We start from the raw sequence: 144,179 nt of genomic DNA on the forward strand, positions 1-144,179 counted from the left end.
CGATTTAATTTTGCCAGTGGGTTATAATGCGTAACAACAATGCCCAATAAGAAATTTACGTTTGTTTTACATTAATTCGACATCTAGCGACGTTGAATTATCATGAAATAACGTTGATTGCTCAATCAGGTACCAGTCCGCCCCGATAGCTCAGTGGTTACGCGCCGGGCTCAAGATCACACGGCGCTGGTTCGACTCTCGGGGTGTGCGCTTGAGCAACGCATTTCAGGACTGCTCTCCATTCAGCGGCACCTAGTGAATGGAATAATTTCTCGGCAACAAGACTTCAACAATCGGAAAACTTCACTCTGCCAATCTCGGTAACCGGCCCTGCGTCAAGTGCCTCTACAAGTATGCAAACAAGTACCAGGAATAACCTATCAAGGCTTTGTCAGTCCGAGGATAAAGATTCAAAACCAAACCAAAACCAAACCAATAGCTCCCTGCGAGAAGATTGCCTCAATTTACGTATACACTCACATATTTTCGGCACAATTAGGATACTGCGAGCAACACAAAGTCTGTTGGATAAAGAACTAGTCAGAGTCGAAATCATCGGAGGATGAGGTTGTCGCGTCGTCACTGAAATACTTGAAGAGGCAAAGTGCCCTTTCATGAACGCGATGCCATCTCATCGGAAGCATTACTTTTCTTTACTGCCAAAGAACCATTTATTCGATGAAAGAGTAACTTTTGCATAACAATTAAGCCAGTATTTGTAAGGTTGCAAACTTTTTACAGTTCACAAGAGCATTGTCAGCGCATAAAATACAGTAGCTTGCGTAATACTCTGGGCTACCGCCGTGTGACACGATGAAGTGCATGAAATTTCGTTTGATTAAAGCATACGGCAATTGCCGCCGCAATTCAAGGTTTGTTGATTTGGCGACGGCAATGTTTTTGCCGTCGTAGATGGAAGCTAACTTCGAGGGCTGAGTAATTTTATGATTTCGTCAAAGCTGATCCTTTTTTTCTGAAAAAGTAAGACATGACTACCTGCAGATACTGCCTGATTTGTCACATTTTTATGACATTATCACATTTTCATTTTGTCACACAAATCTAACAAATCGGCTTTCGAGAAACAAACAAACTGGTATGTTTTTTTTGCTGTAACTTTTGCTGCATAGGTCTATAAGGGCATATTTCAAAATTGTGTGACAGAGCAAGGAAAAAAAAAATTGTACCGCAGTTAAGTCTGAGTAGGTTCAAATGTTAGGGTAAAGTCTCGACAGCAAATATTTAACCTTACTTTGTTTTTATCATTACAGACAAACTTTTTCTTAATTTCTGAAATCTCCACCTGCTTACAAGCAAATTTTCATTAAAATTCCACATAGAATGGTAAAGGGTGTAAATGACTTTGGTTTTATTCTATTCTTCTAATTTTAATATATCTGGTGAAGTCATATGTATATGAAACATTATAAAAAATATTAGCTCCGTATTTGATACATAGTTTAGAAAATAGGTAGGCTATGCAAGTTTGGTAAGCCACACATGTCTGTCCGTTACCAAAAAATCTCAAAAAAGTTTTTTTTACGAACAACTATATGTTTTTTTAATTTTGGCTGCACATATTTGGCTGCACATATTAACCCCATACAATTATTTTTCCTCCAATTTAAATCACTAGATTTATGGAAGTTTGATATTGTGTCTGTCTGTTACCATATTTTTCATGAATTTGTGTAGATTCTAAATAGGGCTTTAAACACCAAGACTGTCAAAGACGACTGGGTATGTAGTCAGAAAGGGATGGTGGGAACTAGCCCTAGCGCATTAGAACCCTCTTCATAAATTGAAAAAAAAAATTGAAGTAAAAAAATTACATGTATAGTCAAGTGGGGTAAAAAAAAATTTTTTTCAGAAAGGTTGTCCTAGATTTTTTAGCTGATCAAGTATGACCACTAAAGTTCGTCACAATATAGAGACTATGTATGTCTATCATCCCACAATGAAATTTTTTAAATCCATTAACTGGTTTGAAAATTATGCACAAAATACCTGAATTTTTTTTACCCCAGATTTGGGGTAAAAAAAATGTTCATGGGGTAAAAAAACACCTGTGAGTATAGCAGCTTATTCTTCTTTATTATCATAATATTGATTTCATATATTTTGCTATTGATTTCATATGTAGTGTAAATAATTCTCCACCAGAGGAAAGAAGGTTTGTGTATTACTATCACTCATGTATTAAGGACTGTGAGAGATGCTGAACCAATAGTCGAAATTGACGGGATGGGTCACGATGATGATGTAAGCGATTTTGCCCACAATTTCTGTATGCACTTTTGATTAATATGCACACTGTGAAATCGCAAAGTCTCATTTCTGTAATAAAAACAGCAGCAAGACAAAAAATTGTGTCTATTATACTTAAGCACGCTATCCCGAATGTTACCCCCGCAGCTCTAGTTTGAATATGCAAGTGGGCAATTAAATTTCGCGGATTGTTAATCCTAAAATATCAACCAGCATACAATCATGTCATTGACAAGTTTGATTGCAAGTGAAGAGATAGTAACTGTCAAATGTTATTCCAAAGCCAACATATCAGGATCAGTATGAAGATTGGAGGGTGCTGGTTTAGGATCGGCCGCCTTGGTTAGTGACGTCACAAAAATCTGTGACGTCATGCAAAAAAACGCAACTACTTGTAGGAAGGGTGCAAAAACGCGGAATAGAAGTAAAAGCGGAAAGCCAATTGATTTTTAAATATTTGTAGGCATTATTATTGATCTAGCGCTAACTTAAACTGTTACTATTTTGTACCAATTCTCAGCAATTCATTTTTGCAATCGTGGTTCAGTATAAGCCGCCCACAGTTTGCTGTGATCGATGAATACTGCCTCCACCAAATATGCTGTAGCTTTCTCATTTCTGCTCGGATTCTAACAATTTTACTATCGTTGGATGGCATTATGCTTCATCTACTCGAATGGATTAATTGCCAGTCTAAAGTAGGCATTACATTTATGTAGCGCTAACTTAAACTTTACTATTTTGTACCAATTCTCAGCAATTCATTTTTTACAATAAAAATACCAAACCAACACAAATTAAAAGAGTATGTCTTGCTTTATTCATATGTTAACTTTCACATTTATATCTAATCCACAAAAAGAGCAATCGTTGTTCAAACGTAACCGCTCGACGAAGCTTTTTACCAAAACAATGCAAACACAAAGCGATTAGTTTCGAGTGTTCATTACAAGCCGCCCACAGTTTGACGCGATCGGTGAATAGTGCCTCCACCAAATATGCTGTAGCTTTCTCATTTCTGCTCGGATTTTAACAATTTTACTATCGTTGGATGGCATTATGCTTCATCTACCCGAATGGATTAATTGCCAATCTAAAGTAGGCATTACATTTATGTAGCGGGTAACTTAAACTTTACTATTTTGTACCAATTCTCAGCAATTCAATTTTTACAATAAAAATACCAAACCAACACAAATTAAAAGAGTATGTCTTGTTTTATTAACCTAACAACTTTCACGTTTATATGTTATCTACAAAACGAGAAATCGTTGTTCAAACGTAACCGCTCGACGAAGCTTTTTTCCAATGCATTTTTCAAGGCGATTCGATCGTGGTTCAGTATAAGCCGCCCACAGTTTGCTGTGATCGATGAATACTGCTTCCACCAAATATGCTGTAGCTTTCTCATTTCTGCTCGGATTCTAACAATTTTCCTATCGTTGGATGGCATTATGCTTCATCTACTCGAATGGATTAATTGCCAATCTAAAGTAGGCATTACATTTATGTAGCGCTAACTTAAACTTTACTATTTTGTAACAATTCTCAGCAATTCAATTTTTACAATAAAAATACCAAGCCAACACAAATTAAAAGAGTATGCTTTGTTTTATTAACCTAACAACTTTCACGTATATATGTTATCTACAAAACGAGCAATCGTTGTTCAAACGTAACCGCTCGACGAAGCTTTTTACCAAAACAATGCAAACACAAAGCGATCAGTTTCGAGTGTTCAATACAAGCCGCCCACAGTTTGATGCGATCGGTGAATAGTGCCTCCACCAAATATGCTGTAGCTTTCTCATTTCTGCTCGGATTTTAACAATTTTCCTATCGTTGGATGGCATTATGCTTCATCTACTCGAATGGATTAATTGCCAATCTAAAGTAGGCATTATATTTATGTAGCGGGTAACTTAAACTTTACTATTTTGTACCAATTCTCAGCAATTCAATTTTTACAATAAAAATACCAAACCAACACAAATTAAAAGAGTATGTCTTGTTTTATTAACCTAACAACTTTCACGTTTATATGTTATCTACAAAACGAGAAATTGTTGTTCAAACGTAACCGCTCGACGAAGCTTTTTTCCAATGCATTTTTCAAGGCGATTCGATCGTGGTTCAGTATAAGCCGCCCACAGTTTGCTGTGATCGATGAATACTGCCTCCACCAAATATGCTGTAGCTTTCTCATTTCTGCTCGGATTCTAACAATTTTACTATCGTTGGATGGCATTATGCTTCATCTACTCGAATGGATTAATTGCCAATCTAAAGTAGGCACTATATTTATGTAGCGCTAACTTAAACTTTACTATTTTGTACCAATTCTCAGCAATTCATTTTTTACAATAAAAATACCAAACCAACACAAATTAAAAGAGTATGTCTTGCTTTATTCATATGTTAACTTTCACATTTATATCTAATCCACAAAACGAGCAATCGTGTTCAAACGTAACCGCTCGACGAAGCTTTTTTCCAATGCATTTTTCAAGGCGATTCGATCGTGGTTCAGTATAAGCCGCCCACAGTTTCATGTAATCGATGAATACTGCCTCCACCAAATATGCTGTAGCTTTCTCATTTCTGCTCGGATTCTAACAATATTCCTATCGTTGGAAAGCATGATGCCTCACCTACCCGAATGGATTAATTGCCAGTCTAAAGTAGGCATTACATTTATGTAGCGCTAACTTAAACTTTACTATTTTGTACCAATTCTCAGCAATTCATTTTTTACAATAAAAATACCAAACCAACACAAATTAAAAGAGTATGTCTTGGTTTATTCATATGTTAACTTTCACATTTATATCTAATCCACAAAACGAACAATCGTTGTTCAAACGTAACCGCTCGACGAAGCTTTTTTCCAATGCATTTTTCAAGGCGATTCGATCGTGGTTCAGTATAAGCCGCCCACAGTTTCATGTGATCGATGAATACTGCCTCCACCAAATATGCTGTAGCTTTCTCATTTCTGCTCGGATTTTAACAATATTCCTATCGTTGGATGGCATTATGCCTCACCTACCCGAATGAATTAATTGCCAGTCTAAAGTAGGCATTACATTTATGTAGCGCTAACTTAAACTTTACTATTTTGTACCAATTCTCAGCAATTCATTTTTTTTGCAATAAAAATACCAAACCAACACAAATTAAAAGAGTATGTCTTGCTTTGTTCACCTAACAACTTTCACATTTATATCTAATCCACAAAGCGAGCAATCGTTGTTCAAACGTAACCGCTCGACGAAGCTTTTTACCAAAACAATGCAAACACAAAGCGATCAGTTTCGAGTGTTCAATACAAGCCGCCCACAGTTTGATGCGATCGGTGAATAGTGCCTCCACCAAATATGCTGTAGCTTTCTCATTTCTGCTCGGATTTTAACAATTTTCCTATCGTTGGATGGCATTATGCTTCATCTACCCGAATGGATTAATTGCCAATCTAAAGTAGGCATTATATTTATGTAGCGCTAACTTAAACTTTACTATTTTGTACCAATTCTCAGCAATTCAATTTTTACAATAAAAATACCAAACCAACACAAATTAAAAGAGTATGTCTTGTTTTATTAACCTAACAACTTTCACGTTTATATGTTATCTACAAAACGAGAAATCGTTGTTCAAACGTAGCCGCTCGATGAAGCTTTTTTGACAATTTTACTGACGTTGGAAAGCACGATACTGCATCTACCCGAATCAATTGGTTGCATGTCCATTGTCCAAGGCAGTAGCGTATTTAGGGGGGAGGATAAAGGGCGATGGCCTCCCCCTAATGATCAGGTAAAAAAATAAAATACAAATTTTGCAAAAAAAAAAGTTGTAGCGCAATAATTGCTTGGATGATTCATCCTAGCGCGGGGGGCGGGGTATACTTTTTGCAATGTAATTTATCAACAGTTTTTCTTCCTTTTCTTGACAATTGCATGGCACAAATTCACGATAGATTCAATGAGCACTGCTCAGCTTTTAAAGTCAGCACATTTCTGCCTTCATTGATTCATGAAGATGAGGACTGCACGATCGACGAGATTTTCGACTTCTACCATGGAATGCTGGATGTTGAACCAAGCAATTGCTTTGCAGCTACTATTGAATTGCGAAGATGGAGAGCGAATTGGCTTGCAGTTTCTGTGGATAAGCGACCTGCGACTCTTGTGGATGCGTATCAAGCGGCTGAACAACTCGGCACTTATCCGATTATCCATAAATTATTACTTCGAATCTTTGCTACGCTTCCAGTTACAACTGCCTCCAATGAGCGATGTTTCAGTTCACTAAAGTACCTGAAAAATTATTACCGCACGACCATGACCGAGCCACGTTTGGATGGTCTAGCTCAGATGTATTTAAATAAGGATATTGTACTCGAGCATGATGCAGTCATTGATATATTTGCCAAGCACAGCCATCGCATTAAACTGTAAATTGTCATTGCGAATCGCAGAGAATGTTCAAAAGGTATTCGAGGTCGGGAGGACTAACTTATTGTTTATGTTCTGAAGTGTTTCATATCTTTTGTTGGTTCATTGATCGGAACAGTAACTTACTTCTGCGGATTCGCTCTTGATTTTGGACCCTCTCTCCCCTTATCTGACAGTTTCAGCTAACCCCCTCCCCCCGTTCTGACGCATCATATGACATTTTGATATACCCCACCCCTATTTAAAGGCTCAAACAAGTCTAATTTCAACCCAAGTAGAATAAATTTAAACCAATTAACTGCCATTTTCATCAAGTTTGAGCTTTCTGTGTACTACCGTTGACTACCCCGTGTGTACTACCCCCAGACCCCCATTGGACTCCAGCCGCTGATTCAGCCGCTGCGCGGCTGACTGACACAATGTCTTGGCCTCCCCCTAACAAAATTTCTAAATACGCCACTGGTCCAAGGTATACAGTACATTTATCTAACGCTAATTTAAACTTTACTATTATAACATCAATTACTCCAAAAGTGATATGACATTTGGACAACACCATGAACTCCAAACAGACTTAAGCAATGATATCCATAAGCAGACAATAGGCAAAAAGTGTTTACTAATTCCTTTTAATTGAATCTTGCTTGAACATTTTTAATTATTCCAGACATGTTGGATCAATGTGCTTGGCCTACGCAGTTTTGAAGTCAAGATTCAGTTGGTCAAGCAAAAATAGTAGGCTACACATTTAGCCAAACGCAGCAGCACCACTTTTCAAGATTAAACAATAGAAACCCGTTAATTGTTACATTGTTACAAAATAGTAAAGTTTAAGTTAGCGCTACATAAATATAGTGCCTACTTTAGACTGGCAATTAATCCATTCGGGTAGATGAAGCATAATGCCATCCAACGATAGTAAAATTGTTAAAATCCGAGCAGAAATGAGAAAGCTACAGCATATTTGGTGGAGGCACTATTCACCGATCGCATCAAACTGTGGGCGGCTTGTAATGAACACTCGAAACTGATCGCTTTGTGTTTGCATTGTTTTGGTAAAAAGCTTCGTCGAGCGGTTACGTTTGAACAACGATTGCTCGTTTTGTGGGTTAGATATAAATGTGAAAGTTAACATATGAATAAAGCAAGACATACTCTTTTAATTTGTGTTGGTTTGGTATTTTTATTGTAAAAAATGAATTGCTGAGAATTGGTACAAAATAGTAAAGTTTAAGTTAGCGCTAGATCAATATAATGCGTACTTTAAACTTGCAACCAATGAATTCGGATAGATGCAGTATCGTGCATTCCAACGATAGTAAAATTTCTCAAATCCGAGCAGAAATGAGAAAGCTACAGCACATTTGGTGGAGGCAGTATTCACTGATCACAGCAAACTGTGGGCGGCTTGTAATGAACACTGGAAACTGATCGCTTTGTGTTTGCATTGTTTTGGTAAAAAGCTTCGTCGAGCGGTTACGTTTGAACAACGATTGCTCGTTTTGTGGATTAGATATAAATGTGAAAGTTAACATTTGAATAAACCAAGACATACTCTTTTAATTTGTGTTAGTTTGGTATTTTTATTGTAATAAATGAATTGCTGAGAATTGGTACAAAATAGTAAAGTTTAAGTTAGCGCTACATAAATGTAATGCCTACTTTAGATTGGCAATTAATCCATTCGCGTAGATGAAGCATAATGCCATCCAACGATAGAAAAATTGTTAGAATCCGAGCAGAAATGAGAAAGCTACAGCATATTTGGTGGAGGCAGTATTCATCGATCACAGCAAACTGTGGGCGGCTTATACTGAACCACGATCGAATCGCCTTGAAAAATGCATTGGAAAAAAGCTTCGTCGAGCGGTTATGTTTGAACAACGATTTCTCGTTTTGTAGATAACATATAAACGTGAAAGTTGTTAGGTTAATAAAACAAGACATACTCTTTTAATTTGTGTTGGTTTGGTATTTTTATTGTAAAAATTGAATTGCTGGGAATTGGTACAAAATAGTAAAGTTTAAGTTAGCGCTACATAAATATAGTGCCTACTTTAGATTGGCAATTAATCCATTCGGGTAGATGAAGCATAATGCCATCCAACGATAGGAAAATTGTTAAAGTCCGAGCAGAAATGAGAAAGCTACAGCATATTTGGTGGAGGCAGTATTCATCGATCACAGCAAAGTGTGGGCGGCTTATACTGAACCACGATTGCTCGTTTTGTAGATAACATATAAACGTGAAAGTTGTTACGTTAATAAAGCAAGTATTTTTATTGTAAAAATGAATTGCTGAGAATTGGTACAAAATAGTAACAGTTTAAGTTAGCGCTAGATCAATAATAATGCCTACAAATATTTAAAAATCAATAGGCTTTCCGCTTTTACTTCTATTCCGCGTTTTTGCACCCTTCCTAAAAGTAGTTGCGTTTTTTTGCATGACGTCACAGATTTTTGTGACGTCACTAACCAAGGCGGCCGATCCTAAACCAGCACCCAAATAAATGCACGCGCATTAACAAAACAACATCTTTTTCTGTTCAATATAACATTTGTGTGAAAAGCATTGCCTTACCTGCCAAGCTTGTATAATACAATCTGCAGACTTTACTACAAATAGCACCTAAATGAACGGCGCCACAGTGCTCCGCACCTAAATATCCAGACGCCACAGTGTGCGCGCCTATTAGACCAGCGCCTAACTGTCTGCGCCTAAAAGACTTGCTCCCAAAATTTTTCATACGTAACATTCTACTTGTATTTTACTCACTGGCGAAACGTGTCCTCTTTTTAGGCGATGAAAGTATGGTAGGCCTACATAATTCACAATTCAACAATAAAAAACAACATTTCTTGATGCATGGGTGTTAATGGGTCATCAAAATCCTAGTTTTTTCCCGTACGTTTTTTTTCAATATTTTGAATGCTTCTGGCACGCAAACTAATTAGAATATTTGTATAAATCATGATTGTATATATCATATAGTTGTAAACCTTGCTCCTGTCACATTGAATTTGAGTTGTGGTGCCATTACCAGAGATCTTATGATTACAATATATCAAGTTGTTAATTTTTATTTGTATAGAAATATTAACAGGGTTGTTAAGAACTAAGTGCTTGCTTTTATTTATTGAAAGTATACAAACCTGTTGGAAATGAGTCGCTCAAGTGGAGCTGGTAATTATGTTTGTTTAATTTAAGATAACGATTTTTCATCACATTTGGTTTTTTCAACGCTTTATTTCAAAATTAATTCTTCATTTGCTAATTGATTTTGAACAAACAAAATAATCCATCAAGTTTATTAATTTTGGAGGCCATTGCTACCTTATATGGTATATATCCATATCCATAACTACTGCATTTATTAATATGCTATATTTACATTTAGCTTATATAAAGTTAAAAATTACAAGTGTCTAATAGGCACTTCCACATTAAATGTTCTTCAGGATAAAAAAAAACAAGACTAAAAAATGAGAGCAACAAAAGGTTTTAATTGGTAGCTACTGGACACCTTCAACCTTCATGATAAAGCAACCTAACTCACCTCAAGACTATTTGATACAAATTTGTTGAGCATATCCTGCTTTGTTACACATACTTTTGTATATTATATTGTTAAGTTAATGGATAATTTTTGCTTTGGTTTTGGTAAAACTTCATTGGCAATTGGCATGTATTGTAGCCTATGATGTATATACTTACTCCTTAAGTTATTTAGACTGCAAGTAGAAACATCAAGCATGTATATTGTATATGTTCAGTTGGGCAAATTAATGCTCACAAATGTGGCTGCCAATAATCTCGTGTATTTATACTCAGATATGATGTTTTATACTGTGCAATGTGCAGGTCATCGTCAAGATGGTAATGAAGCAATATATCGCATTCCTCCCTATTATTACATCCATGTGCTTGATCAGAATAGCAACGTCACCAAGCTTGAGATTGGACCGCAGACCTACATTAGGCAAGACAATGAAAGGTATATTATGATGAATTTCACCACGATTGTAATTGTGTATAATCATATAGGGTGGTTTAAAAAATATTTTTTTTGCAATTTCAATGTTGGGGGGGTTCTAAAAACCTGGCAAACCTTTAAAAAATAATATTTACACAATTTTTTTTGGTAGACCCCAAAACCCAGCCACCTACCCCCCAATAAAGGTCACAAAAGGTCAAATTTAGTAAAAAAAATTCTCTAACTTGCTAACCACTCATAGTAGAAAGTCAGTTTTGGTGTCAAAAGATGCAGAATACCTATGTTTCTATGTGTCGTAAAAGAAACTTTTTCTCTAAATGCATTAGTTTTTGTGATAATTTAAAAAATGCATTGTTTAGGGTATATATTTGGGTCATTCCATGCCAAACGTCCTGAAAATCATAAAGTTCCCAGTTTGACCCACTTCAATTTTGGTCAAACTAGGTCGATATGTTATTTGGCATGATATAGCCATGCATTACAAATTTTAGCTCAATATCTATTATAGTTTTGGAAATATGATGCTTTAAAGTTTTAGGTCCCCCCTAAACTTTTCCGCATTTGTTTTTTTGGACTATTTTCAATTAACCATATCTTTTGCTATAAAGGTTTTATATATAAAGTTTATGTTTGGTAAAATGGTTCACTTTTACCTATATTACATGATTGCATTGTCAAAATGCAATTAATTTGCAGCATAGTGAAGTAATCAAGCCTCAAAGTAGGCCTTTTCTTCACCAAAGACAAATTTTATGCCATATTTGGAAGTCTGTAACTTTTTTATGAAAAGTAGGATGGTTATTATATTTATCATGAATGTTCTTTCCCTACCAGATAACAACTTCACCAAGTTTGATAAGTAACACTACATTTATTGGAAAGTTACAATGCATCAAAATATGAACCCAAAAGCCAAAAGGGTTCTTCCAGTTCTTCCATTTTATAGTAAACTTTTGCCTTGTGGTTGAGTTTTGGTCTGTGAAAATGACGTATCATATAATTGACACATCCTTGCAGTGTACTACTGTAGGGGAGAGAGGGGCTAGTTGGCTCAAAACTTTTGAACTTCCTGTCATTTCAAAATTGTACAACCAATTTCAATGAAACTCACACAACACAAGCTCTTTCGGTTATTACTGCCAGGCCCTAAACTAAAATTAAGCTATCTGAACTGACATTCAGATAATTGTAATATTTTAATTTTATAAACTGTGAGCCAACAAGCCCCACCCATGGGGCTAGTTGGCTCAGCTTATGGGGCTAGTTGGCTCTACCTATAAAATACTGCTCTTATACACATATCATATGGCAGAACATTTGTTTACGTTGCAAAATGTAATTGATAAAAATGAAGGAAAAAAAAACAGTACAATCGTCAAAATATTCCAAGTAACATCGAAACGAAACAATAACTACTGATATTTCACATTCGGCATGAGTTTGTAGTGTCAAACTGAGTCTTTAGCATGTATGCTGTAGTTATTACTCTTTGACTTCATCAAGGGCGTCATCGAACAATAATTTTAAACAAGCTCTGGCAGTACCACCAATTGTGCTAGTAGGCTTGGCGAGCCAACTAGCCCCTCCACATGTGAGCCAACAAGCCCCATCTTGTCAAAAATTATTAAAAAATCACTATATTGATTTTGAGAAATTTAATCTTAAAAACCTGCATCAAACATAATACCAGCATAATATGTCTATCACTTCATAGCATAGTTACCTTTCCAGCGTATGTATTCACCATGATATTTTGAATCAACTATTTAGACAATATCTTAACTTTGAGGATAAAAACCATGTTTATATCTACTCACCCAAAACCACGTGGAGCTGTAGACTGAAACTAAGATGGTTGAAATTTAACCTACAAATAAGTCATATGACAAAAGTTCAAAGTTCACTGAAGCTCACTTTTCAAATCAGGGCCTGAACCAACTAGCCCCCTATAGCCAACTAGCCCCTCTCTCCCCTACTCATGTTCCCTGATTCTTCATCCTTAGGTAATGTTCTTCAACAGGTAAAAAAGGTTGTTTTGTCAACGCTTATTTATGGAGGTGTTTTTATACCACAAGATGGCGTTATATTGGCTTCTTTGCTTTGGGTGCATATAGGCAGTGTTGTACGTTGACGCCGTCAATTTGACGGCGTCATTTGACGGCGTCAACTTTTTGTTGACGCTGAGGCTAGCGCCGTCAATTTATTTTTCAGTTGACGGAAGTGATAGCGCCGTCAACTATTTTGCCGATTTTAAGCGTCAAGCGCTAAGCGCCATTTTTTGTTTTCATGGAAAATCTCGTTTCACAATAAGAGTTTCACAATGTATTTTGGCCAGCGCGACTCATCCGAATTACCGGCTTTTGCGTTGGTTGGAATGGCTCCCTAGAATACATGCGGAAGAAGTTCTCCAAATGGTGATCACCCATGTATTGAGAACGAGGGATCAGAGACAGAAAGCGAAAAATCCATGAATGGCATCGCGGACGTTGAATATACTTTATTTCAAGAGCTCCTATGCCCCTGAAAAGAGCGATGTTGGTGCAGTGGACCTCGTTAAAAGATTTATACGTGCTAAACTATCACAGCACGCTTGGAACAGTGATACCTTTCCGACTAAACGTTTTCAACTTGTTTTTGAAATACAACACACCAATACCAACCAGCGCTGCTGTGGAACGCATGTTTTCACTTGGAAAGGACAATATCGGCCACCCCCACTAGTGGGGAACAAACCGACGATGGATTATGATGATGATGAATATGCGCAGGGGCGCCGGAAGCGGGGGGGGAGCAGGGGAGCGGATGCCCCCCTGCCCTCAAATTTCTGTGGATGGGGAGGGAAGAGGGGGCATTGGTGCCATTTTAAGGTCATGTAAGCTACTGCACACTTTGCAATATAACAATTTATGCTATTCGCTATTAGCCTAATTATAAGGTTCTATTTTTGCCTCAAAATAATATTCACGACACAAAATTCTCCATCACAGTAGGCTAAGTTATATTACATCATTATAAAATAGCATGATGCCCTTCCGTGCCATTGTTCTTTATATAGCGGACACTTGTATCATTACTCGATAATGAGCTGATAGATGAGCATTATCGCTATATCTTATCTTAAAACTTACAAAAAAAATTGGCCTTTCAGCAACAAAAGTGCCCTTTTTTTATACTCCTGCCCATCCAGTCAAAAATCGCTCCGGCGCCCCTGATTATGCGTCCCAAACGCAGCAGATTGTCAGACAAACGTTTTGAAATGCTTGTTTTTCTGCAAGGAAATAACTAATAGGCTGAGCAGCTAATTACAATACAGTCCCAAAACATAATACCTGCTCTTTATTTATACTATAGTTATTGTTAGCCTGAACTTGGTTGAAATATTTCCGTTTTATGAGACGCTGGCAAAAAATAGCGCTAGAAATTAGCGCTGACGCCGTCAATTTCTTTAAGAGCTTACGCAGTCCTTTACGCCGTAAAGTTTTTAGGCAATTCGCGCTGACGCCGTCAAATTATTTCAATGACGCGTACAACACTGCATATAGGGGTGTTCAATTTCGATTTTTGATTCGATTTCGATTAAGGTGATATTCGAAATTCGTTTTTCGTATCGGACATATTCGAAATTATAGCCGCCTTTTCGGCTGAACGCGGTTGAAAGTAACGCAAGTGGCGCGAAATCTGTCTTGTCGCATTTTGCAAGCGAAAAAAGACTTCGACGCATGCGCATCATCTATAACGTGACTATCACACGCTCTCGCGGGTCCAACGGCCAATCCTGCACCAGGGATGCCAGGTTGGCATTTTTAATGCCAAATTTCACAAATTTCTCTCAAGAATGAAGATAGCTAGGTTGTGCAATAGCAGAAAGTGTAGGCTGAGTTTTGTTGCAGTTTTATCCATTTTTTACCGAATTCATAGGCGCCTAAGCCGTAAAGCAGGGCCGTAGCCAGACCGCAGAGCAAAGGGGAGGGCAACATTTTTTTAAGGGGGGGGCCGAAAAATTTATATAGGCAAAATTATTATTATTGCTGTTGCCCGAGAATGTTGAGATTTTGCCAAGGGGGGGGGGGCAAAATTTTTTTCAGGGGAGGCGAGGCCCCCCTGGCTACGAGCCTGCGTGGGGGCCGGGTTCCCACGCATATTTCTGTGTTAGGGCAACTTTTTATGCTGTATTGATACATAAAACAATAGATGAACTAGCGATCGGCAGTAGAAAAACACTTTTTGAATGCAAATAAATAATCACTATAACGAGTTGCGATGCTACAATCCAACACCAGACAACAAAATCTGTCATTTTTACGTTGATTTAATGTCGGCAGACGTTGAATCAATGTAAAAATGACTGATTTTGCTGCCTGGGACACAGCAAAGATCAACCATTTTGTGTCGATTCAATGTCATCAGATGTTGAATGCACCCAAAAACAACATAATTTGCTACGTAGACGGAGCGTGCGTTTAGCTTTATGCGCTTGCAAACATACTTGATGTCGCTTTCGAGTCGAAACCTCTGCACTCTGCAGTGAAATGTTGCGGCAGTGAATCGCTCGCTGTAAAAATGAACTTGAAGTGTTTGGGATCCCAGCAACCTCGGCTCCAGCGGAGCGATCATTTTCAAAAGCTGGCCTGACCGTCACGAAGCTGAGATCCCGACTGACGGGTGACCATGTCGATCAGCTTGTGTTCATAAACACCAACATGGGCCTGGAGTTGTAGACGTTAATTTGTGTTCCTTTTTCGCAAAGTTTCATGGCTTTTGTTCGCGTTTTCTAGCGAATTTTCATGTCGTTTCTTTCAATAAAATCACATTTTGCAGTTTGGTGAATAGTTGTGATATTCGAAATCGAAATTCGGAAATCGAAAATAAATTGAATTTCGAATATTCAAATAATCAAAATTGAACACCCTAGGACTAGGTGCATATTTTGATGCATTGTAACTTTGTTACTTATCAAACTTGGTGAAGTTGTTATCTGGTAGGGAAAGAACATTCATGATAATATAATAACCATCCTACTTTTCATAAAAAAGTTACAGACTTCCAAATATGGCATAAAATTTGTCTTTGGTGAAGAAAAGGCCTACTTCGAGGCTTGATTACTTCACTATGCTGCAAATTAATTGCATTTTGACAATGCAATCATGTAACATAGCTAAAAGTGAACCATTTAACTAAATATAAACTATATATAACCTTTATAGCAAAAGATATGGTTAATTAAAAATGGTCCAAAAAAGCAAATGCGGAAAAGTTTAGGGGGTACCTAAAACTTTAAAGCATCATCATCATCATCATAATCCATCGTCGGTTTGTTCCCCACTAGTGGGGGTGGCCGATTGTTTCCTCGCAGCAATTGTTTTAATCCCTTTTCTCCATTTCACTCTGTCCCTTGCATCTTCCTCCTTCAGTCCGACTTTTTAAAATTCATCCTTCACTTGTTGTTTCCACGTTCTTCTTGGACGACCATCCTATTTCCAAAACTATAATATATATTTTTCAGAACTATATGATAGTTTTCAGATAGTTTTCAGAACCCCCCACATTGAAATTGCAAAAAAAATATTTTTCAAACCACTCTAATAATCGAAGCCAGTGCATTCTAAAAGTGGAGCTATCATTGTTAATGATAAATTCCCATCGTAAGAGTGGTGGTAGTAGCCATTGCTTCTTGCCTTGCTGCTTGTTCTTTTTGTGTATCAATTTGCCTTAAATGTATAAATATTAATATCATCACAGACATGCTTGCTGTGTCTGTGGTACAGCAAGTGCTAAGAATTTCATGCAGAGTTTTACATCCATTAGATCAAGCATCTCAAACATGCAAGGCCGCATGGGACCTGCAATGTATTTTTGTACTTTGAAATAATTAATAATTGCAGTAACCCTAACTCTTCAAGTGCTTCATATTTTTTCTAATTCAAAGTTGCTCAAAAAACCTGATACTGCACATCAAACTTCACCCAACTTTTACGCATTACTGTGGTAATTTTATTGGGTGCGAGACGCTCATGTTGTTACATCATAATCTAATTGCCAATTCAGTTATTGTGCCGCTGGTGCTATCACACTAGTAACCTTGGTATTTGCGGAAATCAGTTCCTTAAGAAATAGCAAAGGTCTACAGAAACAGGATCCCGATTTGTTCTTTTGATACAAGTCGGATCTCGATCAAGAGACAACTAAGTCTCTGCGTCATTCGTGCTTGCGTCATTACGTCATGTACCGTAACAATGCAGTCCGTGCTTTCAGGGTGATACTTGGTCCAGAACGTATGGTGATGGTCCCTCCAAGAACATATTGCATTGTCGAAAATCCAGTGGTGAGGAACAAAGATAATGAAATACAAATGGATCGTTCGGGCCAAGTGAAATTAAATCATGCAGACCGTGAAATTCGCCTTGCACAAGACCCTTTTCCGCTTTATCCTGGAGAGGTACTCAAGCAGGTGGGCGACTTGTGAAAGTGGTATATCATCGATAAAGATGGCCCCATCAGTATTGCGCCTACAGGAAGCTATACTAGTGAGTGCCCGTCCTTGGTGCACTAAGTCCAAATAGTTAAGAAGCATTCCCTATAAGGTGTTAGTTTTGATGGGCTGTGCGGTGTGAGGCGGTTACACTGCACTAAGATGTTAGTTTTGATGGGCTGTGCTGTGTGAGGCGGTTACACTGCACTAAGATGTTAGTTTTGATGGGCTGTGCTGTGTGAGGCGGTTACACTGCGCTAATATCACGATAAACCGGCAACTTAACTTTTGTTTCTAGCAACCCACTGCACTACGAGTGGTTCCCGCTGATACTGCTTTGAAACTAAAAGCCGACCTTGACTTTACGGACGGCGAAACACGGCGTGTTGCTGGGGACGAGTGGATGTTCGAAGGACCTGGTAATAATTAGCTGATCGATATGACGTTCGAATTGAGCACTGACGGCTTCTCATTGTTTGCTTTTGTCAACATTTCCTGCTTAGCTATGACGTCACTGCGACAAACAAAGTGGTTTACTAAGAATCGATGATTTGTTTGAATTAGTATCACACCGTTTTATCTTTCGTTTCCAGTATAAATCCATGTTTAAAAGTATGTAGTAAAAGTGTTGGCTTTCGTCTGTATTTATAGTGTTAGACATAGGCGTCGAAATAGGGAGGGCCGGGTGGGCGGCACCTACCCTGCCGTGAAATGAGGGTGGGAAAAATATGTTTCGCCCACCCTGTTTTCACGACACTTATGAAGTGTTCGTTACAATTATTTTCGTTTTTGTTAAACGCTGAATTATCCAATCAACTGTAGCGCAACTTCTTGTTTTACGCTATGTCTCTCGCTAGGTATCCGACAGAACAAAGCAATTCCGCAACAACGCTGCGTTGAAAAAATGCGTTTGGGCACGATTTGATATCAAGCCAATACGCTGTAAAACCGCCGAAATCTCTCTCTCTCTTGGGACGTCGCACGTTGAAAACCAGTCTAGAGCAGAAAGCCAAGACAATTAGAATCCGCATGGCCTAGCTTTTCGTGGTAATCGAAATTGCGCTGACAAGTGTGTCTGTACTTGAAACGCTAAATCGGATACGCGCATTTACCGCACTCCTCTCTTCTAAAAGCACATGTCGTACGCTTCCTCTATTTACATATTGAATATCGTCGCGGTTAGAAACAAAAACCAGCATCTGCAAACCATTTTCGGTACTCACTGCATTGTTGTTGCTACGGCAACGGCCACACGCTGGCAATTCCTGGTGAGAGAAAGCCACGTTTGATCTTTTCTCCGAATGGTCTCACTTTCGTTACGTCACAATCAAACTTCAGTTCCGGGTCAGCGTAAGGGAATACGAATATGACATCATAATGAACATGACAATAAAATAACCGATACAAACTAAAGACGTACTGAAACAATCGGTTTTTACAAATCTTTTCTTACAAACTTGTTGCTGGGTATAAATTGGGGCACCGCGCGATGTTGTCATTTCATTATTGAAAAGTTAAGCATGAAGCAAAGTCAAACATCTATTCGAGCATTCTTAAAACCAGCTTCCAAAAGGCGTCGAGATGATAACGCTGAAGAAGCCACGTCCAGCACGAATGAACGTAGAAATGACATTGATGAAGAAAGTAGTGCTTCAAGGATGCACATTGCACAGTGGTGAAGTCAATGTCTCAGGCAATGCACTGGTAGTTGTAGAGGACAACATGAGCCATGGATCTCTACCTGCTCCATTTGACGTTAGCATGCTGCCGGATCAGCTTCCGGCTCGGGAAGGTCGTGTGTTGCAAAGGAAGCCTTTTTTTCCGAATTCCAGTGGATGCGTTTTAACCCTGATGGTACTTGTTACTGTAGCTCCAACAGGTTACATTTCTTTCCGTCTTGGTTACGTTTGCTTTTTTGTATAATGTCACGCTGCATCTTGTTTCCATTTCGGAAGTTCTGAATACATTTTCGTCAAACGTACAGTAAGCAGCGTAATCAATTGAAAAATTACTTTGAATCTGAAAAAAATTGGTCAAATAAACCTTTTTCTGTTCAGGACTACTTTACAACTGAACTCGTGCTGCGTGACTGAATGACTACATTGTACGTTAGCTTGGCGTGGTACAAAACCGCCATATGCGCACGGCGCACAGTCAAGCTGGGTTTAGACTACGTGCGTTTTCCGTGCGCAAGCACTCCGACAATACGCATCGCTCGATCCATCACACACAAGTGAATGGGACCGTTTACATTGCGTACGTATTTCGTGCGTTAGGTCTCAGACAATCGCAAGCCGTCGCAAGCGATCCGAACTGAGTGGAAGCTGAAGCTGTCGCAACGAATCCTAGGTCGCGTATTTGCTAAGTCAGTCTAGGTAGTTTTGCGAAAAAACACCGAGGTAGGTTAATTTTTTGTGAAGTATTGATAGAAAAATTGCTTTTTACATCAAAAGTGACTTGTTGGGCAGATTTTGCTGAAGTTTAGACTTTTTGAAAGGGTTTTATTGTATTTTTAAGCTAGATAGATGCCTCTCAGTAGTGTTTTTCTTCGTCAAACTTAAATTATTTTGCATTCTTCAAGGTTTAGGCCACCGTTTTGAACTTTATTTTCGATAGATTGTTACACATAAAAAAATCTAGGCTATGAGTATGAAACTTATGTTATGAAAGTTATGAAGTGAAATCAACCAGTGATCACCATGCTTATGTCATTATGAGAGCCTACCATCACCAGAAGGTGAGTAAAATGACTAGTTGACTATCAAGTTCCTACTACCTAAATGTTATTTTAAAGTATGAAGCTAATGATCATACCAAATAGCCTACCTATTCTATATTTGGAAGTGCTGATTATTTCACTTAAAAACCATTATGGTTTTGCCACCTTTTCTTTTTGCTGGCTTTATTGCTGTTTGGTTGTTGAATCTTTATCCTCTGACTGAAAAATCCTTGATAGGTTATTCCTGGTAGTTTCGCATGCCGGTACTTGTAGAGGCTTTTGACACAATATCGCTTGATTTGCGTTTCAACAAAGAAAAATGAATTCAATTGAAGGCATATTTAACATTTAAAAGTCATCGCAAACATGCTAGTTATGTCCAGTGGCAGATCTATAAAAATATTTGGGGGGACACCAAAGTTTAAAACAAATGAAAATTTGTAATACAACATAGACAATGCAAAAGTTCTGAGATGCTTGCCCCCCATAAAAGTTTACCTTGCTTTGGTGACGTTTCATGCACTTTAAGGCCTAATAATGTATATTTTGTATCAAGACACACACTTTATATTTGACCAAGTTCATTAAAACTGGACTTCTATAGAAGTTTGTATCACAAATCTTGATTTTAAATTGAAGCTTTGTTTTAAACATTTTATTTTTTATCATGGCCACAAAGAGTGACTGGTGTTTTGAAGGTTTGTATAGTGCTGTGTTGGCTTTCAATAGAATTTTGAAAATTTGCTAATGTGGTCCAAACTTCCCTTATAGTGTAGGCTAGGGTGCATCATCTCCCCCTTATTTTTTAAATCAAAGTTGTGCCATTGACAAATGGTGTCCATTTTAGGTCAGATTCAGCCAAAAAAATTATGGGGGTTGTGGGACTCCTCCTACCACCACCTCTGCAACCCCCCAAATCCGCTTCACTAAAATCGCAATAACTCAAAAACCAAACAAGATAGACAAATGGTGTTTGGTATCAACATCATTGCAACTACTTGATTTAATTCAAATCTGCCAAAAAATTTGCAATTTTATGTGAATTTTAATTTTTGATTTTGTGACAGGGTTCGTATGTTCATGCATAATACAAAAATATTTGAAAATCAATCAAATTTTGAAATATCATTTGCTATAAAATATCTGATTTTGTGATAACTGGCCTAATAAAGTTAGTTCATAGCCAATTTGTATTATTTTAATGAACTGTCATACAGGTTTTTGCATTATTTCCATCTTGGTGTAAAGCAAGCCTGCTGTTATTTGCTGCCATACCCAGTTTCCACTTAAACAGATACAGATACACAACATACACTGATAGAGTGAAATATATCAACACATCAAAAACACGTTACTGTCTTAGTACAATGTGAGGAATACATGTGCGTGCTTGCTTATCAGGAGATTCTCTTGGAATAAAAAAGTGTACAAAAATGAATGGTGTAGATACAATATCAGTATATTATAATGTAATGAATAATGATGTGTTGCTCACTTGGTAAGACAATTGATAAATCTACCATATCTTATGTGAGCGGCTTTTTCCTTAAGTTTGGCCTATTGGATCTGCTTTTCTCCACCACTTGAAGTGTATTCTCAAAGTGTTTTGGTATTTTAGCTGATGGTTGGAAGTCTGTGGCCAACTTAACTCCTCTCTCTGAGCAGTCATTAACAACAGTAATTGATGCTGATTTTTTTCTTCCAGTTAAATATTGTTCATCTTTTGGCCACTCTTTAACATCTCTTTTTAAAAAATCTGTTTCCAACTTTAACAGTTTAAAAAAGTACCATGAATCTTCTCCTATTAAGTCTGCTAGGGAAGATTTTTCATCAACCAGCATTGGAAATGTTGGCTTTCCATTACCTTGTCTCTTTTGAGGGACTGATTCCTTTACTTTTAACAGAGCTTGAGCAATTTCCCATTTCTCTTCATCCTTAACGTGGTCATCAAACAGGGAAAGTGGGACCATCTCTTTAGTCAAGTACCACATATGTAAATGGAGCTTTTTTAAAGCACTTGACGCTGCTATTGCATCAATCTGTTTGTATTGATGCAATGTTTTTATCATTGCTAGGTCAGCCTGTGGAGCAGATATTGCAGAACCACAACGAAACCACCAAGGAATGTACACATACAAAAGAAACATTGCATAATGCATATCTGTTCAGCTTTTTGGTGTCCTTGGGTTGTAAAATCAAGCATTTTCTGGCATTATTTGGATCCATCACTTTTTCCGCCTCCATAGATAGCAATGAAAGCTTTATTGCATAAATCACTTTAGCCATCCATCGAGCTTTATGATTTGCACCTGGTTTTTTGAATTTGAATGGCTTGTGTGGGAGGGGTGTTTGAAAACTAAAAAGAAGTAGTTGTAAAAGCTCTTCATAGTCCGCCCTACGGATATCACTGCTATCATTTTTTGTCAGCAGTTGAGTAGCAAGGTCTGTAGCATCTTTTCTTTGTTTATTTAGGAAATATAGGCATACGAAGCCGAGTAACGTGATCAAGTTTAACATCTTCAAGTTTATTACATATAGAAACACAAAACTACGCAACAAATTAAGTATCGAACGTTTTCGACATCACAAGATGTCCTCTTCAGGAATAATATACATACAACTTAACTACATCTGAATAAAATACAATGGTTAAACTAAATCTATAAACAGGAAAAGACAAAAAACTACACATTACTTCTGACTAGCTCAAACTCAACGATAGGCTCCACGAGAATCAAAGGTAACTGCATCAAAAGGTGTTAAACAGATCACATGACATGGTAGAAAGGCAAGGTGTGAAAAAACTAATTTTAAAAATACAGAAAACAAGAAAGACGAGCCGCAAGCATACAATTGTCTGTTCATAAGTGGATTGTGACGTTTTATGTACAAGGCTTCCAAGATCTTAGTTTGATACTCAGACCTGCCTCTGGACATGATCTCAAATTGCTTGATAGAAACGTTATTTTGGCATTCTGTACATGAGAAAATGTGATCTTTAATTGCACTTTTCTGTACAGAATTCAAATTCAGGTGTTCCCCAGCACTAGTCGATAAATGTCTTGTTGACATACCGATGTATGTCGATCAACAATCAACAAGACATTTATCGACTAGAGCTGGGGAACACCTGAATTAGTTTAGCTCCTTTCAAAACTGCATCCTCAAATGATATCTTGCCACCAAGCTTGTTGTTATCATCATATATAATGCTCTATTTGAAGTCATGAAAGCACAACTTGCAACAAAATAAACAAGAAGTGTGCTCTAGAAATTAACAAGATTGATAGCCGTGCTTAATTACAGTACCGGTACAGGTACTTATCCCTGTAATAGAATAAGTTCAATAGTTCAAATGTTATGAATTTATTGAGAATGACTAGAATACTTTTGAGCAGTCTTAAACTTAACCAGCCAGAAATCTACAAGCGACTGGAAAAGTCAACATGAAGATTGATTTTCATATTTTTCGTATTACACATGAACATACAAACCCTGTCGCAAAATCGAAAATTAAAATTCACATAAAATTGCAAATTTTTTGGCAGATTTGAATTAAATCAAGTAGTTGCGATGATGTTGATACCAAACACCATTTGTCTATCTTGTTTGGTTTTTGAGTTATTGCGATTTTAGTGAAGCGGATTTGGGGGGTTGCGGAGGTGGTGGTAGGGGGGGTCCCACAACCCCCATAATTTTTTTGGCTGAGTCTGACCTAAAATGGACACCATTTGTCAATGGCACAACTTTGATTTAAAAAATAAGGGGGAGATGATGCACCCTAGTGTAGGCCTACATGGCACATTTCACCTCATACATTGAAATAAGCCAAATTAGTTGTCAACTAGTTGAGTGAGCAATGTGTTTGTAGATTACTGCTATGCCGTTCCTAATTATACAACCTAGTTTATATCGGTTTCGTTGTAGGATGATACTTCGGCCCCAGAACCTCATACAATGATGATCTTATTTCAAATGCATATCTTGAGCATACTGCATAAAAACAAAGTGTAGCTGATAGTTGATACAATTGCCATTATTACCAAACAGTGCGAACACTATTTTGGCTTGTCCATTGTTCTTTGTGGACAAAATAAAGTAATATTCCTTCTCAGATGTTTATAAGCTATGTCTCTCAGTCACATATTGCTATGAACATAAAAACTGCATTTATGTGTATCTTCGTTGATTGTAATTTCATTTGTTTTGCAGATATGTTTGTGGTCTTATCGCACTCATGATGATTCTTCTGCTGTTAAAATTTGAAGTCTTGCACTTTCTACATCAATATAAAGTCCATGATAAAGAATTTGAACTGCATAATCATTGTACTGTCATAGACATATATGATACTATATCAGAATTAATACATTACACCTACTCTAGTATGATACAATATTTCAAAAGTATACATGTAGACTTGAGGTGTACATTTGCTTATAGCCTATTTCATTTTGTTTTTGTATTTCAGTTTTGAAGTTATGGGTTTTTATATTTACTTTGACTATGTGTTTTATTACAATCACTTTTAAAATTAATTATTTTGAAGTCATTTGTTCTTATGATTACTTTGGCTGTGCATTTCATTACAATCACCCTTAAAGGAATTTGGTGGTAAGAACACACACATAACATATATATCATGTTATAGTATGTGTTCTTAGGCATTACAATTGATTTGACAAAAGTATAATATTAACTGACATTATTCCATACATGTGTGACACAAACATGTCAATATAGAATATTGTAATTGCCATCATTAGGCAGATTAACACAAGAGAATTTGTTTACTGAAAATTATTTGTTGTGATGAATAACTGCCATTGCTGGCCTATAGATTTGTTGATAAACAGCTAAAAATTGTCAACTATAATGGTGGTTTGTTATTATCAACATTGCTATTACAAAGAATTCTTTGTCCATATTTGTCATTGTTGTGACTTTGCAACCTTTTTAATTCTGTTAGTGCTATTTTATTTGCTTCTACCAAATTTGTAGTATCTACTTTTTTCATTATTTGTGCATAGCCTATAAACAAGTATACAGAAAACTGCCAACATGCAAAAATACTATGTAAGTTTTGATTCGCTTGTGACAAATAAAGTTGAATTGCATTCAGTTTTTTTTGTTTTAGCCTATTAATATTTTATGAAAGCAGAAAATAAACAGATATTAAACTATAGCCTGTCATAATATTAGAAAATTTAGTCCGTCACAAATGGTAGTGATCTGTGAGATCTCATACACCCTGTATTGTATAGCGCATATTTACACAAATATACAATTGCATTGCTCAGTGGTTAATATTGCCGGCATTTTTAGTGCTCTTTATGCTGAGTGCAAAGTAGGAAAGCAATTTTTAGCAGTAGACTTGTGGTATAGTTTTAACTTTTAACATTTAAATAAAGAAACCAATCTACTAAAAAGCCAACAAAGAATTCAATCCTCAAAGGTTATAAAACAAGAAAGGTTGTTGAACAAAGATACCAAGGTCAGGGCTAAAATGGTTGGAGTGCAAGGTCAATCTAATCAAAAAATATATAGCCCAGAAATAGACAGTTTAGTTTTCGAAGTGTTTGCTAAACATGAGTTTAGAATCCAAGGTTATTCTAAAAACATAGCCTGTCTAAAAATTCCAGTGGTACACTCTTGGTGTTGGTCCACATGTAACAAAGTTTATTTTAACACAAGAACCCACTCGGTGCAATTAAATGTATCTGGCATTGCTTTAAAAATCTGGATGCCACTCTGCACTCCATATTGATAAGTAATTTTTTTTTGGCTTTTCCATTTGCAATATATGACCCTCAAAAGTGTTCTACTTTGATATCATTGTGTGCTAATAGCTAGTGTAGTCTAGAGTTCAATTACTTGTGTTATGAGCTTGTTTCTTTCTGTGAAAGTCATTTGTGCAGAGGAAGTAATACTCAACATGTATTGCAATTTGCAATGATCGCATTGACAGAACCGAAGTGATGTCAAGTAGATCACTGATTGACATCAATGTAGGGGAATAACCTATATTTTCAAAATGACGTAACACGTACGCATGAAAACCGCAAGTAGTGTAAACGCGAGCTGTTTGAGACAACACGCACGTAAATCGCAACGCAACAAAACCGCACGTAAAACGCACGTAGTCTAAACCCAGCTTCAGTCAACACTCCAGCAGTCACCTGTCCGAACATTTTGCGGTAAATCCGAAGGTGCCATTTTCACGAGTCACGCGCTTTTTAGGTCGCAAAGCAAAACATAAAAGAAGTTTGTTTAGTTCAGCAGCGCTCATAAGATCGCAAGGCGCAAGAAAGAAAACATCAAACCTATTAAAGCTTAATTGCTGCAGCGACGCTAAGCGCAGTCTTTGTGAGAAAGACTAACCATTGCGAACATACACATTCAATGAAATCTGTTTGAAAACTCTCGCCCACCCAGAATTCCTCTCTTCTAAGAAAAAATCGACGCCTATGGTGGTAGATGGCTTTGACATGGGATCTTTGTTCAATCTAATTTACGTACTAACGTGAGTATGTGACGGAAATCATTCACTGCGCACTGCGCAGGAACATACATTCCCCGCAAGGAGGTGTCAGTGGAAGAGACTGTTCGTGCGACTGTCATCAAGACAAACCAAGCGATCAAGTTACGGGCGCGGAAAGAGACCAAGGATCGTGACGGGGTGGACAGGGTCACAGGTTCGTACTCTCTGGGTTGGGGTTGCTTCTGGCCCGTTGTTGAAGTCCTACTCTGTTCGATAGGGCAGGGACATTGTGTGGTGCTGCCAATTTGGTGATTAAAACACCCTCGCAGTTTCCAATCTGTATTTATCTCTCAATCTTCTGTCACACAAAACATAAAATGCAACACCGTTGTACTAGTTATTTTACATCTTCACCATCGTTCAAGTAATCTTGATCTATAAGAAAGCGTAACCCCTTTTTCAGGTCTAGTAATAAAAGCTTTCACTTACTGTAGTGTGTAATGTACTTAACCTAATCAAACTGTCTGCTTGAAACGTTGACTGTCTCAAATCAGTAAGTTTAAGATGCCTTGTTTAATAATGCAGCTACAGTTTACCGGCCCTATCATCATCCAAGTTTGGTTTTGTCCCCACTAGTGAGGGTGGCTGATTCTTTTCTTGCCGCGATTTCCTTCACTCTTAATCTCCATCTCGTTCTGTTCATCGTTTTCTTTTAGTCCGATTTTGTGCCTCATCCTTCACCTGTTGCTTGTATGTTTTTTTTTCAACGTTTCCGTTTCCTCTTCCCATCTACCTTCAAAGTCATTGTCTTTCGAAGAAAACTTCCTTCCTCCTTCCTTAGTACATGTTCATTGTTCATGTACACAGCTTCATTTTTAATAATAATAATAAATCGATTTCGCCATACTGTTATAGCATCGTCGGTCTTACAACGTCTTGACAAACTGTTGCTGCATAACAAGGCATCTGATACCCCGTTGCATCTTATACTTGCACCTTGTGTAGGGAACGATTATAATTATTGTGTCGGTTTCAGGTTATTCTTGTCAGTAATCGCGTGGTTGTGTGTGCAGGCGAGTGCTGGTTGATTAAAAAGGTTGGTGCCTACCTGCCTGGGGTCTATGAAGAAGTCGTGGAGATTGTCAACGCTGTGGTTCTCACAGAGAAGGTACACAACTTTTCACACTCCGATTGCTGAGGGCTTCTTTAATGGTTGGACTGGGCTGCACTTTTTAACTTTGAAATTTAATCTCACTGAAAATATGTGATTCCAGCCAAGTTTATTTTGTTGGTACGTAATCTTTTTGCTTTCCTCATCAACCTTTTGAGGTGATTTTAACTAAAAATACATCCAGTTTACACAGAGTTGATACACTCCTTTGTTCTCTTGACAAAACAAAAGAAGTCGCATGAAATGTGACAACTGTCGCATTACAATAGCACAAGACTTTTTGTTCTTTTGCTGATATCCTTCGGTCATGCTCGAATTAGCATTTTGAATTCAATTCATTGAAAACTTTGCGTTTTATTCTATATATTTGAGATTCTACTAAGTGGACCAAAGTATTTGATCTGTCTGGTCAAGACCAATGCATACAACAGTGCAACAGTCATGGTCAACATCACTGCAGCCGACAGTGCGATAGCCGTTTGGTTCACTAACACCAAAATTAATCCGCATTTTTCTTGCATTATATCCTCAATAGCAAACCAGTTTTTTAATTGTTTCAACGTTTGCAGACGATAAATCAATCTAAAACTCGCTGTTTGTTGGCTAAGTACCGGTAATCAATATGTCGTTGTCATCACAGTCGATGCAAAACTGTGAGTGCTAATAGGCTTCTGACTAACGTTTGCGTTTCTGATTTAACCATTGATGAACAATCTACACTCTCAAGAGAATTAAGTTGAACATGCAACCTTTGTGCAAAACCTGTTGATCTTTCAAACGAAGCACCAGGGTGTCGCGTCGACAGTTTGAGACTCAATGTAATACACAAATAAGGTACAACCAATTTTTCGATGTCATAATTCATCATTCATGCTGCAAATTCCGGAACTCACACGAACCTCTTGAAAACGCTTCGCGAACCCCCGGTTGAGAACCGCGGTTGTATAGCAAAGGTTTATAAGGATCAGACAAACTATTTATTTTAAATCAATTTTCACCATTCTCGTTAATGTAGCTCAGCGACAAAGGAGGCATGCATGGTTTGTTGCACAACCCATGCACCATAACAACCATATTATGCAATACAACTATACAAGAATACCAATAGATAGACGGTTCATCTCAAGAAACCTTTCTTTGAATTTCCGCACCAGTGAGTGGCGGAAGTTTCTTTTAGGACCCCGCTGTATGTAATATACTATCAGTTGACGTTATTATCGGCATTGTTATCTCATAAAGTTCATTCCACGTACATGCACGGTATATTCATACAAAACAATCTAAATCTTCACCCACCGGGTGTAAGCCTGGTTACGACAAACACCTGATGTCCAGCTCACTTATATTGCCAAGAATACGTTCATATGACAAAATTTTGTTGCAGTGCAGTGCTACCAAACTGCCGAGTACCAACCACCATAGTCGCCACCTTTAACTGTTTAAGCGTCTGGAACACTGAACGAGGACTGGCGTCAGTGCCTCAAAGCTAATGCGGCGGACTGAATGGATTGTATCATGATTTGCAACTTTCAAATCTCGTCGGATTATGAAAACAAACATTTAAAGACATTGAATCAATGTAAAAACTGTCATCTAAGCTGAAATTTTCGGTTCCTCATCTGAATAGTGGCATTCCGCGAGAGATCACTTGCCGTGTTTGAACTCTATGTTGACGTTGTTTGTGAGTGTCACGGTACTTTTCATCTCTTACCCGGAAAGAGACTTGGGAATGATGAATGACGTCACAGCTTGTTGGGATATCAACCCAAAGTAGTCAAATAAAAGATTGGTAGTGGCTGTTAAGCCAGGACCTTTGAAATTCTTCCTTTGAAACCTTTGAAATTCTTCTTGGATGACAACAGAAGTATTACAACAATTACAACAGAAGAATTTCAAAGGTCCTGACTTAACAGCCACTACCAGTCTTTTTTTTTCTGTTTGAATTTACGTGTACCGGTACTCTAAAAGGTCGTCGTTAATATTATAGTGTTTAGTGTTCACATTTTTCCCAAATTTATTGATGCTTTTGTATCTGCTTTACGCGGATCCTCGATTGACTATACGTTGATACAGGTTTAAAGTAATCGCCCCCTTTTTTTAATAGTCAAATAAATGGTTGAATAGTTTTACTTGTGAGATGATAAATGAAAATTCTTGAAGGACTTTTACGAATGGTCCAGCACTTCCAACAAATAATCAAAATAACTGTGAACAGCAATAGATTCCAACGCCTGCAACTCTTATAATCGACTTTTATGTACTTCGCTCACAGCTTCTCATACAACTCTAATCTCTATCACAACTTTTAATAGCACCAACTCTTATTTACTTGTATTTAATAACTTCAAGTTCAATTCAACTCTCAATCAATAATTATCTCAATAATAATCTCCATCTCTATCGTAATTACGCAAATTACGCCTCTATTTATAGCCGGTTTGTTTTGACCAGTTACTTCTAGAAGGTAGGCTACGATAATTTCGCAATGATGGGTAAGTATAGGACAGTAACAAATAATAACATTTCTTAAGAATTATACAATTAAAACAGAGCGCTTGGTCACGACACATAGTGTAGCCCGTGGTGAGGCTTCGCATATTGATTTTGACAATGAGCAAGCCATAGACGTCCACCATGCGGTTTCCAGTTGCTCTCGATTAGCCGAAGTTTCCAGGCAAAGCTCTCAAACCGGTTATTACATGGAAACTTTTGATTGCGGTAGCTTTTGGAATGTAAATGTGATTTGACTGATTTCATGCCATGATGAAATTCACTCAGCGATATCAAAAGCTACGTGAGAATTTGTCTGGTTTTCTGTTCAATGGGGCTTGACGTGATATGACGTATGTGTAATCAAGTATGACGACAGGTGGCGCTGCACATGAAGGCGACTCGCACCTTCACTGATTTCCTTGAAGTGAAGAGGAAGAATGGAGAGGAGTGGCTCATTACATTCGCTGACACGGAAGCACACATACCCGACGTTCATGAAGTGGTGAGTAGATCCAGCGTTGCCAAAGTATCTTCAATAAAAAGTCTAATCTTTCTTAAAAGAGTAAGCAGTAACGCCTAAACATATCGCCATGAACGCTGCCTGTATTTGCAGTCGTCTTTTTCTTTCATTTGACTTTTGAACATGGCTGAACAGTGAACATACTAAATTTTTTTGTGGATTATAACAACGTAAGGTGATGATTGAGACACTTCTAGATGGTTGACTTTTACAAAAAACAAACTTAACAAGTTAACCACGTGATACAATTTATCGTTCAATAAGTTTAACAATAACGCTCAGTATTGTTCTTCGAAAATTCTTTGCACTTTCAAATGTCACTGGAACATCTTCCACATTTGCGAATACACGCTGTGCCGAGTGTATGATTGTAAATGATGAAAGCGTTTGTCCACCGACGGTAGCCAATGGAATGTGAAGTGATGTGCTGTTTTGGCTGTTTGGGATTTGTTTGTGTGGTATACGTGTCATTATAAGCACACAACTGTCATTAAAATTTAATAAGGCAAAATATACACAAGCACGCACCGCTGATCGCCAGCAAATAAGATGAGAAAGGAATTTGTTAGGCGCTATTGATCTGCAAGCACAGTGTCGCCACCATTGTACTGCGACTTAGTCGAAAGAATTCTGCCACAATCCCTCTACCCAACTTGACGTTCAACTTCGGGTTTTGGCGCTTTGGCACGTGACTTATCGACTCACTAGTTTGGCTTCTGGTAGATAAACACTTTGCATTGAAATCCTTGTCTCTGTGCAGGTCGAAGGTGTGGTTGACATCACGACCTTGTCCAGTCGTCAGTACTGCGTCATCATGAATCCTGTCGGTACCAACGGGAAGAACCAGCTGGGAAAGCGGAAGCTGGTGAAAGGGGAAACATCCTTCTTCATACGACCAGGAGAGCGCCTGGAGCAGGGGATACAGGTAGTTTTATTGATAACGACCTGCGTTTGCAAAGAGTGACATAACCTTTGGTAGAGAGTTTGCTTTGTTGAACCATAGAGAAATAAAACAAAGTAACTTCAGTGGGTTTAACATGATGTATTACATACACAAATACTGTATAACATAATTAAAATAAACTCTAACGTTTTCGACACGTACATTAGGGTGGCCAAAAAAAATTGAAATTTTTTATTTTTGTTTGCACACCCTCTCATTTGAGGAGGATTCATGAAAAAATGACACTGTGAAAATTTGAAGTGAATCCGACAAGAGGAAGTGCTCTCCCACCGACCTATAAATTTTCTTTCTTTGGCATAATTCGTCAAAATTCCTTGAATATGTGACGTAATTCTTTTTTGACTTATCTACATTGCAGTTGCAGCATTTTTGTGTTAACCATTGTTTTACTCTGAATTTATGATACAATAAGTGTTTCCACATGCAGAAAAACAGAAATAATGCACAAAATAGATCACATTAACAAGCGTTTGGTATGAAATTAAATGCACTAAACTTTTGCTAAAACCGCATAAAAGTACGTTCACCAGTCACGATCGCAACGCTTCAGGTGACAACACATTGCCCAAAGTGTCAAGCCATTGATTTTATTTAATGGAGCTGTTGGCTTTTACTTGCACTTGTTGGAAGCAGCTTTCTGTGGTGCTCGACCACCTGATAGAGGAGCTGGCGCTGTTGTTCATTTTCTGTAAGGACTTCATTGAAGTCAGTAGCTAATTTGACTGCCCAGTGCCCGGCTCTGCACAATCATTGACGACTTATCACAGCATGCAAGAAATAGCAGCCTTCGATTAAATGCCTGCTGCACGACAGTGATAGCTCCAGTGTGGATTCTTGTATTGCTTGATGTCGTGTCAAAACAAAGTGCAGCTAAATGCTTTGCTACAACTCGTGTATGAATTCCACTACTTTATGGCCCATTTGTGATCCCGTTCCAACAGGCAGCTTCGGAATGCCAAGCAGTATCTCAACATGCATACCAGAAACTAAAATGGCCAAAGAGTCGCACTTTGTGCCGGTGGCATTAGTCGATTGTTTACCATGAAAATGAGCAACACGTGGAACTGTTGGTTTAAATTTTTGCCGCACTGCAGCTGCCAGGCTTTCACGTGAGGTGTTTCGAGCATTCATGACAGAGGAATGTGACATTATCAATTCCAGCTGCAGCAAGAGCAGGAGTGACGATCATCATTCCTTGACGACTTGATGTTATAGTTCTGTTCAGTGCTACATTAAACAGTGGATTATCGATAATGCAGCGTTTTGGTAATGGCTGCTCCTACTGGGTTTTCTTTTGTTTTGGTGTTATTTGGATTTACGGTGCAAACAGTGGGTCACTGGAAGAATCTTCATCATCTGCTGATCATTTTCAGATGAGAAAGCAGCAGCACTTGATGGTACTGGATCAATGCGATTTCTGTTGCGTCTCTGTTCATCATCTTTGCGCTTTCTATACTTTGCAGCAGCTTGCCAATGCATTGGGTCCTCTGTTGTCATCAGTATCTGTCATGGACCACATTGGTCTATCAAAAACTGGTATTGTTGTGTATATTTGTGCGGCATTCCCAGTTAGCATGTGCAATATCAAATAGGCTAATGCACTTAAGCTCTGGGTGAAGTCAGCTTCTGAGGTCAGCTGGGAAGCTGAATTTCGCCTCCCTTTGTGCTTTGATTCTCCTATATGCTCTTGATGGATGCGTTTTAGTTTGGTAACAACGTGAGTCTTTGCAGTGGTAGCGATATTAGCTTACACTCACAAGAACTGTACTGCAAGCAAGTGGCAGCGTAACCTTATTGATCTGCATCTCGTAGTAGAGGTGGTGAAGAACCACACCCCATACAGGCAGCTGACATGGCCCCTCAAGAGAGTCAACACTAGAGGGTGGGTGTCCATTTGTTGACTCTCTTGAGGGCCATGTCAGCTGCCTGTATGGGGTGTGGTTCTTCGCCGTTTCTACTACGAGATTAAGGTCAATAAGATTACACTGCCACTTGCGTGCAGTACAGTTGCAGATGAAGTAATATTAACTACTTCCATCTATGCCACTTTTTGGTTTGCAGCACCTTCATCAATATCTGCCCCTACAAATGACCTAGCAATCTTACAGCTCACAGAGGATTATAAAGAGGTTGACAATGCAAGTTTTTAAGTGGCAGAAAAAAGTTGAGGTTGCGCTTGTGGTACATCAGTGAGGATCTTGCTGCACTGCCTTTATTCAGGAATAATAACACAGATGATGAAAAGAAGGCAATCTTTAATGCTCTTAAGAAAGACCCATTGGCCATTTCCCGAAGATGTTCATCGTGTTGCCCCAAACAAAATTGTCAAGCTTCAACGTCTCTCTTTGGCACAGTTTGTAACACAGCGTTCACTTAACCTTTTCGAGTCACTGCTTCTGTTGACACATGGTGTGATCGTGATGATTATAAAGAAGCATGCAAAGTTTCGCGTCATCTCAAAGCCGTCAATGATTGTGCAGAGCGGGCAGTCAAATTAGCTACTGACTTCAATGAAGTCCATCAAGTGGTCGAGCACCACAGAAAGCTGCTTCCAACAAGTGCAATAAAGTCAACCAATGGCTTGACTCTTTACAAACATTTCTCTTGCAATTTCTGGGCAATGTGAGTCACCTGAAGCGTTGCGATTGTGACTGGTGAACGTACTTTTATGCGGTTTTAGCAAAAGTTTAGTGCATTTAATTTCATACCAAACGCTTGTTAATGTGATCTATTTTGTGCATTATTTCTGTTTTTCTGCATGTGGAAACACTTATTGTATCATAAATTCAGAGTAAAACAATGGTTAACACAAAAATGCTGCAACTGCAATGTAGATAAGTCAAAAAAGAATTACGTCACATATTCAAGGAATTTTGACGAATTATGCCAAAGAAAGCAAACTTTGAGGTCGGTGGGAGAGCACTTCCTCTTGTCGGATTCACTGCAAATTTTCACAGTGTCATTTTTTCATGAATCCTCCTCAAATGAGAGGGTGTGCAAACAAAAATAAAAAATTTCAATTTTTTTTGGCCACCCTAACGTACATGTGTCCTCATCATCATCATAATCCATCGTCGGTTTGTTCCCCACTAGTGGGGGTGGCCGATTGTTTCCGCGCAGCAATTGTCTTAATCCCTTTTCTCCATTTCACCCTGTCCCTTGCATCTTCCTCCTTCAGTCCGACTTTTTTAAACTCATCCTTCACTTGTTGTTTCCACGTTCTTCTTGGACGACCGCGTTTCCTCTTCCCATCCACCTTTAGATCTAGTGCCTTTCTAAGAAAACTTCCTTCCTCCCTCCTTATCACATGTCCATACCATCTTACTCCATTTGCCCTTGCCAGTTGGTCTATGGTCTCTCTCATCTCTCTATGGTCTCTCATTGTCAGGAATTACATATCTGCAATATAAATAAAATGAAAATTGTAAGGTAAATTTGACTTTGCATTATAACTGTAACTGTATACTAACGCCAAAGACACGCCTGAAGAAGCAGATTTTAGTTATTTTATTAGTATACCCTTTTTAGGAAACGATTCAACAAGATTTGCCAAAAACCTAGCTAAACTTATAAAAAAGAAATTTTCATGTGACATTCATCCTGTTTATAAAACGTTCAAAGTGCACCAATATTTTCAACTGAAGTCGCCTACCCCCTTTTCTCTTTCTTCGAATGTTGTGTATAAATTTAGTTGTTTGCGTGACGCAAACCAGACATACATTGGTATGTCAACCAGACATTTGTTGACAAGGGCCGGGGAGCACTTAAACCCAAAGTTAACAACCAAAAGTGCAATTAAAGAGCACATCGCCTCTTGTGAAACGTGCACTGACAATGTCTCGATCGACCAATTTAAAATCATCTCTCGAGGCAGATCTGAATTTCAGACTAAGATCATGGAAGCCTTAAGAATCAAACGTAATAATCCGTCTCTCAACCGGCAGTTATTCGCCTGTGGCTCATCGTTCCTCTTGTGTGTGTTCTAATTGTTTGTCAAATGCTTGTAGTTTACACCTCATGTGATCTGTTTCCACTGTATAATTTACTTGTAATCATTCCTGTATCACTCGTTCAGTTTGTGCTTTTCAGTCTAGAGTGTCGTTAGTATACAGTTACAGTTATAATGCAAAGTCAAATTTACCTTACAATTTTCATTTTATTTATATTGCAGATATGTAATTCCTGATGAGGACACATGTACGTGTCGAAAACGTTTGAGTTTATTTTAATTATGTTATATTTGTGTATGTAATACATCATGTTAAACCCGCTGAAGTTACTTTGTTTTATTTCTCTAGTGACATAACCACAGGCGAATGATAACAAGTTTTACGGTTTGCTTTTTGCGTTTGAAGCCGCGCAGGTCACGTTGTTAAATCCAAGCACATTAGCCAATGGGTTGTGTGTTCATCGAGCGTTGTAACTCCACAACTCCACATATCTATCCTGGGGTCGGTGTAAATGATATTGGTAGATAATGTGATGTGCAGTCGGAAAGTCTGAGCCACGTGCTCAAGATGGTGAGTCGGCGAGGCCCCGTTGGAATATATCACTATTGGAACAGCCCACCCCAGTTCGCAAGCGATTGAGCTTCACCCATTCCTTTCGAGGTAGTTCTGCTACGTGTGTAGCATTGGTATTCGAAACATTATATGGGTACCACTACAGTCATGATAATCTTTACTGTAGGATGTCTACGTCCTGGAAGAAGACGAAGGATTGATCCTCAAGGCTGCTGAAGCTTGCTATGATGAGGACAATGAGAAAGAAAGGAAGCCTGGAGATAAGTGAGTCGTGGCATGGTCGAGGTGTGAGTGAAGGAGTTATGGAGAGCAGATCCTCGGATGCATGGTCTGATGGAGACCAAGATTGGTTACCAGCAAAAGTTACTGTTTCATTATGGTGGTGATTAAACAACGATTGGCGACTATCAACCGACACGTCAAAAGTACACATCCGCAGGACAGACGGCCGCGATTGCATTTTGTTTTGAATACAATCGGCCGACCTGCAATCTGGTGTCAAGATGATTGGTTTAGCAACCATGGTGTATCACCACCTGTGGTTTAATGTAGCGCCGGTGTCGATCGCTCGAGTAGAGTGGTTATTTGATGGTTGTTTGTGCTGGCAGATGGATGATACGAGGCCCGTGCGAGTATGTACCACCAGTAGAAGTCCTTGTCTATGCCAAGAGGAAAGCGATTGCGCTCGATGAGAGTGAGGGAATCTACATCCGCGACTTAAAGACTGGGAAGGTTGGATGTCGTGTTACGTTATATCTTCATGGCTTTTATTTTCATGGATTAATTTAATCGCTCCTTCGTGTAGGTTCGCAGTGTGTGCGGGAAGACCTACATGCTCACCCAAGATGAAGAATTGTGGGAGAAAATCCTTCCACCAGATGTGGAGGCTCTCCTCACCTCTAACCGCGACCCCTCAGCCGATAGGAACAGAAGGGTTGTAGGTTGGTTCCCTATGCTACGTCATCGATGGCTGCTAAGTTTCGTGCACTTTGCAATCTCTTCAATCCAGCATGACACCTATTTTAATCTCAACCTTCTTTTCTAACCGTTCACTTCAGAGAACATTGTGATGTTGATCAAGTCCTAACTATCCTTCTGCTGCACGTCGCCAACTTGACCGCCCCCGGCACATTCATAACAGATTCAATATCGATCCACTCACTTGACTCTTCACTTCCTTTCTGTTGACCTTCGGTTTACAGCGAACACCTAATCAATATGTCTGTTGCACGAACACGTCTGCTGTGCACATAATGACGTCATGTCTGATATGGTGCATCAAACCTCCCTCCCCTCTATGAAAAAAAATTCTCAAGGTCTATTAATATTAAAGTTGTTCTAACCCTGAAAAATCAATTGTGTAAAATATTACAAAATTTGGATGAACTCTAGCGGGCCTACATCGAGCTTAAAAAAACGAAACATGCCACATGAAAACAGCCAATATCAAAATATCTCGTCTATGATACCTCTCAGGTTTTGCTGGAGTTTTCATGCTTTGCTTTAGGCTACCATACAAGTAAATCCAGAGTTTTAGATCAATATCTCAAATGGTTTGTCCATGGCGGCCATTTGAATTTCGAGTACCACCCTCGTTTTTGAATTGTGGGGGTAGCGTATAGCAATTTTTACCACTTTTGGTGCTCCATAACTTCTAGATACTGTATTGTAAATGTAATGGAAAACTAAACATTTCTGTGTTAGTTCATTATAAACTATAATAAGTGTCAGAAGCATTCAAAAGTTGAAGAAAAAGAACACTTGTACGGAGAAAAAATTAGGATTTTGATGAATCACTTATGCAATATGCAAGAAATATTGTTTTTTATTGTTGAGCTGTGTATTATAGTTTATTATGAACTAGAACAGAATTGTTTAGTTTTCCATTACATTTACAATAGAAGTTATGTGGCTTTGAAAGTGGTATCCCAATGTCTGAGGCAGCATGTGCAATGTGCATCCTTCAGGTGGAGGGGATGCACCTCGAATCAAGACGAAGGTTGTGACGTACCGTGTACCTCACAATGCTTGCGTGCAGATATACGACTACAAGGAGAAGAAAGCAAGGTACTGTTGTTTTTACTTTTGAAATGGTTGTTTCAACGTTAACCAACATGAAAATGATGTAGCAGCACTTGTCACCTACCGGTGAGATGACGCACTAGGTAGAGACTTTATTTGAGCTCAAGTATTACAGCGGAATGTATAACCTGTGTAACAAACCGGTGTCGTAACAAACCGGTGTCGGAATTCGCAATTACATTGCAACGCACCAGTATTTATGGGCTACATCTCCGTTGCCCAAAGTTCCTTTTAGCGTTATTTATCAATGACTCAACGAACCATGGAAGATAAAAGGAGCGAACATCTCGCCCACTATTGTGGATAATGTAGTACGGGGTTGGGAAAATACTGATAAGATCAAAGATGAAATAGGGGTGTTTCCGTATTGACCCCCCCCCCGCCATTGTAGTTGCCCATCGTTTATTACATAATATACTTTATTGGTAACGAACTTTTTTGTGCTTAGGGTCGTGTTCGGGCCTCACCTCGTCATGTTGGGCCCGGATGAGCAGTTCACACAACTATCCCTCTCTGGGGGGAAGCCGAAGCGTCCGGGGGTGATCCGATCGTTAGCCCTCCTGCTGGGACCAGACTTCTGCACGGATGTAATCACCATAGAAACGGCCGACCACGCCCGTCTCTCTCTCCAACTGGCTTACAACTGGTAATGTTCCCTCTTGTGGTTGTTTCACTGACGATGATGCACGGGCACGTTGCAGATGAAAGTCGTCACTTTCATATCGCGTTAATTTCATCATTAAGTTGTCCGGGACGACGAAAGAGAGATGACGGCAACACTCTGAAAGGTTCAAAACGTGTTTAATTGTTTGGGGGGTATGTCTGCAAGTAGCACGACCATAAAACTAATAATTGCTTGGGGATGGTGGCAAGGGAGCTATGAGCGTCATTGTCAGCACCAACCAACTATAAAACATTAGTTAACTAATGGTAAGAGTTAATGGCAATGGAAACGTAATGGCTATGGCTATGCAATGGAAACGCCAGAGATGTGGAACCAACAACGATGGTCATGGTTGAGTGATGTCCACTGTGACTTATGCGTTAAATATCGACGTCATGTCTAGATTGGCAGGTCGCGTTGTGATGACGTCATAACGGCTGCTAGGACATCGTCACTGTCTGCCATGGATACCACAAACTCGTGTTGAAACAAGTATTTGCATGAATTCACTCTTAAATGAACATCGTCAGACCGCACTTGCATGGCAACGGCACGTAACAATGGTGCGCCGGCCTCGCATGTGCTCGTGATGAACCCGGTCTCCTTTTCAGGTACTTCGACATCACGAAGGCGCTACAGAGTCAAGCGAACGCGGCTAAGTTGTTCAGTGTTCCTGACTTCGTAGGGGACATGTGCAAGGCCATCGCATCGCGCGTCAGAGGCGCGGTGGCTTCTGTAAGCTTCGACGACTTCCACAAGGTACAAACATGCCGTACGATGTTGAAAGTACAGCTAACGCTTCAATAGTGTGATCAACAAAGCTGGTGTAGACACTTTATCAACATTGCTGCACTTGTCCGCTCATTGCTGGTACCAACATCTTTTCTTCGATTGTGTGTTATGGATCTTACTCCAACTTCAAGGCACATATGGCAAGCTGGTATTCCCAACGCTGCCATACCACGCGTCGTTGCTGGTGTCCATAGTTTGAGCGCTCAAGGCCAGCGGTTTGTGTTTTGTAATGGATATTTACACCCCAGTAAACTTCTTCCCCTGACGATTCCAGTATGCGTCCAATGACGGACCGCGGCATTCCACTGGTCTTCAAATGTTATATAATGTCCTACTAACGTCGCTTGTTGATGGTAGCAAATTGTTTAGAACTCGTCACGCATCATTCGTTCCTCCGTGTTCGGCGTCGATGAGAACGGGAAGGTTCGCGATCGGTTCGACTTCCCACAAAACAGCTTGGCAGTGACATCGATCGACATCCAGTCCGTGGAACCGGTGGACCAACGAACCAGGGACTCCCTGGTCAAGTCCGTTCAGCTGGCCATTGAGATCACCACCAACTCTCAGGAGGCGACCGCCAGGTCATGTCTGTGCTATGTTCGTCATGATTTTGGCTGTTTTACATCGTTTCAACGTGTGACGATGTTTATATGATGTAAAAATACCACCTTTAATTGATTGAGGGTGTGTGAGGTGATGCGTGTCGGCAGAGGTGTCCAGTTGTTCTTGTGATGTTGCCGTATTGTTGTAACGACTCTCTTCCACAGACACGAGGCGGAGCGAGCAGAGCAGGAGGCGAGGGGCAAGTTGGAACGGCAGAAGATAGCCGACGAAGCAGAGGCAGAGAGATCACGTCGAGATCTTCTGGAACTCCAATCACAAAGCGCAGCCATTGAGAGCAGTGGCCAGGCAAAGGCCGAGGCCCAGTCTCGCGCGGAGGCCGCCCGCATAGAGGGGGAAGCCTCCGTCAAGCAGGCCACCCTAAAGGCCGAGGCGCAGGCCATTGAAGCGGTGAGGATTGTGTTTGGTAGCACCTTCTCTAATGTTTCAGTCCAGTTTTAGCTTTTGTGGATGAAGAGCTTGATTGCACTCAACATGTCATCATGTGACTTGTCCAGATTTTATTATACTTTACTGGTAGAGCTAAAATGTTTATAGAATTTTGTTGCAACTAGTCTAGACTGGTTCTAACTGGCAAATCTTCAGGCGTCTGAGCTGGAGCGCATTGCTAAAGTTCGCGAGGCAGAGATGAAGTATCTCCGGGAGCAGAACGAACTTGAGATCAAGAAGAAGGAAGATCTGGCCAAGATAGAGACGGAAAAGTTTGAGAACCTGATTGCTGCCATTGGAGCGGACACAGTGCGAGCTATCGCTGTGGCTGGTCCAGAGATGCAGGTAACTCTTCTTCCATCACTCGTCGTGTTGGCCAACACACGGTGCGATACAATTATTTTTGTTCCAAATGCTGCCACAATTTTATTTATGAATAAGCTACCGCTAAATCGTATGGATAGATGTTTGGATTGTTGGTAGATGAAAAATTGTGACGTCAACAGTGTTTTTGGCTCAACAAACTTTACCTCAATTCAGATGACTGACAAAAGCAGCGGTTGAGAACTATGTGGTATGAATTGGTGGTGTGATACTGATGAACCCAGCCTCATGGGCGAAACACGTGTTTATCGCTGCCAATTCTTGCTACACTCGACTGCCGACAAACGCATATGATATGACTAGTTAATGTTGCTAAAATGTTTGACTGTCCATTAACCATACCACTAGCTACATAGCGCGAGGTATAATGCTTGTCTAATGATGACGTTGGCCAACCAACTGTTTTACGTCACCAGGTTAAACTCTTGTCCGGACTTGGAATCAAATCGACGGTTTTCACCGACGGGAAATCCCCTATCAATCTGTTCCATACCGCGCAAGGGTTGTTGGGGGCGCTGCCCCACACACAAAATGGCGCTTGAAAGGGCGCACAAGCGACGAGAGGAATGCACTGTAAATAATGAGCACGAATTTTGCTTCCAGCACTTAATCAAGCTACCATGCAACATGGCGTTTTTTTGTTGTAAAATGTGAAATCGATGTAGTAAGCGGTTGACGCAGATCACGTCCAATCAGGGCCGTTGACAGGATTTCTCAGGCCCGGTACCAATTTATTTTCGGGCCCCCTTCATCGACAATGTTATGAATATAAAGGTTGTGTACAAACTTTTATCGATGTTTTGTTAAAATGAGGATGACATATGCCGTTCAAAGTAAAAAATTAAGAGAAATATCATTTATAGGCTATATATATATTACACTCTCAAAGATTTGTTTTATCCACGAACTTCCCCAACTGCACAATTACGCATTAGGGATTTCTCCGTAAACCGCGAAATCCTTGCCTTCAATCACGATCTTCGTCGGTATGTTTAAAGTTGTTGGAGTTTTCGGCTGAAATTAATTCTTTGTAAAGTAGACGCAAGTAGCGAAGTGAATAGGGGCAAAAAATATATATATTCAGAATTAAAGAGTGGGTAAAGAAAAATATCTCTTGTTTTTGAGAAAAAAATCATGGTTAGGGAAATCACTATACCCGGAAGGGGGCCCGGTACTTTATCATCTGACGGCTGAAGTGGCTGTTTTAACCTCTGATGGCAATTCCTTTAGATCTGATTAGATTAAGATCTTGATAATGTTTGAAGTCGCTGGGAATGTTTTAAATCCGGGCCCCCTAAATATTCCGGGCCCGGGTCCAAAAGTACCACCTAGACCCCCCTGTCAACGCCCCTGCGTCCAATCAGGGGCGCCGGAAGCGGGGCAGGGGGGCGGATGCCCTCCATTTTTATGTGGATGTGAGGCAATGGTGTCCTTTTAAGGTCACGAGCTACTGCACATTTTGTAATAACAATTTCTGCTATTCGCTTTGAGTCTAATTATAATGTTTTATTTTCGCCTTGAAATAATATTCACGACACAAAATTCTGTATCACAGTTGGTTACATCATTATAACAGCATGATGCCCTTCTGTGCTGTTGTTCTTTGTATTCCAGACACTTGTATCATTACTCGATAATGAGCTGATAAATGAGCATTATCGCTATATCTGATCTTAAAACTTAAAAAAAAATTGGCCCTTTAGCAACAAAAGTGCCCTTTTTCATAATCTTGCCCCCCCCCCCCCCCCCCCCCCAGTCAAAAATCGTTCCCCGCCCCTGCGTCCAATGGTTCGTCAAGTTGGCATCGCTGTTGTTTATGATCATGAGTTTCTATTCAATCAAATACATGAATATAATCAACCTCTTGTGCAAACACAACCCCTTGTGTCGTCCATCGGTTGTTTATTCTGTTCATTGTTATCGAATATGACGTGACAATAGAGCGGCGTTGGTTTGGAAGCCAGCAGCTATTATGTTGAGAAGATGTTGGGAAATGCCAAGCCGAGGCGGAATAATATTGTTCAAGACCAGGAAGTCAACAAGCAACCCTTTACTGCGCGTCGATGGCGCATCACCGTGCGTTGCTTGGCTCGTTCGGTGGGCCCATGAGATGCTTGTCATGACGAGCTGGTGGTCTGGTGAGAAATGATTCAGGATTGAGAAAGTTGCGTCAGTTTATAAGAAATAATAGTCGAGTGTACGTCATGATGCGCATGAGTGATCTCAAGTTGCTTGCAGCTGTTACAACCTCAGCCGTTCGAATTGTCAACCAGATACGAAGGAGGAGAGTTAAGCTAGTTACTGGACTTTAGAGCGAAGTGTTTGTGCAATCGAGCACTGCTCATCATTGTAGCCGGACGGGGTAGGTCCGATGAGAAGTCTGCTGCGATGAACCTGAACCGATTAAAAGTAAAAAATTAGTGAACTTGACTTCTCAAGCTCTGGAATATTATTGACATCCCAGTGATGCCCACTTTGATGTAACAATGGGCATTAGAGAGTTCGTATAATCGCATTTATTTGACATTATTCTCATGGAAGGGACTCATAAACTGCTTCCATGAGAACAATGTCAAATAAATGTGATTTTACAAACTTTCTGTTCATGTTGGAAACCGGTAGCGTATTAGTAATCTGCAGCAGATGAGGTTTAGGCAGTCAATCAGAAGGCAAGATATTGATCAGCTGATTGCAGTCATGTGACTCGTAAACGTCAGAAAGTAAATTGAGTGAACGTTTCGGCAGCGTTGTTAGGATAGTAGTCATTTCGATAACATGGGTTCGATTCTCACTCCTGTCATAACTCTTTTTTTCTTCTGTAACTTCAGTGCCAAACAAAATTCAAAGCAAGAATCAGCTCTCTAGCTGAGTGGTCACAATGCTGCAGACAGTTGGTTCATAGGAAAAATTGGCCAATCGGTCAAAACACCCATCTGCTGCAGCGATGTACAGATTACAAATGCGCACTCCGTTAGCCTACATAAAGTGCCAGTGTGGTCACTGTTGGAATGCGTTTTGACTGCAATGCCATGGATTATGTGTGAGGTGGGGCATCCCAAAGACCTTCACGATGCCGTTCCATTGGCGCATCGAAAATTTGGCTGTGCTAAGTTTATGTAGAAATGAGATGTGAAAACTGGTTTGGATGCAAGAATAGGCTATGTCAGCATCTTTTATTTCAACCAAATATTACTTTCAAAAACTGCTTTTGCATAAAAGCAATAGTTGTTTCCACCCAAAATCAACAGTCTCTTTCACCTTGTTAGAAGCTTCGAAAGATTCTTATTCAAAAAGCTAAGAAGATTTTTTTTTCCATAAGATAGTCCCACTGAGGGTACTCGTTCCAATATAACATTGACAGTCTGTTCAGACTTTTAGGAAAGTAGAAGCTTTAATTTCCTCTTTATGGCATTAAGCACTTTTTTGAAAAGTACCGGTAGGCCTAGTGTTTATAATGCTTATTGTACAGTATAGCCTTCTGATTTATCATAGTTAGGCCTATATAGGCTACTCATAGGCCGAGGATTTATGAATTTCTTTTGTTGCCTCTCAAACAGGTTTTGACAAAATCTTGTTTGAAGTAATTGTTCTCACGTGTCACAATGACGTCAGAGGTCGGGGACAACTTGACGGAGAAAACGAGAAGTTCCACTCAACTTCATCGCCCTCTGGTGGAAAGAAAAATGAACCTATGGAACGTAGTGATTTTGAACAAGTTCACTAGGAACTTACGGGAGCGGATACAAAATCGACAGAACGAGAGAAGGAACTTCTGCTGGGTGCATTTGATTAGAAGTCTTGTAGCCTATTATAAACCTACAGTATTTCTGACTCTTAGCCACTAAATCCATTCTTTTAATCTTAGCTGCATTGGTCGGAACATGCCGCCTACATCTTTCAACAATCTGTTTTTTAGAAGTTACCACTCGGTTCACTGGGGAGGCTTTCATTAAAAACTACATAAAAAGTTCTGGCCTAAGCTGTTTCCCGGTTGTAGCTTGCAGAACCTACCAGCTCGGTTAAATTTAAGAACATAGGCTATCCCTTTCGATCAGAAAATTTTGCCTCTACCTAAGTTACTAAGAAAAACTATTAGGCCTACTATTGTGCTGTAATCAAAGTGAATGTTTGCGTCCTTCTGTTGAGTTTCTTCAAGTTTGCCTGTGACGTTTATTCACATCAATCCTTCCAACATCTACAAACACATCAATAGACTTGGTTGGTAACGTCGGATTTTGTTTGTAGTTGGACAGGCAAGTCAGCGAATCAAGCAGACTGGCGAAGAGTTCCTTGCGGCAAGAGCCAACGTATCAGATGCAACCTGAAGCAAAACCAGATTACGCAAAATGCCGCTCTATGATCGAGCAATACCTGAGTGAACGACTCACAAACGTGGATTACAACAAAGAAGAATGCATGAAGCTATCCAGGTAACCAATCAATCAATCAATCAATGGTTTATTTGTCAGATACGATGCAAAAGTCCCCCAGTTCCCATTCTGACAGGATGACAACGAGACGACCATATGGTCTACTAGCAGCCTAGCCTAATGACAATTTTGCCATTCAAATTGCGAAAAAATGTTACAGAAAGACACAACCTTCCGCGCTTCAAAATAAACACAAAAAACATGTTTAAAGATAAAAAGATAACGTAAATACAAATTCCAAAAATCAAGCAGAGATTACTCAAGTTTCAGACTGAACCTTTTTAATTGCATATGAAACTGAGAAGTTTATTTCCATAACATATCACTTACGAATACACTGTAGTTTTATGAAAACAACGTTTTAATCTCTTTTTTGAAACAATGAAATGATGTTTTTCTTTCAAACCGCTTGGATTCCGCTTGATTCAATTGATTCAAACCGCTTGATTCAATTTCAAATTGGACTTTGTCTCACATCAAATTGGACTTTGTCTCACTTTTATGCATGTACTCTAAAAGGTCGTCGTTTATATTATAGTGTTCATATTTTTCTCAAATTTTTGATGCTTTTGTATCTGCTTTACGCGGATGACTTTACGTTGATACGGGTTTAAAGTAATCGCCCCTTTTTTTTAAATAAATAGTTATTACTATCTGAATCCTTGACAGCCTGTTTCACCTATACGGATCATCAGAAGGTCTTATTCAAATTTACTTCGCTCTGCTTTGCTTTTTTGCATAGCATTGAGCACTTTTTGTAGTATTAATAGTTTTCATTGTTATAAATCCAAATAGATTCTATTTGAATAAGAACTTCTGATGAAACAGGCTGCCAAGGGTTTAGAGAGTAATAACTATATTTGATTTAATTTGCTCTGGTTTGCTTTTTGCTTAGCATTGAGTACTTTTTGTAGTATTAATAGTTTTCATTGTTTTAAAGACTGGATATGTATTTTATGATGTAAAATGTTCATAATGGCCCAGCTATCCCCAGATACAAAGACGTCATTTAATTTTGTTTCCAGAAAAAAACAGTTGTGATTTGTAAACCACATACACACGAAATGCAATATCCACTAAACGGCGCTGGTACGCTACATAATTTGTTTAGATGAAAATCTTCTTGCAACACATGTTCACGTCACATTGCTTTGTTGTTCGGCGTCGCAGGGAGATGGCTGATGACGCAAAGAAGAAGTTGACGAGCTCCAATTGGCCCAAACGCTACAAGTGTATTGTCTACGTCAGTCTGGGCCAGATAATGAGGCAAGGAGTTAGAGTGTCGAGCATGTGCGCCTGGGACTCAACCAACGACAACTACGTCACTTGCTCGTTTCAGAACGAGTCTCTCTTCTGCGTGGTTACTGTCTTTGCAATTTATTATGAGTGATCATCATTGTGTCGGTGTTTAGAACAAGCTTTTCTAATTTGAACCTATTACCTGACCAACTCCTTCAGGGACACTTTTTTTTCCTTCCTCACACTTTTACAGTACAAAGAAACTAGCACGAAAATATATCTAACAACATGACACGCTCTTCTGGTGTAAACTAAATTATCACAAGATGTTTCAGGTGATAATCTGCCTTTATTTCGACGTATCGTCAATTAAACACGACTGACTTCTTCAGGGGGCTAGATCAGATAATGACTAGCTGCATTGTTCAGGTAGGTCACAATGTAGTTTGTTGACAACTCAATGAGAAATCGAATATTTATTCATGTTGTGTATTTTTATCTACTGTTGACCAATCCGCTTTCATCAAGATTAAAGGTGGTATTAAAGGATGTTTCTCTATCTAATGCTTTACAATAGAAAAGTACCACTGGCAACTTTTCATCTAACTCCCAAGCATAGGTTAGGCTTGTCTTCTGCAATGGTAAATTCATTCTTGAACAGACAATCCAAAGCGCTGATCACTGTATTCTACATTTTGTTCGAAAAAAAAGGTCTTAATTTGGTTCAGAAAAGTGTTTGATATGTTGTTCCAGACATGGAGGTCTGAATCGTTGGAAATTCTTTGAAAAACATGAATCAAGGCGACCCGCTTTAAATTGTTATGAACTTTTGCGTTCTGATATTTTAAGATAGTAGTAACACTGTTTTATCGATGTATATTTTAAACCTTTGGGTTGTGCCATCTTTCCCTTTTGTTGGTGTCAAATTCGTATATTCACTTTGCCGTTCTGTACATGCTTGCGCCAGCAGCAAAAAATAAAAATTGAATTGATGCTCTCATGTGTTCGTTGTAAATTGACAATGAAACAAATCGAAACTTTTAACCAAAAAAATAGTTTGAAATGAGAAGAAACTAAGTCAAGAAGTAGGCTATTGCGTTAAAGAATTGAGCAAGAAAAGTAGACTGATCAGTTGGTAGTAACAGCATGTAGCCTACGTTCATCACTGTTCAGCGTCCGCTTTGCTATCACTCAAGGAAAATAAATTTGTGCAGTTATTGATTTATCGTTCCCTAGCTGACGAAACTGTGTTTTTGTAAAGCCCTAAACATTGTTTTTGCACTTTATTGAGTCAAACAAAGAGCAATGTAAGCATGCAGTCAGTAAGATATTTCTGTCAAAGAAACAGTGAGTCGGTGTGTTGGAGCAGTGCCGGTCTTTGAGGTGTGCAAACCGTGCGATCGCACAAGGCCCGCAAATTAGGGGGCCCGCAATTTACTCAGAAAATTCAGTAATTTTGTCATTTCCAATGGAAAAATTCAACACGTGAATTCAACAAAGGAATTAGCAACAAGAAAACATAGAGACTCAACGGGTGCAACCTATTTCGTCCCCTGAAAAGATCGAGAAAAAAACAACATAGCCGAAGTTGCTGATCGGAGTTGCCGCAAACATTTCAAATTTCTCTCGATCTTTTCAGGGGACGAAATAGGTCGAAATTTGATTTTGTTACTCCGATTTCAGGGTACGAAATCAGGGCACGAATTTTTCTGGGGACGAAATAGGTTGCATCCAGACTCAACATAGCTTTATTTCCGAAAAATTCCAAAGAATGCATGATCTTATCCTTTTGCTATGCCATCGAACAGCACCATTTTACAGTAATATTCATACCCAAATTTTGAACATGCTCTCAGAATGCCCCAAATTTAAAGTAATTTTTCAAAATTTTCTGGGGGAGGCCCCCAGACTCCCTGCCGCTGGGTGTCGCTTTCGGCGATCACGCCGTCAGGCTTCGTCAGCCGACGGTCAAACCACCCCCTCTCATTTCAAAATACCTAGCTATGCTACTGAATTGGATCATTGTCATTGGGGCCCGCAAAGCATATTCCGCCCAGGGCCCGAAATACCGTTAAAGACCGGCACTGGTTAGAGTATCAACAATCATTGCTCATTGAAAATCCTTCATTGCACACCTGTATCTCTGCTCTAATTGTGTGGTACGGTCTGTGCGAGAGTCTGGCGTTCGATGCCAGATCGGTGCGCTTTGTGACAACGCTTCACGTCAATTCCCCGGTTGAAATCGAAAGCACTCGTGACTGTCTATTGTTGTAGTGATCCAGCTGACCGAAACCAAAGTTGTAACTGAAAGCTATTTATTAGAAGATGGAATAAATATCGCAAGTCGAATACAAAACAATAAAAACATAAAAGTTGCAACCAAGAAATGGAACAAAATAGGCTTTTGACAATGCTGAGTCACAAGTACGTCACCGTTACGTCATCACAAACTGGTCATCATCCGGCCTGAGGCATCGAGGGGGGTTTCATAAAAGTTGCTATTACTACGCGGCTGTGCCGTTTGTTCAGCGGAACTTGTGGAGTAATTTTGTTGCGTGAATTCTCTACCGTGAGAAAAATCCTGATGTGATGGTTCATCGTGGGATTTTACTAGGGTGGTGGGATCCGAATGGTCTTTTCTTTGGGAGTAAATCCGTGATGACTGAAAGTCCACTGTGGTGGGGGCAGTCACATACCTGGGTTCGGAAGCATCTACGCTCTTGGTCGGTCGATGGCTATATAGAGGGTTAGCAGCCTCGGGGCTACACCCACTCGAATCAAGGCTTTGCGTAGCGGCCGGGCTACAGTTCAGGTCAGGCATGCTCTGGTAGAACGCGGAGTCTCTTTGACTCTCCTCACAAGACGCTCCATGCTTGCACGCATCATGGCACAAGGAGCGGTCGGGACCGGTCAATTGCTGCACTTCAAGGTCGGCGGCGTCCCGGTATGTGGATGGATAATTGTCTAGGTGTCGCGCGTTGTAATCTCGCACGTGGCTGGCATGTATCGTGCTCATAGGCACAAGTGGCCGACCTCCGATTGTTCCGGTCAACGAGGATGGCTTTGACCCTGTGCTGCTGCTCGCGCTAAAATCATTTACAATCGGATCGTCCGATTCAGAACTCGTCATAGATCGACGACGTTGCAATCTGTGCGCAGGATGCACGGAGTTCATCCCCGGCCGAGCGTCCATTTTATCTTCAGTCTCATTGTACAGTAGATAAGCGGATGTTGTTGGTGGTGGCACTAAACGACTTTCCTCGGATCCAGGGTGAGCATGATATGAACAAACGTCGCTCGCATTGCCAGCTTTCACCGGTTGGGAAAATCTCCTGGTGGGAGTGGAGGGTCGCCGGTCGTGGCCTATCGCTAAGGGAGCCGCGTTCGACAGCGTTGTGGCGCGTTGGAAGTCGTGACGTCGATGCAGGTTTACTTCTTCTTTGTCAGGGTTCCGAGGCCGGGTCGCGATTGGTTTGATGGGGTTCATGGTTTGAGATCTCACTTGTGGTCGGGGTGGGACGGGAAATCCCCCACTATGACGCATGTGGTGGGTATGCTTGCACTCAGTGTATCGTCCATTGGGGTCGCAGTCGGGGTGACAATGGCGCTGCAAGTGGTCATAAGCGTCTTCTGGGACTTGGTTAGTTAACTCCTCCCTACTTCTGGAAAGAGAAACGTCATTCTCGTGGCTGGAAATGACGGGAACTGTGTTGCCTCTCGATATCATCTGATGCTGCGATCCTGGATGACGACGCAACTGGGACGTGGACGCCACCTGGTGTACATCGTTGTGGCTAATACGGCTGCCACGTGGAGGCTCTGTACAAAACATTCAAATAGTTTCAAAAATTCAGAACATCAGACTTTAGAACTACACGCAGGCTACTGGGCATGTGGCATAAAAATAACCGAGTGTTTAGAGCAAGCATCTGCTTGGGTGTATAGTGATAGCCTCGCATCAGATTGTCAGTCAAACGCAATCAACATAATCAGTTTGATCATAGCACAGATTTAGTAGGCTACATGAGATATGCAAAACATATGGTTTAGGTGTGATCTACTTGCCTCGATTGGGTATGGTAGCTTGAGAAGGTAGAGCCGCTTGTTGTGGAGGGTTCACAAGTGTATCGTCCCACATTCGTCGCAGTTGACCCTGTGACTGCAAAAATTACACCGTCAGTTGCTTGTTTGAAGAGTGACGTCATTCTTTCATCAACAGATAACGAAGAAAAGATGAACAAATTTAAACAAAACTATATCTTGTGACAAGAAATGACAATCTTTAAAACCATGCCTCTGTTAACATAACATCAACTTGCACCAGAAGAACGTTAGGTATGTCATGTTATTTAATCAATGCTGGTACTTACAGTGGCGGCTTGAGGCCCAGAGTACCGCGCTGGTGTGTATTGCTTTGAGAAAGACATGCTGTTGCTCATGTACGGTTCGTTAGGCTTCCGACGGCAGCAAGGGATACGACCCATACATTGGGAATATTCACTTCTTATCTGCAGAAGAAACGAAGAAATCATGCCAATGGTTCCAACAGCAAATAATGAGGCGAGGACCAAAGAGAGATTGCACTGTCGGCCATGCACTTGCGACAAATAAAATGCAAAAAATAATTTGTCATTGTCTAAATAATTCTCCAATAATCGGCATCGTTAACTCTCATCAGCGTGTTGGACAAATATTGTTGTACGTGCGGAAGTATACATTATTGCAAAGCGTATCGCCGCCATGACGTCACAAAGTCAAATCACAGTAATCCCTTGGATAGTTGTGAAGACACTGAAGCACACACGTCACATTGGAAACCACGATCGTCACGCGTCACATCGAAGCTGGGTGCTTAAAGAGAATCTGCTTAGGTTTAAGGCAACGTATGGTCACGGTTGGGTGATGCCACTAGATCGGATTTCTGCTCAGGAAATGAGCATCAGCACACGGAGATGTTTCTCATCATCAGGTTGCCAACGAAGTTCGACCGACGGAATAACCAGAACTTAAGGCATGTTGCAATAATAACGTCTGGCAAGGTGCTTGAGGGAGTTAGTGTTGAAATATTTAACAGCTATTAGCGCGGGCTTGGGTGTGGCCACATAAACTCGAAATATCATCAAGTAAAAACTGAAATTTCTATCGTTTCTACAAATTCCTGTGACATAACAGTGTAGATAGCTTGGTGGTAAAGCAAAGCTGCAACTTATACATTCTGATGTCATCACCTTTTTCTGCAGGATGCAGTAAAATATGAAGATGTAGATTCCTTGGAAAGCGTTGAATACGCAGAATAGATACGCCATGATTTGAGACTCTCCCCAAATCCACAGTATTCCAAATGCCCATGTTACTCCCAATAAAAAGAGCAAAGCAGATGCGCCCCTAACAGAAGCTCTAAACATAACGAAAAGGAACAACCGGTTAGTTAAATATGCCACAAGCCTTCAAAAATAAAATCCAAATGAAGGTTTCTACAAATTGTTTCCAAGCAGTTATTTCACAGAACATGCTTGCTTCGGGAAGGTATCTCAACAACATCACTTACAACTTACTTCAACGAGTTAACCCTGGACGTGTCTGTGTATGTCATTGTGTGCTTGTAAAGCTTCATTACAGTGATGAAGAGGAAGAAGAGGTTGCAGAGGATCACAGCACACACAGGACCGACGAAACTCCATATGAAGCCGGAGTCCACCCGAAGCCAGCAAGCGTGAAGATTCCCGTATCCGCTACTATCCACAGCCACTGACACACCAACTATCACAGCAGGGATGCCTGCAACGAGTGGCACTCCATATCACAAACACAGCAGGACACTACGTATACAACACTTTCATTTAATAAGAGCAATCATACAAAAATCAAGCGAATAAGTGGCCGCTTTGCTACAACATCATGACTGATAAAGTTATAGAAAAGTGGGCTATGGTGGCAATTAGGCCTACATGGATTGAAGCCACATTTGCAGTGATAACAAAGCAAGGTGTAGCATATGTAACTTACCATATCCTGTCAAGTAGTACCACTTCCATCTGGATCTTTCCTCGAACACCTCCATCAACATCACGTACAGTTGAAAGCCCTCCAGGGTCATCCACACGAAGCCAGCCAGGAAGAAGTAATGCAACAAGCCAGCCACCACGGAACAGGGAAGCGAACTCTCCGTCTGGTTAATCCCGGTGAGGAAGACAAGCTCAGCAATGAAGAGGCAGATGCAGAGATGCTTGTGGATTGTGTTTCGGTCGCTCTGGATGTTTCTGTCAATTAAAAAGCGGTTTATAACTGACAACGATTCATTTATAATAAATTATTTGCAAACGTGCCGTAGAACTAACCTGAACGCTGAGAAGGTGATGATGCAAACAGCCAGGAACAAAAGTGAAATAGAAATCCCAATGATCGTCACAACGTGAAGCTCCAACACGTGATCCCATGACGTCCCTGTTGCTCCGGCAACGTCGACAAGAACGGCGAAACTTGTCAGATGATCACATGCGCACTCGGTGTGTGATTGGTTAAAACTAGCCACGTGACACCCATCAGTGCTCCACCGACCGACCCTGGAATATTTGAAATCGTCGATGAAAACATTTTATTTCATATCGCCAAGGGCAGTCATGTTCAGGGCTAAGACAAAGAATGAAACATGTTGTAGGTCTATGAAAGCACCAGAAAAGATTCTGATGAGCTTTTCATCATCACTTTTTTCACTGTTCAAGAGGAACAGTGTTCCGGCGCTGGAAAAAAACAATGTAGAACAACTTACCTCTGTGAGTAATCCCAGTAGACACACTTCCTCGGCTGGGAGGATTTCTGCAACATGTGACAACAATAAACATGGGCAAGCGATGAGAAAGTATCGACCACTAACCATCGCACCAACCGATAAGTGTTGCTTGTTAATTCTTAATCTCATATTGTTCTGGGATTCTTCTACGAAGATCTTGCACAAATACACAACGCCGCGGAATTAACAAAAATAAGTAGAATCTTATTCCAGAGATTTAAAAACCAGTTTAATACAAACACAAATCTAACGTAATTTTATCCATCAATCAACATTAACACAATAGGTCTTCGCATTTGTTACGCAACTTAGCATCCGGGACAATAAACGATTCGTTCCAGCGAGTAGAGAATAGCAACTTTGCATAATTGTTTGGCGAGCAGCTTCTGCAGGAAAGGACGCAATAATCAAACGGTGTCCACGATTGAACGCATCATCTATTGATGGCCGCATCAACAGTACAGCGTTATTACGCCCAGGTGTCAGGCGGTAGCGCCATTGGTTCTATGCTTCATCTTAATTAGCATGCATTGATAAATGGCTTCTCCAGATAAGCTGTCTGGGATATGCAGCTTGTAACGAGGAATATTTTACCATTAACTGTGGATGGATGGATGAACTCAAATGACAGAAACTAACATTTTCACAATTAATGAACATCCCAAAACGTTAGCTTGATGACAAGAACAACCAGATTGCTACAAGTACCAGTATTTCACATCAGTTTCAACGTAACCAGTCGTCGTAAAATGAAAATCTTTGTTAGCCGAGTCATAGTTGTAGAGCTGATCTTTCTGTTGAACTTTGAAGTCAACCAAAGGTAATTGTCATGGAATATTTGGTAAACAGCACCAAGACCTTGTCAGCATGAAGCTTGGCAAAATGTCTTTCATATTCCAAACAAGAAAAACTCAGCTACTTCTAATTGGCCTCCCTCTAGTCTAAACAACAACACTCCCTCAACAAAGCAAGAACGTGTCTCGCTTTTGTATTGACGAACATAGCAACTTTTGATTTGGCCAGGCGCAGTGGAATCGACTGAATCAGTCAGAATTCCATCAAAACGAATCGATTTTTTCCCAAGAATCCGATAATGCATTTTAAAGACTGGCTGCAATTAGCTGCACCGTCGATAGATCACGTATGACGTCACAGATAGATAGCGCTGGGCGCAACTGAATTTACAAATTAACATAATAAATAACCGGCAAATAAATCAAAGCGAGCAGCATGGCAGCGGAATGTGATCTTTAAATTTTAATTGAAAGATGGAAAAGCAGATGGATTATGCAAACCCCAAAATGAATGTTAAGAGGAAGAGAACCACAGCTAGGCAGGAAATCAACGAATGACAAAGTGGTCTACCTCTTTGCTTTCCAGAGTGATGAGGATAGGAGATGGGAGGTCCCGAGCATGGCCGACCTCTCCAATAACGACCGACACGACCCGTGAATCCATCTTCCATTCCTCCAACTCAGCAGACTCGGCCAAACCGGCGTCGACCAACTCACCCAGGCTATCGTACAACACAACTACTGTGCTGGCCAGCCCTGATAGGATGTAAGCGATGGTTAATAATGGAAGCATCAAAAGCAACGAATCTCTGCCACGATGCTGTCAAATGTTGAAACTATTGCTACTTAGGTCCTGTGTGATGAATAGGCTAAGTCAGGCAAGGACTACCCAGGAGGGATGACTGGCGTCATTAATTAGCTAACTAGCGGAGATGCTCGGCAGAAGAAAATGTTACAAAACTTCTGTGACGTCATTGACAAAGAAGACAAATTGAAGAAAAAGGATTTTGTTGGGCAACTGGTTAATAAATCACAGACAACCTTTTAATTTCTGTTCTTAAATTTTTTTTGGGAAATTTCTTATCGCAGGTGGCAGATTCACAGATAAGGAAACTTGGTAACAACAGGACCATGAATCATGGTGCCAACTCACCTTGCTTGGCAACGGTTGCTAAGCTGTTGCCTGGAACCACGACTCTGTCCTCTGTTCGTTCTGTATCTGGGAACATGAGCTCACTTCCGCCATTTAGTGTTTGCACATTGACATGCATGACCAATCCCGGTTTTGAAATTGTTTCCGATTCTAAAAAGTAGGAATGATGAAATTTATGAAATTGTTCCTAGAATCGACAACCTGCTTGATTTAACTGCACTAAATCCGGTGTCCACTTACCATAGGCTGAGCTGGGAATACTGCGCATGCGCGATAAAATAGTCTTCGCGAAAAGAACTCCTCCATCCTCCATGGCGGACATAATATTGTTGGTAGTTTCGTGTCTTTGAGGAACACTCATTCTCTTCCAGTTCTCCACTGCATCTCCACCGGTCAGGACTTGAACTACAACAGCAAGACCCTGCACATTTTCATTATATTGTTTCAATGTATTGTAATGAAACGACATCAAACCTTCCGACTAAAGTATTTGCACCTCAGTCTAAGTTCAAGTGAAATGCTTCACCACACCCGCATGACCAATAAATATCCTCATACTTAGCTCGGTGGCTTAGTGCCCAGACAGCAAAATGCGTCGTTTTTACATTAATTCAACGACTGCAGACCTTGAATCAATGTAAAAATGACGGATTTTGCTGTCTGGGTGGTTAATGTGTCCGTCTCTGAATTAGTGAGCAAGAGTTCGATGCCTTGTCGGGTCAACTTTTTAAAAGTTGCACTTATGCTTGCGTGGCATCCAGCAAATGGACTTGAGATAATACACTCGGCTGCGCCTCTCTATGCTGTGATGGCACTGTCTGCTTTGTAAAGCGCCGAGAGCAACGCGTATCTGCGCCATATAAAAACACATATCATGATACATTGTAATTATATTCCAGTCGGCAAATTAGTTGTTTTACATTGATTCAACGTCTGCAGACGATTAAATCAACGAAAAGTAATTCATTTATCAAAATTATTATAGTCAGCAAGACTAAGATGACTAAGATGTAACTGCAATTTCTCAATTAGCGATAATGCAAAAATTGTAATCAGTCGTCAGAGAAGCTCCGTTTAAAAACTAAAACACAGCAAAACAAGTTTTTCTGTGTTGTCGCCATCTCATATGATAGACAGACAAAACAAAGCGAACTCTCTACCAAAGCTTTATCCTCATAGAGTCATATGATTGCTACGATTGTGCAGTCAGCTAGTCTGATGTGTATGACACTATTGGCGCGTATTTCGCTTGTTGGATGATGTGAAGCTAGTCCAAAATTCAAAGCTTTCAATACAAAAAGAATAATTGCACAACGATTCGCTTCGGCGTACAGGTCAGCAGGAGGTTGCACCCAACATGAAAAACTGCCAGCTTTGCTTTATTTTGAGCATAAACAGAAGAAATATTAATTAAACGCAGGAAGTATGCTGCTTCATCATGAAATAAGTGATAAATATAATAAGTCATCTTGAAAAGTTTGAAAGTTTTTCCGAACAATTTATTGTCAATATGTAATTCCCTATGACGTAGCCTATATTCAAGCAATGCTGTGCTCTGGATGCGACATTATGTTTGTTCAAAAACTTCCCAATCGCGCGATGTCGCGTCAGCAGGGCTGGTCTTGTCATGTGCGATCTAGCGCGACGCTTGCGACAGACTTTTATAGACGAGACATTAAAGTGATGATTTCATTATTTTCTCATAAAGTGCCACTTTCAACATCACCGCAAAGCTATGGAAGCGCCACAAATGGAGGCGAACTTGATCGAGCGATAGATTGTATCATTGCTTAGCACTGTCAACACAACTTATGACATCATAATGGGGATCATCGAGGCAATTTGCGCAACATAGGTTTGTTTGTCGGTTTGTGAGCACCTGGGAACACCGAATTAACCCGTTTCGCGTAACTAGGAACGTTTATCTATTTTTAGATCACTTTGAACGAAGTATTGATGATAGAGGGAAGTTTACTTCAGGTGCCAACCGGTTGATGTTGATCCAAGGACACCTCAGCTGATGAGGATGTCAGCTGTTGCCATCCGGGAACTCGCTTGTCCAAGCCACCAGGTATTTGAATGAAACACAGTTGGGGTTATGCATTCGAGAGCGGAAGCTTTGATCGCGTAGTTGTTTGTTCCATTAAAAAACAGCTCTTTATGACGCAAGCATGTGTATATGATTCAATAGTGACATTTCAATAATCGTTATTTCATTGTTTTTTCATTGTCAGTCATCTATGATAGAAGAAAAATAAACAGTGGGATACTCGCCATTGATGAGATGGCAGGTTAACGATTGATCGGCCAGTACGTAGAATAAACATCACAAGAGGAAATATTAACGGACAAACGAAGCAAAAGCTCGAGTTCGCGATTGACTCACAACACCAAATAAGCGGCGGGAACGTAACGCCAAATAACTCGATCTAACCACCGTGCCACCGCTGATGATGTGAGAAGCGTCAGTGGAACCCATTAAAGTCGGCGACCTGATGACATCAGCACGACTTGGCAAACTTAGACGAATTAATTGAATCATCGCTTATTTTACGCTCAAACTCGAAAGTCGGTCGCCTAAATTCAATTTAAACTGCAGCAGCTGGAACGTACCTCTGTCAGCCTTTGTGCCTGGGTGGGTGTGAGGGGTATGACTGACCCACTAACTTTAGAAGTGATTGTCTTGAGCAGCCGCGACGCTTTCAAAACAATGGAGCTGTCCAGTGAGTCGCCGTTCTGTGACGCAACAGTCAAACGACGAGCCAAAGCATCGGCTGCAGCATCGGGGTCGGTATCGCCTGAAAAAAGAGGTCGAGGTAACCCAGCAGCCCATTTGTAGTTGTCACTTCAATCAATGGGCGATGTTAAAATAATGGCATTGACGGCTGCACATTCCTAAACAAATTTCACCACAATCAACACAAAGCAAGTACTTTCGTATGTTAATCAAACGTGAAACAACGCATCAACATCCTCAGTGGTGGCACAGTTGCTAGCCATGTTGCGATATCATCTGGAATTACTAACGAACGCTGAATCCACACCTCAGTTTTCGACAAACTAGCAAAGTTTAAACATAAACAACCGAGCATTCCACAGAGCTAACCAATACTTTCCATACAAATTCCATCTTACCATTCTCCAGACCGCTCCTTATGTCGCCCACCCACGTGACGCAACGAGACACATCGGGTCCTGTTTCGGTCCAAATAGGGTCTAAACTAATCCCCTCTCTATCACAGGCCCACTTTGCCATCTCTGAAAGGAAAACGTTGAAGTTTTGAATTTTGTTTTGTTTGTCGTATCCAGGCTTACACCCGGTGGTTGAAGATTTAGATTGAGTGAACGGGAAGGCAAGGAAGCCAATCTTCGTGTCCACCTTCAGGGATGCCTTTAAGTGTCCTGCCACAGACACAGCCGCATGCTCTTGAGCGGTGTCGAGCCGGCGCCCTTTCGATTGCCGTTCCAGTGTTCAAACCACTGATCTCACAAAAACAGTAAATGTTGATATCTCTCAACATTTGTACTGCCGCCAAGCCACCGAGGAGAGTGGTCAGTGATTAAAAGATCCAAGGGTAACATAAATCAGCCATGCGTTACAATCACTTTAATATAGTTACCATGGTGACGGTGAAGGTTACTGAACCTGGCTGATCTTATTCTTAAAAATTACCATCATCGTTATCATCATCAAATGATAATAATTTATTCGAATTTAGGTGAAAGATTTTCTCCCCCAACGTCACATTGTGAAACGCTTTGATAGGTTTACTGAATGGCAACCCTGATTCAAATATCATTCAACAAGCAGCAAACGATTGAGCGATTCTCAGTCAAGGTTGGTTTGAGGCAAGCAGCCCCTCGCTAGTACACCAGTGAGCAACCAGACTTTTATTACGCATAATTATGTTATATCAATGTAAAAAAAGGATTGATTAGCTAGCTCGGGCTCTAACTCTAGCAGTCTACTTCATGCACACGTGATGACAGGTTACGTATTCGCAAACCTAACTTTTATTTGGAACTTGCTTTACCTGCTTTTTACTGCGTGTAGATTTTCAAGTTTGCTCATATACATGCCATTATATTTCAATATTTCATGATATTTTATATTTTCGACCTTTTTAGTCTTTGCATAATATTTAAACCGTATTGACTGAAGAATAGAGATCGATATTAATGTATTAAGCTGAAGAAGTGTTGCTGAGCTGCATCAAGCTAAGCTAATGTATTTAATAACGATACAAAATTGGTTTAACTACTTTTAAACTCTATAAACTTTTACCCCATTTCCCAGGTCTTTGGGGTGAAAGATAGCACATGTTGTGGGCAGTGCTTTCCTTTCCTTTTTGTTATGGACATGTTGATGACGAAAAAAAACTTCGCAAGTTAAAGAAGCAATCCATGACCAATTGTTCTAGGACCACTGATTGAGAGAGTCGACCCTACGAAGCTAATGGAAGGAACAAACAATGCACCCACCACGGTTACACAAACAATGCACCCACCACTGGTACACAAACAATGCACCCACCACGGTTACACAAACAATGCACCCACCACTGGTACACAAACAATGCACCCACCAAGTAAGGTTGCATTGTTCATATTATGTTTGTTTTCAGTTATTTCGCCGAATGGACGTAAGGTTGTCTATAACAGCAGGCTTGCACCGATCTATATTTTATTGTTTTGTAAACGAGTTGTTTTCTTTGTCAGTGTGACATGAAATTTCGTCATTGACAGTGCTTGACGCCTTCATTGTCTTGGTCTAGAATAGTGGTTCTCAATTTGTGGCAAACTTTCTTGAAATTAAAAAAAATGTCGGCACAACAGTTGCTAGTGTGTAATCAATTTTGTGGAAAATGATTTAGATGTGCAAAACAAAGTGAAACACGAATGATGGCCAACATAATTTATCAGTTAATAAAATTGAAAGATGTTGCTCGGTCCCCTTGAAACTTCCTCACGGACCCCAAGGGTCTGCGAAACCCAGTTTGACAACCATTGGTTTGGAAACATCTGCGACAAGATGGTTCATGGACTGATTCTTGAGTAAGCCCAAAACCACCAAAAGTATCAACAAAACATTCAAACCATGTCCTCACCTCCGTTTGAGTTGGGGCATGGGACCATGGTCTCCTCTCCAACTTTGGTTATGGGCCAATCAATTCCTGAATGGTGGGTTTTGGGGCACATATATTCATGTACCGGAGGTTCGGTGGGTGAAGGTTTCATAGATGATGTTGGGACCAGTGGTTTGTTGGGGTTAGCGGGGGTGGTGTTGCTGGCAATCTCCGCTGTGGTGGTAGTTGTTGAAGTGGTGGTCGGTTTTCCCGCTGAAAAAAAGAAACAAAATTAACAAAGAATCACAAAAAAGTCTCGAGAATAAACAATGGAATCAAATATTTATCTCACCAACGTCAGGGTTGGTGTGTCCAAAATGAAGATTGTAATAAGTTGCTTTCCCGCCAGCGGACTCCCATGCGTACAAAAGCCTGTCCCGAGGGTTGTAGAGGACAGAGGTGAACTTGTAAGAGCGGAAAGTCCGCGATGTTGACAGAAAAGCTGATGGAAACATCCGCCGTGGTGAAGATGCCATCCGCCCGCGGAAGCTTCCAGGATCAGACGGAGAAAGCGGGCGATTTCGATCAAACCCGATTGAAACAGACTTTCCAATTCCAGGGTTTGTGTTGGTGTTGAACATATATTCTACTTCTCCAGTACGGGAGCCCACCACGTAGAGGACCCCGCAAATCATAAATGAGTGAAGAGACAAACTCTTTGAAAAACTGGTTTGCCAAGTTTTCTGAAACCAAATTAAAATAGATTTATTTTAAGGATAAAGCATCGCTTTTTAAAAATCCAACTATTTGCTTTTTTAAAACGATTTGCTTTCGCTCTACATAAATATTGAAAGTACACCATAGAGCACGTTTTGTCAGCGCATAGCTACACTGATGATCAATCACCTCTTTCTGAAGGGAATTTTTGTTTATGCGACTGATAATCATCCTGCCACCATCGGCACTGGTGGTGTAGACCGCCCACAGCCCGTTCTCGTCTACTGCCAGTTGAATGGGGTTATCATCGACCCTCTCAGGGGTAGTGGCGACTCCTGGTAAAGACCCTTGTCTAATTCGAAGACGAGCAACAACGCTGTACTTGATCAGCTGGCGGGATTGTGCCTGCGTAAGAATAGACAACGTAACAACACGCATATAGTTGTCTAATATGAGATAATACCCACGTAACAATGATGAAAATAAAATGTAAAAACATCGCCTCCAATAAATTAAAGCCCACCTTGACGTAGTACATGTTGCCGTCATGCACAACAAAACTGGTCCCCTGCACGGGGGAAGGCAGGTCGTATATTTTCACAGGATCCGCTCCCCCGACAAAGTTGTCTGTATTCCGGTATTCCTGCGCGAAACAAACATCCTTCGTTAGTTTGACGTTTATCGATGTAAAATTTATTGCACAAAAATAATGACAAGCACAGAACGACCATGACGTACCTGCACGGTCTGGCCTCCCTTAACCAGGTAGAACACGTGATCGGGATTGTAGATAGCGTCCTTGCTCCATGACCCTGCTTCCTCACGCATCGACGTATCCATGGAAACGTTTGTTCCAACGCCGACCAATGAACCAGGACACCCGAACACTGCGTGGAAAGTCACGTCATCAGACATAAGGTGAGAAATCTTCATCTCAAAGCGATTGCATCGGTCAAGGTGGGAATCTGATCCAACGCTTGGCGCCTGGATACTGCACGATTATCAGTTTGAATTGCCTACTGTAGTCTTCGTCAAAATAAACCGGCATATTCCATTTGTCCCCTTCTCTCGGGTTTCATTATGGGCTCCCTTGAGCAAGATCACCCAGAACACCACCTTTTTCATGTGGTCGGGGCTAGAAACCGGCAATTATGTCACGCATGGGTGGTTTTCTAGCTCTCCAATAATGTTTAGGATATTGAAGTGGATTGTTTGACACAAAGAAGCCTTTGAAATACACTCCACGGTGCAATGGCGTTCAATTATCTTCCATTCACATATCTCAATAAACCCGGGACCATTAATTAAATAAAATTGAAGTTTGCGCCGGAATTGTCGAGTGTCAAGCAAAGCCGTTCGTGGAAAGGCGCGCTAACACGCTTTCATATAGCCATTATGACGTCAGCAGACGAGCTATCGAAGCGATACTAATCCATTACCCTTTGTTTTTGTAAGTGTAGTTAATTATACCCAGTGCCCCACACAGAGGCCCTTAATGACCCACCCACGGGGCGCCTTAATCATCCAGCAGCTCGATACAAAAGCGTATTCCAGAAGGAATGCCAACATATCAAAAGCTGTCAGTGTTTATCTTTCAATGACAGCAACGCACCAAACTATGAAGGATCGATGTATGCCAACAATAAGGAGATTGAAAAAGTTCACGTTTTGAGCATCGACGGTACTTCGTTGCGAAAAAGCTTTCGGTGCGATCGCTCGGGTGCCACGTAACAGAAATAATTCAAAGCTGCCTCGCATCTTTGAGCATCATTCAAATAGAAACGAACCCAATGGTTTTCAAATCTCTTTCTCAGTCAATGCTGTCGTGTCGTATGCTGATGATGATGATGAACCAAAACATAATGATGACCGACATGTAACCAAGACTCACTGTATTTGAGGCATCTGAAAGAGACTTCCAGGTACTTGTGTGTTCCCGGGCATGGGTCTGGTAGGACGTCACTTGACACCGAGAGCATGCATTGTGTCTTGTTGTTGCATCTATAAAGACAAATACGTTTTAATGATTGCTCACAGAATACGGTTCATTCTAATGGTTGCGACCGAATGCTGGATACATTTCTCAGTTCACTCCAAAACGTTCAAAAGTCACAACATGATTTGATGACAAAACAAATCGACTCCAGTTCATTCTGGTTAAGGTCTTCAAACGCGCAAACCGCAGATCATGGCGATCAAAGTGTACATGGGGGAACTGTGGCCATCGATATTTCAACAATTTGAAGTGGTGCTTCCAGTAGGCAGACATTCAAGATGTTGGTTTGGCAAACCATCAGCTACTGCCATGTCTGGTATTGCAGCAGACTTGTTCACACATGAGGGAGTCGAATAAGTTGGCATTGAGATTAAGATGGACAGGTGTAGCTTGGCATATATCGAGACGAATTGCTTCATCGTGCTACTTATTTAGCGTAAGTTTATTTAGAACTGATTAGCAATTTACCATTTTGTAATAAACAAAAACCCAGCGGTGACCTCTAAACAAAGCAGCGCTGGACGGCGGAAGGATATTGTTTTGAATCTACTCGGTACAACCAGCAGATCGCGCGCCGCCAGCCAGCAAATGTCAGGCCGCAACATAAACGATAGGCGACATATTTGCAACAACTTTCCCTGTTTACAATACACCTGCCATGCAAGGATTAAAATACTGACGAGTGCGACACTAAATCACTAACTTCTCAGCTAGCAAAAACATTGTGGCGTTTTTACATTGATTTAACGTTTGCGGACGTTGGATCAAAATAAAGGTCTAGTTTTGTGAGGTGAAATGGGCTTCTACACAAAAACTAGTTGTGGGCGCTTGCATCTTTCGGCAGGTTTTAATTTCCTGCTCACCATTTGGTCCAAAGTGACACCTTTTGTCTAAATATTCTGCCGTTATTTATATCAAGGTAGACTTCTAAAATATATGAACACGTGTTGATCCTCATCGTCTATGCGTCGTCAAGAAATGAAAATCAAACATAACTGTAACGATAAGTCGACAAATGTCCCTCGTTGTTTTGCTTTCTTGCTGCAGTCGGTGACGCGGCCAGTGATGATGCAGCGCTGCATGATCGCATCATTTTGCCTTTGTTCCACACAAACTGGCGGTAATGGCGATTGAACAGTATTTTGGCAAACTGTCACTCACAAGTTTCACAAAACTAATGTTAAGATTCATTGAACATTGAAAAGTAACGGAGTGACATCGGGAGAAGCATAAAATACGATCTCGCAGAAAACAAAATCATAGACGGCTTATGCAGGCCAAGCGGAAAGATGCGTCTGAGCCATGGTACCAGGGTTGCCCCTATAATAACAAATCGCTCAAAATCGCCACCAACGTTCTGTAATGGTCTCGCTTATCTTTCCGCTTCGCTACAATACGCTGGCCATCTCAAATGATTTGCTTGTGTTGCCACTCCGTTGGTTGGAATGGTTGTGTATACTTTCCCGCACATGCTTTTTCGCTGATGTAGCGTTGACGTCGCCAGAAGTCAAAACTATGCAAAGCTTGCAATTTGATATTTGGTTAAGATTTTCCACAACTCTGACAGTTCCTAGAGGAAACTGTATCTTCGGGCAGCAGCAATTCAACGCATTCCAGCGTTAATGCCATGAATCAACATCAATGGACGAAAAATAATACAAAATTCACAATCTTTACACTGACGTTCAATCTGTAAGATATCAGGCTAATGAAGCATACAAGTTCGCCCACAAGCGCGCGATGGCTGCGACCGAAGAACTAATCGTCTATTAGTTGCTATGGAAACTACCGAGTTGAATGGGTTTCCTTGTTTAGGGCGACATTTGTTTTGTGGTATTCACGTCACAAACGTTTGCTGCCGTTGAAACAACCAGAAACAATCGTCTATGACGGGCTGGGTTGGCCATGTGGACTTGGCAGCTGAAAACGTAACCTTGAATGGGGTTTCTTTTTGTTACCTATTAGGCCTATATGGGGCTATATATAGTGTATATGGGTTTTCCGACTACGAGTCCCCCGAAGCAATAAACCATTCACTGAAAACTTTAGGAAAATGAATTCTCATTTCATTGATTTGTGGCAAAAGGTTTGCGAAGCTTGTGGAATTGCTGACTTAATTTTTCACAAAATCTTTTCAAATTTGTGTCACCATGACGAAACTACATGGTCAATAAATTGGCATATTTTATGGTGACTGAGGTCACAAAGAAATCACTCAAACTTGGCACATTGCACAAACATGTGACAGAAGTGTTTAGATATGACTACACGACGAAAAATTATTGCTACCCAGTAAAACTTGTTCCGTAAATTAATGACTGGGCATAGATGCAGGAGTATTCTAATTGTTGCACTAACAGTAGAATTTTAAACGAAAAGCGACGCATTATTTCAAAGGCGGCATTTGAAAGGTTCATTAAAAGCTTACCTCCCGCTCATGATGTCTGTGGCCTGGGGCAATCGGCAGTTGGTGTCCCTCATTAAGCTAGGAGAGATGGCGCATGTTTCTGTGTTCTTTCGGCCATACTGGGCTTCAATCACCTGATATTAATCATTGGTAAATCTTTCAGTCAGCAATTAGTTTGTTTATATATTATCAATTTTAAAGCAAAGCATCTAGTTGCTACTCTCGCTTCAGTTTCAATTTTATGTAAACATAATCCACTGTCAAGCATAAAAAGCTTGATCTTCGACGAACAACGCTTGTTGCCGGGCACAACATAACGCAATTCATGAATATCCGGGCTCCTGATGATCCTAACACCCAAAATATATCGTTTACTTTCTGATCAAATTAAAAATGGATGAAAAAACAACTCAGCTGAGCAGCATACTGGGTGGAGCAAAATTCTAATACGTTGGTGAGATCATATAGTTGATAATCGATCGAGTTTGATACGAAATAATAAGGCCATTATCAAGGAATGCACTTCATCTTTCTATCTATAGACTGATGATGATTGGGCTAATCACGTGTTGACGTCATACAAAATTGGCCGCCATTTTGAATCAAATTGTAGTCAGGTTGATGACGCTTATCGGTTTTTGAAAACTATCAAAGTGGCTGCTCCAACTTGCTGAGTTTGAATTTGCATTGTTCAACGCTTGGTTGCCTGGTAACAATCTAAAGGAAAATTCACAAGAACAAATGCGTTAAGCATAAATTACGAGGATTAAAGAGAACGTAAGTTAATTTGCTTTCATACCTCGATCACATCTGTTCCTGGACACCTCAGCACGATGGGGTACCCCTCACACGCGAGCTCCGAAGGGTTGAGGAAGCCCCTCCCATTAAGAGTTCCAAAATTTAGTCGACCTGTATATGAAGTCACAATGGCATCTCATCAATCATCGGCTGGCAAATATTGGTTAAAAGCGCCGCATGGCGTTTGATTGATGATGCGCAACAAATAATAGAATTAAGTGAAAGAAAACCGCATAGAAAATAAACACTAACTTCGATCGCAACGCTTTATTACTGCGCAACTAAAAGCCTCATCCAATTTTTGCGTAAAGTTACTTGTTTCCCGTCAGCCGCTCTATTGTTAAGCATCTGTCGTTGTTCTGGCACAAATGACAGCGACTAAGCTCATAAAACACAAACAACCAGCATGGCGGCCACATACTGGCCACAATGTCACATATGTCGTCGCATTTCGCACACAGCGCCGATTTATTTTCAATTCGGATTCCAGTTGGGAACTAGATATCAAGGTGGTTTGTAACTTTGTTATGGAACATGGTTAGTATACGAAAGTCAAACGGAGATGGACGTTTAAATGTCGCGTAATATAAATCATAAAGTCACACTAATGGATGAAGTTTAAATTATTGATGGGTGATTGTCTAATTGGTTTAACAGAGAAGCAAATGGGCAATTTTGCTCCTAGAAACGTGATTGAACCCACAATAATGCGGATAACTTTGTGTGTCCATTCCAAAATATTCAATACGATGAACCGACTGCAGGAGCTAAGCGAACCCTACTACCCACAGATGACATGAAACAAATCTTAAAGTTCTGTCATGAATTGCTCATTTCCAGAGAAGAAAAAGAAGTGATTTCAATGACTTCGATTGCGTAGGTTGAAAGGCTGGCAGCAGTTGCTTTCACCAGCAAGTATCCTCATGTCACTGTGACAATAACTCCGCCGCTCCAGCATCTTGTGTCGCTACTCATCAAATATTTAACAACACACGCAATGCATCGCGACGTAATCTCAAAATCTTTTCTGATCAGTTAACTTTGCTTTTCTAACAATGGTTTTAAGTCCACCCCCCACCAGGGGTGTCGATGGTCCACGTTTGTATTTCGGATCATTTGCAAATTGTCTCGTTTGCTACAACAGACCACAGACCAACGAAATGTCCAAGTGAAAACAGAGATGATGCCTTTGGAACACAGGTAAACGAAACAAATGGCAACAGGGGGGAAGAGACTTGATCAAGGTCTATGTCTGCAAAGCAGTGACCCAAACGTCTGAAGACGAACCGCTGATGTTATTATTGAAGAAGAAGTTGTAAAATCAAATAAAAATCATTTCAATATGTTCATCTGATCATCATTCCCTGACGTTGTATTAACGTTTACCAATGATTGTTGTTTTCAAACCCAAAGCACCACTGGTATGAGAATGAAAAACTCGCAAGATGTTCGCAAAGATTTCCTGACAAACATTTGTTTTGAGACTAATGTTGTCAGGTTGCCCTCGTAGTCTGTGACTTACGGCGCTGGTCGCTAGTTGTAACTCATATCGTGTAATAGGAAAGATAGTTAAACATTACTAAGCGGTCGGTTTAATTAAAAAGCTTGAATAGTTGATTTCAGATCTTTCTGTTTGCTCACAATTGAATAGCTGAGTGTTCACAACATATCGCGATCACTCTTTCCGACTGCGCAGCTTCTACGTCTGTTCAACGTTGATAGTTGTAGCAACAATGTCAAAATAAAAGAGCACATTGTCGATGCAAACACGATTGAGGATAGACCGACAACACACAAGACCAGGGGTTCTTAACCTGTGGGTAATTACCCACTAGTGGGGAATTTGAGGATTTCAAGTGGGTAATTTGAAGTTGGGTTTGTTGTTCTATGTGTACTCCAGTGGTTCTTAAACGGTGGGAAATTTCCCACCAGTGGGAAATTACTGAATATCCATGCAGTGGGAAATTCTTTCTGGTCTGGAAGTGGGAAATTGTTTTAAGTTTTACTCGAATATCCAAGGAAGTAAATCTGATTAGTTAGTCACAAAAGTAATATTTTTTAACAAACACCGAGTCCTAGTGCATTGTTTTACAATTCATCTGGAATCAGATTTGCGTTGTGCAATCTCAAAAATAGAGCCTGACATTGACTCGATCGTCGCTGAAAAGCAAGAACAAAAATCGCATTGACATTAATGGACAATCTTTAATGTTATTTTTCTCATTGAACTTGTTCTTTTTGTTAAATACCATTGTGCTTTGGGATATGTCACACAGGTTACTAGGATTCATTTTGATTTTTCAGTCAGTTTTAAAAGTATGTGGGGAATATAGGTTTATTAAGTAGCGGAAGTGGGTAATGAAAGAAAAAAGGTTAAGAACCCCTGCACAAGACCATAGAATGTTTAGCAGATATTTATGCCATACGCTCAAGTTTGAGATGCCGACTCTATAATGCGACACCAAAATCGTTTCAAGCTATTGCGACATCACACAGAATGGTTGCGGTGGGGCTATGTCTCTATGAGACGCGTGCAGACGCAAGCGCCAATAGAACAGCTATTCATCAGAAATTAAAGCAATTTGCGCTTGAATGATCGTCATTGCTTGCAATTTACAAAACAAACCGCGATAGCATCATTCACGTAACTTTGACATTGACAAGATATATAAGAAATAAATTCTTCAACGCAGCAGACAGACTTTTGGAACGAAATCCCTTTCAATGGTCCACCATTGAAAGAAAGTCAGTTCAGGAAAGCAAATTGTTCCGATGGGTGAAAGTTGGAGTGGGCGTCTGTTGTCCATATGATGTTGTATATCATAGGAGTGGTCGATCAACAACATTTGACAGATATCCACTCAAATTGTTTGTTCAAGACAAACTTCTTTACATCTCGCTGTGTTGTACCAAACTAACGAATAGCATGTGTGGCCGCTTGGACACTTTGAATCGTGGCTAGCTATTGTGAGTGATGCAATCCAATATTCGACAGATTTCTTTGAATTGTCAACGCGATGCCCAACAATATGCTTGACAACATGACGCGATGCCCAACAATATGCTTGACAACATGACGCGATGCCCAACAATATGCTTGACAACATGACGCGATGCCCAACAATATGCTTGACAACATGACGCGAAGCCCAACAGTATGCTTGACAACATGACGCGATGCCCAACAGTATGCTTGACAACATGACGCGATGCCCAACAGTATGCTTGGCAACATGACGCGAGCTCAACCGTTGCCTCAACACATCATTGGTGGCTACTTTCCTGATGCAGACCCAAGAAAACCCAGGACTTTTGATTTGGGTCCTTGCCTGTGTCTGATGCTTAACCTTCCAGGTTGCGTAAGTTACTTGAAGCTTTCAAACATGAATTTGTTTTGAAATATTAAAGATCTGTCTAGAATTCCAGATCAAATAAGGCCAGAATTTCCCAACCTCACAAGAAGCTTTCAATCCTCTGGCCACTACACTTGCAGCCTCAGCCTTGTATGAATTGTTCATACACCGGCAACAACGTTCAATTCACATTTAAACGATTAATCAAGCCAAATTTACCTTCTGCATTTCCAATAAGCAGTGTCATAAATGACATCACAATCCAACACGCCATCTTGCGTCTTTCTGTTCGATATAATCCAACAATAACAACAGCAGAAAATTATAGAAACATTTTGTGAAAATTAAACAAATATCGTCCAAGCCGCTGAAACCAACAGATTGATTAGTTACCTTGAAGTGAGTGCGGAAGCGGTCTACTGTCATGTCACTCACTTCCATTCGTTTGGCGTCTGATTCACAAATTTTTCGACTATTACCTGTCAAATGTAATGACGTAACATATTAATGTTCTAAATCTAGATTCTAGAAAGACTTTTCCGAAAAAAAGTGAATTGAAACATTTATCTTTATTGTTTATGTAACAAGCAGCCTTACTCCTACGGACAAAGCCTTCGATGGCGCTTAAGCCAGTGATAACATCGCCTTGTTTAATTTCCACCTGTGGACTTCACCTGACGACTGGAGGACAGAAGTATATCAAGTACACACTTGAGGGAAGGACATCAAAGCGGGTTTATTCGGTTGGCTTCAAGTGAATTCAACTGCGGCCTCGTACCAACACTAATGCTCAACTATCCACTGCTTGTTGTCATCTTTGTACGTGATAAAGTTAGAACTTCCAAGTTTGTCTGTTGCAACAACTACCTTGGGCATTGTTTACCCAAACAGCCAGGTCGAAGACTACCGTCTGCCACAGCCAGCAAATCAGGCCTTTTTTACATTGATTCAACGTCTGCATATGTAAAAAGTGAATAATTTTCTAGCCGAAGTGTTTCATGCTTCAGTCCCTTCTTATGTTCATCTCTTTCACGCATCACTGCCCACCAATATTTCTTAACCAAACTGCGCACATTGAAACAAATTCAAACGTGTTACAAATGCCAGTGGCCGGGTCATGGAGAGAAAAAACAACTCAATTGAAAAAGAAAAACTTTTATTTCCCCGTTTGTTTTAACTGTCGCTGTGGAACAGCTTTGTGATTGTGAAGCAATAATCTTCGTATTGTCAGCACAGCCACAGTATTGACACAACACGATATTCAATTATTCATCCTTGCTTCGGACTCGCGGACTACTTCTAAAAACTAATAACGCTCAAGGAAGCAGGAAAACGGACTGTTTGAGGCATGGGAAACACTGCCCAAGTTCAAACCCAAACATCAACAATGAAATTGATTTCGACTTTTCAGCGAGGTTTATTTTTTTCTGAAACTATTATTTCGAAACTAAAGCAAGATGAAGGTTTTGGTTTTGAAGAAAACACATTCTTCAATAAATCAAGCACCACATCAAAAGGAAAGCTGTTCAGTATATTCTGGAAGTACAGACAGGGCCGTTTGAGCACCACCTTGCCCCCCTCCCGAAATCCACTCGTTGGCCCTGATGTTTAGTGATGGCTCATAAAAACATAACAAGAAAGCGTTAGGTTAGGGCCAAAAACTCTTTCAATATAGGCAAAAAATTCACATTCAAAGAGTACACAACTCTAAGAGTTAAACAATAATAAATATGCCGGCAATATGGTGGCAGGTATGAAAGAAAATTTGTGGAAGGACCAGAGTTAATAAGGTAAAATTTATAAGATGAAAGGACAAGGTAGAATTTTATGTCCGAAAAAGTGAAGTTGGATAGAGAGTATTGGGGGTTTGCCTCCAACAAATTTTGACAAGTATAAGCTTGTTTTGGTCACGTTTTAAACAATTTTGGATGCAATATTATTTTTTATTAAAATGCACACTTTGCATGTGACCATAGATCGTTTTGTAACTAAATTAAAATTGGATTTGGGTAGAAGCTTTGATTTAAAGTTTATTTAACCTCTGAACAAAGACGGTTATTTTTCTTAAATGTATTAACAAAAGAAAAATGATCGAATCGCAATTTCTGCAACAAAATACACAACGTAAGATTGTTAAACTCAACAATAGAACTAGAACAAAAGAAGCTGTTGTTCGCTAGCCTGCCAGAATGAAATGATAATAATAATAATAATAATGTTATGGTTTTATTTATTGTCGCTCTACAACAGCTAAGGTCTTTTAGCGACAGGGCTCATTTTTAATTTATATCAGGTTTACGATGTTATCACATTATTACCGTTTTTAAAGTCTTCGGTTTGACCCGACCTGGAATCGATCTCAGATCTACCAGCACCAGAGCCGAAGGCGAAACCACTCGGCCACTGCGCTGGTAGAATGAAATGATACGAATAGAACAGAGTACTGACTCGCGGAGTACACGTGACAAAAGGAGTGCAAAAGTAATCAAGGAAGCATGCTAACTGCAGGCTTTTGTGCAACCTCCATTTAAAAACAAAATTTGTTTACGACCACAAAAGGATTTCAATAATTTATTTCTTGAAAAATTATGCAGCCTAGTATGGTGTAGCCTTTCAACAGGCTGGAACTTAGAAAATCTGCTAGAGGAGTCTTCATCTTCGTTCCATCTATAGTATTTTCACTGCGCATTTCACTTAATAAATTTATCAATTTAATTACAATATTAATTAACTAGGCAATTTGAGTGAGCAGTCTTTACTTTGGAATATTACACAAAAAACGTTTTAGCCTAGCCCTTAATCCACTTCTGAAGCTATGCATGCTCAAGGTTGCTGGTTAGGTGAATGAGGTTGGGCGAGCAAGGGGGATCGAAAAAATTTGCAAAAATGGGAAAAGAATGAGGCTGCATAGTAAATGTTACATGTACAATTACAAACCAGAAAGCTTGGTTTGTAAGCAAAAACCAAGTACAAACCAATTACAAATAAAAAACCCTGCACGAACTAAATATGCGTGAGCCTCTAAAGTAAACGGAGGTGGGCCCTCAGCCGGGGGGTTGGAAAGCAATAAATACGACCTTACATAATTTAATCTATTGATTATATTATGAAACTGCTGTATTTTTATACAGTCAAACAACAGTCAACAAACTAAGATGAGTAGGCTTCTAAATAGTCGTGGCCCCCCGGCCCGGGGACACAGGAGGCGGTTAACGCGGCCCTGAGTGCAGATTGTTGCCTGTTGCTCAACACAGTTATGTTCCCAGTCCCCGTGGAATCAACAACCGAGTCAGATCAAAGGCCGCCCTACCAATAAGTTTACATGGGCATTGGGCATGGAGGTACGCAAGGAAGACAGGTAATCTCTCCACTACATGAATTTCATAATCAGTAAGTTCTGCACACTCTACGTCACTGGTGATGACATCACGACAGTTTATCACGTTTCTAGCATACAAGACAAAGCATCGTTTCAACATCGTTTGGCACTTTACCAAGCAAAGCGAATATGACGTTGATTCAACGTTATGCAACAACATTGTGGATATGTCATAGTGCAAACGATAGCTTTGCAGATTTCGAGTTCTTAGCACAGAGAAGGAATTAAACTGTCTTATCGTTATACTTTGTTGCTAAGCAAAATATAGCTCTGAGGTCACTGTTGTTGAACTGCTGTAGACCGCTCATCTAATCCGACTTGCCCTGTTTTGATAAGATGGCCTTTACGTTCAATTGTACATCCGCAGCAGTGACTCAACATGAAGCTGCTGGTATGAGGCTGCTCTGCTTTTGGGATATGATAATCCGATTTCTGTTGTTATTTTTAAAGTAATTCTAATTTTGTATCAAAACTTAATTCCTCAAACGATCAGCGACACCATTATTGGGCGCATCGGAAAAAAGTATAAAATCTGCCAGGTTTGAAGCTTCGACGCCCGGCGATAAACACTTCAGATTTTGGCATCTTCAACCAGCCACCAAGACGGAGGGTAGGTAGGCGGGAAGCAACAGCTTGTTTCTTAAGCACTTCAAGCAAAAACCAACTTAAAAATGTTTCAATTCAATTGAAATGAAGCAATTCAGGTTGCCGAGTACTTCCGCTACTAACGCGGTGACCACTTATACCAAGTATTGACAACTTTTCAAGTACGAACTATGTTCACTTCCTTTTCTTGCTTAATCTAAAATCTTAATCACTTGACTGAATTTTTCGAAACAAATTTAGCAAAAATGTTGATAGGCTATCCAGCACAAAAGTAGCGTTGGGATATACTTAACATCTGGGAACGTTAGAACAATATCAAACGTTCAATATTTTCAGTAAACATTTAATATCAAAAGCTACACTTAACACCTGAAAGAGACATTTACGACCAATCCAATAACAGATTTACGGGTTTTTGCTGAGTTCTATCTGACGACGCGATAACTAACTGAACAACACGAAGCTAGTGCGCTGCGAGAGCAAAATTGAAAAAAGTAGTTGAAGTGAGAAAAAATCCACACATTTGAAGTATTTTGTTTTATGCGTGGCAATGAAGCGATTTTATGAGGTAATAATCATTGTTTTGTGTTTTCATAATCCCTACTTTGATTTTCAATGTGATTGCACAATCCTAAAGACATGTCAATCAAAGCATTGTCTTGCGGTTTTATGGCGGTTGTTGGCCGATGATACAGTCGCAATAAACCTCGATTCTAATGTCGGATTTATTGAATTTTATTTCGAAAACTGAGAGTATTTCCAAAACATTGTTGAGTGTCCTTTCCAGCATCGAATTAACTTTAAAGCGGCAATCTACTCATCTCTGCTTACAATGTGTGCACAAGCTTCCAGATAATGGGAATCGAAAACGGAGGATATGTTTCCATGAAAGCAACAGTTATGCAATTACAATTACGCAGCTACGTCACAATATAACTGAAAATAATTTAATATGTATAATAATGATAATTTAAACAATAAAAAACTGTCACTTGTTGTATAAAAGGAAAAGAAAGTGGTGATGAAAGTCAAAGTCATGCTTTCTAATCAACAGAACAGAACACTAGATTTGAATCTTAGTCCTTGACGCAATAACACTTAAGCTTGAGCTGAAAAAAACTTCAAAAAGAAAGATTAATGCATCTGGCAACCCTCACGATCGGCATGAACAGCTTCACCTACCTCACGTATCAAGCCCAAGCAAAGTTGCACAGACAACCAGGGCGTTGAAACGATATCTTGGATCCTGTACCCAGGGCCTCCAAGAGCCCTGCCGGGCCCCGGTGCAGATGTTGCTGCCGGGCCCCCCAGCGCGACATGTCGCGTGATATCTCAACAATCACAAGCAAAATTTGCGGTGCGTGTTCTCACAAAGGATAAATTAGGTTATAGTATTAACACTCCATTATTTCACAAACAATGCACTATTGTAAGCATAACTTTAAATTCACATTGTTGTTGTTGGCTCTTTCTTTCCACAAAGATAAGAGTTAAACTGACTGGTAAAGCGGCGGTCGATTACTCAAGTGGCACCGCTGCCCGGCGGTCAATTACTGCCGGTTCCAGCGTCCACACACGACGGGTCGCCCGGTTCGTCGCAGGGCTTCTTTCTGGGCTATGCAGAAAGAGCCTGTCTCCCTGGCCCGCTCCGCCATTCTAAATTTGCGGACGGGCCATATAGTTTTTCGATCCACACTCTCCCTCCACAGGTACCTCGACTCCCCAGCCTGGCCCTCGCGACCTAAGCTGGTGGATTTAACCCTCCGGGTGCATCGTCACCCCATAAATCACGCCGCTCCCCGCCGCCGCGGGGTGTGGCAGGCCGGTTTCTGAAAGTCTTTGACCTGGCTATGTTTGTTTGTGCTCTCTCGCCGTGTCAATTATTTGTACCCGTGCGCTGTTGATGCAAATAAAACAGTTTAACACATACGGTGCGATACTGATGAGCCCAGCCTCATGGGCGAAACACGTGTCTATCGCTGTCTATTCGATGCTACAATCGGCTGCCAAAATAACTTAAACGTTTAAATTCACAGATACCGGTACATACTAGTTATACACAAAGATAAAATGCTGTAAAATGCTAAAACACTACATAGTGTAAATATAGCCTTAATAGCGTTGTCAGATATGGAATTTTGCCCTAATTTGAGGAAAAGTTTATAGCTGTTGAAAACAAAAACTTGTATTTTGGATATTTTTTTTAGTCCTGGGCAGAGATCAAAACCCTAACCTTTCCTAACTCTAACCCTTCCTAACTCTGGCAACACCAGATTGTAACCATGGCCACAAGTGGGTAAAATCAGCCATTTCGAAGATAAAAATTGCAATACTATCCGACATGGCTGACATAGCATTGCATATGTGTGCGTACAGATTTACATTAACATACAATACCATTTCTGACCTTGAAATCTGCAGAGACTAGGGCAGCAAACTTAGGATGAATGCACTGCTATTGTTCATGACATCAAGAAATACCAACTTCAATATAAGAAATACCAACTTCATAGCCTATAAGAAGTACCAACTTCAAAATATTAAAAAATGCTTATGCAAAATTAACCTTATAACACGCAAATTTAATCATTTTATTGGCCCCCTGAACGCAAAAAATAAAAATATTGTTGTTCTATAAAAGGGCATTCCCACGAGGGGGCCCATTCAAAATACAAAACTAATATTCATATAAAAAACAATATTTTTATGCAAAATCGACCTGAGCACGCAATTTAAACATTTTGTCGGACCCCTAAACTCAAAAAATTGAAAATTCTGTAATTTAAAAAAAGGGCATAGCCTAGGCTACCCATAAGGGGGCTCCATTCGACATACGGAACTAATATAAAAACAATATTTTATGCAAAATCGTTGAAATCAATCTTTTTATCGCGTAAATTTAGACATTTTGTCGGGCCCCCTTGAACTCACCGGGCCCCGGTGCAATGCACCGGTTTTCCCCCCCTCTTGTGGGCCCTGCCTGTACCAATGAGATGTTTGGGCCCCAATCAAGAAATTTTGTAAGAAAACGTATTGTATCCACAGGCCTTGCCATCGTGCGAGCTGGAGGCGAACAAAAACTCATGTCTATAACTTGCTAAACACACTTTTCCAGGCTTGTTTGCCCTTTTTGTATTTGCGTTACTGACGTTAAATCAATGTTAATAATAGCAGATTATGCTTGACCAAGAAATATTGTTTTCTTGTGTGCATTTGTAGGCTACTGTTTCATTTAACACCTTTTTTCACTAAGTTTTTTTTCACTATGTGCTTTATTTAAATGTAGTTTCGGGAGAGAGTTTGCTTTTTTATACCAAAGACAGGCAAGACACAACAATACCACAGAGTTGAGCATTACAACAGTATATATTTTACATATTTACAAAATAGTTTAACATTCAAACGTTTTCGGCTTAACCTAAGCCCTCATCAGGAATCTGAAATATTAATAAAATGCAATAAATTTCAACTTCTTGATGCTTACAATTAGTTAGCTAGTTACCTTCAAGAATTTGAAATTTATTGCATTTTATTAATATTTCAGATTCCTGATGAGGGCTTAGGTTAAGCCGAAAACGTTTGAATGTTAAACTATTTTGTAAATATGTAAAATATATACTGTTGTAATGCTCAACCCTGTGGTATTGTTGTGTCTTGCCTGTCTTTATTTAAATGTGTCATTCATTGTAAATCGAACATAGAATGCATATAACTTATCAATTAAATTAAAAAAAAAATTTGATTATTATTTACTGATATGGTATCAATCGAGCAGGATTTAACAAAATGGGCAAACAAGCCTTGAAAAGTGTGTTTAACAAGTTATAGACATGAGTTTTTGTTCGCCTCCAGCTCGCACGATGGCAAGGCCTGTATTAAGTAAGCCATGATTGTATCCAAAGCATACGCAGTGATTTCTTCAAAATCCTGAGCCTCTTGAAAAGATTCCGCGCCCCTAAAGTTATCCCGGGCCCGGGTTTAAAGTACTAAAGTAACCTCTGAACCCTCCTGTCAACCCCTGAACCCCCTGTCAACCCCTGAACCCCCCTGTCAACGCTACTACAGACAACAAACAACTACGTTGAAAATCATTAACTTTGGGACACAATGAAATCGCTGCGACTCAAGATTTGCCAAAGAATGTGATCATCGAGAAGGGCAACCCCACCAGCTGCGATGCTAATCACCAGCATATCATTGCGCCATCGCACCCCTGCTGGTTTTCAGGATATATCTCATCCGCTGGAACAATTGAAAGTTTGTTGCATGAATTATCTTGTTTTGTTTTGAGACTACCGCACAATCCAAGTTGTTATTGTGACGTTTTGTGCGCCAACATGCCCGGAAATAGTTTGGAAAGCTTTTTAATGTGTTTTAGCACTTGTCGAAACAAAGATACATGTGATTGTCCTGTATATATAAAAACCTTTGAAAATGAACAAAATCTCTGTAATTAGGAAAAGAAAAGTTCAATAAGTTAAATAAATGTAAAATGTTTTATTAGCTAACGCCAGGAGATCAAAGCTATAAACTTGTGAATATAAAGAAAAGGGGAGTATTGCCCCGTACAGTAGGAACCGCATTCAAATTGTACAACAAAGATTGTAGCTGATATCGATATATCCAACTACGTCCAGGAGGAGATCATGCTCTGAGACATCTTTTTCTATATGGCACTGTACTGCAAACTGCTCACCGCACCAATACTAAGTGCTCATCTAGTAAGTTGTTGACAGAACGCTTAATGGTTTAATGTCACCTTACTCAGTCAAGTTTTTGCTAACTTGACTTGCCATCATTTGTCTGAAAGTTTGATACCAGAACAAATAATCATCGTCATCGTCAGGATCATTACTGTCACTATGTTCTTACTTCTGAGGCAGCAATTCTGGCAACATCTCCCAATTGTTGCAACCAGTGCAATGTCTTCCTATCAGGGTCTATAAGATCCACATGTTCTGCAGGTCGAAACACTGGACAGTGATTTATGATGTGCTGTGCTGTTTGACGGTCACCACAAACAAAGTCTGGTGTGTCACACAATCCCCAGGAAAACATATTGTGCTTAAAGCGACCAACACCAGTACAGAGGCCATTCAGAGTCACCCATTCTGTTCTTGACAGGTTTGAGCCAGGTGGTACCGTAGTGTCTGGTGTGGCTGGGAACTGGTTGGGCCGTGAGATGGTTTCCCAGCAGTCTGTCTATAACTTTATAAGGTCGAAGTGATCTTCATGAAGCGCCACAACCTGTCCAGAAAAAGAGCGCCTGGAAGGCTGGCGTTGACATGTGAACTGTTGTGCGTCAAGAACTACAGTGTGGATGAGATGGCGATCATTGACCTCTACCTTTAATGCGAGCCGCATGGTGGAATTCTCTCTGCGTAGTTTTGGTAGAGCGATGCCTGAGAGCACTGGTAATAGGTCTGTGGGAGTTGGACGCAGGCATCCAGTGATTATGCGCATGGTGTCGAGGGCGATATCTACTTTTCCTGCATGTGTGCTGCAGCACCAGATTGGAGAAGCATATTCGGCAGCACTGTACACAAGCGCAAGGGCACTAGTGCGCAGTGTTGGGGTTTTGGATCCCCAAGTCGATCCAACTAGACATATGAGCAGGTTCTTGCTGATGCTTTGGTACGAATCGTGTCACAGTTTTTTTTTTTTTATACGTGAGTTGCCGATCTAAGGTCACTCCCAGATAGGCTATGTAGGGCAGGGTTTGTCGGGGAATACCGCTAATATGAATATTGAATAACATGGGTGCTAAGCAAGATCCTTGTGGAACTCCGTTCCTTAGACAACGGGGGCGGCTGGATTGTCCGTCGCTGGTTTCAGCACAAATGTGCGGTTTGCTATAATGTTAGCGAGAAAGCGAACAAGTATCATCACACCACTCACCAGCGTTATGAAATGTTTTTCGCCAAAATGAAAAGTTAAATATTGGGCAACATCCGGGATAGTTACAAGTTGCCCACGAAGTCGGCACGCACTTGCTGCATGAGACAGTATGAATCTTAAAAGAGCAAAATCATTAAACTTGCGGTGAAGAGATGATTGACAGCTTGGTTGCTCGTATAATTATCACCGCAACTGCGAATAACTTTGTCGAAACTTTTCTTGGAAATATTTCCAGTAAAAAGTTTACAACAAATTTTTTAACATGTGACGTCACCTACCTGCTTGTCGTTGAAAGGATCTTTGACTATTTGTCCCTAAACTTAAGTCTTCTCTTGGCGATGATGTCATTGATTTTTAAGGAATTGCAGATTTTTTATTACTTAAACAACTTAAGTAATATTTTAATCATTACTTTTATTTAAGTAAAAAATCCATTATTTGAATCCATCTTTGAAACTGTTAGATTTGTTTCAGCATATTTGCGTCGATGTATGACATATCTACATGTCATATATATTGTGTCATATATGTTATGACATATATGTCATAAACATTGCATCGAGATTGCAAAATGCAGATAATGTTCCACTTTAACCTCAACGCCATCACGTGGATGGCACAATAAGGAATGGCCATCAACATGTGCGACACCAAGTGCTGGCCCAAAACGCCACCACCGAGTCACTCTAACGGTCTAACCACTTGAGGAGAAGATGAAAGACAGCTTTACTTTGATGAAGCAGAAATGATAGCAATTTGTGAACAACGTAGAATTTTTCGGCTGAACTGATCTGTAGATTTGGAAAGGCAAATTGCTGTACAGCGATTCAAGCTTCAGCCTCAAGACGAAGTCATTTTCTTGAAACAGCCAATTATTATTGACATTTCGTTATCGCAGCCACCACTATGCTTTTACATTTTAACAATTTGAAACCACCGTTGCAAATTGCAACCAGTCAGTTTGATTTCTGACGTCACCAACAACTTTTGAACACAGGATCATGTGACATTCTTGTTCAACAAATTTCCAGCAAATGTAAAATTTTGATCCATGTTTTATTTACTTCCTTTGTTTCCAACAATGACATTCGAATTACTGTGGTTCTTTAATGTGGCAATGGTGCTTTCTGTTGCGTCACAATGGCATAGACTTAAAAATCGGTTAAGGATATTTGGCGACTGCCAATCGAATAAAGCCGACTGAGCTGTTTTCACAACGCTTCATGCTTCCTGTAGTCAATTCGTTGCGTCTACGTTTCGCTTAAAATTGTTCGTTTCGCCTCTTGCTCCACAATAGGCCAACCTCGACTTATCATAACAAGGCGGAGTTCAATCGTTCCTCAGAATCAAACAATGGCATCGCGATATGGACGTTTCAATAACTTGCCATTCAACATATTTCCAGCCTCACTTAATTATTTATAGAAACTATTCATCTATTTGACGCGATCTTGGATCTCCCATTGTCCAAGCTTCAAGTGGACTCTCAACCCACTAGGTGGTTTCATCATTGTAATCGAGCATCGAGTCGTATTGCCAGCTAAGGAATTAACTTCTTACACCATGACTTGCGCGCATCTTCATTTGCTCTGAGTTTTCCTATTTATCAAATGAAAGTTACTACTAGTGCTAGAAAACATCCACACGTTAAGTTGAGAACCATTGCTTTAAGTAATCTCCAACCTTTGCAACGGTCACAGTGAGTGGCAAAATAAGCTAGCAATCTATTCCATGTTTCATACCATCAACGTTGTCTTCTCATGACCAATCGGCAAGACAAAGCTTCAGAGATACTGGGATATTTTAATTTTATTATGTCCCATTTAGATTTTTGCTTGAAAGATTCAGATGGACTTTTAAATTTCACAAAACTTTTACAACTGTTTGTTTTAGAATTCTATTTATTTCAGCAGCATCTTTCAAGCGTTAGAGCAGACTTCGTTTTCTGAAGTTACGCAACGCATTGTTTGTCTTATGGGAGATACTGTGGTAAGGGAGATATTTTGTAATCTCTTCCATTTACCAAAATTGGTCGTTTTTTATTGATTCAATGTGTTCAAACGTTGAATCAATGAAAAAAGAACTTATCTTGTAGCTAGACAAGAGATTGAAATCGTGGTTTCATTTTGCATTAACCATGCGCGGTTCATTTCGTTTTCGCAATTTCAACTAATTTAAAAAACACAAGTTTTTTGATTAGATGAGGTGAACTGAAAGTTATTTAATGAAGATTTGGAAGCTGTCATTCCACGAGGGCATTCTCCCATCAACCTTCATATTCACACTGTAGGTTTAACCCATCCCATCGGATATCACTGGGGCTCATAGCCACATCTCGGAAGGGGGCATTGAACACCATCTTCCTGTTGCGTATCGTTTCAGGACATTTTTTTAGGCCTTGCAGTTGGATAACTGAAAGAGTGGCCCCATTGTGATGGTGACGTCACTCAGAGCCATTACAGTTTGGATGCGAGAATCGTTTCAATCGAAAGTAACTCGATCGTTTGCTTTAGGCGGATGGTAGGTATGGTTTAAATGTAAGTTCAAACAAAGAAGCCATCCATCACTCCTTATCTTGTCATCTTTTGCCAATGTTGGGTTTCTATAAAGAGCACTCATTTTTATTGTTTAGTATGCGTCACACAACGTTAAAGCGATGAACATTTGTTTGATTAGAACTCTGAAAGTTGTTAATTTCTTTCACAAGTTCATACAGTTTCCGCATCGTTCACTGCCAACCACAACTGGCTTTCAACCAATTTCGTCTGCTTTCACCTTTCTGACGTTTGATCAACAAAAATATTCATCAACTCGTTGATGTCTGGTTGCCATAAGTAACATCATATCCAAGTGTTTGCTCGAACCGCGATTGCATTGGTGGAATGTGACGTCATAATAGGTGAAGGTGTTAGCTCGTTGATTACTACGTAACAGGCCCATTCATCATCCGATGACGTTATCACGACCGCATCTGTTGCTCGGCCGACTTTCTGCCCCAATCAAGCGGGAACCGACCAAAGTAGCCTTTCATCAAATCATCGTTGTTTTTCAGCGAAATCAGCGAAACAACTTCGGTCTGGCAACTGGTTGACAAGAGGATTATTAATATTTCATCCCAACAAATGATTACCACTTTTGGTCAGTCCATCTTACCGATTCATTCGTCACAATTCAGCCATTAGGCGTGGACAGTCGCACACACAAAAATGGACAGATGTTTAATCTTTTCTTTCGGAACAATTCACTTTTCACTGACGTCTTAAAGACCCAAAGTGACTAAACTATCCCAGCGAAACACAATGCAACAACTGCCACCTTTGAAGCGTCTGTGAAAACATGCGCGTCTGTGAAAACATGCTCATGCGTCTGTGAAAACAAAAAAAGTCGGAGTGGAGCTGAAGTCTGCATTTTTTGCCTGTTGATACATTTAGAGTACAAATATTTACGCTACAATTGACGCAGTTGTTAATTAAGCGTACTTCTGCAATTTTCTTTCTCAAGCAGGTTTTTCTAGTCATGACAGGTGATAGGAAAGGGAGGCATAAGCGATAACCAGGGGCTCTATCCACTTTTAGAATTCGGGGAGGGGGGGATGATTTTTAGACAGTGGGCTAAAATCGTCTTAGTCATTCCAAACCACTTCAATAAGTGGGGGGGGGGGGTGATTACCCCCCTTGGATACAGCTCATGCTCATGGCTATAACATAAAAAAACCTACATTGTGGATTGCGTTCGGAGTCCGACTGGAGTTTGGAGTTGATATCCCCAAAAATTTGTAGCGAAAGTGGAGTTTGGAGTTTTGGAGACTTCGGAGAAAGCCTAACCCCGTACACCTCTGGTCTCAGACAGGTGAACTCTTGTGCAAGTAAAAGGACTAACCAAAGTCGACTGTGACGAAACAAACATACTTTGTAACCTCAAATATAGTTACTACAGTACTTTCTAAAACCTCTACAACCTGTTTCACACTAAAATGGGATCATCAGAAGGTCCTTATTCCAATAGAATTTTTCTATTTGAATAAGGACCTAAATTAAAGAATGATATTCTATTTGAATAAGAACCTGATGATGAACCTAACCTAACTTCTAACCTGTTCCCCCTTTTAGAGTGAAACTGGCTGTAGAGGTTTTAGTCAGAGAGTAGTCGTCGTTCGTATGAAGCAGAAAGTTTGTGGTCAGCCGAATGGAAGGACCTGGAGCCAACTTTTCGTCAAGTCATCTAGTGTACGGAGGCCTGTTATTCGTTGACAGAGACAGAGAGTAGTGATTATATTTGATGTAATTCGATCTGCTTGGCTTTTTGCTTGGCAGCACTTTTTGAAGTATTTGTTGTATTTATTGTTTCCATAGTAACCTCAATATCATAAAAAAGGTAGCAGCCAGGGAATGAAATCTTTTCTCATCCGTTCTTCAAAGGTAGCCTATTCTCGGTCTATTAGGTCCTTTCCATACTAAAAATATGCACAACTGGGTGACTGCAAAAGAATGTGACGTTATAGCTTGGTTAACAATCATCGCAGAAATGAAGAAGAATCGTTTCGTAAATGTGTGAACACAAAATTTTTTGGTTGTTACTCTTGCAAGAGCTCAAGAAATCTCAAATGACAAAGAAGAAGAAACTAAGGAGACCATGAGGTGGCGAAGAAATAAATACATCAATTCAGAATAAACTACATTCGATAATTTTAATTTTATTTTAACTATGAAAAGAAAACACAAAAAGTGGAAATCATTCGCCTAAAAAAACACACCCAATCGTATAAAGATTGATTCTATAGCATTGTTGTTCTAACCTGTACGGACGATCATAACGTATTGTTGTTTTGTTTCGTGTTAGATTACTGAATATCATCTTCTATTATGACTTCCTTTCATCGCTTCCATTATTTTGTCTCGAAGAATATTTAGAGCATCGTCGCTATGTAAACAAAGCATCGGTTGTTGACAAGTCTTTTCAGCACTTTATGAACATTTCAGTTTAAAGTCATGGAGAAAAATGGTTTTCGAAAAACATTTGAACTAGCGATCCAGCAAGGTCAGATCTCTCTCCCCGCAGTCACAACGGAAAAGCCAAAGGAAGCCAAATGAAGTCTGCGCCTGTGAATAAAGAACGTTCAACATTGCTGGCTTGTAGATTTTCTGATAACTCATCAAGATCTGCAATCAGTGCCAATAGTTTGCTATGAATTCTTGTTTTAGGTGAAGTTCAAGCGCTTTGTTTATTTTGGTTATAACCTGCTTTATTTGATGGGTATCTCCGCAAAACCATGTCTCATGCATTTCCCGACCTAGTCGAAATATTACAAACTTTAAATTCTTTTCGTTAAAGTTTGTTCACCTTTAATTAACACAGGCCAATGTTAGTCTAAAATATTTCATTTTGTAATTTTTAAAATCATGCACTCAGCGTTATATGATGTTAAATTAACCTCATTTTCTCCCGTCGCGTCCCTACCACTGCCCGAAGCTATGTCTTAATCCCAAGTGCTGTCTTCTCAGCAACAAACAAGATGTCAATCGATGATGTTTGTTTTATCAACCGAATCTGAACAGTGTGTTTGTGGCTTCGTTAAACCTCCATTAGTCAGAAAGGGACAAGCGCTTAGCAAGGGATGTGAGGAAACTTCAATGCCGCCACGTTGCTCCAACGCAACGCCACTGTAACGGACCAGGTAAGCGAGGCCCCGGGCAACCTCAAAAATATCTTTTTATCAGATTATCTTGAACAATTATTGCGAGCAGATGTTTTTATGGAAGTCGCAATGTCAAAACCACCGCGAGCTTCGCGTTAAAGCTGCTAATCCCTCACCAAACGAAGAACCGCTGCTGATGGTCAACGCGATATCTACTGGGGCTTTCAACAAAAACATTTCCTTTTCGTTCTGAATGAAATTCTTGGCGAAAAACTTTATTTCGTTTGAACCAAAAAGTTTCAATAATTTTATTTTCGTATTCTAATTTGTATTTTTTTCTTAAAAACAAAAGTTGGTTTAATTCCCACACCGCAACTAGCGACGCATTGAAACCAAACATGTTGAGCAAACGGTCACATGGCAACGTCATCAGCTGGTTTGGAAGGTTTCTATGGCAACCCGTATCCCAAAACAATTGCACCGTCAGGCTAACAGTTTTGCTGAGATTGTGTATCGTGAATTGAAAAGCACTTGTATGTGTCAAAATCAAATTGATGGTTTGCAGTCAGCTTACGTTGAGTTGACGTAAGAAATGTAGCAATGATAGCAATGATATCATGTCGGAATAGCAGCTGGTTATGTTGAGAGCTGGATTATAGATCAGCAAATCAAATGATATAATTAATTAATATTATAGCTGTGTTGTTTCCCACACATTCGTCATGTTCTATGGTCACTTTATATTAATGAGTGGCACCTGCTTCTGCCACACTCCTCATTTTCGACTGGTTGCAACAATGTGACGTTGTGGAATGTTTCATAATAGCTGAAAGTTGTTGTTCTGCCACCAGGGACAAGTGCACGCCGCCACCAAAAGCAAGAGAACAACTCTAACCTAACATCGATTGACTCAAGTGTTTATCGATTAAAATATTCCACCTCTCTGCTCCATCTGATGCGCAGGCGCCAATCAGTTAATTTACTTTATGTCCCCCAAGTAACCTAATAATCGCTCAGCAGGAAAGGTTTTAAAAGCTTTACCTCGTTCCATGTCAGTCTGGCTTGGTATAGCGTCCCCCTAGGGGCGTGCGTGACTCAGTGTTGGACGTTTGAACATCACATCAACGGAAGGTAAGATAAAGAATATTTGGCTTCCTTGTTCAGATGGCCAGCCAAACATTTACATGCAAAGACAATTTCAATTAAATTGAGAAGCAGCAGCACCAGGGAGCATGGAAGCAACTTGATGAAGTCGCTGTGCCAAAAGCGTTCAATGTGACTCCAACAAACGATACTCACAGTGAGCGACATTGTTAGACTGATCAGAAATCGATTTTGTTCAAACGTCTCCATCCCAAACATTTGGCTTGAAAACACTGAAATATTAAAGCTGAAAAATCATCAGTTGTTCAATAACTTTTAAGATTCCTGAGTTCTTGCTTCGATGGAATCACTGATGTAACAAGGTCATAGGCGTAGCCAGGGGGGGGGGGGGGGGCGAAAGGGGCCATGGCCCCCCCCCCCAAATTTTCAAAATTTGGATTCCGAAGTTGAGCCCTTTGTTGAAAATATAATAAAATTTGTAAAAATTTATAACGTTTTCCAGGACATCTGGCTATTAACACCCCCAAGGACTTGTTTTAGACACACAGAAAGACTCCAATAAATTTTGCAAATCGTAAATCGCGCAAAAGTTACGCGATTTACGTTTCTTTTAACTAATTTGTGGAAGCAATTTCAGAATGGCTTACTCTGTTGGGTTTTTGTGTAGCTGAGTTTTTGGTGCTCCCTAATTTTAGCCGCAGATTTTTCCCGTTTGTGTGTAAGAGCTACCTTTAATAAGTTAATAGCTGTTTATCTGCTAATAAATTTCATACAAATATTACCCTAAAAGTGTTTCCAGAAAGCGCTACAATCCATTATTTAAGTGTAATTTTGCAAAGATTTTCGGGGGAGCATGCCCCCGGACCCCCTAGAATACCGTGTCACGCTCTAACCCCCACCACTTTTACTGCTTCCCTTGCTCAACCCACTAGGCTACAACACTGCACATCAGGTGGCGATGGCTTAAATCAAACACATTGTCGTTCTCTTCGATTCATCAAATATTTGGCCCCCCCCCCCAAAAAAAATTTCTGGCTACGCCACTGAACAAGGTAGGTTAGTTATTGCTGACTCAGTTATGCACGAGGCGGGATCAGAAAAGATCCAATTTTGTGTCCACACACAGTTCCTAGAAAAAACGATTTTCAAAAAGTTGATGTGCATCAATCTTTGTGCGGACTATTCGCCTCATTCCCCGGATCAACTTCCGTTACTCAACGAAAATCAAACGTATGTTGCTGCAACAGACAAGCTGTCGATAATTTACTTAAAACTTAAAAGTCTTACTTAAAAGTCTAATAATTTTACTCTTAAAAGTCTATGAGCAAACTATTGAAGTTGCACAAACAAGTTTTTTCGAGATCAAATGTCGCGATACTATGCTCTGATGCTATCGCGTTCCTCACTTGGGAAAGTAAGACGTTCTCAATCGTCACATCCCATTGACTTCTTTGCGGTCCAAGAACTTCCAGACAGCAAAATCCGCTATTTTTGCATTGATTCAGCGTCTGCAGACGTTGAAGTAAAAATGACGGATTTTGCTGTCTGGGTTGCGAATAAATCTCTTACGTTTTACCTCGCTGTACTTAACTTGTCTTGTTTGCATCGCTTGATGTTGAAATAATGCAAGGAATTCAAGCAAACGATTTTCATTGTTTCAAAGTTGAAACAATGTTTGATTACGTTAGTTTTTTGTTTGAGCCAGCACAGGCGATTGGGGACCCAGCTTGGTTTGAGTCATTGCAAGACCGACCGAAGGAAATTCTCTGGTGACGACTGAGCCAACGCAGACAGCTGACATGTCAACACGTCAATCATGACGTCATATCAATCAACAAGTCATTCGGTTTCACTGACTAGTTACCATGGCAACAGTAGGCTTTGAATAAGGATTTTCAAGTGATAACAACAAATATACTTTCCAGTCTCTTCAATTTGCATTTCAACTTTTCCTTCATGCTGTGACTAGTGACGTCAGTAGAGATTTGTTCCACGTTGAGCAAACATGGTTGAACTTATTACAATTTTTTCATCAATATATTGCAATTCTTACCAAAAATTTAAGTATAGCGAGTGTTTAATTATATAATTTATCAACAACAACAAATACATTGAGCTTGATATTTCAAATTTTTGTATTGTTGTATGGCTTTATTTTAATGCGTCATCTGCTACTTTTCTTATTTTTTGTGAATCGAGTTTAGTAAACACGTATTTTGTGTTACGATAAAGGAATTATAGCCAAGAAATTATTTGAGACAAAACAAAAAGTGAAAAATTGAGTTGATGGCATCAAAGTTTCTACATTTTTTACTTACTTTTGTTGTTTATAAGTTTAGTGCAGCTGCTTGAAGCTAAACTGTAGGCAATTGTGGACCCAGGCTTATCACCAGCTTGAATAACCGGTCAGCTTGTCGCTGATGGTTAGCCTGTTCTTAGTAGGCGACAGTTTCCACCGTTTGATTGAACATCTCCTAGGTTCTACCATGAGCAACTTTAATGTTACATTGAAACGTTTTTAAAACAATGTTTTGTTTCATTTTGACGGGAAATTCTTTTATTTCACGGTTTGAAGATATTAGCAATTTGGTTTCGTTACGCGCTTGAAAAAAATGAAATGCCAATCCATGATAACCGTGACCTGTAAGGTAGAAAGCATCAAGAAAACAAAATGGACTACTTTCACTCAGGGGTGTTTTAAACTGGACACAACCTATTTCAAAATTTTGTTTTGTTTGATAAATAAATAATAATTAATCACACAGTTTGCAGAGATCTTTATCATCTTTAACGCACATTATTCTGTCCCAAAGTAAAAGCACTGCAACGAGTTTTTTTAATTCTTTTTTGCTACAAAATGCAACCTCAACGTAACTCAACTGAAAAAACGTCTTCGTACTCCATAGGACACACCGGCCCAATTCTGAATGGACTGTGGATTACATTCACGATTTACATTGCATATATTTGCATTAATCAACAGATTTTTAACAAAAAACGTACGCTAATGTTCGTCAAGCTTTCTCGACCATCTTGTAGCCACAATGATCAGCGCAATTACAAGTCTACGTTTGGTGAGCTGTCATAGGTCCACTTTCGTTTCTGTCGTGAACTAAATGTTGGTTACGTTTAAAATGGTCTCATGGATTTTTTTTCAAAACCCCACCCATGGAAAACTTCTGCGTACGCTACTGGTTGCACCTATCCCATTAAATTGTTTGTTTTTGTTATTTATTGGTGTTGTGATATGAAAAACAAATCTGTGGAGACTGTGGTACACAATCTGTAGAGACTGTGGTACACAATCGGAAAAAGGTGGAGAAGCACTGTTAATGTGACAAAATGTTTTCTCCAGTTAAGTCCACGGGGAAAAAAGGGAAAAAGTTTCCATCAAGTTTCAATTACTTTGAGAGAACAATATATTCAAAGTTGCGCCTTCCCGTGTGGAATGAAGCGAAAAATGGATTTGTTTTAATGGGCAAAGTTTTGCACACAGCAAGTAGAAAATGTTTCCAATAGAATCATTTACGTATTGAGCTTGTGGTTGGTGTCAGATCAATGTCGCATTCCTGCTCGAAACGTGAAATGGTTTGAACGCATTTGCCGATTAAAGTTCAACAAACCTTATCAATAAAAACAATTGGTTACCTCAGATTGCGATCACTGTCGAAGTGCAACGAAAAACAAACCGTTTCAGAAATAGACGCGACTAACACTTGGGGGCGCGACTCCTACTGTAGTTAATTTTTAACCAAGAAAACCTTTTGATCTGAACCTCCGTCCAACAATTTCCGATAAGTTCCCCAGTTTCAAGCAAATCGCTCTCATCAAAGCGACGTTGATGCTTTGTTAAGGAATCGAGCTGTTTAATAAAACGTATCGCGTTTCCGCAGCACGGTTGGACTCGATCTGTTTGTAACGGTTCGGTATGTATTGGTGATTGTGACGTGACAATGAAAGTGTGTTCAGTGTACACTCATTCTTGTTTGCATCGTAAACTTCGATGTTGAGCAGCAGTTCAATAACAAAGAAGGCAGAAGGGGAAGTGGGGCTTCATAACGTGAGATCGCGCCCGTGAGCCGGTCAGCGAAGCCGGCACTATTGTGTCGTTACAGATGAAAAATGCTTTCCTTTCTCTAGCCCATGTTCATTAAGGGATTACCAATTGATCCACATCTGCCTTTACTATGATTGAGTGACGAAATAGTGATGGAATTCAGTGTTGTAACAATACCATCACAAGATAAAAGATCTTGGTCTATAATTGAAAAAAAATTCTGAAAACGCATTATTCAACTTATTTTCGACTAAGGTATAATTTAACCATGTTGGTGTGCTATCAGGTAATGACAAGGACGCTTTTATGCCTTTTTACTGTTTGATGCTGAAAAAAACAATCTAAAAATAAATTGCTCTTTGCGTTGTCGGTATTCATCTTTCGAATTGGCGCAGTTAACAATTTAAATTTGTAACGGTGTAAGTAACAATTGATCTACCCAACTCCACGACCCATCGCTTGGAATGTATGGTACATCAGTATCCGGGATGGCATCACCGTTTTGGCGAAGAAAATGCAAGGAATAAAAAATTACAAAAGGTGATTGTAATGTTGTGACTCTTCACGATGACCAGACTGGTCCAGAGGTGTATGGAATTCTGACCTTTGTGACTCCACACTCCACTCCTGCTCCAAATATTTTTGGGATATTGAACTAATTCCAAGCTCCATTTCGACTCCGAAATCAAACCACAATCTAGTTTTTTTGCACTGTAACTTATATCTTCCCTATTCTATATCAGGACAAGAAAAACATTTTTAATTGAAAGAAATTACTGTTTGGAAAAAAAAATACAGATGTACACAAAAATAACAACTAGTCTGAATGGCAAGCGTGGAAGCCACACCGTTATGGTTAGCGAATCGCAACTGCTCGCTGTACTAGTGAGTACTCGGCCTTGTGCTGATAGCCGGGAAGAACGCTTTTTTCTTCACAATGCGTAAAGTGCAGCGTCAATATTTGTACGGTGAAAGTATCAACTGGTAAAAAAATGAGACTCCAGCTCCAATACGGATTCTGCTTTTGACAAGAATTTCAGACTCCGGCTCCACTTCAACTCCGGTAAAGACTCTTGACTCCGGCTCCTAAACATTCCAAAACTCCGGTTCCTGTGCACCTCTGGATTGGTCGTATCTTCGGCTTCCACAATAATAAGAACGACACCGCGGGGATTGTTTTTGTTGCTCATTAGCGCCAGTTTGTGGCACGGTCTGTGACAATGAAGCTCATAATAGATCGTCAATGCGCAGTCAGCTTGTGGCCCAGACAGACGGTGGCCTGCAAAAATGTGTGTATTTGGATGTTTGAGATAATTGATGCTAAGTTGTTCACAACAGTAACCTAGGATTATTGATTGCAGGAATCTACATGCCAGTACAATATTGTAGTCGGCTTAAACTTGTAAAAATTAAATGAGATTTATAGGCTAGCCTGTAAAAATCAAATGAAATTTTTTTTAAAGAAACAAATTTAAACTCAAGTACTTCAGAATAAAATAAATTCCTTTTGATTTTCACAGGTTTTTTTAAAAAAAATTTCATTTGATTTTTACAGGCTATAAATCTCATTTAATTTTTACAGGTTTAGAAACAGATTTTATTTCATTTGTTCAGTTTACTACAGGTTACATCATCACAATTCCGTGGGATTTTCACAGGTTATAATTTTGAAAAAACTAAATTTCATTTGATTTTTACAGGTTATAAATCTCATTTAATTTTTACAGGTTTAAAAACAATTTTCATTCATTTTGTTCAGATTACTACAGCCTACAGGTTGCGCTGATCATCACAGATGCATTTTGCTTCTTTGTGGTGTCACAGATGTTGCCATCATTGCTTGGTTTCCATTGGGACAAATTGATTGAAACTTTGTCGTAACGGATGAAGGTAGCCTGCAGTAATTCTGAGGGTTTTTTTCTGCAGATTGGATTACGGATATAATATTTAATATCTTTTCAGGAATTCAGGTTTAGAGTTTTTTTTGCAGATTAAATTACAGTTGTAATATTTAATATCTTCTCAGGAATTACAGGTTTAGAGATTTTTTTTGCAGATTAAATTGCAGTTGTAATATTTAATATCTTTTCAGAATTATCGATTCATTACTGTTTGCATGTTTTTTCAGACCTTCTGATGATCCGTTTGGTAAAACAATTTGTAAAGGCTTCAGATAGTAATAACTATATAAATGTTATATGTGATTTCCCTAACCACAAATATTTAGTGAAATAACTCGAAACACGAATTTCAAAATAAACAGGTTAATGTTTGTTTAAATTCAAAACTGAAATGGCACAGGTAAGAAAATTGCTATCGCTATTTCTGCACTAAAAATTAGACCAAAATCACTTTTCAGATTTCAACAATCAGCAAATGTTTGACCTAGGCCCAAAAACCTTTCCCAAATCAAATTGAAAACTTACTGACCGCATCTGCACCACAGACATCTTATTATAACTAGACTGCGCTTCTCGTATTTCGATTGAAGAAATTGAAAAAAGGCGGCGGCCATTGTTAGTGTCTCAAACTCGCGTGAAAGCTGCGCTGTTAACGATAACATTTCTGAGCTGGTTGCGCTTCTGCAGAAAACTAACTTGTTAACTATAATTTAGAACTTTGGTGTAATAGAGGTTTTATTCATCTATGAAATGAATAAAAGCATGTGTTAAATTGCACAGAATTATACATACAGTCTATAATATAAAGCATAAACACTGCGATGCGAGAGCACGTATACGATACATTGAATGCAGCAGTTCAGCAGAACTCTTACCGTATTCAATTTGGCGTTACAGCTGAGCTGATGATTAGCCTATTGTAAAAATAGCAACAAACAGTTTATTACATCAAACCTAAGCGAATGATACGCTATATTATAGCGGCTATAACGTAGGCCTATAGCTCAACAAAATCAAAACAAATTAAATATTCACCAATACTGATGTGATGTCGAAAGGAAGTGGTTTATTGGTGTTTGAAAACCACTGTTTTGTTAAGCGTTTTACGAACCAATTTGCCTTGTATTTGCTTGCAGGTTTCCTTACCAATGTGGTAAAACCTAATTTTTAAATAACATTTGGACACAGTTTTGACTAGCGTAAAAATGTGATTATCGGTAACGGTGCATTCAAACACATGATCCGTGAGATTAGTAAATATCTTGGAATGATTTATATTTCCAAGCACAGCTACCGCAATAGCTTCCACAATGCCTGGACAAAGAGGTAATCTCCCAGCTGTGGTAGTTAGTAACCGTTTAATGCATAATTCAGTTTCCTCACAAATATATACAACACTGAAAGAAGGTTTAAAAAGTCCACTTCTATCTTTAAACGATAAGAAGCTGGGTTGAACAGGTAAAGTGTGTGAACTCAGTTCAAAGCGGCACCTTGCACATAACGTTATCTTTGCGCACATTTTGGCAGCATAACCAGCAATGTACGAAATTGCAGCTTTTTTGTAAACTGACAAAACGGCCTACTATATTATATGTAAAACTTGTTTGTGCGGAGGTATATAAAGCACTTTCAAAACAAAAAAAAAGGAAGCAATTACGTAATTTAAAATTAACAAATTCCAACAATATGTTTGCGATTATAGAACAGCAAAGGTGAAATCATATAAAGATTTCGTCATACTAGGTGAATTGCGGAGATATTTATTAGTTGTTATTTCACAGCAACTTGAAACTGAAGCTATTTCTTTAAAAGTTATTGTTGATGAAATCACACGAATTTACGTCATAATGCAACGTTTTGCTACAACGGAGAAAATCGAAAGCCATCAATCTCTATTGAACAGAATCCTGGTAAAAGCTGCGGTTGTGTTGTTGCATAGAAAACTATTTGTTTTGTCAATTATTTGTTCACAACAACTGAGTTTTTTAAGAAACGCAAATATTATAGGAGAATTACATTTTGTAGAAAGTTAAGTTGTGTTCAGTCGTGTTCTCATTGCTTTAAGAATTGGCGCTCCAGTTGTTTCAGGAACGAGGAGGCGACTGATTCTTAACTAATTAATTCATCTACTTCTACTTGTTTTAAAGTATCAGGTTTGGTGGCCGTGCTTAACTACTGTATAGGCCTATTTATCGATTCATATACCGCAATATTAGATCCTTTCATGCACGTCTTAAACAAACCATTATAGTTTTGCCACCTTTTCCTTTTGTTGGTTTTGTTCCTGTATTTCTTTTTCACAATATCATTTCTTTTTCATTCTGACAAGGAAAAATGAATTGAATTGAATTCAAAACAATGAAAATTCATTACGGGTCCCTACAAAAGCATTGGCAAACGCGCGGAATAGGTACACTAATAATGGCTGACGTCTGAACCTGCTTTCTTCAAAAATCGTAAACGAGAGAAGTGACGATGCGCGGTCTAGTTATAATAAGATGTCTATGATCTGCACTAACTTTGCTGTAAATTCTCTTCTGGTGAACCTACAATGACCAGTGAAATATCAATGGAATCGGGAAGTAATACACCATCGCCATGTGACAAATAAAAGTTCAAAAAAGCAACCGCTACATGGAAATAATAAGTTTTGCGGTTTGAGAAATTTTAAGATTGCGCAAGACAACCATGCCCTTGGCATATCGGGTTTGATCTGGTCATGGAAAAGGTAAGGGAGTGTAATGAAGAGTAGCCTTTGCCTAGGATGCAGATATAATTCAGATATATGCATTGGAGAATGTAGTAACTTATTTAAACATGTATTGCATATCATACAGGCTAGTGTGGGGGTGTTCAGAACCGGAGGTAAATTTACAAATGTCTGAATATTCTGAATATTACAAGCTGGTGTAAAGTCGTTAGCAAGAGAGGTAGGCAAGTGGTTACTGGTTAACTTTTTTAAATTTGACATGCAAGGCCTGACTTTACATCTATGGTTGTTTAAGCCTGATAGAGTTAGTATAGTTTGATGTTTGATAGAGTTTTAGTCACGCAGAGCGAATCAAGATATTCGAAGATCTTTTCAGTGTTGTTTTCGTGTTTCTTCTGCTGTGTTGTTGATTTTAATTTGATTTGTACATTTCGTATGTCGACTATTGTGTTCCCAAGTCTTAAAAGGTTTGGATTGATATTTCTGCACTAAATAATAGGCTAAGAATTAGGAAAATAGCGGATCCCGTGGTAATTTATATTGTCTTATGGACCTGTTCCCGAATCAATCGTTCCCCAAATCAATCGTTTCCCAAATGAAACGTCACATAAAACCGTTAAGGTCTACTTAACCTAGCGTCTTACGTCATGAAATATCGCTAAAAACTGAGCAGAGATTTCATCATCTATGTAACACCTGTAAGGTATTTCACCATCTTAAATTACGAAATGTTGCATAAGCCAAATTTACCTCGTGCTAGAATGACATACCAATGCATATGGACTATTACGTCACAGAAGCTGGTTACGTGTATTTGAAATATCGCAATCAATTCTCTCATTTTAGAAGTGTCGCTGGAAAGGTTAGTTGAATATTAAAACTGCTTTGCTTGTGCTTACCAACTAGACAAAATTTCCGTTTTTTGTTCCAGTAATTTGTATTGTGGTGACAAGTTGTTATGCGTACTGTGTTGCGCCTCCTTTTCTGTTTTTTCTTGAAATACAATTTGTGAAAAGACGTTTTCAGAAGAGTATTTTTTCGGTGTCATCGCATACAGACGAAAGGATTCGGGAATTTTATGTTACAACTTTTCCACGAAGATATTATGGTTTTCCGCTGTGACCAGGACTAACATCGTTTTAAGGATCCATTACGCCAAGGTTAGTTTTTTTTTTTTGAGATGAAACTACTGTATCTGAAAATAATCAGTAGGTATGCAGGAGCTATAATCATGTCAAATGTAATTAAACTTATTCCTAAATAAACATGCAATTGAAAGATTTGTAGTACAGTACTGTAGGTAGGCCTATCCATGAATTTCCTCAACTGTTCAGTTACGCATTAGCGATTTTTCCGTAAACCGCGAAATCCTTGCTCTCAATCACGTTTTACGTCGGTATATTTAAAGTTGTTGCAGTTTTCAGTTGAAATTAATTTTTTCTAAAGTAGACGCAAGTAGCTAGAAGTAATTACCACCAAAATATATATATTCAGAATTAAAGAGTGGGTGAAGAAAAATATTTTGTGTTTAGGAAAAAAATCGTGGTTAGGGAAATCACTAACACTGTAAAATGGTGCTGTCCGGTGGCATAGCAAAAGGATAAGATCATTTTTTCTTTGGCATTTTTCGGATTACTACATTTTCTGAGTAAATTGCGGGCCCCCTAATTTGCGGGCTCTGTGCGATCGCACGGTCCGCACACCCCAAAGACCGGTACTGATTCCCCACAGGAGCAATGCATGATATATCTCTCAAGATCAGGTCCACTTAAGGACAGTATTGGAGTCACACCAGAAATGTTTTCTATAATCAGGCAAATGTATTGTATTAGTTGCTTGGTTTAAGAGCTCCGTAGTATTAAGCACAGCTACAAGCTCCTTTCTGGCAATCGGCCATGCACTTTGATGCTTGAGGACAACCCGACTGTCCAAAAACGAAGAACACACAATGGGATCCGTTAAACAGTCTACACATATAGGGGAGGCCGGGGTACAGTGAATCACGGTACACAGTGAATCACCCGATCAAACGTAAAAAGTATATATCAAATTTTCTCTGTAATCGCTGTTGCGTGACCACAGTAAAGCTTTCGTTTCACGTGCAAAACCACAGGCGGAGCATAGTTCAGCATTTTGTCCAAGATAGAATTTGTCGATTTCGTTAGTAAAAAGTAAAAAAATTATGTTGAAGAGTTTTGATCATATCTTTGTGCATGGTCAAACTTATGCAAGAGTGTTTATATAGAAAAGTACAGTTATAAGTGGGCATAAATAGGAATAAAACTTAAAACTAAACTCGTTTGAGAAAAGCACGTTTTTCTCATTTTTGTTTTGAGGATAGGCATAGTACACAGTGAATCATGCCTCAGTGAATCAATGGCGGATTTGATTCACTGTGTACCGGACTTTAGCATACTGTGATATGTGTATAAAATTTTTTTTTTTATTTTAGATACGTTTGTAACTAAATATGCCTAGAGCTAAAAAAAAGCCAAGAAAAGTTGGTGCTACTCCTCCGGAGTTGATGAAAGAAGCTGTAGAACAGATCATCAAAAATAAAACTTCAATGCCGGGGGAGGCAAGCTTGCAATCGAGGGGATGGCTCCCCCTCCCCCACCCTATGGCTACGCCTCTGTGTAGCTCATGGATCTGTTCCTTTTGCCTATTTACAAGAAGAAATTTATGTCTCACTTTTAAAAAGTAACTGATTGTAACCGTGATTCACTGTGTACCGGCACCGGTCCACAGTGAATCAATTTTTTGTTTACATTTAAAATGCAAAATTTCAAAAAGTAAAAGTGCAGCAGATCTTGCATTAAAGTCATGTATAGTTTAGATTATGCGGAATCGTGTGACAAAATTTTATGTTTCTATGTTGATTTGAATGTGAATAAATGCAAAAATAAACATTTGTGATTCACTGTGCCCCGGTCTCCCCTATACAACAGAGGAAAAGGAGTGGTTGAAAGCATCACTGAATCCATGTAACTGATGTACGATAAAATTGTCTGCACAACGCGGCTCGGTGTTAACAAAATACCATCTGGGTAAGTTACAAAAAAATCTTTCCGCAAATCTAATAAATAAAGCCACAACTTCTATTGTTTTATATAGGCTACTCTAGTGCACTTCGGTATCCCAATCAGGTCCATGTTAGCTTAACATTGAGCGACGTGTGTAGCCTACTTCTCCAAAGCTTGAAAAGAGAGCACTTATTATGAATAATGAAACTGATTCAGTTTGTCACACGCAACCTAGAGTTGTTGCCATTGGTAAGTCTGTGTCTTCTTTTTCCAAATCGACATAGAGAAAAGAAGCCAGCATCTCCTTTTTAAAGTTAGACAAAACATATGGTAGCCTACATTATTTCATCAAACTGAAGCCTCGGCTATCGAACGAATCAATGGCTTCTTTAGCAATTTCATCAAGGCTATTTCCAGAGAATATTGGGTCGACCATATATACATATTATTGCGAATGGTAGGCTACTCAGCAGGGTAGGTGGTGTAATGGCGCAGCGGATACGGCGCTCGCTTTCCAATCACGCAATCCTGGTTGTTGACAAACATCGCTCACCTCTACCCAGGGTGTAATAAATTGGGTGGGCGTAATTGCTGAAAGGCGGCCGAGAGAAAGGAACTGGCCACCCTACTCTCGTTAGTGCCGATGGCTTAGTATAATGAGAACATTATCTTCTCATCCCCCGATGCTTGGATTCAAGTATGGAACTCACCTTTACTCTGGGTAAGATCACTGGCCCCAGTGAGGTTTTGTTCAATCATTTTTGAATGGCTAAGCAAGCGACATACGGACTGCTTTTAATCTCCCACGGGTGTACAAAAAACCTAAACGGAACTACTTTGCCATTTCCGATATCATTCTTATCAAACCATAATAAACGGAACAAGTCGCGTTATTCCATTGGTAATGGAATCAGGAAGAAGCAGTTGTGTAAGTCTGCCATTAGGCCAAACTTTCCCAATCTACAGCGAGCCAGAACTTGTATTAAAGGGTTTAATATGTCTGGTCCTGACAAAATTACATCATTAACACACCTAGCCTTACTCAGATTTTTCTTTATATAGGCTACCACCAGGGGTGCCGGAACGATTTTTGACTTGGGGGGGGGGGGGGGGCAGAATTATGAAAAAGGGCACTTTTGTGGCAGAAAGGCCAATTTTTGTATGTTTTCAGATGAAATATAGCGATAATGTTCATCTATCAGCTCATTATCGAGTAATGATATAGGTGTCCGCCGTCCGGTATACAAACAACAATAGCACGGAAGGGCATCATGCTATGTTATAGCCTAATGATAACGATATGATAGGCCTATAGAATTTTGTGTCGTAAATATTATTTTGACGCAAAATAAAAGATTATATAATTAGGCTAAAAGCGAATAGCAGAAACGGTTATATTGCAAAATATGCAGTAGCTCACATGACCTCAAAAGGGCACCATTGCCCTCCTGCCTCCCATCCACAGAAAAATTTGAGGGCAGGGGGGGCATCCGGCTCCCCGCGCCCCTGGCTACCACCCGCTGTTTTGTTTGGGATGTCACAAAATATGGTAAGTAGCCTACCACACACATGCCAATCACGTCTCTTTTTCAAATCTTCTACCATTGACTTTTATTTGTGTCTCAACAAATGTTTGTGCTGTGACATCATTGCCAGACAGTTCTACCATTTCATTTGGTAGGGTTGAATCCTTTATGAGATCAGGGATATCTATAACTACGGGATTGGAAACTCTATCCAGTGCTATACATCAGTAGGGTCATCACATTACTACGACCTGCTACGACTACAGAAAGTTTAGCAAAATAAAACACCGACTAAAAGATATACAAAATTCGATTTTACAAATATAATACAAAATGTACTCTCACATTAAAACTTAATTGATTATAAAAGTACATTTACGCTGCTAAAAAAAAAACAATGAATCCAAAAAATGAATGAATGCGACGAGTCCAAAAACCGCATATTGTTGTTCTCTAGCATTTGGCGTAATGCAAATCAGATCAGAAGTAAATGAGGAGTGTTCAGCAATCAGTGAAATATGCTGTTGTATCATCAACTTGTTCACAGACCAATCCAATATGAAACCAATCCGTTTACGATGTCATCAGAACTAAAACCAATATTCATTCTGGAAATTTTTTAAGCAGCAAACAAAATACAACATCACTTCACTAATGAAATACAAACAAATAAACAAACCAGGCAAGCGTATACTTTACAGTTTACAGCAGGTGAATTGATTGTTACACTTTTGGTTGTTCGTTTAGCCTACTACTTGCTGCCCTTTGAGGTCAATTTATGTGATTATTTATCACAGCAGCGCACAAAGAAAAGTGACCCTACTGGTGTATAAAATGGTTTTCAATTGCACAGAGTTTCCAATCCCGTAGTTATAGATATCCCTGTATGAGATGGTTTAGACGACTGATTTCAATCTCCTGGGCATCAAAGCTGTCAAGACTGTGTGACCCCTCAGCGACGTTACCATTGACGGCAACAGGACTTAACTTTAAATTCACCAGAGGTCATAGAACCTCGACCTCCACCAGCCAGCCAGCCCAGTGGGGTTAGAATAGCATGGGGCTCTTCCCGAGTCATGCCAACACGTTCTTCTAGTACTCGCATCACGTAAGCATGGTCATTCCCGATTAGAATATCGACCGACATTTTATTAGGCAACGAAATCAATTCAACATTATCGAAATGTGAAAAACCATTTAAGTCTTGATGCTGCGCCAATGTTTCGACATGGTCACTCCAAGGTGCATTTACCACTGCTTCCACATCGCCATAAAGTTCGTCAGTAACTAAGGATTGGATATTAAATTGAACCAGATAAGAGTGTACTTCTTGTTTGCTTGCTAGAGTCTAAATGCGGAGAGACATTATCTACGGCTTTTAGATACAATTCTTTAACCAATCTGCTTGAAACAAATGTGAGCTGAGAGCCTGGGTCGTGTCGACAGTAAACCAGAGCGGTCTCTCCATTAGATGGGTTTATGACCTGTGTGGCCGTGACACGATTAAGCACTGTCCTCTTACGAGCGATGCCAGAAAACGAAAAGAAACGAAAAAATAAAACCAATCAGGTTCGACAACTTTTGTAATTAATTTATTTGTATGAACTCGCCATTGGTTAGGCTATATACGTGGTTAGCTAATGCACTACCATTAGGTAACATGAAATATAATAAACTGCCATAAAATATATGAGCTAAAATTTATGAAATAGAAGATAAATCTCCTGTAAGAAGAAAAACTAATAATAAAAAGATCGTGGAATTAAAATACTTTTTGTCGCACAGAGGCGACAGAGAGCAGCGGATCAAGCCGCGGCAGAAGGTCCATTGATTCATGGAAGCTCGCAACAGAAGAGGAAATACTCGATTACACAATGGACATACATGAAGTTCAATCAATAACCGCTCTGTGACTGTGCGATCACAATGATATTCGACCGTGCACTGAAACACAAGAACAAAGCAATCAATGCTCCCAATGGATTCACTAACATGCAGCAGTGGATCAAATGCTACTCGCAGGGCTGCACGACAAATATTCAAATACATCAAGATAAACTTTTTTACATAAATATAACACTGCTGATGAACATGATAAGTTACGAGGTGGATGAGTGGGTAGGAGACGACCACACTACAATGCGAACCTTAGTTGAATAAAGACCATACAATGTTTCAATTTAATCTTCAAAGTCATCTTCCTCTTCAAGGAGCCCGATGGTGGCTTTGGGAGTGCGGTAGAGGACATAGTGCTGGATGATGAAGACGATGTCGAAGAGAATGGAGAACAATCCGAGCCCAAACTTCGTTGGATCACCGAAGATCAAATCCCACTCGTCTGCCACCAAGTGAGAGGAATGTTAGTAATTTAATTGAAGCTACTTAACCTTTCCCTTATCAATACCTGCCAGATCAGGGGTGTCGTGTAGACCGACCCATTGTTCAATTGATACAATTATCTCCCACATACCAAAACTGGTCACTATACAGTAACACGGGATCCATGGACAAAACAAATCATAAAAAGTATCAAGCAGAGAAAAAAGTTTTCTACTTTTGTTAATAAGTAGGCATCCTTCCATCTTTTCAGATGATGGTAGCACTCTGCAGGGCCTCCAAGAGCCCTGCCGGGCCCCAGTGCAGATGTTGCTGCCGGGCCCCACAGCGCGACATGTCGCGTGATATCTCACCAATCACAAGCAAAATTTGCGGTGCGCGTTCTTACAAAGGATAAATTAGGTTAAAGTATTAACACTCCATTATTTCACAAACAATGCACTATTGTAAATATAACTTTAAATTCACATATACACAAAGATAAAATGCTGTAAAATGCTAAAACACTACATAGTGTAAACTAAATAAAGCCTCAATAGCGTTGTCAGATATGGAATTCTGCCCTAATTTGAGGAAAAGTTTATAGCTGTTAAAAACAAAAACTTGTATTTTGGAAATTTTATTTAGTCCTGGGCAAAGATCAAAACCCTAACCTTTCCTAACTCTAACCCTTCCTAACTCTGGCAACACCTGATTGTAACCATGGCAACAAGTGGGTAAAATCAGTCATTTCGAAGATAAAAGTTGCAATACTATCCGACATGGCTGACATAGCATTGCAGATGTGTGCATACAGCTTTACATTAACATACAATACCATTTCTGACCTTGAAATCTGCAGAAACTAGGGGAGCAAACTTAGGATGAATGCATTGCTATTGTTCATGACATTAAAAAATACCAAGAAATACCAACTTCAAAATAAAAAAAAACATTTTATGCAAAATTGACGTTAATACGCAAATTCAAACATTTTATCGGCCCCCTGAACGCAAAAAAATGAAAATTTTGTAGTTCTAAAAAAGGGCATAGGCTACCCATGAGGGGGCCCCATTCGACATACGGAACTAATATAAAAACAACATTTTATGCAAATCGTTGAAATCAATCTTTTTATCGCGTGAATTTAGACATTTTGTCGGGCCCCCTTGAACTCACCGGGCCCCGGTGCAATGCACCGGTTGTCCACCCCTCTTGTGGGCCCTGGCACTTTGGGTACGGCGGCTTCTCATGTGGTTCAAGTCCAATCCTGGCGTGGCAGTCTCGTCCACAGTTTGGACATATGAAATCAGAGGAGTTCTGAGGCTGCTGTCTCTCTTTTCCTCTGTGCTCTAGTTGCTTCCTACGCCTCGACTGACCCTTTGCTAGACCTCTTTTTTGGTGTATGGCATACAACCCACCTATCGAGTAAGACTCTAAGCTCTAAGCTCAACTCAACCCACCTATCGCGTAAGACTCCAATGAAGCAGATAAGTCGTGACGGGTCAGCACCTAACTGGCCGGGGGCTGCCCGGCTTAAAGCGGGCGGTAGCTGAACCAGTAGGATTTCGGGGATCCTTCCCACTGTAGAAGACAACCCGTGGCGTCCAGCTTTTACGTCAATATTGCGTCTTAGCGTCAATTATACGTCAATTTAGCAATTTTACGTCTAGCTTTTACGTCAATTTTGTTAATAAAGTCCTTACTTAAATATCACAGCATTGATTTGGTCATAATGTCACGCCGATTTTACCTCGTTACTTCGCGCAATAAACAACACAGTGACTTTCAACGTTGCTAGTATGACCCAGCCTAAAACCGAACTCGGCACCACGCAAGAAGCGATACCAGCTGAGCTGACGTCAGACACCTGTTCAGTGCTGCAAATGCAACGGCACTAAGCAGCGTCGTCGTCATGTGAGCCTCTGGGGCCGAGGGTCTATCCTTTTACCACCCCAGATAAGCAAAGCAAAGCACGACGAGTAGAGCAGCTTGCATACCATTGTTATAAGATTGCAAAATCATTTGGAGGATACTCAGCGATCCTCCAGTAAAGTCGAGAAGGACGTTACCGATGCTCCACCCGACTGTGCTCTTGCGACGGTAATTCATGTACACCTGTGAATGAAATGGTACCTTCATTAGGGTGACGTCATACACACGCGAAGACGTCACGCACAAACGCTGTCTCGTTGCTGCTGAAGACATCACATGCTACTAAATCATGATATCGATGGTGGTTCCACGGTGTAACTTCCATTGATGACAAACCGAACGAGAGGTCTCGAAAGCACTATCCCCTCTGAACACGAGCACATCCCAGCAGTGACCAGCGAGTATGCATTGTTCGAGGCAAATGCAGCCATGAATTCACCATTGGTCAAAACTTCGCAAGCCGAAATGTATTACAAGCCCATTTCTTCTAATTCAAACCAGTGGCGTAATAAAAACATGATCGATGACTATAGCCTATCTCACCTGAGGGATGTACTTGATGAGCGTCACTCCAAGCTTAACGTATGAGAAGATCATGAGGTAAACCAGCCATGTTATCTTCCCTCCCACTGCGACGAAGAGGAGGATGATCATAGCCAGCCAGGCGACGCAGAGGAGAGATGTAGCTACCTTCGAGACTCTTTGACCACCTCTCTGGAGAATAGACGACAAGTTACAAATTTCACATGCAAACAAGTGGTTTTCAAATACAATCTGCTTTGTAACTTCGCACAAACCATCCAAGCATCGCTATCAGTAAATAATAACTTCGACTTTGGCTGAACAACTCATGGATCACGATATGCAGAGGGAAAATCAGAGAACTCAATGGTGAAGCAAAAAACTAAGTTCAATACAAATGCAGCGGACCTCGTATATGAAACACTGGATGATGGTGATGGCGGTCAGAAGGCAGGCGTGAAGAGTGAAGAAGACGTCGTTTGCCTCCACCGGGATCACTCCATCTTCATGCTCCTTGATGTACTGATCCTGGAAGAAAGCTTTCGGTTAACAGAGAACCAATGAGTTGGAAGGCAGGTAAAACAATATTCCTGCTGCCGAAGACGTTTGTGTAAAATACATTATATACTGCAACTGAAGGGTCCCACCATCAAAGTCCTTCCTCCAGGAGCAAACGTCACTTGTCCAAAGCGGAAAACATTGAATCAAATTAAATGTGCAATGGTAAAGTGGAGCTACAACACAAGTCCAGTTACATGTATCTGTGGCACCAAACCTCAAACAGCGGACTGCGACGTCCTAACCTAAACGATGATGGAGATGTACTTTACTGCGACGTCCCAAAGCTGTGAATTGAAGTTAGTCACAACATGGTAGCAGTGACACCTACAGATTGCAAGTATGATTTGTTTGGTACTTGAACAACCACACGCTGTTCTGAAGACACTTTGTAGCTTTCAATAAATAGACGGTCGGACCAATGTAAGGAGCTTACCTGAACAGTAGGAATCCAAAACAATCCAATGTTGTAAAGGCAGTATGCAATAAACCCGGTGATGTTGTAAGCCAAGTAGTCAAAATTGAGTCCAACGACGCTGCAATAGAATCATACAATAAGTGCTTTGAAGCTATCTCGCTCACAAAGTCTTACATTTTATAGAGACTTCATTCATCACTTCGACATGCCGTTTCACACCAACGGCCAACCAGCCGAAAAGGAAGTCTTTAATGCTTCTTGAGCACAAATCTCAGCATCTGGTTCGCCAAAGGTCATGCCAGGTCACTTAGTCAATACGTCGTCGTTCAGCTTCAGCGCAGTTACCTCTTTCGCTGGAAATTGAGTACGACTTGAGGATAGAAGGAAACTGACCAGGCCACAAAGTACATCCAGCCAACCACCTCGTTGATCACCTTGATGGTGTGGCTACGGATCACGTAGATACGCAAGTGAGAGTTCTTCTTTGAAATACTGAAAGTAATAACAAGTTGACATATTGTTTTTTTAAAACTACACAGTGAAACTAGCCTACTCTTTCCACAAGAATGTGTCACAGACATTCCGTCGCCCAATTCACACAAGTGCCATTAGCTCATTTGCTCATTAGGCCAACTCAGTCAAACAGATTGCTGCAGAAAATCTTTTGAAGTTCATTTAAACTGACTTCAGATAATAGCTTCATGCAGAGATGCCCAACCAACTGATCGTGGTCTACTTGAATCAAGGAGCGATCCCAAGGCGACAGCGAGGGGTGGAGGGAAAAATAAAAAGTTGTTTTTTTGCACTGGACTGTAATTAATTATCTGGTTGCCTTATAATAAATTTTGTAATCTGAATCGTAGCCTAAATGGTAAGTTTTGTAGATAGACTCTACTTTTACAGTACATGTGGCATGTTGTCAACTGGTGATATGCTTGTATTTTCATTAGCAGCAATTGTTTGTTGACGAACTCGCCTCGAATCAGCTAGCGATCACAATTTTTGCCAGCTGCGAATGAAGACGTGTGTAGGTTTGCGAGGAAAAGCTGATATTAGTAAAACCAACGTTGGGCATACAATATGGCATACATACAAAAACATATAACACATGGTCAAATTAAGATTTAAGATTTGTTTTCATTGCAGGTCTTGACTATTTCACCAGGTAAGAGGAACTGTCAACAAAAAACAAAAATTAAATTTTAGTGATCATAAAAGAATCATTAACGTTTTCCAAGCATACATTTATTCCATATTCTTCCACAAATATTTAGAGACATACAGAAGACATACCTGATCTCGGAAGAGCTGGAGTTGACAAGGATTACAACCTGACCTACGACTGATGTGTGCATCGGTACAGACATTGATGAGCTATTTTTAGCAAATGTGAACTGAAATACAAAAATACATTTTGTTCGTTTTGAAATTCTTCCAGGTATTCGTTTAAAGGAGTGGTTCCCAACCTTTTTGTTGTCACGGACCCCTTTAGACAAATTATTAATAATTCGGACCCCTACCTAAGTTTTGCCTGAAACTCAATTAACATACTATTGACTATTGTAATAATTATGCTACTCAACTACTGTACTGTGTCATATTGCATTGCCGCTATGACTCTTGCGGCAAATATCAGGTTAAACAGTTGCTCAAATAAGAAAATGAATGAATTGTTCAAAAAATGTCAGCAGTATTCAAATATTAAGGTGACCCAAAGTGCCATGCCGAAACTTATGAGGTAAACTTTGGTTGCACCGCATGCTTTCTATTACGTAACAGACGAGCCAATCCCGATTTGACTGTAATCGACATGCGTTGTGGTAGATGTAGTTTAAGGTCAATGTACAATTGTACATACTGTAGGCAGCAGCATAGATTTATTTTAATGCATACCGATACAGTTTATTCTCGCGGGCTTGAGCTTGACACATTTGCATTTAAAGAGAAATGAAAATAAAAAGATTGCTTTTCGTTTTTTTCCAAAATTCACCAAGGTAATCACGGACTCCCAAATGCTTTCTCGCGGACCCCCATGGTTTTTCGGGTCTGCTACTATTTAGTGAGTCCGATTCGGTGAGTCCGATTCGGTGAGTTCCTAACCTCTAACCCTAAAACGGCAATGATAATTAGGCAACGGTACCCGATAATTTAAAAAAAAAATTGAAAAAATCCCCCGTTAAGGGATCGGACTCACCGAATCGGACTCACCGAAACGGGCCATTCCGTGGTTTTTCAATGGCTTTTCTGCATGACGGCTATTACGTTTGAGCTAGAGAAATATACTGTAGTACAGACACCTATACAAGCAGTCTGAGGAAATTCTGCAGTTGTTCTCGATCTAATGAGAAACGCAAGGCTCACAAAACGCAAGGCTCACAATCTTGCATCACACAAGTGTGGATGCAAGATTGTGAGCCTTGCGTTTCTCATCAGATCGAGAACAACTGCAGAATTTGCACTTTTTGTGTGCAGCAGAAAAGTTATGAGGAAAAGTTTTGACTTTTTAAAGCTTGAGCAAGTAACACCATTGTTAGCATACGTTTAACGACATTCCGTTTTGATTGTAAACCGTGCCTGATAAAGGTTTTATTTGCAATTATTTGTGTTGTTCAGTACATCAGGGGATGCTTACTACATCAGGAGATGTTTAGTACATTGGAGCCCCCAATATATTATCAGCACAAATAATGACAAATAAAAACTTTATAAGAGGTGGCTTATATTTGTTGATCCGTAAACAAAATTTTTGTTATCCTACATTTTACAATATTTAAAAGATATATTTTCAAATAGGTCCGAATCCGAACCGAATCCGAACCTTTTGGGTGTTGAAGGTGGACCTCGGGCTGGAAGAATAACTTCATTGCAACATTTTAGGGTCTCTTTAAACAGATTTTCATTGGAAAAAGCAATTTTTTGTGATTATCTAAGGACCCTTGCCGTCTTCTCTGATGTGCGATCCACACAGCTACAGTACAGAGACACAATACATTTTTTCCCTTTTTGTTTGTGTCAGACAAAAATCCAAGTCGTGCTACATACTGCCTGAAAAGTGTTTCGGTGCTCGTATTGGTTGTTTAATTTTCGTGGTTCATCATCATCATAATCCATCGTCGGTTTGTTCCCCACTAGTGGGGGTGGCCGATTGTTTCCGCGCAGCAATTGTTTTAGAAACAATCGGCCACCCCCACTAGTGGGGAACAAACTAGTGGGGGTGTTCAATTGCAGACTACTAGTTGCTACTTGCCCACTAGTTGCATGTGAAATATTCATCGGACCGCAGAAATATTAAACTTGTCAAAATGGACCTTTGCTAACATTAGCTGAGTAGCCCTGCTGTACCCTTTGTCTTCCATTCAATCAAAAATCTTTCGATTTTTACGTTGCTTCAACGACTGATGACATTGAATCAGCGTAACAAAGGTGATTTCTTGTAAAAAAAAGCGATGGGAGTACGGTGTTTCTACACTGATCATGCGCAACTTAGTTCAAGTCTTACATCACAATGTCTGGCTTTGATCTCCGAGTAATATTGATAAGGCAAGGTTGGTTACAAAATTAGATTATACGAGTAGCCTAGGCTAGTACAGCAAGATGTAGCAAAAGTTGTTAAGTTTTGGTATTGTATTACAGTAAGAAAGAAAAGACCAGGGGAAAATCCACTTTCGCTCACATGACACGCAAAAATAAACCTAAAAAAAAGCCTAGGGAAACTTTGCACAGAAGAAAATAAGTAGCATTAGTGTAGAAGTTTTCCGACTCGTACCCAGCAGAGCATTGTGACGCAAGAAGCCACACGACCTCGTTCGGTGGAAGTTAATCAGTCATGCGGCGTAAGCAGCTACAAGGCGATTTGACTTTAAGCGCACATCGCTGGTCTGATGAAAGCTTTTGAGAGTGACTTCGCTGAATTTTTAAAAAGCCTTCTAAACCGTAGCTATAGTTTTCATATTATTATTATTATTGTAACTGTCTCCGCCGCCAGTGTAGCCAAATCGTTTGGCATCCGCTGGCTTCGATCAGTCTTTCAACAAGGTTGATAGGATCTCGATTCTGTTTTGTCCTTTGCGATGTTTTGCAATCGGTGGAGATGTGGTGTGCTGAGCAGGGATCCCAGGCCAGCTTTTCTGATGTCAGATCTCAGCAGTTGTAATAAATTGGTACGGTGACGTCCGGTTCGGCCTTGGTACTTTTTGCTGCCAATTATTGCAAATTCAAAGGCTTTCTGGGGAGGTGAGTCCTGGTGAAGTCTCAGAATGTGTCCAAACATGTTCCATCTCATGGTGGAAATCTTGCAAGACAATGGTTCACTGTTGCATATTTTGTAGAGATTTTTGATTTTGATTTTTATAGTTTTCAAATGGCGAAGAATTATCAAGATAAAGTGATTAAGCATGACGATCGACGCTAAAACTGGTGTGTCCGCCGTGAAACTTAATTTGTCCGCCGAGATAGCTTCTCAGACCGGACACGTTTGTCTGCCGTCAACAAAAACGAATTTCGAGGCCTGTAATACCTGTTTTTTTTTCGCTGAGACTTTTCGGTCATTTGTCCAAAATAACTTGATAAAATTTGGTCATTTTTTCTGATGAAAATATTTCCGTTCAAGTAGCTGATACAAACCAAAATTTGCACTTTCTGACTAGCTACAACAAACAAGTTTCGCTGAGAAACGTTGTCGTGTTTTATCTGAGAAAAGTTAGAACAGACAAAACGTTTCTTCAACGTTCATCAGCGAAACTTTTGTATGATGCAGCATTTAACCTCAAACGCATAAGTTTATCTGCAATTGAACAACGCAAGCGATTTCTTGTTGGAGTTCCCAACAAAGAAAGCAACCTGAATCCACATTCACGTATATATTTTTTTCAGACATTTTGACCGAATTGACTATACTTTTTTCGGACATTCTGCTAAAAAATCGGTCAATGACGGATAAATGACCGAAAAAAAAAACCAGCTTAATACCGCATGCACGAAAGATGTGAGACTTGAAAATTTAATGATACACATTACAGTGTAATGATTACACAATGTGATACAAGTGAAGTTTCTTGCACTTAACAAGATAAAGATGAATAATTTGGACGTATAATGTGATAAGAGAATGCGATACGACAAGTAACAATGATGTACTATAAACAGTACATAATAACAATGTATCCTACCTGATGAGGATATTTGACGACGTCAGTGTTCGCAGATGATGTGTGCTGATGCGTTGTGTTCAAGACAATCAAAGCATCTTCAGTCAGGACCGCCGATAGATCGAAGGATACATTTCTGTCGACATCAGGCAGCAACTGGATGTTGTTCTCCCATGTTAGATCAACTGCAACACAACAAGCAAGTTAACTTCAGCAAGGGCTTGTGGTTTTCAGTTCTTTTTTGTTAGCGTTTTGCTTATTTTGTATGTTTGAGAGACCCAGAGCTTCAGATATTACTCTACAAAACTCTAGTATGTGCACGTGCAGTCACGAGCCAATTAAATTTGTCAACCAAGATAAGCAGTTAAGCACTAGTTTTGGCCAAATCAAGTTCTTCCAAACATCCATTTCATCATGAGTTTCTGAACAATAGGCTTAAGATGAGGAAAGGTATGTCTATTTTCCAAAATAACAAAACATCATAAAACAAATTATAGGCCCACTCTCAATGAAAATATGTCAATGCATTTCTACGTTTTTACCAAATAACTTATCAGCAAATATAACGCTTTTGCCATTCCCATAAACAAACAATGGATACCTTTTTCTACCACTGAACTGTACTGAAAAGAAATATTCATTGCTAGACTTATGACTCAGCAAAAACCATCAACAGTCTGATTAAATCATTGATCAACTAATCATGAACAAAATTTTGTTGGTGCATAATAGAGATGTACCGATATATCGGCATCGGTGATATCGGCCATTTTTTGAGTATCGGCAAAATTTGGCCGATACTAAACATGTAAAAAAAGGTGTTTGCTGCGGATTTTCTGCAGAAGCAAAGATATAAATTTTTTAAAGTAGTAACTAACGTCACATTGATGTAGAAAAATAACAACCTGTTCAAATTTTTGATACCTCACACTCCCATGACTTCATGCGCCCACCTTTTGGCATTGTTTGCTTAGTGATTCTTTCATTCAAACAAAACGTTTCGTTTCAGCAGTTTTGCGTTGTTTGATTCTTAAGTTGTGAAGGAGACTCAATTTTTCCAATATATATTTATCATTTGTGTTTCTTTTTTACTCTCAGCAGAGGATAAAATCAGGCCAAGACTACCCTGGTAGCAAAAATGTATAATTTTGCATCGTTTTTACGTTGCTAAATGTTTAAAAAACCCATGTAACTTGGTTGTTTTTAGTAGGCTGGTTCTATCAGTTTGTGATTTAATTTCCACTTTTCGTTGTAATAAACTCACCAAGCTTAAACAATGTCATGGCAGAGTAAGTAAGCTCAAAATGAAAGCAATGGGACTACGAATCCTCACTAAACTAATCAATAAATGGTCTTGTTGCCCCTAAGATGACAACCTCATTGTGAACAAAGGAGCGTTCTTCCCGGCTATCAGCACAAGGCTGAGCACTCACTAGTACAGCGAGCTGTTGCGATTCGCTAACCATAACGGTGTAGCTTCCACGCTAGCCATTTAGACCATCCAATCAACTACAATTATGTTTCTCGGCAGCCGTTTTGTAGCAAGAATTGAAATGGCAAGGATGCCAATCTTTGTGTTCACCTTCAGGCATGTCTTTAAGTGTCCTTCTAAAGACACAGCTGCATGCTCTTGAGGGGTGTCAAACCGGTGCCTTTTTGATATCCATTCCAGAGCTCTCACCACTCAGCTATGCAGCCGGCGACCAAAACTGGTGATCTTTCCCGTCTCTGTCTAATTTGAAGCCATCAAGAAAAAAAATGATGGCAACAGTACATTACGTATCGATAGCGTATAGGTCGGCCAAACCAACATGAAGTAAGAATGAAAGGAGGTACTTTGTACTTGGAAAATAAGAACATTGGATAAATGCAGCTTCACTTGTAGGATTTTACTTTAGTGCAAAACAAACAGATACTTTATACTAAGCCTTTTTGTTTCTTGGTAGTTGAGTGTAGCACTGTAGCAAGAACTGACAGTCAATCACTGTCAATATTTGCTACACTCGACTGCCTAGAAACACATGATTTTTGAAAAAGTCTTTATACATGGATTGGCTGGTGTGGACTGTGGAGGCTACACAGGTATGGTTAGCGAAACACAATGTCTGCTGTTCTATAGTGAGTAGTCAGGTAGTGCTGACACCAGGAAGATTGCTCCTCTCAATCACTATATAAGTATTTTTCTTGTTTCAAGAAAAAAAACAAGCAATTTAGAATTTTTTTTGGGCAACCCAACTTTGGGTCACGACCGTAGCTTGAAAATAACTGGCTTAAATGTCTGGTACCAGTATGACCACATTCAACAAGAATATGAACAAAATTATTACCTGGTATATTTTTATTGAACTTGATTTTTTCACATTTTCCCCAACCAATGACGATCATGCTAATAATCCAAAGTACTTTTGATAACATTATGTATAAATATGTGTGAATGACTTACAGCTATATCACATTAAAAGCAATGAACAACTTCTACACAAAAATAAACAAATAACATTAATACTTCAAAAGAGCGCTCACTGCCAAGCGCAATGTTAAGCAGAGCCAATTCAAGTATGAAATCACTATAATCAAAGTAACATTTAACAGCTTGTTTCACCCTTTGTGAAATTGTCAGAAAGTTCTGAAATACATGCAAACAGAGAAACCGGTAATATTAAGCAAACGTCAAGTTAACATAACATTACCATTACCTTTATATACTGATCTCTGCTTGGCATAGCGATGTTCTATTGTTCTTCATAGAGTAGCCAAAGTTAATCTTTTCTAGATTCACACTGGTGAGATTGTAGCATTAATACAAAGTACTCAACTAGAGTAGTTAGTGATTTTGTTTACTTAAATTGGCCTGCAGAACATTGACCACTTTTTTGTGGTACAGTATTAAAACCATTTATCGCATCACTTTGGGGATCTGAACATTCTGTTGCCGGCGACCTGTCGCTAGACAACTGGCTGTGTGACGTTTGGCACCGTTTGTGCACAACTGCGGCCAACCAGTCACAGGAACATATCAGAGCAGGGTACATTTTACCGTTAGACTACCGGTACCGTATTTGTGGCAAATTCTACCTTATCTACTGGGCATATATATCTCGATTGTCACAGATACTTTTGGTTACCAATGTTTAATTCTTATCACAGTTTTTTTCAGTAAGCACTTGCTGTGATGCAAAAGTGACTCAACATGTACTAGTACTGTACTTCAAACACTGTTTGAACTTCGGAATGGCCCGTTTCGGTGAGTCTGATTTGGTGAGTCCGATCTCTTAACGAGGGATTTTTTTAATTTTTTTTAAAAATTATCGAGTACCGTAGCCTAATTATCATTGCCGTTTTAGGGTTAGGGGTTAGAGGTTAGGAACTCACCGAATCGGACTCACCGAATAGTAGCAGACCCTTTGAACTTTGTGGCAAAATCATTCAAAAGGCAAACAACATGTGTTTGGGCAATACATTTGATCATTGACCACATATAGTTTAGAACAGGGGTCACCAACTGGCGGCTCGCCACGCTGTATCGCTGCGGCCCGCGGAAGGTATCAGCGTACAAGTATAACCAAAAATACTTTTCTTGAGGAGTTAAAAAAGAGCACGAAGGCAACAAAATCCTTTCTGGGAAGCATATTTTCGCTTTGCATACGATTCCACCGACCGACCAATCAGATTATAGTTCTAGGTGGGGGTTGCTTAAAGTTATTCCAATGCGATGTCCAGCCACATTGACCCAGTGGTTGATTAAAACTAGAGATGTACCGATACCAATATTTTGGCCGATACCGATCCCGATATCACTTTTTTAGGCCGATACCGATACTGATACCGATATTTTGGCCGATACTTTAGTGTTACAAAAAGAAGCAATTTTGGTATTTGCAAGGAAATGTATCAAATGCTAAGTTTTATCTTATTTGCATAAAACTATTAAAAAAAACTTTGGATTGGCATAATTTATTAAAGATTCAAGAATCCAATCTCAACCACATTGTTGTGTCATAATAGTAGGTTTTAGTAATGAAAGGCCACCGTAATTGAGGATTGGGGTATAAGGGAATAAACATTACATCATAATTGGGGCTTCTGAAAAATTAATAAAATGTTTGCGCAAACTCTCCAAATAAGGCTATCATAATTGATAATAAGATGTAAAATGTAAACCAAGTGATTTGTGTAGTCGTACAAAAACTACTCGACAAGTAATGTGCAACCTAAGGGCGTTTGGTTGAAAAGCTTTTGCCAGGCCAAGACTACCCAGGTAGCAAAAATGCACAATTCTGCATCGCTCCCACCCCGCCAAACGCTCAAAAAACCTGTGGAACTCGGCTGCTCCCAGCAAGCCGGCTCCACCAGTCGGCAATTCAACTTGCACCTTTAGCCGCAACAAAATCACCAAGCCCAAACAATGTCACAGCAGAATAAGTAGGCCCAAAAAGAAAGCAATGGGGCCACAAATCCTCAAAAAAACAATCAAAATGGTCCCGTTGCGCCCAAGATGACAACCTCATTGCGAAGAAAGGAGCGTCCCCCCAGGCCACCAGCACAAGGCTGAGCACTCACCAGCACAGCGAGCTGCCGCGACCCGCCAACCACAACGGTGCAGCTTCCACACTAGCCATTTCAATTCTTGTCGATGTCAATTCTTGCTACAAAACGGCTGCCGAGAAACATATAGTTGATTGGATGGTCTAAATGGCTAGTGTGGAAGCCACACCGTTATGGCCAGCGAATCGCAACAGCCCGCCGCACCAGTAAGCGCCCAGCCCCGTGCCGACAGCAGGGAAGGACACTTCCCCCCACAATGAGGCCGCCATCCCAAACGCAACAAGACCACTTATGGATTAGTTCAGTGAGGATTCGCAGTCTCACCGCCCCCACCCCGAGCCCACCCAATCCGCCACGACATTGTTCAAGCCTGGTGAGTCCACCTCAACGAAAGGCGGAAACCAAATCACAAACTGACAGAACCAGCCCACCAAAATAACCAAGCCACACGGGTCCCTCAAACGTCCAGCAATGCAAAAACGATGCAAAACTACACATTCCCGCCACCTGGGTACTGGGTAGTCTTGGCTTGGTTTTACCCTCTGCTGAAAGTAAAAAAAACACAAATGATAAACATTGGAGAAATTGAGTCTCCTTCACAACTTAAGAATCGAACAACGCAAAACTGCTGAAACAAAACGTTTTGTTTGAGTGAAAGAATCACTGTAAGCAAACAATGCCAAAAGGTGCGCCCATGAAGTCATGGGAGTGTGAGGTATCAAAAATTTGATCAGGTTGTTATTTTTCTACTTCAATGTGACGATGACGACATTGACGTTAGTTACTACTTTAAAAAATCTATATCTTTGCTTCTGCAGAAAATCCGCAGAAAACGCCTTTTTTACACGTTTAGTATCGGCCACAGTATCGGCCAAATTTTGCCGATACCGATGCCGATACCGATACTCAAAAAATGGCCGATATCACCGATACCGATATATCGGTACATCTCTAATTAAAACGTCTGTTTTTGATTTTCTGTGAGCATAGGGTTGCTTATTTTAAGCTTGCAAATATCATGTAAACACTAGTGTGCGTTCCGTTATTGTGTTTCACGAGCAGTATTCTCTTTATGCAAGTTTTTGTAGGCAAAATAGGTCGGTGTGCCAACTCAATTTATAATTAATAGGCAAAATATGGAATGCTACCATTAGAGCTCGACCGATATATCGGTCAGCCGATATGTATCGGCCGATATCAGGTGTAGCCGATATATTGTATCGGCTATTTTTCGCCGATAAACATCGGCCAGCAAAAGCACACTTAAAACCAGCCATACATGCCTTTAGAAGAAACACAAGTTGCTCAAACGTGCTTGCAGAGCACGAACAATTGTTGCGAGAATATAGTTTCCTGCCTATTCTAGTGCGCGCATCTAGAAAATGTGAATACTATATCCCTTAGGTTCCATTCAAGCAAGAAAACTTTCGAGTTTTACGTTGCTTCAACGATTGATGTCATTGAATCAGTGTAACAAAGGTGAATTTTTCGCTAAGAATCGATGGGAGTACAGGTGCACTTCCACACTAACCACGCGCAACTTATTTCAAGTCTTACGTCCAATGTCTGGCTTTGATCTCCGAGTGATATTGATAAGGCAAGATTCGTTACAAAATTAGATCATACGAGTAGGCTATGACAGCAAGATGCAGCAAAATTTGTCAAGTTTTGGTATTACAGTAACAAGAAAAGGCCTAGGGAAAATTCACTTTCTCTCACATGACTTGCAAAAATAAACCCAAAGAAAAAGGCCAAGTGAAACTTTGCACAGAAGAAAATAGTAGCGTCATTGTAAAAGTTTTCCGATTCGTGCCCAGAGCATTATGACGCAAGAAGCCACACGACCTCGTTCGGTGGAAGTTAATCAGTTATGCGGCATATTGAGCAGCTACACCTACACGGCTATATATATATCGGCCGATATATATCGGTATCGGCCTAAAAATTTCACAAATATCGGTATCGGCCTGAAAAAGTGATATCGGTCGAGCTCTAGCTACCATACTATTCTCGCAACAGCAACAACCCTGATAGCTCAATTGGTTAGCGCGTCACTTCTGGAACGAAGAAACTTCAAGATCAATAGCAGCACTGGTTCGACTCTCGGGGTGTGCGCTTGAGCAACGCATGTTAAGGACTGCTCTCCATTCAGCGGCATCTAATGGATGGAATAATTCCCCGGCAAAAAGACTTCAACAATCGGAAACTTCACTCTGTCAATCTCGGTGACCGGGCCTGCGTCAGTGATTCAAAGCCTCTACAAGCATGCAAAACTGTTAGGATTAAGCTCTACAAGAAGCTTTCCCGGTCCGAGGACAAAGATTCAATCAATCAATCAGACAAAACAAAAGTTTTCTCTCTCTACCAGTCCCACCTTAATTCTTTCCTCATTTAAAAATTGCATTGTAATGATTACTAAGCAATAATGTCTTACAGCAAGTGACTTTTGACCAGTTCATCATAAGATAGCAAGCAGTGTTACCAGCGCATCAGGACTTACAGCTCATTTATTCGTCATTTCAGTGGATTTTTATATCTGACCATCACAGCAAAAACAATGCACGTCCAGTGCCGGATTAAGGGGGGGGCGGACTGGGCTGAAGCCCAGGGCCCCCACTTTTGGGGGCTCCACCTCAAAGAAAGAAATCTACTAATTTTTTTAGTTGCACAGCTGGAGATTACTGCTTTAATTCGTATCTCAAACAAGCAAGGGCGGCTCACCCATATGTGCTGCAGTGCTGCAGTACCCCTGCCCAGCCCCAGTTATTCAATTTTTTTTTGTTTTTTTAACAAAAAACATATTTATTTGATACTTTCATATCCGAAAATGGTATGGATTACGGGTCAAAGTTATGATAATGCTGCCAATATGAGTGGCAAGTATAACGGTCTTCAAGCTCTTCTGCGCGAGAAATGTAGTGTAGCTCATTATGTCCCTTGCACAGCACATTCACTTAATTTAATCGGTAGCCTAAATGTCCTATAGAAACATGCCGTTCTGCCGCTGAGCTTTTTGAATTGTTGCAAAGCCTTTATTCATGGCTCGTCTCGTCTACTCATCGTTGGCAAGTCCATCGAAAATTCCTAGATAGTTTGCCTGTTTTGAAGACATTATATCTGATACAAAATGGTCAGTTAGATATGATACAGTTCTTCTTCTTTTATCGAGTCTTCTAAAGTTCGTTGATACACCACATATTGACACATTCTTCCGCAACGGAGTTGTACACTGACAGGTCCCACCTACTGCACCGGGTGGCAAGCCGAAGGCAAACAAGAAGATGATCCGCTGCATAGGCGTAGCCAGGGGGGGCGAAAAGGGCCATGCCCCCCCAAATTTCCCAAGTTTGGATTCCGAAGTTGAGCCCTTTGTTGAAAATATAATAAAGTTTGTAGAAATTTATATCGTTTTCCAAGTCATCTGGCTATTAACACCCCCCAAGGACTTGTTTTAGACACACAGAAAGACACCAACAAATTTTGAAAATCGTAAATCGCGAAAAATTTACGCAATTTACGTTTCTTTGAACTAATTTGTGGAAGCAATTTGAGATTGGCTTACTCTGTTGGGTTTTTGTGTAGTTATTGAGTTTTTGTGTAGCTGTGTTTTTAGTGTTCTCTAATTTAGCCGCAGTTTTTGCCCGTTCGTGTGTAAGAGCTATCTTTAATAAATTAATAGCTGTTTATCTGCTAATAAATTTCATACAAATATTACCCTAAAAGTGTTTCCAGAAAGCGCTATAATCCATTATTTAAGTGTAATTTTTCAAAAAATTTCCGGGGGTGCAGGCCCCCGGACCCCCCTACAATACGCGTGCCTTCGGCACGCTCTTACCCCCCTACCACTTTTATTGCTTCAACCCACCAGGATACGCCACTGCACATCAAGTGGCGATGGCTTTAAATCAAACACTTCTTTGTTCTCTTCAATTCATCAAATATTTGGCCCCCCAAAATTTTTTTTCTGGCTACGCCACTGGTCCGCTGTTTGGGGCTCGGTGCCACAGATACATGCAACTGGGCCCGTGTCGTAGCCCCACTCCACTATTAATTTTTAGCGAAAAATGTCACTTGATAAGGGCCCCCACTTTTAGCTCAGCCCAGGGCCCCATAAACCCTTAATCCGGCCCTGTGCACGTCAACATAGCAAAGGTCGAGAAAATGGTAGAAGCGACAAAACGCGAACGTTAAAAAGTGCTTATGACTGAAATAAGTTATTAAGTTGAAAGAAATTTGGCATGGTCGTGTAGCGTCCTGCCGTTTTTCTTAGCCTATGTGTTTTCACGTCTTATTACTGTTGTGAAACCTGGAGGCCTTTCATCCCCTGCAGTTCTTCTGTAGGACATTGTGTCGCTTATAAGAAATTTGAAACGCTAGGAATTAAGTGTTTGTGCAATTCTTCATGTATTTGTGTGCTTTTTTAGGAACTTGGAATTCCACCTATGAGTTGAGCGCATTCTTGCTACTGGCGGTTTAACATCAACGACACGTAGTTTTACGTCTTCTTAGCGTTGTAGCTTACACTATGTTGCATGCCACAGTGCTTTTGTATATCGTGATTGCAAGCGTCGCTCAGGGCATTCCTATTCTAGCGTTGAAATTTCATTAGTATGATTTTTTTTCCAGTCATTCAGTAGGCTACTATTCTTTATCAGTCGTTGAGTGGTGACATCGTTCAATCAGTCCACCATGTTCTATTCGTAGTCAAGCCATGATTCCAGTTCAATTGCAGTATTGGTCTAATTTATGAGGCATGAACTGATTTGAGTTCTTTTTGAGACCGAGACATTTTGCAGTTGCAACCCTTTAAGTTATAATGTGATGGTTAAAGATTTGTTTCTACAATAAATTCAAGAAGTCTAGATATTGTTCTCTGGTCATTCCCAATCCCACCGCTCTACCGCGCTCACAATGTTGCTGTAGGTTAAATAGCCTACTCAAAGCTAGGTAAGAGCAGATAGTCTGGATCAGGACTATATGGCCTATGACGTCCCACGGGCGTATCCTTAATGGAAGCAAGGAAAGCATTGCTTCCCTTGTCAAAGTTGAAAAAAGAGAAGATGATATTTTTCAGTAAAACGATTTCGTAATTTCTTTACCTGAATATGAATTAGAACAGTTTCTAATTCATGTCCGCGTATGATTTCACCTCGGTCGCATCCCTTGCTCTCGTTTCTAATTCATGTCCCCGTATGATTTCACCTCGGTCGCATCCCTTGCTCTCGTTTTTGCTATAAGAAGAAAGAAAGGAAAAAAGCAGCTCAAAGCTTGCGCGATTTACGTTTCTTTTAACTAATCTGTGAAAGCAACTTTTAAATTGCTTATTTCTCGAATATCGTAACATTACCAGATGAAACCATATTCACCATTGTTAAATACATGTTCGTTACTTGTTTAAATGCTCGTAATGTAGCGGATTAGAACTCATCCGCTACAGTCCTTTTACACTTGCTATTTTTCGGGCTACTTTCAGAATTACGTTTGCTACAATTTATTAAAATCCGCTACAAGTCATAAAATATATGTACATTTTATTATTTTTAATAGAAACAGGTAAATATACCCATTTGACTGTTTTGTCTAATAATTTCCTTGTTTTGTATTATTTTAGCTTTAAGACCTTTTCATAGTCTGGCAACTCTGCTCTGTTGAATGATGTGCTAGTGGGCTATGTCAATGCTTCTCAACCTCTGGGTCGCCGTTTCATTTGACCGGGTCACTGTAAGATGTGGTGATAAAAGATAATGTCTCTTGAGCAAAGTTAAAATTGCCTACCACTACTTTAGTCTTCGTAATTGTCATTATTCAAACCACGCCGTAGGTTTCACCCGACGATTTTGCCATACGCATTTTGCGGTGGAGTATACACAACAATACACACTAGACTAGTGAATTGTAACAATTAATTGCCTCAAAAACCACACCAAACAAATACAGGTAATTGCTAAAATTGGGTCTACCGATAAATTCAATCGTCAATTACTTAAGCTTGTATCGTTTATATGTTCACTTTTTGTATTGTGACGGCTTTGACGATGTCCAGCTTGTCATAGAAAGGCACTTAGGTTCATTGATACGAGCAGGCCCGGATTTAGGGGGGGGGGGGCAGAGAGTGCAGGTGCCCCGGGCCCCCCGACTTTTGAAGGGCCCTCCTACGTGGAAAAAATGTGATTTTGTGTTATTATTATTTTTTCTTTCACCATTTTAAAGTTTCTGCAAAATGCTGTGCAGTGCTGAATTAACGCTACGGTACTATAGACCTGGAGGTGTTTTTCGCGCCGTAGGCGCAAAATTTTTTTTTTGCAGGGGGGCCCCCCATAAAAAAGTGCCCCGGGCCCCCATCAGCTAAATCCAGCCCTGGATACGAGAATTTGATTTGATTATCCCTAAAAATGCAAAGGATTTGGAATGGATGCGCAATCCATTTGCTATTGATGTTGATACTCTGCCTGAAAACTACCAAAGCATTTTTGAGTTTCAAGAGGAGTTTATTGACATTCAGTGCGACAGTGTATTGATGAACTGTTTTAAGAAAGAAACCCTTGGTCAATTTTGGACAAAAGTCAAGAATGAAAAGACTGTTGTTGACACACACGAAGTAAAAGCTCTCCGGCCATTTGTTACCACCTGCGTTCAGCGCTCACTCACATCAAAACAAAAGGAAATCAGAAAAATTGTCTTCAGCCTGAAAATGACATGAGATTGGCAATGAGCAAGATAGCTCCAAACTTTGACAAAGTTGTTGAAACAGCACAAAGTCAAGGCTCACATTAATGAAATTCGACATTTTGTTATTATTTTAATCGTGTTGTATATGAGTGTGGCTCGTTTTTTCATGCTTACAAAACGTTGTGTGAAGCGTAGTTTTAGAAATAGGGTCGCCAAATCTTCGTTATTAATTTAACCTTAATATTTGGGTCACCACAAATAAAGGTTGAGAAGCACTGGGCTATGTCATGAGAAAACCTAATAACCTAATAATAATCGTGTTTTTATTTGTGCCCATTGCGATAACATACAGTAGCCTAGCCTACACTGCGATCGCAGATGAGATACAACAGACTACAGGAAGCAGCGAAGTGACATATAGTCTTCGAGTCAGCTGCTCCCCTTAATTTGATTGCCATTAAGTGTCTTTGCCGAGACACAGCAGCGTGCTCTTGAGCGGTGTCGAACTCACGTCCTTTCAAACGTCGCGCAGACGTTCACACCACTCGACTACGCAGCCGACGGCGCTGGCTGTTATGGTTATAATATCGGCCTGGTATGAAAAAGTTTGAGCCAAATGTTGGCTTTACACTGTTATCCTGACTGGATAGACTTTGGCATAAAACAGTAGGCCTATATGCGAGGTCTAGGCTAGACTTGCAGTGCCGGTCTTTGAGGTGTGCGAACCGTGCGATCTGCAATCGCACAGGGCCCGCAAATTAGGGGGCCCGCAATTTACTCTGGGGACTCGCAATTTCCAATGGAAAAATTCAACAAGTGAATTCAACAAAGGAATTAGCAACAAGAAAACATACTCAACGAGTGCAACCTATTTCGTCCCCTGAACATTTCGTACCCTGAAAAGATCGAGAAAAAAACAACAAAGCCGAAGTCGCTGATCGGAGTTGCCGCAAACATTTCAAAATTTTTCTTGATCTTTTCAGGGGATGAAATAGGTCAAAATTTGAGTTTGTTACACGATTTCAGGGTACGAAATCGGGTAAAATTTTTTCAGGAGACAAAATGGGTTGCATCCAGACTCAGGCGCGGATCTATGAGGGGCCTCCCCCCGAAATTTTGTGAGAAATTGTTGAATGGTTTGATATGCTTCTAAACAGCTGATATTAGTCCCACAGCGGACTTACAACTCCCCCTTTGGCACGCGTGTGACGTCACGAGATTGAGAATGATACTTTTAGTCTCCATGTCTCTAAAACAAAGTGTGCCTAATTTTAAGCGAAACTGCATTAAAAGAGTGAGTTTTGCCAATACCAAACATTCAAACATCTCAGCCAAGAATTATCAACAAGAAAACATAGAGACTTAGCTTTATTACCGAAAAAATGCCGAAGAAAAGATGATCTTATCCTTTTGCTATGCCACCGGACAGCACCATTTTACAGGAATATTTATACCCATATTTTTGTTGAAAATGCTCTCAGAATGCACCAAATTCAAAGTAGTTTTCAAAATTTTCTGGGGGAGGCCCCCCAGACCCCCCGCCGCTGGGTGTCGCTTTTGCCAAACACGCCGTCGGGCTTCGCCCGTCGGCCGTCAAAACCCCCCAAATTTTTGGCTACGCCACTAATTGTTCATAGGCAATCTGTTTCATCTTTTTCTTACTTTTTAATTCATTTTCAAATTTTCTGCCCCCCCCCCCAAAAAAAACTCCTATATCCGCGCCTGTCCACACTCAACATACAGACATAGCTTCATTTCCGAAAAATGCCAAAGAAAGCATGATCTTATCCTTTTGCTATGCCACCGGACAGCACCATTTTACAGTAATATTCATACCTAAATTTTTGTTGAACGTGCTCTCAGAATGCCCTAAATTCAAAGTAATTTTTCAAAATTTTCTGGGGGAGGCCCCCCAGACCCCCCCGCAGGTACCTTTATTGACGTCTTACGTCATATGGACTATTGCTAGAAATAAGCAAAGATTGCATCACCTTTGTCACACCTGTGAAGCATTACATCATCGTTAAATCTTGAATTACGAGATATGGTGTAAGCCAGATTTAACAGGTGCTTGAATAGCTTCATAATGCTTATCATTATTACGTCACAGAAGATGGTTAAGTGCGTTTGGAATATTGCAATCTATTCTCTCATTCCTAAAATTGTTGCTTAAAAAGTTGGTCGCATATTAAAACGGTTTTGTTTGTGCTTATACCAACTAGACGAAATTTCCGTCTTTATCTCAGTAATTTGTATTGTAGTGACAAGTTTTAGTGGGTATACGGTGTTTCTTTCATTCTTCGACAGCCTTGAGGCTATTTTTACAAAAATACAATTCTTGAATAGACGTTTTCAGAAGAGTGTTTCTTTCGGTCATTGCATACAGACGAACGGATCCGGGAAATTTATGTTACAAATTTCCGACAAAGAGATTATGGTTTACCGTTGTGACCAATATTAAGGCCTGTAGCTTATTAAATGCCACCGATTCATGTATAGCCACGATTCAAACTTTGAAATGTTTGGAGCGATGATCAATTAAATTATTTGTTTCAACAGCGCCATATAGCCTACAACGAGCCAATAAAACACTCATAACACTACATTGTGAATCGTAGGTTGCATCATAGCACAATCAGGATGACAGCACAAGACTATAGGCTAAGTGGTCATCTAGTCAATCACCTCCCCATGAAAATTTATTTGCCAACGCACGTAAGGCACGGACACAACTTCAAATGGTATAATACAAACAAATCTGGTTAAAATGATAGCCTACCGTACGAAAATTGTTAGGTTACAAATTAAAATTTCATTCCAATACAGCAACAATTTCTGGTACAAAACTCATCTTTTAACTTTCATCTTATTTTCGCTTCATTCCCAATTACGTTTCTGCTGTAAACCATGTTGTTAAGATGCAATGGTGGATAAGTCTTCAAGTTCAACATGTTTCCAATGTTGAAATCATTTAGGCTATACAAATCTGCTGCAAGCGTCAAATCTGACAGCCCTGTTTTAATAACTTCTCGACTGGCAGTAACTTTCAGACCGCGTATACGCGGTCCAGAAGTTACGATAACTTTCAGACCGCAGTAACTCCTGGACCGTTACACCGGCACTGAGACTTGATTGAAATGAATTTTGGCTTAAGCAACTACAGCAGTAGGGAGCTGTAGCTGAGTTTTGGTGTTCTCTAATTTTAGCCGCATTTTTTTCACGTTCGTGTGTAAGAGGTAAGAGCAGTGCTGTATTCGTACAAAAAGCAAATCAGGGTATACTGTCATATTTGATAAAATGATAAATAATACACAACTTGCAAAATACTAAATCTTTATTCTACCATAACATGAATTATCAACATCAAAATTGGCCGAGAGGTACAAAATTGTTTAATTTTTTATGAATAGCCTACATTCTAAACAGCCTGCCGAGAGGAATCTACATCTTTATTCTCTTTACAAATTTGGGATTTAGTATCCTTATAGCTGATCGATGGTTTGGCATTTGGCAACTATAGGATCTTGCACATTTTTTAGCAGTAAATTGAGCCACAGGTGGTCCATTGCAATTAAGTTAGTAAACATCGAACAGCCCACATTATCAAGAAGCAAAGAAGCTCTTGAACCTGTGATAATATTGTTCAATAAACTGAAACCACGTTCACATTCTGCTATAGGCTAGAACAAGGAAAGTTGAAATAGCTGTCAAGAGAGGCTTCAAATCATTGGGCACAATTTCAACTTTTTCACTAAAGTCTCTTAATCCTTGGATTGACTGTATTTCATCAATGTCAAAGCGTCTACAAATTCTTCTTCCCTCTGCTTCTCCATGACGCAAATTTCCTTCTAACATTTTTTTCAGGTTGCAATTTAGCAATAGCCTATCAACCAGTAGCTGACCATTGTCAGTGTCGGCACCTATAGTGCAAAGTCTTATTTGATCTCTACTAACAATTAATGTTTTGAATGAATTGATGATAAAACTCGCAGAACGGAATTAAGTTCATGGCACACCCGTGTAGCCAGCCATTGGTCCTCACTCCTCAAAGGGTTAATAAGTAGTTAGTTAGTAGTTGTCAAGAATCAGTAAGGATAGCATAGGCACTGTCTTTCGAAAACCAGATGGTAGGCCTATATTCAACGTTTGCAGACGTTGGGTCGGTGTGGAAGTGACAAGTTTTGCTCGTTGGGGTCTTTAAAATTATTTCTCTATCAACGTAATTTAATCCCAAAGTACGCTTGACATCTGTAAGACATTTTCCTGGGTAGAATTCAGGGGCGTATCCTCAATGGAAGCAAAGCCAGCATTGCTTTCCCTATCAAAATTGAAAAAAGAGACGATAATATTTTTCAGTAAAACGATTTCGTAATTTCTTTACCTGTAGGCTATACGAATTGGAACAGTTTCTAACTCATGGCCCGTATGATTTCAGCTAGGTTTTAAATTAAAAAAAGTTGGAAGCTTACGGAAGCAGAGATTCCGTACAGCATCCATTGCTCTCGTTTTTGCTATATGAAGAAACAAGTGAGAAACAAAGGAAAAAAGCAGCGCAAAGTTTACGCGATTTACGTTTCTTTTAACTACTCTGTGAAAGCAATTTCAGAATTGCTTGCTACATTGGGCATTGTACCGGTGCGTAATGAGAAAATCTAAGGCGTTAGGGTTATATCTGCCCCGTAAGGAAAAGCTTGAGCCTAATGTTAGATTTACACTGTTATCCTGGATACTACAGCAGTAGGTAGCTGTAACTGAGCAGTTAAGCTGAATTTTTGGTGTTCGCTAATTTTAACCACAGTTTTGCCCGTTCGTGTGTAAGAGCAACTTTTAATAAGTTAATAAATGTTTTATCTGCAAATAAATTTTATACAAATATTACCCTAAAAGTGTTTACAGAAAGCACTATAATCCATTACTTCAGTGTAATTTTGCAAAAAATTTCCAGGGGAGAGGCATACCCTCGGACACCCCTAGAATACGAGTGCCTTCGGTACGCTCTTACTCCCCGCGAATTTTATTGCTTCCCTTGCTCAACCCACCAGAATACGCCACTATAATTGGATTTCCGCAAGATGATGTTGTTTTTGCTTGTTTCTGTCGTTGTTTCGTATCGTCAAGTAGTAGCCTACGCCTAACTATTTTGTAAATCGTGCAAGGCCTGGTGCTATGAAATGGCTTTGTGGGGTTTTCTTCGACTGTCTTGGTCTTTTTTGCAATGAGCTAAACGCATCAAGATGTGTTACCCTTACAACCATAGCCGTAGGAGAGTAAAACATTTTGGGAAGGGGAACGAAATTTGCTCAAATTTTGTCTTTGCGTACCGTAGCCTATATATTTTCAAAAATGCAAACTTACTTACAATCTCTGTGGTAGTGCAGTCTCATAACTCTACAGCGATCAACCTGGCAGTGCACGAAAATACACGCAACAAAACGTAGGCCTAGGCTACAACAGCAGAACAAGACTCGTCGTCGTCGTGTGAGCCTCTGGGGCCGAGGGTCTATCCTTTTACCACCTCAGATTCACGATGTTCCCGGACTACACTGGAAGGCTACTAGAGAGCAGCCAGTCTTTGGTGTCATCATCCAAGACTAGCAGACCTTCCACTCCATTACGTGATGGGATGGTGTCGGCGTCGGATCGTTATTACCTATCTGAGTCTCAAATGACCCAGCCTGTTAAAGGGCATTGCTTTATCTTTCAATTTGTACATCTTTCTTAAATATGGTTATGAAACAAATCACCGTGTTGCAAGTTCACTATTATACACTCCAAAGCATAATACTTCGAAAAGAACTAACAAAATTTGCAATAATTGCAAATGTAACATTTTTTTTTTGTACAAAAGTAACCGAATTTATGATCAACACTGCAAACCGCTAACAACAGAAAAGAATTGAAATAATGTGTAACTTCAAAACTCAACAAAAACGGAAAGAAAAGCAATAATTTTCAGTTTACTAGGTGCTCTAATGTGGTAGCCATGATGACGCTAAGCACAAGAATCATGCTGCACAATTGTTGAAGAATCATTGTTGGTGATCGATACAACACGGCTCATATCATTCCTCGCACACATGAGGTGTTTTACGATCCAGAGAAAATGGACAGATGTGGCACCGCCGTCTTTTACGCTTTCCACCCTCATTTGCAGCTGATGATTTAGAAGAGTCCATGTCACTTTTGTATCCACATTTTTGCAGCGATAGTTTAGCAGCTCTTGGAAGCTGTTTTACTTGCACTCGACGTTGTAGCCATGGATGAAGCAAACTCATACCTAAGTTTTCCAGAAATATTCGGCGTAGATGACCTGCTTCTTTTTCCCTTCCTGGAAATTTAGCTCGGAAGACCACCATGCTATTGATACCCGCAATATTGAGGCAGTTGTAGAAGTAGGCAAGCGCTTTGTCCTTTTCTGTACACTGTAGTTGTGCAAACAGCTGCTTTAGTAGCACTATAATCTTGTATCATGTCAGGCAAACCGCATGTTTAACGAGGTACCAACTACCGCCCTTCTAGTGTCATGAGAATAAGGCAATCGCTCTGAGCCTTCGTATCCCCTTCTTTAGATATCCCTGACACTGAATCGAAACTTAACATTCTGCTCAAATTTTAATACCAATTTCAAAATTGTCGATGCTACATTTTACATTCAAAGAAAAATGTTAATATTTTTTATACAAAATGGAATAATTTCCGGCAACAACACTTCAACAATCGCAAACGCCACTCTGTTAATTTCGGTGCCGGGTAGGTGAGCCAAAAGCCTCTACAAGTATGCGAAACTGCCTGGATTAAGCTCTGCAAGTAGCTTTTCCAGTCCGAGGATAAAGATTCAATCAATCTATATTAAAAAAAAAAAAAAAACATCATGAAGTTACCAGCACCTGGCAGGCTTTTAATTCTTACCTGTGAAGAAATGCAGCCTACATGTTAGTGAATATCAGCAATAAATTTATCAGTGCTCTTTGCAGTTGTGGAATCGAAACCGATCCTTCTGCCCAGATTGGAATATCTCATGCAATAGTTTCCAAAATCGATAATACATTTTATATTCATTGGAAAATATCAATGTGTTCATAAATTATAACAATTATGTAAAGTTTGTAAACTGGTGAGACGTCGAAACATCATGGTAAGATTGATTTGCCCAAATAACAGGACATTTTTGCCCAAATTTGCGACATTATTTTCAGCGGGCGAACAACCCCCATCTCCTACGGCTATGTTCACAACCATCAGCACTCTTAATAACGAGCCATGGCCGATCTTCATGGCAAGTCTAGTATTTATACAAGTTTTGAAAATATCAGCTAAAGCAAGATGGGCTAATAAAGCCATTGCCTGAACAAAGTGAATATATGTTGTTTTTATTTTTGTTTGTTTTTTATTTCCCTTTCTATCTCAAATTTTTCTGAACGTCTTGCGACCGTGCCATTTTTCTTTCAACTTTATAACTTATTTCGGTCTCAAGCACGTTTTAACGTTCGCGTTTGCCGCTTTTACCTTTTTCTCGACCTTTGCTACGTTGCCGTGTATTGTTTTTGCTGTGATGGTCAGAAATAAAAACTGAACTGACCTACTGCAGCCGTTCAACATGAAAATGAATCCAGCTTGCTTATTGCATTTGTCATCACGCACAAGTGAACTTCTATAACAAAACTTTCCACTGCCGGACAAACCACTTGCCACGTGCAGGCAGCTAAGTCAAAGTTTGATTAAATCAAATAAAAGAGTTTTAATCAAGAAATAAAATCCATTCGACTCAAACTTGTTGCGGTTAATTGACATTATCTGACGTGTGGCTAATGCGATACAATGCATAGTTACGTCATAAGCCAGTTTTTACCCCACTCAACATTACATAACACATAACCCTGGAATTAACGTACAGGGAAGCTGAAGCCCACAATAAGTTAGGATTGGCAAACGCAATACTTGCCATGCATTGGGTTAACTTTGGCTAGCAGGCGTTGAAAAAATGGCAGAAAGTGATAGTGCGACACTCGGGAGGCTAAACCAAAATCGATCGGCTCTTATGTTTATTGCACCAAGTCGGAAGACCAACCAAGGAGTGATCACATGATTGAACAACAACTGTACTGTCACCTGTTGGGATACCGCGGCAATGGTTATCAGAGTCAAACGACAAAACATGGCAACACTCTAAAAATATAACACACCAGCAAGTCATTGAATGATGTGAAAAATAGAATTAGGTATAAACAATAAACATTCTCAGAAGGAAAAACGTCAAACACGTCGAGACAACGGAAACTACAAGGCGGGAGACGAAACTCTCAAGATAAATTTTGTAAATCGAATTATTGAATACTTCAGTCCATACTGCAAGATGAGGGCTCCAAAGCCCCGGTAGAGGCCGCTGTAACCCTCTGTTTCTATGACAGCAGTGAGGCATTCTACAAAGCCGTCGTACTTTGAGGCAACAGGAAGGAAGCCAATCCCGGTGTCTGTGTTATCGATGATGGTTCGCGTCCCCTGCAAGGCATCGACGGTAAGAAGTACATCAAGTCATTACATAATGAATACTAAAGGGAACAGTTTTCAAAATTGATTAATTGAATATTTATCCTCGGTCTGAGAAACTTCTTCGAGAGCTTAATCCACTGACGTAGGTACGCCACAGACATTGACGGAGTGAAGCTTCCGATTGTTGTCTGTGAACCATTCCATCATGCTACGGTGAATGGAGAGCTGTCATTGAAGTGCGTTGCTCAAGCACACACCGCGAGAGTCGAACTAGCGCTGTTTGATCTCGCGGTTTCTTCGTTTGTAAAGTCAGGACATCCAACGAAGCTCTAGAGTACTTAGAAAATAATGTGATAAACTTCCCGGGGCCTCCTTATCACAAAACCTATCCTTGCTGTGGACCAGAAGGTGGAATCGACAAAGTAGTTTAGTTACAAAACGTTTTTGCTGAATTCATTGGAATATTACTGTCAGGCCTCACGTTAAATTTTACACCATCTTGGTTAAAAAACGATGTCCAGAAAAATTTTGAAGCTTGTAAATTCACGCGTAAAACAGCTGTGTCTCAACCAAAATTCGTGCTAACGACTAAATATTTTTCTTTCGCCTAGTATTTTTATTATGAGAGAAGACAGGCTTCTAAGCTCCTTTATTTTTCCGGCGACCAAGCATGGCCTACCAGAACTCTTTCTCGGCGGCTAAATTCTGGCGCTCGGCAGCTAAAACAAAAAATCAGCTAAAAATCGTGTTTTTAAATATCTGTTAATTAATATCGTGCTTTTGCGTTCATTCAGGTAACGACACAAATAAGGCCTTAAAACATATTTGCAGTTGTATTTATATGCACTGCTTTCCAAGTAGGTGTGGAGACAACCTTACAGTTTTTATAGGTAGACGCTTAGCGTTTTAGCGAAACTTTTTTCAGCAATATTTCTCGTAGGCGAGTAAAAGACTTTGATTTGTTTATGAAAAGGTTGCGAATGCGAGTGAAGAGAAAAAAGTTCGACGAAGAAACAAGTGTGGAGAAATGTTGGCTTGTGGAAGCCGGCGACCAAACATGGCCTACCAGGCTACCAGCGCTGTAGTTTCGGCGGGCATGGCCGCGGGAGCTTAGAGGCTTGAGAAGAAATCAAATAACTGGGTTATTTGCGAAATCTGTTTATGAAGCCGATAGCCAACTATTGTTTTGCAGACAAAGTATCAAGAGTTTACAACGAGTTATTGGCTTGTCATTCGGTGAAACCTCCATGCCTCGCTTCATGTGGGGAATGACGTGTTTCAATTTGCAACAAAACATCAGGACGTCATTGTTGGCTGCATGATGTCATCATGGCACAAGGTGTCGCCTGGGTTCGACTTGCAGTTCATGAGGGCACCCCGGCCAACATGCAGCACGTTAAGTTCACTTCATTACACATAAACATAAAAGTAAATACTACCATGGCCACCTAAAGATATGGCCTGATTTGTCACATTTTGCAGAAATTTCCAGGTTTTTCCAACTTTGGGCGAACGTTTAAATAAATTTTTCTAAAAATTAGATTTTTACGCTTTCTTTATTCTTTTCTCCAGATGACACAATAGGTTTTAACATCCTCACATGTTGAAAAACAAAGAAAATTTGATTTTGTAAATTTTAGTCAGACTGTTAAGTGTTAATTTTCAATAACAGTCTGATTTTGCGTTTTTCAACTTACTTTTTCTCATTTGCTACTGTTTCCCCAAGGCAACAAAAAAGTTTTTTTGTCATTAGGAAACCGCAATAAGTAAAAACATCTCAAAAAATGTCAGTCAAGCACTAGCAGTAGCTGTAATCAAAATCTGCAAAATGTGACAAATCAGGCCGCATCTCCAGGTGGTCATGATACTACTTTTTTAATTTTAGCTTGTTTTCAATGAATGTTTAAGGCAACACTTGTACCTGTATGGTAATCCGGTGCATGATTGTCTCCACCGGGTAGAGGACGACGTCACATATTACATCCGCAAGGAAGCCGGATATAAGTTCGGGGTAGTGGTTCTGCAATGGGCGGTTGGTTATTCGAGTACACAATGTGACAACCTAACCAGCAACTCTTCCATACAATGGCATCTAGCAACTCGAATTGACTGCAGATCTATGACTCCGACTCCTCGATTTATAAATGGTCAACTAACTTCAGTGGTGCCATTTCTTTTTTAATATTTGGAATAGTAAAAAAAGTAAGTAGTAGTTTTATGAAACGTAGTGCGTTAAAGTTGTTGTGGTGTTGGGAGTAAGAGTTTTGGTCTCATTTATCACATTATAAAACTCAATTTATATCTAAATTGAGCAGGTTTGCATTTGTTTGAAATATTTACCGTGGTATGCTGAACCACAGTTTTGTCACCGGTGTCTGTTGTGCACTTTCTTTACTTTTTAGCGTCTATCCTTACTTGATTAATTCGTAAACCAATCAACCCACATGCAGGGGCGTAGTTAGGGAGGGAAAGGGAAATTTGCCCACCTAAATATTTTTCATCAAAATTTCACACTCTGTTACAGTATCATTTGACAAAGTTTTGCTATTGATTTAGAGTTTTAGACTGAAAGTACTCCCAAAACGCTGATTTTAAGGTATTTTTTCATATTTTTTTGGGAGTTCCCCCAGACCCCCTTTTAGGTGCTTTGTCTTTAGTGCCTCGTTGCTGGACTCACTCACAATTGCAAAGATTCTCCTCCAGAAACTTTTGTGCTGGCTACGCCCCTGCCCACATGCTACAAACAAACAAAACCTTTTTTTAAACCGTTGCAAGCATTTTATATCTATTTCCTCACAATAAGTGAAAAAGTGCGTTTTATCATCATCATCATCATCAACCAATTTTGATTATACAGGCCATGAATTAATCCTCCTGTCGAGGGTGTGGGCTGTCTGTCTGTCGAGAACGAAGTCTTCCTCTCCACGTTTGCACACTTAAATTCAGTTCTGGCTTAATGAAACCAGGTGCCCACTTGAAGTATTACAAGTCTCCAAGTGTTATTATGCTCCAATATTGTGTACATCAAAATTTGAAGTAGTCGATGTGTATTGTGTATTCTGATCAGAGTTGCCAGTTCCGCGGTTTTCCCCCAGGAATTGGTTAGTTTTGTTTTGGAGTCGTGGGAAAATTTTAGCAGTCGCAGGAAAATTTGGAAGTCATAGTGTTTTTTCGTTTGGTTTTGTTTCATTTTTACCAAAATTTTTCAACTTTGACTATACTGTATTTTGCACAAATTTGTCATATTTTGGGCTTGCATTATCACTTGTGATGATTGGGCTACTTTTCAGTAGCAATTGGGCTGGAAATTAAAAAAAAAACATCTGGCAACCTTGATTCTGATTGTGAAGTAGCCTAGTGATCGAAATTTAAACGAACAAAAACAAACAATCTCTATTTTCTGGTAAAGCTTTTGAGCACAATATGGAAAACAAGAAACAATATTTTGAAAAAAGGTTGCAACAAGATTTTTTTGTTTATAGTTTTGTATCAAGCTGGGGTTGGGGTCGGCTTTTTTGAACTCTGGCCCCTGATACGCCAAAATCTCTCCGATTCCACAGCTCTGCTACAAACAATACCTCAGTTGCGGTTTCATTTACCGGGTTTGCGTTAATGATATGCCTATGGTGAAAAGAGTTGGATCAATTAAAATTGTAATTAAATGCATTCAACTACACATTTTCATGTAATTGATACTTTGTTGTTGTTGTGTAATTGTAATTTAAAAAAAAAATTGGTCCAAATCAAAATTATATTTTGTAAGTTGCACGCATGATATCTGTACTTTTGTTGAACCGCTCAGTTGGGATTCAAAAGGGACTTCTGCATTGCAACCTAATCTTTATCAAATGCAATTCTACGGGTTTATACGGGTATGCAAATATATAAAATCAAACTGTAAAAATCATCCATAAACATTGAAACATTTAATTTCTTTAAGTAAAACATATTATAATTTATTACATTTGGAAGTAATTGTAAGTTGAAAATTTCAGAGCAGTGTGGGGCTTGTAGGCCTAATTGCAATGTAATAAAACTTTGACGGTGCAATTGTAATCATGATGTAATTGAACAAAAACTTTGTAATTGATCCAATTCTGCTGGTGACTAGAGTAAAATCTATTCAAAAAGTAGGTCAATCTCCCGGAAAACAAGCCGAACATTTCTTTTAACAGCGTTAGATAAACAAAGCCGCAAAGCTCCATAAACTTTCTTTGTTGTAAAGAATAGCCACGTTACCGCAACAAAGCGACCACTCACAGTGAGAAACGTTTTCACTTGCGTCCCATCAGTGGACCACACGGATGGAGGGAGAGCGCCCGATCTCTCCGTGTTCCTCTCATGGTCTTGGATACAGCGCGCGTACCAGTGCATGAAATGAAGAACCGCTCTTTGCACGATGGTGACCAGGATGTACCTGGGACAAGATGACGATTTTAATATCGCAATCCATCCATAGCAATGCATCCCATAATTATTATGATCACAATGACATCATGAACTGTATGGAGAACTAAGTTCCGCTACCACTTCGCGGTCACACGAGATAACTTGTTGATTAAAACAAATTTAAAAATTTTCTGAAATTATCTATTAACAGTTATTGCATGTCATCGGCAAGGTGTTCACCTGGTGAGCACATGCGACAAATGTGGGACAATGATTGCGCGCCACGGGAGCATCCGAGGACTCTGACTCTTTCCCAACAACCTCCTGACGCCATCAATGAGACAAGAAAACAGACCAGGAGTCTCACTGACCATGTCGCTCTGCAAATGAAGTTGCTTTCAAGTAGAAGACGTTAACATAAACGCATCATTGAGATTAACAAGTTTCCGAACACGTTTCTTACCGCTTCCATCTTGAAGTCATGGTGAAGAAGCTTTTGTTACCCGAAGTTTACTTGTTAATCTCTTATTTCAAAAGACTTCTACATTATTCAATAAGTTCTTTTCGAATTTCCACTAAATTTATTTATTAAAGGGATACAGCCGCATAGCACACTAAACGTGTACTTGCTGCAACATAAACTACACGATTGCGAACCTGCACACTCTCCACCAGGTGCGCTGCATAAAAAGGTGCAACAATGGCGGCTGATATCGCCTTGAGCACGATGTGGTTGGTCAACGACTGTACCGACGGATGTATGGCGACGTCGTGCGGAAGCGCACCATGCGATGCCTCGCTGATGGCAGTTTCAGCGCAGAGGGTGAGTCCGCTCACCATGAAGCTGCTCCCAATCCCCTTCCACAGACAGGCAAGTCCCTGCAAACAAACGTCAAGTTACGTAACTCTGATCAATTGTTTCTTGCGCCTCTTTTCACAACGGGCAAGGTGACAATGAAGTTGAAACTGTATAAAACTGCGAGTGGCGCTAAACTGTTTACTTTACGGAAAATTCTAAAGCAATCGAAGGTTTGTCGAATGTCACACTTTATATAACAAGAATCTAAACACGAAGAAAATAATCGCATTTCAAACGTAGGCCTACAACCAATTTATTGGCACAGCTGCGTAACATGGATCGGATAATTGCAGGCGGTTCCGAAACTAAATGCCATGAAGCTGTCTGAATTCACTCGCACAAAACCCACCTGAGCGCGCTGCAAGTTCAAAGTGACACCAACCAGGCTGAACGGGGTGAGATGGTACCGCTTCCCGATGTTGTTGACCTAGGGAAAATCACCGTTCAAACTACAGGAAGCATTACTCCTTACATTCAATGTTGAAGAAGCCTTCAAGTTCGCGCTTGGCCAATTTACAAAGGCGTGTCCCATGTCAAATTATATTCCAGTGCAATATTAACTGTTGGCATAAACTTTTCATTTGGGACGAGAAAACAAAATACAAAAATAAGAATGGCACCTTCCAAACAAAACATTCGTCGGCATTTTCAAAAATAGTATTGTTGCATCTCATGACATCACAGATGTGTTTTGCCCTTTTCCTGGACGTGCGCCGATTCGGGTCAAATAATTTTATATTTAGTAAGGTAATTGTTAATAATCAAGACAAAGCTTTCTAAATTTCACATTAAGTATGCGAAGGCAGCAGTTTTTGTAGTTGAGTTGACACAGAAAACCACAAGGCGCATCACTAACCTGGCATTGCCGTCGCAGCACCACAAACGGGTAGGCGAAGATAGCATTGCTCAGTCTGTTGCTCAAGCTCACACCAAACGCCGCCAATCGTTGGCTGTGCTCTGAACATGCAAAATATGGGTTACTGATCAGTATTAATATTCGACTAAGCTCATAGAAAAGTTGGTTTTATTGAGGTGAACACATGTAAACCACTCACTTGATGTCATCTAGTGCTTTCCAACGGATTCAATAATCGACAAATTGATTGGCCGAGGTAGAATTAACTCAAAAGTCAACGCGTTGCTTGTTGAATTCAAAGCTAACCAAAATGAGAAACTAGGTCTACATCTTGTCTGGGGCAAAGCGTGCAACTTATGTGTAGCCTAGGTTAAGGTGTAGCCTAGTGAAGATGAATTATTACAAAGCAACTTGGCCTATTTGTTTGAGCAATGCAAAGAAAAAAATGTCCTGTTTTTAGTGCGTTTCACACCGCCACACGTTCATTGGATATATCATATACCAGATTCCATCTACCTTCTAAGCTAAGGCAATACATGTGTTATAGATGGAATTTCCTTTTCCTTTAATTGCAATACATTATGAGAATAGTAATGTACCGGTATATGAAAAAAGAGAATTTCGACATTATTACTGCTTGCAGACTAATTTCGCAAACTAATTTGTTCCTTAGCAACCACATAACATTTTTAGTCATTTTCTAAAGTGAAGTGCTGTAAATTTTACTGATACTATGAGCTAATAAATTGTATATACTGAAGAGTGAAGAGGGTTCATCAATACCCGAAATCGCGATCTGCAACAGAAGAATTTCAATTTGGACTTTGTCATGAACATTGAATTTCCACCCAACATTTTCTATTTCTGTTTGAACTACATGTACTTTAAAAGGTTGTCAATATTACTGCATTCAATTTTTTTCAGTACGGTGATATATATATAATATATCTGGAATTCTCCAAGTTTTACTCACTTGTCTTTGTTGCATCAAGTCGATTACATAATAAAAATGTATCAGGCCATTTTCCAAACTGAACTCGAAAGTTTTCCATACATACGATTACACAAGAGAAAAAGACATAACACTCGCTAAGAAACACCACACAACACCTTTCCTTTTATGGATTTACTGCATAACTTAAAATACAAACTAACACATGTTTGCTAATACAGTTAATACTTATGGACTGCATATGGGCAACTGTTACAAAACAATGATCTTGTAACAACCCAAGTATAGAGGCTTTGTTACATCACATTCACAAAATACTTGGTTGAAGCAATGATTTCCAAACTTTGTGCCGTTAACCTAAGTAATATAAGACTTTCTAGGTACCATCTCTCTCCATTTTGCTTCAACGAAGCTTAATCTTCATCCTCAAACATCAGGGTTGACCAGTTGTTTGCAGTGACTCCTCCATTTCTCTGTCATTGGCATCTTCCATTTTCAAATTTCTTTGTAGTCAGATCATCCTTTACAGTGTCTTCCCATGTTTTTCTTTGGTCTTCCTTTTCTCATTTTCCCCAGTCACCACCTTGTTTCAAACTCGCTATGTCAAATTGTTCACATCCATTCGTTCAAAATGTGCAATCCATCTTAGACGATGACCACGCAAGTACTTTTCTACATCCTCAACATCAGTCTACTCTATCAAGACATCATTTTAAAATTTTGTCAATATGTGTCTTGCCACACATCATACGAACCATCCTCATTTCAGTCATTTACATTCGCCTAATATGCATCTTTTTCATCGTCCAGCATTCACTTCCATAACATATCACGCTTCTTACACACGCTTTGTAAGACCTTCCTTTTAATCTGCAAGAAAGCATTCTGCCACAAAGTGTGCCTGACAATTCTTTGAACCTTATTCAACCCGCACGTATCCTTGCCGTCACTACTCTACTGGTGTAATTATCAATCTCTAACATATCTCCATTCTCCAAGATAGCAAAATTCCAAAACAACTTGTATCTCATCACATCCCAGTTTCACACGCTCCTCGAACATTTCACCAATTACAATATCTTCCCGTCTTTTACACTCAAAACGCATCCACTCATTAATCTTCTACGAATGCCTTAGCATCTCTTTAGTTTTGGGCACCCAATCCTAGCATTTATTACACTGAAGTGAATAGCATTAATCACTACTCTTTTGCCACATACTGGGAAGTGGGAATGGGTCCATAACATTGACTGCCAGTCAGGGTTGAGAAAAACCCGGGTTTTTTTGGGTTTTATTGGTTTTTTTAAAAAAGATGCAAAAAAAGGAAGATTCATGCTTATTTCACCTCAAAACTACTTTTTACGAATGAAGTGCCTTTCACTCACAGTACATGCTTGCATAACTCAATAAAATAATGCACTAGGGCTGTTGTTGCTTGAATGTTGCATCATCCATTAATTTCAAGATCAAGTTGGATGTTGCATCATCCAATGATTTCTATACCAAGTTGATGCTACCGTGGTAGAAAATAGAAATCACATTATTGCATCATTTGCTTTAGATTTGAAGGCAAGGAGCATTTATGCCATTATATTTAAATATTTTTTATCATTTATATATATATTTTATATAGTAATGACTAATGGATGAGCAATTGCGTGGCCAATGGCCATTTAGGCAAATGCTCTGAAACAGCCATGCGTTAGGATCCAGAATCTGTAATTGGTAAATAACCTCCTAAATTGCATTTCACATCATATATACAGAGTACTACAATATATGATAGTGTCACGATTTCTTTCTATCTCTTACCAGGAAAAAGACTTGGAAAGGTTCAATGACGTAGTTTAATGGGTCAAACCGAAAAGCAGTCAATTAAATGTCGAATAATTCTACTAGTGAAATGATAATCTGACTTCTTGAAGAACTTTAACGAACGGCTTCTCAAATAACTCTAAATTCGAACACAATTTATATCAGCACCAATTCTCATCTACTTGTATTCAATTACTTCAAGTCTCAATCACCAATAATTTCTGCATCAACTACCAATCCACAACTCATAGCACAACTCTCACAATCAACTCATAATAATAATCATCATAATAATCCATTACGCAAATTACACTAAGGTTTGTACGGTCTAGTAACTTCGAGAAGGCTACGCAGTGCTGCATCACACGAACGCATCGTCGGTCACGTAGCATTGAAATGTAAAGTAAACAACAGAAGTCTCTAGAATGTCCCGTAGGGCCGAAGGTTGTAGAAAACACGTTACATAATACAGATTTCGTAATCAGAGGTTACTTCAGGTCATAACCGATAATAACGCACCGCACCAGAATTCTACAACCAAAACAACACGTTCTGTCAAGACGCAAAGCAGCCCGACGCGAGGCCTTACACATTGATTGTTGCAAACAATATAACAACACAATCAATACAAAACACACTACAAAAACAATTAATTACTCAATAAATCAATTCTCATAAGTCCATCGTTGTATGATCTACCAACGATAGCTTTTCTCAAAACAATAGTCACGTTTACTGCGAAAGTTTCCATCGACCTCAATGTCTTCAATGCATCGGCGAGCAAGATGACCCATCTTCCTACATCGGAAACACCTCCTCTCCGGACAGTCCTTGGCGAGATGACCTTCTTTATGACAGTTGTAGCAAGCCTTTTCATCAAAAGGGCAGCTCCTGGCTATGTGTCCAATCTCTCCACATCGGTAGCAGTGGTTGTCACGGCAACGTCTGTTTTCCGAATGTCCGCCGTCAGCAACGCACTCCCTGGCGAAGTCTCCGCGTCTACCGCATCTATAGCAAACTCCAAATGGTCGTCACCTGCCTCTTCTCCTCGGTTCTTCGCGCTCGTAATATCCGTCATCGTGAGATCGTTGCTGATTATCTGCAGAACAATCTCGAGCAAAGTGACCATTCTTGCCACAAGAATAACAAGTAACTTCAGAATTTCTCCCAATAACATTTCCGATTACAAGATCAACTAAAGAGTTTTGTAAACATAACGCTTTCACAGTCCCACTACAATACGGAGTTTCGATATATATCTTCGCTAACGGTCCTTGGATTGAAGTGTTATTTATCGACATCACAATTCCAGTTTTTCCCGTTAACTGATTGTCTTTAACCAAATCTCTCCTCACCGTTATACCCGTAGAACCAGAATCACGTAAAACTTTTACCTTTTTGTTTCCAACTTTTCCATCTACTACTGGCAGGTAATCTTCAGGTATTATTTTTCCGCAAACATCTTCATCCGGTTTCTCCTCTTCAAGCGTGGGTTCAGGAATCATTAATGCACAACCGCATCGATAAACGTCTGTGTCTTTATCTTTTCCAGACTGATTGGATCGGGAAAACGACTTGTCCTTGCATTCCTTCGCTTCGTGTCCTTGCCTATTGCAACGATTGCACCACTTCCTCGATTCCTGATGATTTCTGTTAGTCTTCTTCCGGCAGTTAACAGCCTTATGACCTAAGCCATTACAATTAAAACAACGTACTTCTCTTGGAACCGCACCTCCTTTAAAATTATTTGTTTGCTCTTCGTCATTATCGCATGACAACGTTTCTTCAGTCGACAACTTCTCATCATGAGCAACTAAATACTGTTCCGCCACACTGGCTATGTCTTCTAGAGTCTTTGGACTTCTCTCCATTAGATAAACAGACAGATCTTTTGAACATGAATCTGTGAATTGTTCCTTAACTATAAGGTTTGCCAATCCGTCCAATGATTGATCGGCCCCCGAAAGTTCAAACCATTTTAATAAAAGGTTTCTTAAACGTTCAATAAATTGACCTGGGCTTTCGTGTCATTCAGGCTTTGCCTCACGGAATCTTTGACGGTATCCATGCTCGGTGAAATTGTATCGCTTTAACAGAGCTAACTTCAATCTGTCGTAGTTCATGGCCTCTTCTTGCGAAAGTCTTGAATATACATCAAGAGCTTGTCCCGATAATAACATGCTTAGCTGGGTAGCCCACGTCGACTTCTCCAATTTGGCTATTGTAGCATATCTTTCAAATCTTAACAAGTAACTATCCAACTTATCTTTTTCTTCAACAAATGATGGCAAATCTGGACGTCTAACTTGCGCCACAATAACATCTCGAGCACTATCATTAGTAGAATTAGATCGCTCACCAATGTCCAGTTTTTGTTTTTCTAAATCAAGCCTTAACTTTTCCAATTCATATTGCGCTCTTCTTTCTTCAGCTTCTGCTTCGCGTTGCGCCCGATTCTCTTCGGCTTCTGCTTCGCGCCCGATTCTCTTCGGCTTCTGCTTCGCGCTGTGCCCGCTTCTCCTCAGCTTCAGCTTCAAGTTGTGCTCGCTTCTCTTCAGCTTCAAGTTGTGCTAGCTTTTCTTCAGCTTCAAGTTGTGCTCGCTTTTCTTCAGCTTCAAGTTGTGCTCGCTTTTCCTCAGCTTCAAGTTCTGCTTTCCTTATTTCACGAGCAGCTCTTCTATCTTCTCTTTCGTCAGCTTCTCGCTGAGCTTTTTGGTCCATTATCTTGTGATACTCTTCCATCACAAACTGAGACTTCTCATTACCAGTCAGCCCCATTCGTTCAGCCATGCTCCCTAAGTCTTCAATCATCTCATGTTTGACAGTATCCGCCATCTTGACATTAATTTATTATTCTTTCAATAAATCTTCGGTATTCTTCGGTTTTTCGGTCAATTTTTTTCGGTTTATCCCGGACGAGCCCCCAGAATGTCACGATTTCTTTCTATCTCTTACCAGGAAAAAGACTTGGAAAGGTTCAATGACGTAGTTTAATGGGTCAAACCGAAAAGCAGTCAATTAAATGTCGAATAATTCTACTAGTGAAATGATAATCTGACTTCTTGAAGAACTTTAACGAACGGCTTCTCAAATAACTCTAAATTCGAACACAATTTATATCAGCACCAATTCTCATCTACTTGTATTCAATTATTTCAAGTCTCAATCACCAATAATTTCTGCATCAACTACCAATCCACAACTCATAGCACAACTCTCACAATCAACTCATAATAATAATCATCATAATAATCCATTACGCAAATTACACTAAGGTTTGTACGGTCTAGTAACTTCGAGAAGGCTACGCAGTGCTGCATCACACGAACGCATCGTCGGTCACGTAGCATTGAAATGTAAAGTAAACAACAGAAGTCTCTAGAATGTCCCGTAGGGCCGAAGGTTGTAGAAAACACGTTACATAATACAGATTTCGTAATCAGAGGTTACTTCAGGTCATAACCGACAATAACGCATCGCACCAGAATTCTACAACCAAAACAACACGTTCTGTCAAGACGCAAAGCAGCCCGACGCGAGGCCTTACACATTGATTGTGACAGATAGAGTAGTACTTTCACCAGTTTACCTATAAGGCCTTCTTGCATAAATGAGTTTTAGCGTAGTATACACAAAGTGGCATTACTTGATTTTTGTGCACTGTACAATATCCACTGCGTTTTCAGTTTATTCTTGGAAATTTACTGCACAATCACATCCTTAAGTCCTAATTTAAAGTTTGTTTTAAGTGCCTTGTAGTGTTTTTGTTCATTTTTTTAATTTTCTATTAAAAACTGGACAAATATGATGCTCTGGGTTTTTTTATGGGTTTTTTTGGGTTTTTTTAAGTGGGTTTTTTTAAAAAAACCCACCCGGTTTTTTTTGGGTCGGGTAAAATACCGACAACCCTGCTGCCAGTACCTCATTAGTACATTTTATTCTAATTCCTATTGGTTTCGTTTCATTCACGTTCACTTTTGAACCTTTGTTTTCCAATTCATTTTCCGATTTAACATAATTTTCTTCAACTTTTTTCCAACTGTCTCTCCTAAGCACTAAATCGTCAGTGTACAAAAATGTTTTCATTGTCTTTCCAGTTCATCTGTTAAAGCATCCATAAGGAAGATGAAAAGCAATGCACTGAGTAGTGAATTTTAAATCATTCTGACATTTAATGCCAACCAAATCACTTTTGTCGTAACACGATCAAAAGCTTTCTCTAAATTAATGAATACAAAATACACTTCTTTTCCCATTCTTTCGTATTTTCTAACATTTACCGTACCGTTAAGCAAATAGAGTATACCGGTATATGTATTTTCCTTTCCCTGGTATAAATCCAGAATTGAATTTGAATTTCACGTATGTCAACTCTCTGCCGGATTTGCTCTTCAAAAACTCTTTCCAAAACTTTCCTCAAATGTTCAAACACTTTTACTCTCTGATAGCTCGTACATTCTTTTGTGTCACCTTTACCCTTGTGTAGTAGTATAAGCACACCTTTTCTCCAGCTGGGCATTTCTTCCCCATTCATCATGTTATTACCAATCTTCGCTTGGATATGCTCAATATTGCACAAACGAAACGCTTCAACAGTTCTTTGTTCTTCCTTTTTAGAACTTTCTTGACCACATCATTGTTCCACCATGGCCACCTGGAGATGCGGCCTGATTTGTCACATTTTGCAGATTTTGATTACAGCTACTGCTAGTGTTTGATTGATATTTTCTGAGATGTTTTTACTTTTTACTCTTTGCTGGTCTCCTAATGATATAAAAGCTTTTTGCTGCCTTGGGGAAGCAGTAGAAAATGAGAAAAAGTAAGTTGAAAAACGCTCAATCAGACTGTTATTGAAAAATTAACAGTCTGATTAAATCCTTCGAAACCAAATTGTCTTTGTTTTTCAACTCTGGTGATGTGATAACCCATTGTGTCATCTGGGGAAAACAGTAAAGAAGGCGAAAAAATATAATTTTTACAAAACTTCATTTAAACAGTCGCCTAAAGTTGGTAAAATCTGGGCATTTTTTGCGAAATGTGACAAATCAGGCCGTATCGTTTGTTTGCCATGGTTCCACTTCCACACCACGCTTCTCT

The 144,179-nt window shown here is 39.8% G+C and overlaps 5 protein-coding genes and 1 long non-coding RNA gene across 8 annotated transcripts in view; 3 read left to right on the top strand and 3 right to left on the bottom strand.

Moving 5' to 3' along the window:
- The first annotated feature begins 9,812 nt into the window (after positions 1–9,812).
- LOC145778044 (major vault protein-like) lies at positions 9,813–42,960 on the top strand. Its single transcript, XM_082589444.1, has 18 exons — positions 9,813–9,906; positions 10,585–10,717; positions 16,970–17,165; positions 17,485–17,605; positions 26,469–26,600; positions 27,460–27,554; positions 30,427–30,552; positions 31,331–31,495; positions 36,224–36,321; positions 36,666–36,789; positions 36,863–36,998; positions 38,025–38,124; positions 38,588–38,785; positions 39,415–39,562; positions 39,965–40,176; positions 40,363–40,606; positions 40,802–40,990; positions 41,446–42,960. Exons 1-18 carry the CDS (start codon positions 9,885–9,887, stop codon positions 41,569–41,571), a joined length of 2,565 nt encoding a protein of 854 aa, XP_082445570.1. The 5' UTR covers positions 9,813–9,884; the 3' UTR covers positions 41,572–42,960.
- A 1,632-nt stretch (positions 42,961–44,592) lies between these two features.
- Positions 44,593–47,929, top strand: LOC145778659 (dynein light chain Tctex-type protein 2B-like). Its single transcript, XM_082590194.1, has 3 exons — positions 44,593–44,808; positions 45,275–45,459; positions 46,630–47,929. The coding sequence occupies exons 1-3, from the start codon at positions 44,632–44,634 to the stop codon at positions 46,847–46,849; spliced, it is 582 nt and encodes a 193-aa protein (XP_082446320.1). The 5' UTR covers positions 44,593–44,631; the 3' UTR covers positions 46,850–47,929.
- A 1,073-nt stretch (positions 47,930–49,002) lies between these two features.
- On the bottom strand, positions 49,003–70,130 carry LOC145778086 (adhesion G protein-coupled receptor L2-like). The gene is made up of 22 exons (XM_082589496.1): positions 69,992–70,130; positions 66,421–66,530; positions 65,643–65,755; positions 63,110–63,219; positions 61,957–62,105; positions 61,742–61,861; positions 61,408–61,623; positions 60,854–61,244; positions 60,544–60,774; positions 58,571–58,693; positions 58,049–58,233; positions 55,676–55,856; positions 55,436–55,585; positions 54,854–55,038; positions 53,468–53,514; positions 53,037–53,261; positions 52,705–52,958; positions 52,254–52,476; positions 51,927–52,095; positions 51,069–51,206; positions 50,764–50,857; positions 49,003–50,517 (listed from the first exon to the last, which is right to left on the bottom strand). Exons 1-22 carry the CDS (start codon positions 70,044–70,046, stop codon positions 49,142–49,144), a joined length of 4,845 nt encoding a protein of 1,614 aa, XP_082445622.1. The 5' UTR covers positions 70,047–70,130; the 3' UTR covers positions 49,003–49,141.
- A 31,057-nt stretch (positions 70,131–101,187) lies between these two features.
- On the bottom strand, positions 101,188–112,977 carry LOC145778223 (cystinosin-like). Of its 2 annotated transcripts, XM_082589681.1 has the most exons (10): positions 112,835–112,977; positions 110,529–110,692; positions 106,654–106,754; positions 105,706–105,852; positions 105,379–105,478; positions 104,793–104,912; positions 104,406–104,576; positions 103,928–104,045; positions 101,759–101,949; positions 101,188–101,555 (listed from the first exon to the last, which is right to left on the bottom strand). In XM_082589681.1, exons 1-9 carry the CDS (start codon positions 112,920–112,922, stop codon positions 101,792–101,794), a joined length of 1,167 nt encoding a protein of 388 aa, XP_082445807.1. In that variant the 5' UTR covers positions 112,923–112,977; the 3' UTR covers positions 101,188–101,555; positions 101,759–101,791. The 2 variants fall into 2 exon arrangements, with proteins under 2 accessions (XP_082445807.1, XP_082445806.1); XM_082589680.1 differs by having other exon boundaries at positions 101,188–101,949.
- LOC145778224 (uncharacterized) lies at positions 101,938–106,685 on the top strand. The gene is made up of 3 exons (XR_014290424.1): positions 101,938–101,959; positions 105,544–105,830; positions 106,635–106,685. It is a non-coding gene; the product is annotated as an uncharacterized LOC145778224 (long non-coding RNA).
- Positions 112,978–129,428: 16,451 nt separating the features above from the next.
- Positions 129,429–144,179, bottom strand: part of LOC145778024 (mitochondrial outer membrane protein SLC25A46-like) — an 18,155-nt gene continuing 3,404 nt past the window's right edge. The window contains exons 1-8 of one of the 2 annotated variants that reach the window (XM_082589414.1): positions 137,289–137,509; positions 136,316–136,416; positions 135,809–135,886; positions 135,258–135,479; positions 134,841–134,980; positions 134,472–134,628; positions 132,133–132,231; positions 129,429–130,220 (exon numbers count right to left, since the gene is read on the bottom strand). In XM_082589414.1, the coding sequence (XP_082445540.1) occupies positions 129,999–130,220; positions 132,133–132,231; positions 134,472–134,628; positions 134,841–134,980; positions 135,258–135,479; positions 135,809–135,886; positions 136,316–136,416; positions 137,289–137,367 (1,098 nt within the window). In that variant the 5' untranslated portion in view covers positions 137,368–137,509 and the 3' untranslated portion in view covers positions 129,429–129,998. Of the gene's footprint in view, positions 130,221–132,132; positions 132,232–134,471; positions 134,629–134,840; positions 134,981–135,257; positions 135,480–135,808; positions 135,887–136,315; positions 136,417–137,288; positions 137,510–144,179 lie in introns of those variants that run through there. The other variant, XM_082589412.1, reaches the window with a different exon arrangement.

The sequence above is a fragment of the Aplidium turbinatum genome, chromosome 10 (assembly GCF_918807975.1).
Source record: "Aplidium turbinatum chromosome 10, kaAplTurb1.1, whole genome shotgun sequence".
In the NCBI taxonomy this organism is placed as follows: domain Eukaryota; kingdom Metazoa; phylum Chordata; class Ascidiacea; order Aplousobranchia; family Polyclinidae; genus Aplidium; species Aplidium turbinatum.

Bases quoted from the DNA above. Each gene is read 5' to 3' on its own strand.
- LOC145778044 (XM_082589444.1), top strand. From the start codon at position 9,885: ATGAGTCGCTCAAGTGGAGCTG. The intron at 31,496-36,223 runs GTAGTTTTATTG...TCTTTACTGTAG, and splicing joins GCCTGGAGCAGGGGATACAG to GATGTCTACGTCCTGGAAGA. The intron at 36,790-36,862 runs GTTGGATGTCGT...TCCTTCGTGTAG, and splicing joins GCGACTTAAAGACTGGGAAG to GTTCGCAGTGTGTGCGGGAA.
- LOC145778659 (XM_082590194.1), top strand. From the start codon at position 44,632: ATGACGTCAGAGGTCGGGGACAACTTGACGGAGAAAACGAGAAGTTCC. The intron at 44,809-45,274 runs GTGCATTTGATT...TTTTGTTTGTAG, and splicing joins AGAGAAGGAACTTCTGCTGG to TTGGACAGGCAAGTCAGCGA. The intron at 45,460-46,629 runs GTAACCAATCAA...TCGGCGTCGCAG, and splicing joins GAATGCATGAAGCTATCCAG to GGAGATGGCTGATGACGCAA.
- LOC145778086 (XM_082589496.1), bottom strand. From the start codon at position 70,046: ATGGCGTGTTGGATTGTGATGTCATTTATGACACTGCTTATTGGAAAT. The intron at 66,531-69,991 runs GTAAATTTGGCT...CTTCATATACAG, and splicing joins GCTTATTGGAAATGCAGAAG to GTCGACTAAATTTTGGAACT. The intron at 51,207-51,926 runs GTGATGACATCA...TTTCTTCTGCAG, and splicing joins ACTGCATCCTGCAGAAAAAG to ATAAGAAGTGAATATTCCCA.
- LOC145778223 (XM_082589681.1), bottom strand. From the start codon at position 112,922: ATGTTATCAAAAGTACTTTGGATTATTAGCATGATCGTCATTGGTTGG. The intron at 104,913-105,378 runs GTAAGCTCCTTA...GCTTTCTTCCAG, and splicing joins TTTGGATTCCTACTGTTCAG to GATCAGTACATCAAGGAGCA. The intron at 104,577-104,792 runs GTCCGCTGCATT...TCTATTCTCCAG, and splicing joins TCCAGTGTTTCATATACGAG to AGAGGTGGTCAAAGAGTCTC.